Here is a 144,179-nt window from a genome sequence, read left to right as displayed (position 1 = left end):
CCTCATCTTGCACTTCAGAGGTTTCAACACCAATTCCATTACGTCAATGATAAGAGAAAGTGAAGATGAAAAGGTTAGTATGAAAGGGAACAGGCTTCTCGCATCACCGAGCTGGGTAAGAACATATTTATTGACAGAACAGAGACCCTTTTTTTTAGAGACTTTTTTTTTTTAGCACTTGCACTCCCAGACTTGCATTCTCAAACTTGCACTCTCAGACACTTGTGCTTCCGCTAGCGACGTCACTTGCAGTCTATATTTTTTTTTATTTTGTTCTATTTATTGATAACTTATTGTTTAAATCTCTCAACATTTTACAACAGTAGCCAGGTGGCGAAGACAAGAAAAAACTAACTAAATTACAATGTCAATTGCAATCGTTACTTGCACTCTCCGCTACCAGTGACGTCACTTGCAATCAACACAAATCGTGCATGTTGCCAGTGGAAACAAGACGCTGTGGTGGTGATTAAACGATTAAAACTAAATTAGTAGGCCCACTACTATAATGTAAATATGAACGTGCATTATGAAATGCATTAAGTGATTTTAAAAGGATCAGGTCCGTACAGACAAACAGACGAGTACAGAGCTCAGTGCGTTAAATTCTACATTAAACGTTTCCTCCTATAGAAAATCATTATAAATAAAATACATAATGTAGCTTAATGGAAAACAGTTTATTGTAGACAGTTTATTCTACATAGAAAAAATGCTTAACGCGAAACTTTGCGTGTTGCGTTTATTCACCACCACAGCTTCTTGTCTCCATTGGCAACAAGCACGATTTGTGTCGATTGCAAGTGTCACAGGTACTAGAGAGTGCAAGTAGCGATTGCAAGTGACATTGTAATTTAGTTTATTTTTTCTTGTCTTCGCCACCTGGCTACTGTTATAAAATGTTGGGAAATTCAAACAAAAAGTAAAAATAAATAAATAAATAAAATAAAAAATAAAGACTGCAAGTGATGTCACTAGCGGAAGTGCAAGTGTCTGAGAGTGCAAGTCTAAAAATGCAAGTCTGAGAGTGCAAAGTGCAAGTCTGCAGCCAGACCCTCTTGGCAGGTCTCGTGATTTGTAGTAAATCTGTGTAGTAAATGCTCTGTGTAGTAAATGCCGCTCTATCTGAAAGCAGGTGTTGGAGATTTACTACCAGTCATGGGACTTGCTTTACTGAAGAGATGCGAATGACAATTGAATGGGATTAATTGCACAGCCCTAATCACAACACACTGAATAGCTGGCCGATCAGCGTAAACCTCACTTCTCAGAGTGATGAGCTTTGTAAAAATCCATATGTTTCAGAAAGACAGGGTATATAGGAGCAACAATAATGCACATTATGTGGAAAATAATGGCTGGAAGTCTTTATGGTTGGGTTAACTTGAAAAAACGTGAATGGGAGAGTACCACAAATATATTATATATTTTACATATATATATATATATATATATATATATATATATATATATATATATATATATATATATATATATATTTGTTTTGCATTCCCATTTGCGCAAATAGCAAAAGAAATGGCTCCTATGTCTTTGAATGGGGAACATCAAATTCTCCAAAAATGTTCACTAAGCTTATGATTAAATGTCATATTTAAAATAACCAAAGAAATCTTACAACTGTGTCATAAATGTTGTAACTTTTGCTTAAATAGCGTTAAAAAGCGTATTTTTCCCTTTTTCCCTTTTTCCCTTCAAATCCCTTTCTTTAACTGTCAGTCAGTCGTGTATAGCCGCCATGTTTGTAGTTTTTATGCTTGTTTGTAGTTCTAATCAAATCATCATTGACTGCATAATGTGTTGTGGGCAATATTAGTCGTTATATCCTGCGTTCCATCCGGAAGGGCTCATCCCTATGCCATAATCTCTTCAAAGGGTTTACCCTCCGGAGTGATGGGCTTCAAAGGGTTGAAGGGTGTAAGGGACCAAACAACAAGTGCCCTTCTGCGTCATCATCCCCTGCCCACACGGAAGCACCATTATCATGCAAAGAATCTAAGCAAATGATCATGTGATCCTGAAGTGTCCATCAGTTGTACCCTTCGAAATACTTCATTTCGAAGGGCCCTTTGAAATGTCCAGTTTTGAGCACTTCAGTTTGAATGGACCTGTCACTGTGGTGGCTATGATTGTTTTCACTCCGAAGTGGCCTTCTGAAGGCGATATATCCTGTTTGGAACTCACTGAGAGTGTGCATTGATTTGCACTTTGAATTCTAATGGAATTAGTAGACTATCTGGGAATCTTGGTCATTCTTTTTTAAACATACTATGATTTAGGACATACTAATTCTACCTTTGAATACTATTTAGGATGGATAGTATGCAAATTGGGATGCAGCACATCAAAGAATGTTGACATTTTCTATAGCAACCGGGACTGGCAGATGCAGTGACATGCTGACTTTACCAATTAGTGATTGGCTCTTTCATTCAGAAAGTGAGTAAAGTGGCTCCTTTAAAGGGATTTATCTCCCAAAAAAATGAAGTCAATGGCAACTTCCAACTGTATTAATAAAGATTACTCTTTGTAGCAATCCTTCAATGCAGCTAAAAAAAAAAAAAGAAAAGACCCAAAAGTTGTCACAGACATACTCAAGCAGCATTTCAGCAACTTGATATATTCTTCTATGACACTAGCTGATTTTTATGGTACCTTCCTTGTGAGAGAGAATATTGGATTTGGCATCAATAAAGCTGTAGATATAGCAGATGAGTGTTTGAGGAGACAGGGTTGAAGTATTGTAGATTCCAACCATGAATTGACAATGATGTTTGTTAAACATTGCCCTAACCAATCTCTTTCTGCCATCTTAAAGTTTAAAACTGTGGACAAGTGGACAGCTGCCAAAATACAAGAACGTCTTGATAAATATCAATCTGAGAGAAGAGCACAAATGAAGGCACAGGCTAACCATTCTGCATTTGTAAAGACTATAGCCGCTAATGCCCAAGCACCAAATTTAGATGATGGAAAATCCTTGAATGAGCCGAAAGTGTTAGCGGGTCAAAGTGTGTTGTCTGTTACACCATCAGTTCAGACAAGTGTCAGTTGCCCTCAGTCCCGTATCAGTTTGCTTGATCATGTGCTGAAACAAAACATGCAAGCCCCCTCTGTACCTGAATAGTCCTTTAGGCATGTGAATCCAGGAAGGACGTTTTGCAAAGTGTGCAGAGCCATGGACTGTTCTACAGTAGCACATTGCAGAAGAGACAGTTTGTGCTTGTCTTGTTTTGAACATGGACACAGAAAGAGAGAGTGCCCAAATTTGAGTGGTTAGCAAAGTCTGGAGGTAAACTACTCATCAAGTGGATCTGGTCCGTTAAACCATTAGACCTACATTTGCTGAGGGGATGTGTGAGTGAAGATTAAACCCTTATAATTGACCTGGAACAGCAGTATGAGAATGTATGCCTTGAAGCATCTGATGGTACTTGCATTATACATGCACAAGCTATGCAGAAAAAAAGGCTTTTGTAAATGACCAGTTTCACTTGAGAGGAATGCTTGACACTGGCTCCATGTCTTGTGCCCTAGCTGGCAGCTGAGCAAAAGTTGTTGGCTGAAAATGCTGTTTTTGAAAAAAATTACTTCCTGAGAACATCATTCTTGTGAGTGTTGGGGCCAGGACTGCACAACCAAAATGTTTGGATGAAGTCGGTATGAAAGTATATGGCATCAGTGGTTGAGTTTCAAATCTTGTTGTTCCAGGACCACATGATGACTTCATTCTTGAAACTAATCTGATAAAGCATATTGTGAGCCAAATCAAGAACACTGATGAGTATTGGGACTTCATTGTGTTACACAGTTATCACCACAGGGCGAACATTATCTCACATCCTGGCAACATGATGAAATCCCTTGCAAGATCAGAACAGTAAAGCTCCAGCATGCTGTTACTCTTTCTGCTAGACAAGAACATTTAGCGTGGGGAAAACAACACTCCATCGTCTTTTGGGAGCACCATTCTGGTTGAACCAACAACCTTATGCAAAGAAACATCATGGTAGCTTTGGTGATAACATCTATGTGGGGTGATGGGTGGGTACCTATGAAGATAACTAATTTAACAGACCAACTTGTCACACTAAGAAAAAATCGTAAATTGGCAGATGTTTCCCCTTGCCTAGCTGTAGAGGATTTTCTGGTCTTGCAGGCCACTGGAAAGATACAGGAGGTTTGTTCAGAGACACAGGCTACTCCAGACTGTGCATCAAATGTGAGACAGCAAGATGTTGGGTTAGGTGAAATCAACATTGATCTCTGCAAAGTCACAGATGCATCGAAATATAACCTTGTACAGTTACTGGTGAATAGCAATGATGTGCTTTCTAAACATCTAGATTGTGGTGAAGCTAAGGAATTTGAACACTGTATCAGACCTACAGATGAGAGGCTTTTCCGACTGCTATATCATAGGACCCCTTCTGCTCAATACCAGAAGCTGTGCCAAGTGTTAACTAAAATGGAGCAGCAAGACATAATTATAAAATCTGTCAGTGAATATGCATCGCCGTTGGTGCTTGTATGGAAAAAAATATGGAAGTCTCCATGTCTGTACAGACTTCAGGTGGCTTAATGCAAGAACACTCCCTCATCAGTGAGATTGCTTGGCTGCTTTAGGAGATAATAATTACTTGAGCACAATGGATTTGCTGATGTGGAAACAAGACAAAACAACTACATGCCTTAAGGCGTGTCCAAAAGCCCAGCTTCAGTCATGTTGGTGATGCCTGGCATTCTTGGGGACATGAACTTTATCAGTTTGCTCTGCTATTTGGATGATGTACTTGAGTTTTGTGTCTATGGAGGAAGTGGCTTTCAGCAGGTTGGAAATCGTTTTCCACTGGTTTAGCATGCATCGCCTAAAGCTAAGACCTAAGTAGCACCAATTCTTGTGTGATTCAGTGAAATTCTGGAAATGACATCTCTGTAGATTCCACAAAGGTAGATGTTATATACAAAAATTCTAAGTTACAGTTTATTGAGGAAGATGGCTGCACTCCATCAGTAAGAAGAATTTTTAGGAATGATTCTTCATTACTAATTGTTGTGCGATTGCCAAGCCCCTTTTTGTTCTAAGTGCAGGTAAGAAGAGACTAGGTAAAGTGAAAACTGGGAAGCATATTGCTACATTTTGGAAGCTGAATCCGAGTGACTGGGTTGATGAGTACAATGTCATTTTCACCATGCTTAATGATAATTTGTTAAACATTGTTGTTTTTGCACATCCTAATTTTTCAAAGCCACTAATTCTCTCCCTTGATGTATCTTTGGATGGACTTGACGACATGCTCTCCCAAGTTCCAGTGGTGGAGGAAATAATGAGACCCATTACCTTTGCCAGCAAAACCTTGAGTTCATCACAGAAAAAGCATCCTGCTCACAGGTTCGAGTTTCTGGCTTTGAAGTGTAGTGTTTGTGAAAAGTTCAGTCACTGTCTCAAAGGGCACACCCCGACAGTTTGAACAGACAACGAGCCACTTACGTATATCATGTCTAAGCCAAAATTTGATGGCTGTGAACAAAAGTGGGTCTCAAAACTAGCCCCTTACTGTTTTGAAATTAAAAATATCACGAACCAAGAATGTGGTGGCTGATACTTTAAGTGGAGAGTTAGTCACAGACTTCATTTGAAGGTTGAGTTCCACAAGATCAATGATCACGTGGGATGTCATTAGGGCTGCAACAAATGATTATTTTCATAACCGATTAATCTAATGATTATTAGAACGATTAATCTGGTCTGCTTTACCATCAGTTGCAGACATCCTATGGCGAAGCCACCTAACTGCAAGTACTAGTGCCCCGTTCCTTTCAGTGTTAGGTACTATGTCTAGTGCATGGTTCAGTGGGCACTGCCCACTTTAGAGTATCAAAGACCCTGCAGATATTGAGAAGCCAGTTCTATTCGCCAGGATACTGATTGGACATTGAGCTCTACTGTATGTCCATTGCAGTGATGCATGCACAGCCAAGAAGGGACCACTGCAGCAACCCCATGCTCCACTGCAACATTATCTGGTTGGGTCCCTTTTCAGTTTCAGAGGCTAGGAACTGTTACATCCTAATTGCGATGGACAACTTTACTAAGTGACCAGAATAAAAAAGTGCAACCACCACAACAGAAAAACTGTTGGCGGAGATGTTCTGCTGATTCGGAGCCCCAGATGAGATCCACAGTGATCAGGGATGCAATTTCAAGGCTGAAGTGTTCCAAGAAGTGTTTAGTCTCCTGGGGATACCCAAGACATGCACATCTCCCCTCCATCCACAGAGTAATGGACTGGTGGAATGCTTCAACTGTACCCTGACCACCCAGCTAGCCATCCTAACCAGTGAGCATCAGTGTGACTGGGACAGACACATACCCATGATATTCATGGTATTCTGATTCATGGTATACCAGATTCCTTTATGTGTGGCAGGGAACTACGAACACAGGTGAAATTGGTTTTCGGTCCTCAGCCAAACCAGAGAAAAACAAAAGCTGCGGAACAGTCTCCACATAGTGACAGGGAGCTGCATCATCCAAGCAGAAACGGGAGCATGATGTTCACAGTAACAACAGAGACTTTGCTGCTGGGGAAAGAGTTTGGGTTTACTCCCCTAAAAAGAAAAGTTATTCTCCGAATCTCTACAGTCACTGATATTGCCCATGTAAGGTGATGGCCAAGATTTCTGATGTTGTGTAAGGGGTCAAGCTGATGGATCTGGTACGCAACCAAGGATCTGGTACGCTAGTTTTATAAACGGGGTGAGTGCAGACCTCCTTGGTGGTTGATGTAAGAGACTGCCGCTGTGTTGTCGGTGCGCACCAACACATGGTGACCTCTTAGGTCTGGGAGAAAATAACGAAGTACACGAAGCACGGCCAGCATCTCTAGGCAGTTGATGTTCCATGTCAGATGGCGACCACTCCACAGACGGCGGGGGTTGCCACTCATGACTGCACCACATCCGTTGCTAGCATCACGCGGCGAAAAAAAGGAGCTCCCAGCACCGGGCCCTGAGACAAGAACCAAGGCTTCCTCTGTGAAGTACACTTGACAGGGGCTCCCACACTGCCATGTGACCTCTTAAGGGAACCAGTCTCGCGAGACTGGCCTCTGCGTGCTTAGAGCCACTGGCTCGGTGCCCTGAAGTGGCAGACCAGCAGGGGACGACCATACTAGCTGCTCTAGAGACCTCCGTAGAGGTAGCGAGACTCTCAGTACCGGTACGTTTCCGGGACGTAACTGAGAGAAGCGCTCACCAAAAGATCGCTGCGCCCCTGGAACCAGAACGATCTCCTGAGGGCCCTGAGGAGGGACAGACACTGTGTAATGCGGTGTACACCACTCTTCCCCAGAGGGAGCTGGCCTTCAAAACGTCCTAGGCCTTAGGCGTCAGGACGTTATGATGAAGGCTATCCAGCGAAAACAACGGTCCACAGCACTGCTTTCCATTAGAAGCCTTCAGCCTGGGAACGCCACTCTGACTCTAGCGTCTGCGGAGTACAAAAATGACACCCCCGGCATGAGGGGCTGGAACACGGTTGGGACTGCTCCGCCCAGCAGCCCCTGACCGCCTCAACCGCCTCAGAGGAAGAGCGGTACACGTGTGTTCTCACACAGGAAAAGACATCCCTAGAGCCCCTGTACATCTAACTTCACATAGTCAGATAAATATGTAATTTTATTCCTTCGAATTAAATGTAGTCAACAACCAGACGAGTCAACGCGGTCTGGTGTAGAAAAAACTCACATAAAAATGAAACAATGTCTTTTTTTTAAATATATACAGTACAGACCAAAAGTTTGGACACACCTTCTCATTCAAAGAGTTTTCTTTATTTTCATGACTATGAAAATCGTAGAGGCACTCTGAAGGCATCAAGGGCTATCTGACCAAGAAGGAGAGTGATTGGGTGCTGCGCCAGATGACCTGGCCTCCACAGTCACCGGACCTGAAACCAATCGAGATGGTTTAGGGGTGAGCTGGACCGCAGACTGAAGGCAAAAGGGCCAACAAGTGCTAAACATCTCTCGGGGAACTCCTTCAAGACCATTTCAGTTGACTACCTCTTGAAGCTCATCAAGAGAATGCCAAGATTGTGCAAAGCAGTAATCAAAGCAAAAGATTTTGAAGGTACTTTGAAGAACCTAGAATATGACATATTTTCAGTTGTTTCACACTTTTTTGTTATGTATATAATTCCATATAATTCCACATGTGTTAATTCATAGTTTTGATGCCTTCAACCCGTTCGTCAGATCATGTGCGATTCCTGCTATCGAGGTCGCCACCATGCCTCAGCACCAGCGAGACTTCAACCACAGGATCGCATACACAGACACACTCCTCGGAGTGTGCCCGGCGAGAGCGGAGCACTTAACAGCGAGAAAAGCACAATCAGCCCCCCGAGAGCTGACTGCGCGATTTCTACTCTTCATTAATGCTGCTTATTATAATATTAGGCATAATATGCTTATAACTGGTGCTTTTGCAACTGATGCTTGTGCAATTGGCGAGCTCATTGATGCCTTTCCACATCAATCTCCTCAGAGAAAGACAGGCAGCGTGTCGCAGCCTCTCATCGGGGGGAAAGTACCGCAAACGTGGGCTTTCGAACCCCCAAAAGCGGGCGCCGGATCTGGTGGCTAAGAAAGAAGATAGGGACTTGCCCGTCTTACATTACTTCAGAGTCAGACTCCCAATCGAAAGGTTGTGAGTTCGAGTCCAGGGCCGGCAGGAATTGTGGGTGGGGGGAGTGCATGTACAGTTCTCTCTCCACCTTCAATAACATGACTTAGGTGCCCTTGAGCAAGGCATCGAACCCCGAACTGCTCCCCGGGCGCCACAGCATAAATGGCTGCCCACTGCTCTGGGTGTGTGCACTTTGGATGGGTTAAATGCAGAGCACAAATTCTGAGTATGGGTCACCATACTTGGCTGAAAGTCACTTCACTTCACTTCACATTACATTCATCCAGCAGATCCAAAAGTGAATCCAGTGAGCACAACCACTGCTCCGCCTCGTTGAAAAGCGGGGCTGGCACAGCGAGAAACGCCAGTGAAAGCTCTCTCCTCAAAGAGAGCCTTCTGACAGTGAAGCAAAGGCTTGCATCGCAGCCGTCAACTCTCTGTTGACACTGCGCACTTTTACTCTCAAGCAGACAACACAAGAGCTGCGTGTGTCCCTACCTCATATCGATCACAAGTGCAGTATGGAGTACCTCAAGGCTCAGTCCTAGTGCCGCTACTCTTCACGCTTTATATGTTACCCTTGGGAGATATCATCAGGAAACATGGTGTTAACTTTTACTGTTATGCTGATGATACTTAGCTCTATATTTCTTCGCGGCCCGGTGAAACACACCAATTTGAAATACTTATAGTCGATATAAAAAAACTAGATGATGAGTAATTTCTTACTACTAAATTCTGAAAAAACAGAGGTGTTAATTATAGGACCTAAAAACTCTGCATGTAATAACCTATAACACTGTCTAAGACTTGATGGCTGCTCTGTCAATTCTTCATCATCAGTTAGGAACCTAGGTGTGCTATTTGATCGCAATCTTTCCTTAAAAAGCCACAATGACCTCAAGGTTAGATTATTGTAATGCTTTATTGGGTGGTTGTTTTGCCCGCTTAGTAAACAAACTACAGCTAGTCCAAAATGCAGCAGCAAGAGTTCTTACTAAAACCAGGAAGTATGACCATATTAGCCCGGTCCTGTCAACATTGCACTGGCTCCCTATCAAACATCGTATAGATTTTAAAATATTGCTTATTACTTGAATAGCCCTGAATGGTTTAGCACCTCAGTATTTGAATGAGCTCCTTTTACATTACAATCCTGTACATCCGCTACATTCTCAAAAAGCAGGCAATTTGATAATACCTAGAATATCAAAATCAACTGCGGGCGGCAGATCCTTTTCCTATTTGGCGCCTAAACTCTGGAATAACCTTCCTAACATTGTTCGGGAGGCAGACACATGCTTGCAGTTTAAATCTAGATTGAAGACCCATCTCTTTAACCTGGCTTACACATAACATACTAATATGCTTTTAATATCCAAATCCGTTAAAGGATTTTTAGGCTGCATTAATTAGGCAGCCGGAACCGGGAACACTTCCCATTCCACCCGATGTACTTGCTACATTATAAGAAGAATGGCATCTACGCTAATATTAGTCTGTGTCTCTCTTATTCCGAGGTCACCGTAGCCACCAGATCCAGTCTATATCCAGAACAGAGGGTCACTGCAGTCACCTGGATCCAGTACGTATCCAGGCCAGATGGTGGATCAGCACCTAGAAAGGACCTCTACACCTCTGAAAGACACAGATACAGATCCCCTGTAAAGACCTTGTCTCAGATGACCATCAGGACAAGACCACAGGAAAGAGATGATTCTTCTGCACAATCTGACTTTGCTGCAGCCTGGAATTGAACTACTGGTTTCGTCTGGTCAGAGGAGAACTGGCCCCCCAACTGAGCCTGGTTTCTCCCAAGGTTTTTTTCTCCATTCTGTCACCAATGGAGTTTCGGTTCCTTGCCGTTGTCGCCTCTGGCTTGCTTAGTTGGGGTCACTTCATCTACAGCGATATCGCTGACTTGATTGCAAATAAATGCACAGACACTATTTAAACTGAACAGAGATGAAATCACTGAATTCAATGATGAACTGCTTTTAACTGTCATTTTTCATTATTGACACACTGTTTTGCTAATGAATGTTGTTAATAATTAATTGTAATTAATCATAAATATATGATTATTTTTATTATTTATTATTTATGTAGATTTCCCTTTGGAGCTTAAATTTACTACACAATATTAATAAAAGGTGTGTTCGACTTCATACAGCTTTGCACAGACTGATCAGCGAGAGTAGCCGCTTGCAGCTTGCAGCTCCACTGAAAGTGGAGACATCAATCAGACACTTTCTGCTCCCGGTAGTGATGCTCTTGTGGTGTTTACATAATCTATCACAGATGAAGTGAATAACATGCAATATTTGTCAAATAAACAGATGTTTTAGAAACTTTTTCCTTAGCAACTGTTTATGTACGGCCTTCCCAGGGATGCTGTACATTAAGGGTTGCAATTAATTTTTAACTCGGTTCCCGAAAATTATAATCCACATGTAAAACTATGTGCAGCACATTTAGCTGAGGACAGCTTGCTGAGGACAGCTTCCTCAATCTCAATCAGTTTAATGTCGGATTCGCACATAATTATCGATTATTCCTGAAAGATGGAGCAGTTCCCTCTTTGTCTGGAGAAGGCGTTGTTTATGGACCACAACCGGTAAGTGTATTTTATTATTTAAGTTGGTGCATTTAACAGTTTTTGTAACTTATTACACAAAGGGCAATGCTGTTTAGCTTTGTTAACTAGATATTAGGGCTGTGCAAAAAAATCTAATGCGATTTTCATGCACATCTCGTCAATAAAAACGCTCCTGTGATTAGAAGTACATCTCCAGCCCATGCTCCTGCCCACTTGCTTCTCAAAACTAGCCCAATCGCATTTCTAGGAGGGCTGCCTGCGCTCAGCTCCTGTCGAATCACAATACAGGAATCACTGGCACAATCAGAGCTTGTTACGTATTTCTTAAGGAGGGACTTTATAGAACAAGGAAGTCATCAGCCCATTTATATTACAATGAAAACAGCGGTATACAGATAGGTGAATTGGGTGAAAAATACTGTGTTTTTTTACACGCGACAAATGAACACATGTTATATTGAAAACTGTAAACACAATCAAAGCTTCAAAAATGCGCGGAAAATGGGACTTTTAAACTTACTATTTATATACTAATAAAGGGAGGGTATATATGCTTCTCTCAGTGTTTTTTTTATCAAATTTGACTCAAAATGACATTGAAACTACAAAAAAATAATGCTTTTACTGTTCTAAAAACAGATTTGTGAGCAGTATTGGAACTGAAGATGTTAGAAACGTGTCATTGTTGTCATGTGGTGAATTACGCCAGTCGTGAAACTGCAGTCCTGCAGTCGCTCTGAAAAAGCTGCACCAGCTGAGTCAGCCAGCTGCTCTCGAAATGCTATTGACGTACTTTGACAAAAAATTTTACCAGCATGCACTTCTACAAGCCAGCTGCTGACCGGTCTGTGTGGTGCCACATAAAGTTGAATACACCTAATATCGTTACAACCCTAATTCCATATGGACAAAAAAAAAAAAAAAAGAAAGAAAGAAAAGAAAAGTTCCACAAGCCCCCATTAAACACTTTGACTACAACTTAATATATAGTGTGATACGAGATTTTCAACAATTATGACAGTAGTACATTGTGTTGAAAAATGCTCAGAGTAGTTTTGAAGTTTTGATTTAGATTTTCTTTTCTCTTCAGCAGGTATTTATACACCTCTCCTTGAACTGTCACCTTATCGTGGTGGAGAGGTTTGAGTACCCGAATGATCCTGGGAGCTATGTTGTCTGGGGCTATATGCTCCTGGTAGGGTCTCCCAAGGCAAACAGGTCCTTGGTGTCAGGCCAGACTAAGAATTGTTCACAAACCCCTTATGTTAACATTCACATCAAGGACATGGGGTCTTGCCGGGCTCAGCCCGAAGGAGTGACGTGGGGTCACCCTCCTGTGGGCTCACCACCTGCAGGAGGGAGTGTAAGGGGCCGGTGCATAGTGGATCGGGCGACAGTCGAATGCGAGACCCCCGACGACCTGATCTCTGGACACTGAATCTGGCTTTAGGGACGTGGAATGTCACCTCGTTGGCGTGGAAGGAGCCTGAGCTTGTGCGGGAGGTCGAGAGGTACCGACTAGAGGTAGTTGGGCTCACCTCCACGCACAGCTTGGGCTCTGGAACCGCACTTCTTGAGAGAGGCTGGATTCTCTACCACTCTGGAGTTGCCCATGGTGAGAGGCGGAGGGCTGGAGTGGGTTTGCTTATAGCCCCCCAGCTCAGCCGCCATGTGTTGGAGTTCACCCAGGTGAACGAGAGGGTTGCTTCCCTGCGCCTTCGAGTTGGGGATAGGTCTCTCACTGTTGTTTGTGCCTACGGGTCGAACGGCAGTGCGGACTACCCGGTCCTCTTGGAGTCTCTGGGAGGGGTGCTGGAAAGTGCTGCGACTGGAGACTCCATCATTCTACTGAAGGCTGAAGTCATCGAGGTAGTTAAAAAGCTCCTCGGTGGCAAGGCACCGGGGGTGGATGAGATCCTGGATGAGGGCTGTCTTGGCTGACATGCCTCTGCAACATCGCATGGCGGTTGCGGACAGTACCTCTGGATTGGCAGATAGGGGTGGTGGTCCCTCTTTTCAAGAAGGGGGACCGGAGAGTGTGTTCCAACTATAGGGGGATCACACTTCTCAGCCTCCCCGGGAAAGTCTATGCCAGGGTACTGGAGAGGAGAATTCGGCCGATGGTGGAACCTCAGATTCAGGAGGAACAGTGTGGTTTTCGTCCCGGTCGTGGAACACTGGACCAGCTCTATACCCTTTCCAGGGTACTGGAGGGTTCATGGTAGTTTGCCCAACCAATCCACGTGTTTTTTGTGGATTTGGAGAAGGCATTCGACTGTGTTCCTCGCAACATCCTGTGGAGGGTGCTCTGGGAGTATGGGGTCGGCGGCCCCCTGCTTAGGGCTGTTTGGTCCATGTACGACCGCAGCAAGAGTTTGGTTCGCATCGACGGCATTAAGTCAGACCTGTTCCCAGTGCATGTTGGATTCCGGCAGGGCTGCCCTTTGTCATCGGTTCTGTTCATAATTTTTATGGACAGAATTTCTAGGTGCAGCCAAGGACCAGAGAGTGTCCGGTTTGGGGACCATACGATTTGTTGTGTTGGCTTCCTCAGACCAGGACCTTCAGCGTGCACTGGGATGGTTTGCAGCCGAGTGTGAAGCGGCTGGGATGAGAATCAGCACCTGGTTCATGGTTCTCAGTCAGAAAAGGGTGGATTGCCCACTTCAGGTTGGTGGAGAGTTCCAACCTCAAGTGGAGGAGTTCAGGTATCTTGGGGTCTTGTTCAGGAGTGAGGGAAGTTCCTACTCTCACCTATGGTCATGAGCTGTGGGAGAGGGAAGTCTGGGCGTCTCTGCTTAGACTGTTGCCCCCGCGACCCGGCCCCGGATAAGCAGAAGATGATGGATGGATGGATGGATGGTATTTATGCAGTGCCATTTTCTGTCAATTAGAAAGCAAGTTTATGCTGCGTTTACACCGAAATTACCCGGAGTTTTTTTTTCTAGGAACTTTTTTTCCCCCAAGACCTGTTGCTTTCTGCGTTTCCACCATGGTGTAAAGTACCGGGAAGATTAGGCAAATAGACTGGTGATGTAGGTCTGCGCACATTTCTCAATACAAACTACGCTGATTTTGGATGTGCAGCCTCGGTAGATCGGACTTTGTACATTGACTCAGGAGTGTGATGTCCGCCACGATGCAAATAACTTCAGTCAGCTGACCATGGCCACTGCAATTTTCCTCTCTGTATATTTACAATAAAATGAAATAGGAAATCAAATACCACTGCCTCCTTTAATTTTCATTTAAACATAAAAACAGCTGCAAACAGACTAGATACAGACCAAAGATAACCTGTTAGATTTACCCAAAACGAATGATATATTATGTTTAACCACTAAAGAGACATCAGAGCCAGCGGCACATATCAGAAGGTCTAGCTGAGGTGAGGCTGCTATCAGCAGATACATGAGGACTGAACTCCCACTGATTGCTTGGAGCTCACGTCTCAGAGATCGGTGAAACACATTTTTAAATAGGCGCAGTCTTTATAAATAAATCATAGATTTGAGTTTTAAACAACTACATTCTTACCTGAAATACTTTAAAAATTACATTTCATGACACAATAACAGTAATCCGAAAAATGATGGTTGAACCCAACCAATGCTGGGTGAACTCAACCAATCAGGATGTTTAGCGCCCAAGTCCCGCCCCTGAAAGTTCCGGAGCTTTGAAAAAGTACTACCTCGCCAGCAGGGACTTTCTGAGGGGCATTTTTTTTTTACCCAGAACTTTATTTAGTTCCTGGTTCCTGCGGTGGAAACACACCGAGTACTAGGCCAAAGTCCCTAGTTACTGGGTAATGTTCCTGCGGTGGAAACGCGGCACTACAGCATACTTAAACTATATATTTTTGTTGTTGTTGTTGATATTTCTTGCTTTCTATTTGACACTCTGAAATTATACTGTACAAGTTTAAAATGAAGCTGCAGCCTCGTGGCAAGGCATATACCGCAGTACTCATTCCGTATCTCAGGGAACTGATCGAATTCAACCGGGCCATGCCACGGTAGGGAACGACAAAACTTATCTTGGACACCTTGTGGTCCAGGGGACAAGTGAGAGGGCCGGAGCCATCGAACCCTTTACGCTGCTAAGAGGGAGCTAGATCCCTGGAGGTGGCATGATGACAGAGTCTGATAGAGGCCATCGTTTTCATACCAAAAGGACATGAGCATGCAAGGTCGGGACGTCCAGGTTATAGATTCTGACAAAAGTGGACGGCGAGGACCAGCCGGCCGCCTCACAGATGTCCTTGATAGAGACACAACTAGACCAGGCCCAAGAAGAGGCCATCCCTGTTGTGGAGGGAGCTCTTACTCCTATGGGGCACTCAAGGCCCATAGAGGAGTAACACAGAGCGATACCGTCGACTATCCTACGCGAAAGGCACTGCTTTGAGACTGAAGACCCCTTGGTGCGGCCACCAAAGCAGACAAAAAACTGGACAGATTGCCGGAATGGCTGTGACTGCTCAGTCTTGCTTGCCTGACAAAGAAGGCAGTCCTGAGAGGGTAAAAAATCTCCTCGATTTTGAGAATCGTCTGGGGATGGATCATCCACTCAACTGAGGGTACATTGCTCCAAGATATCATGTCTGCTCCCAGATTTTTCCTGCCAGGTATATGTGTCGCCTTGAGCTATCACAGCCTGGGTTATGTCCATTCCAAGGTGCGCTTTGCCAGTGCTCAGAGGTGGCTGGACGAAAGGCAGCCTTGGTGATTTATGTAGGACACCACTGTCTCTCTGTCCGACTGTGTAAAAGCAGTAACAAACCTATTTTTAAAATGTAAGGTGTAGAAAGTACAGATAATTGCATGAAAATGTAAGGAGTAGATGTAAAAATTCGGCTGAAAAATAATTACTCCAGTAAAGTATAGATACCCAAAATTTCTACTTAAGTAAGGTAATGAAGTATTTGTACATCGTTACTTGACACCTCTGGTCCAAGGGCATAGCTTTGGACGGCATTTTGTAGGGAGGGTTGGACGTACGCTTTCAGTGCTATTTCCAAGATCTCCTACTGCATCTTTAAAGAACTTTCTTTGGGCAGTTTATCAAGATGTCAGTTACATTCCATTTATTTATTCTCCTCATGATAGCCTATTAAGAGGCATGTTGGATCTCTAACTTAAAGTGAAGTGAACTGAAGTAACGTGTGGCCAAGTATGGTGTCTCTTACTCAGAATTTGTGTCTGTATTTACCCATCCAAGTGCATTCACACAACAGTGAGTTGTGAACAAACACACACTCACACACACACAAAGCAATGCGCAGCCATTTTTTCTGCGTTGCCCGGGGAGTCATTGGGGGCTTGGTGCCTTGTTCCGCAGAGGAATAAAGGTCTTAGAAAAACGATCTGTCATTTTCTAAAATGTGTGTGTGTGTGTTTGTGTGTGTACTATTTCGCTAGATAAGACACTTATTCCTTGGATGGGTTTGTATAAAGCCATTTGAAGCTGCATTAAAAACTGCCATTTCAACCTTCAACCTGTTGGCTCCCATTGAAGTCCATATAAAGATCCTGGAATGTTTTCCTCAAAAATCTTAATTTATTTTTAGCTGAAGAAAGAAAGACATGAACGATTTGGATGACATGGGGTGAGTAAATTGTCAAGAAAATTTTATTCTGGAAGTGAACAAATCCTTTATATATATATACACATACTGTATAAAGAGACATACTTACAGAACATATATTGCTTATTCAAACACCCACACAGTTGACACAAGTTTTCTCTTTCTCACTTTTATTTTAAAAACTGCAAACTGTTTATATACCTCATGCAGATACATTGTTTTAATTACACACAATAAAGAGATTAAAGTGGCATAAGTGTCAGTGGCCTGAGTGGTCATATTAATATAATGACCATGTGTAGTAGGGTTCATCTTGCTAAAAGGCCATTTTGACATTTTCCAATCAGCTTTCAAGTAAGGCCCTCTGTTCAAAAATGTTGACTCACTGTACTATTTCTGTCCTGACCTTCAGAGCAATTCAAAGTTCCCATATCTTTTTGAAGTATTCATGGTCACAGGTTGTCAGTCATGATGTTATGTTTCTATAGGCTTGAATGTTATGGAAAATAATGATGTGTAGAAAAACTTTACTTCTTTAGAAAGACATTCTTTACAATTTTAGGAACTTCAGTTATCAATATCTAGAGTCATTGTCCTCAATGTAACCTGACGGTCATGCTCAGATATAATTGTGCATAAATCAACCAGTGGTCTTTGAATAATAATTACTAAAATACTTAATGATCAATGCTAAATTATGCACACTGCTCAATGACTTATGACCGATAATGAATACAGCAGTCAACACTGTCAATCACTATATTCCTCATGCTGCTAAAGATGAATTGCCAGTCTGTCACCTATTGTTCAACTAACGAGGTCTCTGTTTCCTTTTATCTCATTAAAGACATGCACAGTGAAATTGCAAACAATGGGGAGAACAAAGGTTTTGTGTCTTCCCCCAGCTTGTGCTGCGCTGTCATTAGGAGTTCACACACTGAACAGCAGGATAGTAATCAATTGGTTTTGAATTTTAACTATATGGGTCTCTTAACAAGGAATCCTGGAGGTGTTAATATAATATTTTAATATATATATATATATATATATATATATATATATATATATATATATATATATATATATATATATATATATATATATATATAGTGTGTACCATAGTGATGTGTGTTTGAGGGATAGTGTGCTCACTTTGAGTACTATAAAGCAAGTACCATTGCTTCTCAAAAGATATTTGGAATTTCATTGTTTTCACTTGTTTTAAGATTTATATAGGCCTATTTATATTTGTGATTGATAGTGATAGGCAAAAATTTAATTCTTATAAATTTAGCTCAGGAACTTTACACATTGCCTGTAAATTTGACTAAACTTTGGTAAGAGTTAACCTATGGCAAATTCATTTGAATGGGTATGATCTGGAAAGGCACACGCAACTGTCAATAAAAGGTCTAACAGCTGAAAATGCATATCATCGCAAAAACCAAGCATTGAGGTCAAAAGAACTGCTTGTAGAGCTTAGAGGCAGGATTGTTTCAAGACACAGATTTGTGGAAAAGTGCAGAAAAAAAAATGTTGCATTGAAGGCTCACAGAAGCATGTAGCCTTCATTATCCTTAATGGAAGAAGTTTCAAACAACCAGGACTCTCCCTAGAGCTGGCATCTTCACCAAAATGAGCAATCGATGAAGAAGGGTAAGAGTGGTGACCAAGAAGCTAATGGTCACTCTAGTTGAGTTCCGTGATCATATATGATGATAAAAACTTTGTGAATGTCCTTGAGTTGCCCAATAAGAGCTCTGACTTGAACCCAATCAAACTTATAGAGAAATCCGAAATTGCATAGGTGACCAGTGTCTTTCTTTCATCTCTTCTGATAAGTTTTCAGTCAAATCTTTCTCAGTGTGTTAGATCGGAGCTCATAACAGAATATGAAACTTACTTCTGATGTTGCCGAAACAATGGGCAGAAGTGAGTGCAAGCTGCAGTAGTCTGAAAAGGTTTGGATATTTGTCCTTCCGTACTTCACCTTTAAGTTTCTCAAGTTTGATCGGCAATGTGAATGCACATTTCACAAGATCCATTTCAGCTGTCACAAGCTGAGGGCGAATCTCAAAGGTATAGTTCACCCAAAAATGAAAATTTTATGTTAATCTGCTTACCCTCAGGGCATCAAAGATAGAGGTGACTTTGTTTCTTCAGCAGAACACAAACAGAGATTTTTTTACTGAAACTGTTTCAGTCTGTCAGTCCTATAATGTCAGTGGATGGGAATCACAGCTTCGAGAGACATAAAACATACACAAACAAAACAAAATTAAACCCTGCGGCTTGTGACAATACATTGATGTGGAAAGACACATAATGATCAGTCTGTGCAAGAAACTGAGTATTTATAAATATTTTTACCTATGATTTTCACCGCAATGTCTGAACTGTCCTTATAGTGTCACGGTTCATGAATGCACCGTCTCCTGCTGTGTTCATGTTACGTCATGTTAATTGTTTCATGTTGGTGATGATCAGCGGCAGGTGCAGCTCATTCCAACAGCCTACTTAATGCCCTGTCTTTCGTCTCTTGTTTGTCAGATCGTTGTTTGAGGTCCTTGTGGTTCATGTCTGTTCGTCCTTCAGTGTTCCTGCCCCTGCTCTGTTTCCTGTTCGGTCGATTCTGGATTATCACCACCATTCACGGACTATCACCACCCTTCATGGATCTACCACCACCATCATCTCTACCAACGCACTCAAATCACCCACTCATCTGTCTATGCTGCCGTCGAGGTCCCTGCGTCAATCTCCAGCATCCATTCATCACTCCTCCTTTCAATAAACATTATTTACCTGCATTTGCCTCCTGTCCCCCATTAATAGCGTCACAGAACGATTCGACCAACATGGAGGCAGCGAGTAATCAACCTTCCGCCCTTGAAGATTTTCTCAGCACCAGTGTTCGGAGGATGGACTCCCAGGAAAGGAATCTTAAAGACACTGGTCATGCGGTTCAGGCTTTGGTGACCCAGGTGTCCAAGCTCACCCAACAGTTCCAGCTACTACAAGCTCCCACTGTGCCACTCACACCGCCTGTTCCTCCAGCACCATCAGAGACCCCCTCCCAGCCTTACTCAGACTTACTCAGGTGAGCCCAACTTTTGTAGAGCTTTTTTAACCCGCTGTGACATGCACTTTTCCCTCCAACCCAGAACCTTCGCCAATGAGAGGGCCAAAGTGGCCTCCGTGTTAACCCTGCTCTCTGGGAGGGCGGCATTATGGGGAACAGCGGTGTGGGAGAACCAGGACCCATGCTGCGCCTCGTTTCAGGCATTCTCCACCGAGATGAGACGGGTCTTTGATCGTGCCGTCGCCGGGATGGAGGCGGCCGGAGCAACATCAGCATGAAAGATCCTTCTCGGACTATTCCATCGAGTTCCGAACCCTGGTGGTGGAGTGTCATTGGAACGAGGAGGCGCAGTGGGACATGTTCCTGCATGGGCTGGTTGACCACGTCCAGAAGGAGATCTACGCCCTGGATCTCCCCACTTCCCTGAATGGGCTCATAGAACTGACTTTGCGGGTCGACGCACGTCTGACGCGGATGGAGAGGCGGAGCTTACCCAGTACCACATCCAGAACACCGACTGACGTGGGGATCAGCGGCGGGGATGTGGCCAGCCCCTCCTACGATCACGAGCCCATGCAGGTAGGGCGAGCTCGGCTTTCCCGGGAGGAGAAGGAGAGGCGGAGGTCCCTTGGCCTGTGCCTCTACTAAGGGGGAACTGGACATCATGCTTACACCTGTCTGGTAAAAGGGCCAAGCCCGGTAGTACGTATGAGGCTACTATCGGGTGGGATCTCTGCCGAGAAGACCTCATCATCATCTACGCTCCTTCCGGTAAGACTAAGATGGTCAGCACAGACCTATGACTGTCAAGCACTACTGGACACAGGGGCAGAGGGTAATTTCTTGGACAGCACACTGGCACACCGACTACACATTCCCCTCAGAGCCCTTCCACACCACATCACTGTTCACGCCCTCAATGGACAGAAACTCCCAGTCAAATCTCACATCACTGAAGACATCACCCTCATCACATCAGGCAATCACTCTGAAACCATTTCCTTCCACATACTTGACTCTCCCCTGGCACCCATAGTCCTCGGTCAACCTTGGCTCCTCCTCCATAACCCCAAAATAGACTGGTCGTCTAACTCCATTCTTACCTGGTGTAAAAACTGTCATGAGTCTTGTTTAGTGTCTGCCTGTCCGTCTGTGTCTATGTCTGTGTTACAGGAGGAGACGGTGGATTTGTCTAACGTGCCCGCGGAGTACCTCCACCTGAAGGAAGTGTTCAGTAAGTCTTGCGCTGCTTCTCTTCCTCCGCATCGTCCCTACAACTGTGCCATAGAATTTCAGGTAAGTCTCCGCCTAAAGGCAAATTGTATTCACTTTCTGTTCAGGAAAGGGAGGCTATGGAGAAATATATTTCTGATTCTCTAGCTTCGAAGTTCATCCACCCTTCCTCTTCTCCAGCGGGGGCGGGGTTCTTTTTTGTGGGGAAGAAGGACGGATCACTGCGACCTTGTATTGATTACCGGGGACTGAACAACATCACGGTAAAGAATACTTATTATTTGCTGTTGATGTCTTCAGCCTTTGAGAGGTTGCAGTGAGCGTCGATTTTCACAAAACTGGAGTTACGCACTGCTTATCATTTGGTCCGTATCAGGGAGGGGGATGAATGGAAGACCTCCTTTAATACCCCCAGAGGGCACTTTGAATATTTGGTTATGCCCTTTGGGTTTTCCAACTCCCCAGCGGTCTTCCAGGCACTCGTCAACGACATGCTGCGAGATATGATTGATCAGTTCATATATGTCTACCTGGACGACATATTGATTTTTTTCTTCTTCTCTCCAGGAACATGTGCAGCACATTCGACGAGTGCTTCAGAGGTTGCTAGAGAATGGGCTTTTTGTCAAGGCAAAGAAATGCGAGTTTCATGCACAGTCGATTCCATTTCTAGGGTATATCATGTTGACTGAGGGAATACGCATGGATCCCGAGAAGGTTAAGACTGTGGTAGAGAGGCCAAGTCCAGATTCCCGTAAGGCCCTACAGAGGTTTCTGGGGTTCGCAAACTTCTACCAGCGTTTTATTCGCAACTCCAGCCAACTAGCCTCACCTCTGACCGCCTTGAACTCCGCCAGGACTGCGTTCAGGTGGTCAGACACAGCTGAGGCTGTGTTTGCCAAACTGAAGAGCTGCTTCGTTTCAGCCCCAATCTTGATCACCCCTGACCCAGCATGTCAGTTTGTGGTGGAGGTCAAAGCGTCGGAGGTGGGGGTAGGAGCGGTGTTATCTTAACGTTCTCCCTCAGACGACAAGGTCCACCCATGCACATATTTTTCTTATCGTTTATCTCCTGCCGAATGAAATTACGATATTGGTAACTGAGAATTGTTGGCAGTTAAGTTGGCATTAGAGGAATGGCGACACTGGTTAGAAGGATCGGGGGTTCCTTTTATTGTATGGACAGACCACAAGAATTTAGAATACATTAGCACTGCCAAAAGGTTTAACTCCAGGCAGGCTCGGTGGGCGTTTTGATTTTACTATCTCGTACCGCCCGGGTTCCAAAAATATTAAACCCTTTGTCACGTATTCTTGACTGGTCCGAACGCCTGTCCACTCCCGAGTGTATTTTTCCTGAGACATTAGTGGTCTCCACACTCACATGGGAGTTCGAATCGAGGTCAAGACGGCCTTAGAAGGGGTAACGCCTCCGCCCGGGTGCCCACCCAATCGCTTATTTGTGCCAGAGGGATTAAGGTCCAATGTTATCCAATGGGGACATTGCTCTAATGTGTGGGCACTTATGGCTCACGACATTCACAGTTTTGTTTTGGCTTGCTCGGTTTGTGCCATTGGTAAGACTTCTAAACGGCCCCCTGATGGGTTACTTCAACCGCTGCCAGTTCCTTCGAGACCCTGGTCCCACATTGCTCTAGATTTTATTACCGCCCTCCCGCCCTCCCAGGGCAACACGGTAGTTTTGACCGTGGTGGACCGGTTCTCGAAGGCGGCCCACTTTATTCCCTTGCCCAAATTACCCTCAGCCAAGGAGACCACGTTGACCGTTGTAGATCACGTTTTTCGTTTACATGGCCTTCCAATACATTACATTTACATTTACATTTACATTTAATCATTTAGCAGACGCTTTTATCCAAAGCGACTTACAAATGAGAACAATAGAAGCAGTCAGGTCAACAAGAGAACAACAACAGAATACAAGTGCCATGACAAGTCTCAGTTAGTCTAGTATAGAACGCATAGCCAGGTATATATACATTTTATTTTATTTTTTTTTTTTTTATTTTTTTTTATTAAATGAAAAAGACGAGAAAAGAAAAAGTACTGGTGTTAGTAGGTTAAGTGCAGGCGAAAAAGATGAGTCTTTAGATGTTTCTTAAAAATGAGTAAAGCTGTACGAATTGAGATTGGGAGGTCATTCCACCAGCTGGGCACAGTCCAGGAAAAGGTCCGTGAGAGTGATTTTGAATTTCTTTGGGATGGCACCACAAGGCGTTGTTCACTTGCAGAGCGCAAACTTCTGGAGGGCACATAGGATTTAACCAGTGAGTTTATGTAAGTTGGTGCCGTGCCAGTGGTCGTCTTGTAGGCAAGCATCAGTACCTTGAATTTGATGCGAGCAGTTACTGGTAGCCAGTGTAACCTGAAGAGGAGAGGAGTAACATGAGCTTTTTTTGGCTCATTGAAGACAACCCTCGCTGCTGCATTCTGGATCATTTGCAGAGGCTTGACAGTACATGCAGGAAGGCCCGCCAGGAGAGCATTACAATAGTCCAGTCTGGAGAGAACAAGAGCTTGGACAAGAAGTTGGGTTGCTTGCTCTGACAGGAAGGGTCTAATCTTCCTAATGTTGTATAAGGCAAACCTGCAGGACCGGGTCGTTGTAGCAATGTGGTCAGTGAAGCTTAATTGATGATCCATCACAACTCCTAGGTTTCTGGCTGTCCTCGAAGGAGTTATGGTTGACGAGCCCAGCTGTATAGAGAAGTTGTGATGAATCAATGGGTTAGCTGGAATCACCAGTAGTTCATTCTTTGTAAGGTTAAGCTGAAGGTGATTGTAATTCATCCAGCTAGAAATGTCACTCAGACAGGCTGAAATGCGAGCAGCTACCATCGGGTCATCAGGCTGGAATGAGAAGTAGAGTTGGGTGTCATCAGCATAGCAGTGATAAGAAAAGCCAATAGACGTGGTTTCCGACAGGGGACCCCAATTTGTGTCCAAATTTTGGAGAGAATTCTGTAGATTACTGGGAGCGACTGTAAGTCTGTCCTCAGGGTTTCATCCCCTGAGGGATGAGCCCAGCTGTATAGAGAAGTTGTGAGCCCAGCTGTATAGAGAAGTTGTGATGAATCAATGGGTTAGCTGGAATCACCAGTAGTTCAGTTTTTATAAGGTTAAGCTGAAGGTGATTGTCATTCATCCAGCTAGAAATGTCACTCAGACAGGCTGAAATGCGAGCAGCTACCGTCGGGTCATCAGGCTGGAATGAGAAGTAGAGTTGGGTGTCATCAGCATAGCAGTGATAAGAAAAGCCAATAGACGTGGTTTCCGACAGGGGACCCCAATTTGTGTCCAAATTTTGGCGAGAATTCTGTAGATTACTGGGAGCGACTGTAAGTCTGTCCTCAGGGTTTCATCCCCTGAGCAATGGTCAAACCGAGAGAGCCAACCATTTTTTGGAAAGGGTGTTGAGATGTTTGGTCTCCAAGAATCCTTCCTCCTGGAGCCAACAATTGTCTATGGTGGAGTACGCCCACAATACCTTACCAATATCAGCTACGGGCCTATCTCCTTTTAAGTGTAGTGTAGGTTACCAGCCACCTATTTTTCCCAGTTTGGAATCTGAAGTTGCGGTCCCCTCCGTTCACACCTTCGTCCAGAGGTGTCACCGCACTTGGACTAGAGCCCGCGAGATTCTACTCCAAGTGGGGGTGCGCACTAAGGCCAAAGCCGAACACCACCGGTCTAGGCCTCCCGTATACGTTGTGGGTCAAAAAGTGTGGCTTGCTACTAAAAATATTCCTCTCCACTCCGTATCTAATAAATTGGCTCCCAAATTTATTGGCCCATTTACTGTCACCAAGATCATTAGCCCGGTGGCAGTCCGCCTTAAACTCCCTCCTGCATACAGGACAATTCATCCCGCCTTTCATGTGTCAAAAATAAAGCCCGTATTTCAATCTCCCATTAATCCGCCTAAAACCCTCTTATTCGGTCAATCGCATTCTGGGCTCTAGACGGAGGGGACGCGGATTTCAGTACTTGGTGGACTGGGAGGGTTACGGTCCGGAGGAGAGAAGTTGGGTGCCTGCTAGGGACATCCTTATCGATGATTACAATCGACAGGTAAGAGATTCTGGGGACGCCAGGAGGCGTCCTTAGGAGGAGGGGTACTGTCACGGTTCATGAATGCACCGTCTCCTGCTGTGTTCATGTTACGTCATGTTAATTGTTTCATTTTGGTGTTTCCGCTGATCAGCGGCAGGTGCAGCTCATTCCAACAGCCTACTTAATGCCCTGTCTTTCGTCTCTTGTTTGTCAGATCGTTGTTCGAGGTCCTTGTGGTTCATGTCTGTTCGTCCTTCAGTGTTCCTGCCCTTGCTCTGTTTCCTGTTCGGTCGATTGTGGATTATCACCACCATTCACGGATCTACCACCACCATCATCTCTACCAACGTACTCAAATCACCCACTCATCTGTCTGTGCTGCCGTCGAGGTCCCTGTGTCAATCTCCAGCATCCATTCATCACACCTCCATTCAATAAACATTATTTACTTGCATTTGCCTCCTGTCCTCCATTAACAGCATCACATATAGACTTATACAGTAAGTGCATTACTGCCACATATCTCTCAAATGGACCATTGACACTCCCAATTGAAATTGTAGATAGAGTGTCAATTGTCAGTGGTTGAGAGATAGGTTGGGGTAATGCACTTAAATGCCATAAAGGAAGAAGAAGAAAACAATTCAAGCGCAGGCTGAAGAAGAACAGTGAATGCGCTCAGGACAGTTCAGACATTTCGGCGAAAATCAGAGGTAAAAATCTATACATAGTAAATACTGTTCAGTTTCTTGCACAGAACAATCATTTCATGTTTTTCGTATATTCATGAGCTGCAGGATTTAATTTGGTTTTGTTTGTGTATGTTTTATGTTTCTCAAAGCCATGATTCCCATCCACTGACATTATAGGACTGACAGATGGTTTCAGTTAAAAACTTCAAAAAAATGTTTGTGTTCACCTGAAGAAACAATGTCACCTACATTTTGGATGACCTACCTGTAAGCAGATAAACAATTTTTCATTTGTGGGTGAACTATCCCTTTAAAGCTTGCATATGGTTCATGCTTAGTAGAGGACTGATGCCACACTCGAGGCCAATGCTTCATGTGAAAATCGCCTGTCAAATTCAGCCAGCAGTGACTCAGTCCACCACATATTTATTTGCGGGTTTATTAAAAAAATACAACAAATTTCCATGATTCAGTTTATTTGCTAAAGCAGGAACGGGGCAGCGCCCCAAAAAACTCTGCCTATGCATCTAGTGTGCATGAATAATCATGAAACAATCATCAAACTGGAACTAAGATGCCCTGTGATAGCACTGAGTCGGCCAAGATAACAGTGCAAGCCCTAGCCTCCAGCATTTTGATTTCTCTTCTTTTATCTTTTCATCAGCATCAGCATCTCATTTTCCATCTCATATATTCCTTTTCTCTCCCATATGTGCACCAGTTCCCCTTTAGCAGGTTTTTGGCAATATCAGATCGCTGCTGTAACTGTTTCATATATTCACAGTGTGTATAAAAAAAAAAAAAACACCCCTGCTAGGCTAGGCATCGCTTTATTGAGGGACATTTGGAACTCAATATGACATTCATGTGAATCTGTTATTCTATAGCATGGGTGCTGATGTTGCTGTCTGAGTCACTGTGACTCACACCAACAGGATGTCCAGTCTGATGTTCATTACGAATGGCTTTGTGCTGTGGTAACACCATCTGAACAGTGAATCCTGGGGGAGACATCTTCTAGAGTTAGAATAACAGTCTGAGTGAGTAAGTTGTCTGTGGGCTGATGGGGACAACAAACTGGAGGGAAACAGTAGACAATACATAATCTAGTCCACCGAGACCATCCAACATATGGAGAGACTTTAATTGCATGGACAGCTGGACACAGTAAACAATGACCATGCGTTCTATGTTTATGGAGCTGAGATTCAAACCAATAAGCTAAATTCAGCATTGTTTCACAATACAAATCCAAGACATCTGCATCATTACTCACATCACACATGAATGACACATGTGGTTATCCTATGATTTATGATTTTTTTTTCTGCCCCTTTAGAATTAGACAACCATGATGCATAAAATCTGATATTAATTAATTTATCTCCATCTAAGATGAATTAAATATGAGTGTTGCTTGCAGCATTGAGAGTTGCAATAGATTTTAAATCATGACTGTGTGTTTCCTTCCACAAACAATGTACTCTGGTTTAATATTTAATGACTGTAATTGAGGGAATTCCTGTGATAATGGATGATTTCATTAGTTTTTGTTCAATGACTCATGGAGAATGTTTTTTTAATGTCTGTGTTATCATCTATATGTTAGTGCGAGTTTTCAGAATAGTTTTAAAACTTGAGTGTAAGAATGTAAGTGCATAAATTAAGCTGTGACTTTAGTTTATTTCATTTATTTTAATAGACAGGGATAATCTGAGGCAATTATTATGTCTATTATGAGTAAAAATTTGACAGATGCAAAATAAATATAGCTACCTTTATTTTTAAGGTGTTAGTTATCACGTATAATATGGTAATAAGTGAGTAATAAATCAATGGGGGGGGGGGTAAAACTATTTCAATAAATATGTTTTCTTGGATGACAGGATCCATCACAAACACATTTGTTTACACACCATTATTCAACATTTCAACCTTCAAAACTAAAAGGAAATATGTGAATTAGTACTTACTGTATAATATGTTAGGACTGCCACTGACTAAAGACTTTTCTAGTTTAATAGTAGTCCTTTACAGTATTTAAAGCCATTAGTTGACCATCACATGTTTATAATGCTAATATAAAAAACTTTAGTACATACAGGGAGAAAATGGTTTGATCAGTAACTTCCACACTCTGCAAGAAAACTTCAAAAAGCACCTAATGCAATAGTATTATTTTATCACATTTAACCTTAAAGGGTTAGTTCACCCAATAATCAAAATTATGTAATTAATAACTCGCTCCCAACTCATATGTCGTTCCAAACCAGTGAGACCTCCGTTTATCTTCGGAACACAGTTTAAGATATTTTAGATTTAGTCCGAGAGCTCTCAGTCCCTCCATTGAAACTGTGTGTACGGTATACTTTCCATGTCCAGAAAGGTAAGAAAAACATCATCAAAGTAGTCCATGTGACAAGAGAGGGTCAGTTAGAATTTTTTGAAGCATCGAAAATACATTTTGGTCCAAAAATAGCAAAAACTATTTATTATGGATTTAACATCAGCATTTAAAGTCTTAACATTTTTATGTACCCTTCTCACCTTAATACTTTGTTCAATTCTCACAATAAACTAGTTGTGTATTAGCATGAATAATGCTGGGATATTGGCTGTTTATTATTACTTAAAAAGCACATATTAATGTCTTATTCTTCAAAACCTTATTCCAAATACTTAATCCTAACCGATTCTTAAACTAAACAACTACTTTGCTACGTATTACTAAGCAATAATTAGAAGTACATTGTGGAAAAATAGTCAATAGTGAGAATTGGACCCTAATCTAAAGTGTGAACAGAATAATTTAGATAGTTACTTGAAAGAATTAAAAGAAACATTTCATGTCGATCTTTGTATCAATAACTTGTCATTGTTGATATAGGATTTAGAAAGTAATTAGTAATAAGAAATTTAGTACTTTTTGGAGTCATTTGTACAGTAACCTACACTAATGTAATTAGTAACTAGTAATTTAGTACTTTTTACTTTTTTTTAGAGTAACTTACCCAACACTGGATGAGAGTTAAAATTTCTAAGATGTACAATTGCTAGTGGCTCAGACATTATACCACAAGACAACCATTCATGTAGTTCATTTGGTCCTTCTTGAGTCTTGAAGCTTCCCTATAACACAGTAAATGGTGTCAGAAATAAAAGGAAGAAAGTTACAATTTTGGAAAGACAGCATGGTTTTGCAAATCTGGTTCTCACCTTTTATGGCTAATGCACTTTAAAATTAATTTCAGCCAGCACTCACAAATGGACTTTCCTTATACAGTAACTGTGTTTGGCAATAACAGTGAAAATGTGTCTGTTCTCTACACTGCAAGTTGTACCTTGCAGGGTATATATATATATATATATATATATATATATATATATATATATATATATATTTGGCATAATGTGGTACTGCAGGCATTAATGCATTATTTGGATAATGACAATTATTGATAAGAAAATTCTGTGTAGGACTTATGACAAAGGCTAATGAAAGATGCATGTTAAAATTTTTGTTTTGTATTGTTCAAGTCTTACAATACTATGAGGCTTAAATTAAACAAATTAGGTTAATGAGCAACTGTTAACGTGAGTAAAATAATATTAAGAATATAAAAAAAAAAAAAAAAATGCCAACCTACCTTCATGCTGCACTGCTCCATGGTGGGTTTGAACACAGGCAATGATAATTAAAGTAACAGCATGGCATCTCTGAAGGGCAATCTTCTCACGTCGCAACACTGTTCTGTGTATCTATGGTCAGCGTTAAATTTATTTCTTGCCAAGTTAGCATAGCCTGGCTAGCGTGTAAACTACCTTAATTAATTAATAATTCCTTACATTTATATAGCTCTTTTCTAGACACTCAAAGCACTTTACATTTGTCAGGGTGTATCTCCTCATCCACCACTAGTGTGCAGCATCCACCTGGATGATGCGACGGCAGCCATAGTGCGCCAGAACGCCCACCACACACCAGCTTACTGGTGGAGAAGAGACGGAGTGATGAAGCCAATCAGCAGATATGGGGATTGTTAGGAGGCCAATGGGCGAATTGAGCCAGGAGGCCGAGGTCACACCTCTACTCTTTTCGAAAGACATCCTGGGATTTTTAATGACCACAGAGAGTCAGGACCTCGGTTTAACGTCTCATCCGAAGGACGGTGCTTGTTGACAGTATAGTGTCCCCATCACTGCACTGGGGCGCTAGGACCCACACAGACCACAGGGTGAGCACCCCCTGCTGGCCTCACTAGCACCTCTTCTAGCAGCAACCTAGTTTTCCCAGGAGGTCTCCCATCCAGGTACTGACCAGGCTCAGCCCTGCTTAGCCTCAGTGGGAAACCGGTCTTGGGCTCCAGGGTGATATGGCTGCCGGCCAAGAGACAGTCCACCTTGCTAAGAACAGTCCACCTGTAGCTTTACATGTGCGCACTAGCTGTTATCTAGTTAACTGTTAGTACTTTTAAAGTTAACGTTACTTAAAGATATCTTGGCGCTATCAAATAGTGTGTACACTGTCAAAACTTTGACATATATTTAACTGTGATCATTACTTACAGACTTATACTACATAATGAATCTATCTCAACTAATATTAATCTAGACTTATAAGAGCAAATGTTAGTTATTACGGGCTACAAGCCTGAAACGTCACGAACATGTAACGTAACGTTATGCAGCTTCTTCCGGTAAAACACGGTTTATAAAGTGGGAATAGTTGGATCTAGGTCCAACCTCGCCCCCTGGATCTTGTGTTCTGTAGTGAGGACCTTCTCATATTCAAGGTCAGTCGTTTGGTATCCCAGTCTGGTATCCAGTGTGAAGGATGCACTGCTGGTGTTGAGGTGGTTGCTGAGGCTGCAGAACCTCCTGAGGCAGCGTCATTCACTTCAGCTCTGGTCAAGGTAATGGTGCCCACTTGTGAACTCTTTGACGGCTAAAGAGGCCATCTGTGAACTCCTTGTCTGTCCAGTCAAAGCTAAAGATGTCGTCTGTGAACTCTCTGTCAGTCATGTCAAGGCTATGGAGGCTGTCTGTGAACTCCCTGTCAGTCCTGTCACGGCTAAAGAGGCCATCTATGTGAACTCCTCGTCTGCCCTATCAGAGCCATTAAGGCCGCTTGTGAACTTTTATCCTGCTCTAGCCTGGCTGAGGAGGTCATCTCTGAACTCTCGTCCTGTTCTGAACCAGACTTGTAGGCTGATTTTGAACTGTCGGTGTTCCCAGTTTCTGTCAATAAATCTGATTATGAACTGTCAGTCTATCCAGTATCTATCCAGGAGTCTGTTTCTGAATTATCTGCCAATCCTGTTTTTCTCAAGGGGACTGTTGTTGAATCACTGTTGAGTTCTGATCACTTTGACAATTCTGATTTGGTACCATCTTGCTGCCCAGTATCAATCCATGAGTTGTTTGTCTGTTCAGTTCCAGGTTTTGAACAGTCTTTTCACCCTATCTTTGCCAATGCATCCATTTTTGAACTGTGTGCCTATCTGATGTCAGTTAACAAACCTGATTTTGAAACTTTAGTCAGTCCAGTCTCAGTCAGCTGATTTCTGATACTCAGTGTAATAATTATCTCAACACTAATCAACACTAATGCCCATCTCTGCATTTGAAGTGCTGCCAAAGTTGGTATTGCTGCCTTTGGTCCGAGAAACACAAGCAGAGGCTTGTGGTCAGTTATGAGTGTGAATTACAAAATACAATCCGTAAATAAATTTATGGAACTTCTTTACGCCATAGATGATGGACAAGGCTTCTCGTACTATTAGAGCACACTTTTTCTCGGTTTCTGTCAGCATGGAAGACGCAACACTATGGGGCGCTCCTCTCCATTGTCCATAATGTGCGAGATCACAGCGCCCACCCCATAAGCTGAGGCATTCATTTTAATTTCAGGGGTTGGTTGCCATCATAATGCACCAGCACTGTGCAACCGAGCAACAGTTGTTTCACCTCCTCAAAAGCCATATCACAAGCAGCAGTCCAGCTCCACAGTTGCTTCTATTTAAGCATATTTTGTAAAGGCTGAAGCTGACTGGAGAGATTTTGCAAGAAATGACCATAATCATTTAGGAGGCCTAAAAAAGACCATAGCTCAGTGACATTGTTTGGTTTTGGGACGTTTACAATCTCTGCTACCTTTTCATCAGTAGGGTGAAGTCCCTATTTATCAATGCTGTGCCCCAAATACTCAACACTACTTTGCATGAACTGACACTTGGAAAGTTTTACTCTGAGGCCATACCTCTACAGTCTGGTAAACACTTCATCCAGCTTCCTGATATGTTCCTCTTTCAAGCTGGTAGTAACAAGGACGTCATCTAGGAAACAGGTGACATGATCTAGCCCTTGAAGGATCTGATCCGTGAAGGCCTGGAAAATAGAAGGAGCACTGGCTACTCCATAATTAAGATTATGGTACTTGTAAAAGCCATGGTGAGTATTTATGGTAAGGTATTTCTCCTAGTGATGGTCCAGTTTTAATTGTTGATAAGCATGCGCCAAGTCTGACAATGTTCCACCTGTCAACTTAGTGCACAAATCCTCTTTGTTGGGTAGCGGATATGTTTCCTCCTCCAGATTCTAGTTTATAGTGACTTTATAGTCACCACAGATGTGGATGGACTTATCACTTTTAGGCACAACTACGATTGGTCCTGCCAAGTCACTTCTGTTAATTTTGGATACTATGTCTGCTTTTTCCAGTCTATCCAGTTCCTTTTCCAGCACTTCTTGTAAAGCATAGGGAACAGGTCTAGCTTTCTGAAAAATTGGTGTTGCATCAGGACGGACTCGGATAGTCACTTTAAAATCTTTAATTGCATTTGGTTTGTCAGAAAATACCTTTGTATGTTGTCTCAACACTGCTTTCACTGCTGGGTCAGAGGCCACTTCAGCTTTTTCCACATTGAAAATGTTTGGCAAATCTAACTGATTTTGTTTCAGAGAGTTCCGGCACAGAAGGGCCGTTCTTTCCCCTTTGACAATGACTATTGGCAGTTTCACATTTTGCTTTTCATACTGCACTGGCACATCAACAGATCACAGCAATGGAATTATTTAATGTGAATATGTAATTAGCTGCATGCTGGTTTTGCTTAATGGTAAGTGTGACAGGAATTCCTTGTGTGACAGTTCTGACATCAGTGACACAGCTGCCCCTGTGTACGGCTGCATGTCCATGCACTTCCCATCCATTTTCACAATCACCGCAATTCCTTTTTTTCTATCTAAGGTTGTGTAATGTATATTGTATATACACCAAATAACTTCATCCTCTTTTCCTTCATTTACAACTCTCTGCATCTGTCCAGCCGATCTTTTATTTCGACAGGCTCTTACAATGTGTCACACAATTTTGTTACACCCATGACACTTCTCATTCTTGAACCTCCAGTCTCTAGCAGAATGTTTCCCAGCACATATGTAACATTTATTGCTTTCTTCTGGTCTCTGTTCCATTTTTCAGAATCATCTCTCCTCTTAAACTTCCCTTTTCATCTTTTATGAAAAAGTTTTCCTTCATTCACTGAATTCACTGACTGTAAATCCCTTGTTTTACCCGCAATTTCCAGCAAGTTTATCTAAGGGCAGCTCCATGGATGACGCAATTACACAAGCCTGGTGGAATGTCAAATCCTTTTGACTCAACGATTTGCATTGCATCGATTCAGAATTGAGTCCACTCACAAATCTGTCTTACTAGATTCTTTAACAGTCAATGTGTCTCTGCCCCAATCACAGAGAGAAACATGCTAACCCTTTTCTTACTTGCAATGTCATTCTCCAGCAGCCACTGTTCAAAACACTCAATGTACGATTCAAAATCCTCCTTTACTTCCTTGTACTCATCCACACGGCCAAACTGCATCGCTGCCATGTTAGTTATGTGTTGTTAGCGGCTTTTCACTCTGCAAGCTTACTTGTTTACTGAGAACCCATGCTTAAAATCAGGCCACATATGTACATTCAGTGGGGGTGTGGTTTAATGTAAATGTCACTCAGAACATCTATTACAGTTTGGATAGTAACATTCTTCAAAATATCTTCTTTTGTGTTCGGCAGAAGAAAAAAAAACACATAGAGCTTTGAAACAAGTTGAGGGTATAAAAGAATTGGGTGAACATCCCTTTAATTTAACTTAATTCAGATTTTTAGACCAGTTAATTAAGACGTTTAGGTTACCAACTTCTTTCAGTGTAGCTTTCATCAGACTTGTTATTTTTTTCTAATTACCATCATTTTGTGAAAAGTTTCTAATATAGTACAATACTTCAGGACTAAAATTGTGTTAATCATTCATGACGTAATTTAATTTACATTAATAAATGTGCTTGCCACAACAGTCATTAAGCCTTTAATATAAAAAGGTACTATGGCCACCAACAAAAAAACTTTTTGTGTGTGTGTGTGTGTGTGTGTAAAACATGCTTAGCTCTTTTCCCTTGAGCGTCTTCTCTTCCCGGCCTGATAAAATTATGGATACGTCCTGCTTATATGATCAAATGACAGAAAATTTGCCTGAATACAAAGGGTGAGGCACTTACCCAAAGGTTCATCCTTTCTCACTCTCAATTTGACATGCATAAATAGTTATTTTATGCTATATTTCCAATATAAAATAAAAATATAATGGAAGTAAATCTTTTATCACTTCTTTGGCTGTCTTCAGCCCAACCGTCTGCACTTACAGATGAATGGCAGCATTTTCTCATTGCCATCCTGAGATATAAATGGCCTCAATGTATTCCCTCCCAGGAACAGCTTTTTCACAACACTGAGTTCCACAATATAGAGGCTCAGAGCACCATGCACATGTCTCTTTTTAATTAAAAAGTCAACTGAGGTCTAATAGGGGTGATTCCAGTTTGCATGTGCAATTGCATCCACGTCAAAAGTACATTCTGATGCTATAGTTAGTAAATTATCCGTGAGACAGTGTGCAGTTACCATGGAGTCATGGTGAAGAAGTGATATTTACACTTATTTACACAGGCTTGTTAGGACAGACTCTTTGCCACTAGCTAACTCACAAGGGGGACACCTCTTTGAAAAGTGAGGAGTTTAAATAACAAATAAAGTCTTGAGTAAAGTCTTGTAAAGAATGAAACAACCCATACAAACCAAATACTGAAGATTTGTATTATTACCGCACCTCTTTTGAGCTAAAATGTAGGATAATCTCCACTGATTTAGAAATCATGCACTTGGTGGAATTTGTTCATTTTCAAATGCTCTAGTTTACATTGAGACCTCTGAGTTATGGTTTCTTAAGATTGAGCATCCTTGTAAATAGACTGTAGCCAAAAGCTCTTTTGAATTATTCAACAGGCACATCTTAAAGAAAGACTTTGCTTATGCATTCACCTCTATGTGAATGTCAGAGTCTCCTCTGTCTCTGGTCTGTTATCTCCTTTCTTCCTGGTGAATTATGCTCTGGATGAAGCACTGAAGAAAACTGCTCTGCCCAATTTAGAGGGCTAAATTTAAACAGTCAGGGTTCTGTCTGAATTGTTCTTCATTCATAGCATGACAGTTTAATAAATCCCTTTTATTTCAGTTCCCTCCACTGACTTCAGAGCAGCATTCTTCAGACTTCAGAGGTTCACCATAGCTATGCTATCAAAACTATTAATGTGTTGTATGGGAGTTTTTGCATAATGGAACATACAGTATTCATCAAAGACAGACATTTGTATCATAATTCATCATTTCAAGATAAAGAGAAACATCTCTTTTGGTAGCACTTAACTAATTGCTTTATTTCTCTCTCTTCTTCTATGTTTCACTTCTGATCTTCCTTGCATACGAATCTTGCTCATACCTGAAACCTGGCATTCAGTGCTCCAAATATTGTTGGTTCTCATGAGAAATTGCTTGGGATCTTACTCAGTTGTAATTTGTTAGGAATAAAAGCATCTGCTAAATGAATAATGTTGCAAAACAGAATGTTAAATGATATACTGTAACTCTGGCTAATGAAGTCGGATTGTGAGGGACTAACTTGAAATCTTTAAGCCTACTTATTTTTTTAAAGTGTTACTTTCCCTGTGTGTGTCTGGAATGTGAAGTCATGATAAAAATCTGCACTATTCTTCACTTAGAGAGTGAAAACTTAAAACTGTCCTGCTATGATGCCTAAACAACCTCAATGAATTGAATATTTCTAAATACATTTATGCACACACACAACACAAATACAGAGACATGGTCTCTAATTTTATATCAAAGCAATACAGTGCCATCTTCAGGGCAATTCTAAGTAGTAACACTAACACACGTGTTTGGCACATTTTAAATATATATATATATATATATATATATATATATATATATATATATATATATATATATATATATATATATATATAAGAATATGAAGTCATGGATTAAATGTTTTGATCAAGCTGTTGAAAACCTGTCTGGAAACAGCTTTAAAGTAATTTTTAAGCAGTTGGTTTCAGCAGTCATTCACTCAACTCTGTTAGTGATCTAAAACATCTCAAATAATAATAATAAAAAAATTATAATAAATAAATAAATAAACACTGTAATTTAGGACAGGTTGACCCACCAAAACCATCATCAGAACAATTTCTGCTTTAGAGCTTTAAGAAATATTGAAGGACCAGCACATTTTTATATAAAGTACTGCACAAGACTACAAAGATATGGCTGTGCTGTTTCAGTCAACAGACACTTAAGGATAACGAGCATAAAAAACATAGTAAAACAGTTTGAAGTCTCATATTGTATGAAATAAAAATTTACATTTATTCACCTATCTATATTTTGCAGTGGCTTTTATTGTAGTCCATTGTGTATTTTAGATACACATACCCATTTCTCTCTTGTTCCATCCTGTGGCCACACATGCTTTAAGGACATTTGTCTGATCCAACTGTCAGCATTAGACAACCCTGTGTGCCTGATGAAACTTGGATAGTGACTATGTGGCACTGTCAGTCTGACTCGTTGGTCATTCCCAGGTTTGATGGATGAGCAAAAGGAGGTGTAGGCAGAAGAGTGGGAGCAGGGTCAAATATGGGTCAAGATGCGCTTGCTAAATCCATTTGATTCAACATGTCATTGTGCGTTTGTGGTACTGCTTCAACCTTGCAACATTCACCATGCAGCGATGCTTACATGCATAGTTATTTGAAGGAAGATTAAGTGTTTTTATTTTTCAATGATGTAAGTAGAATAAAAAAAATTGTCAAATATGAAGCTACTGAAATTTATTTCTAGTAGCTCCATAGGTTCAAGTCTTTTTATTCTCACCCACACAATGGGGCAGACTGTTTGAAGTGTAGCTATTTAACTTAAACAATACTGGCACTACACCCTCTACCAAACCCACTGATCCTCTGGTTTACCATAAAAGATGATCTGGGGCGAAATGTCTGCTGCAGACCTTTGTGTGAAAACTTAATGTCCTATTCAATTTCAAAGAAACTGTATGCAGCAGAGTTCAGGATATTTTTAGCCATGTCTCTGAAAATCTCAGGATGTGAAAATCTTGCAGACACTCATTTTATGTTGTGTCTTGGGAATAAGGTATTACGGGTAACTGTATTCACAAATAACAATAGTAAATTGAATTTGCCAGTTCATTCAGTTCACCAATCAATTCAGTCAGCCATTTGTTTGATGGTAGTTTACACACACTCAGTTTCTATTTAGATTTTGTAAGGCTTATTACATTAAGAATTATGCTTCCCCAAAAACCCTAGCATGCAACATATTCACAGAATTATTCTCATCACAGGGCACCACCAGATGTTCTTTTAATAAAAGAAGAGATTCCAACTTGGACATATCTATCACTGCAAAATGCAATGATCAACCTGGATAATATGCTGCATGTAAATAAATTATGTAATGTCCTTTATGTCAATTAAAATCTAATTTAAAAGTTCATAATTGTATTTTTGATAGACTATATTAACATGATTTAAAAACACATTGTCTAGAGCATATATTAGAAATGTAACACCCCTTACTATAATCAGGATTCAAATCCGGAGTCGTCATGAGCATCTGTAAAGGGTATGGCATTGGTATCAATGATTTTGCCTTCTCAGCAAATATCATTCACTCAACTGTGCTTTGAGGACATGCCAAAGCAGCCAGTAGGCAGACATTATGCAAATTTGTAACATTGTGATGAAGTTAAGTCACAGAAATAATGGCAAAGGCCACAAACCAGCATTTTAGGCAAGCGCATTTTAGGCTTTGATCAAACAATTTAACATATGTAAATGTTTTTGTAATTGCAGATGCATCTGAAACATGTCATACCATTGATATTACCTAAGTTGAATACATTAGAAAATTGTGTGCTTTCAAGGATGCACATTTAACAGCCTACATGGGCAATGTAAGATTACAGGATTTACTGCGCATTTGCACATCAATTTGCATAATTTTTCTCATGCTGAACAACTCATAATTACTGTATTTGCATTACTGTAAATGCCTGTTTGTTCTGCAACATATGCAGTGCAGAAGCAGCACTGACTCATTGTGCTTTCACACAGGACACATTTGCTGTCCGGTATACTGATCCATGGCTGTTTAGGGCACAAACCAAACATTTATCAATTATTTTGATTTTAAATCCAAACATTGTTATTGAAAAAGCTTTTCCAGCATTGTGATCATCTTTTATCACAGTACAGTAAAAATCTTTTATAGACATTAATTGGAACTCAATAAATATTAACAACATATTATTCATGACTTTGACTTCTAGGTTTGAAATAAGTGGCTCAAGCAAGTGGCAACACATTTAAACAACATATAGCCACTCGTTAAAGGTAGACATTCACAAACATTTTCAATTAAAACTCAGTTGGCTCTCATGCCTTTTCTTTTGCAAGCAATCCCGCAGGTCTTAAAGAACTTTGTTTTCTACTACCACAAGTGCATCTATTATGTCACATTGTTTATCCAGAAGTGTATTTTTCCTTGTTTTAAACCTAGCCAAAAAGTCACGTGTTGACTGAGAAACACAGTAGACTTTATTTATATAAATTTATTGTGAAATTACTAAATTTCTGTGAAACAGGCATACGGGTAGGTTTAGGTTTGGGGTAGGTATACATGTTAATAAACCATAATCTGATAGGTAGTATTTTTTGTTGTTGAATTGTGCTACTGTACCTACTGTTTTAAAGGGGTCATATGATGCGATTTTTAGTTCAAGAGTTCAAAAGTAGCTCACCCCAAAATTAATGTTTAATTAAAAATAGGTTTCATCTCAATTATGTATTTTTGTGCTTCCTCAGAGTTTAACCCATGACACTGGTGTATATGCTGTACCAGTTAAGCTACAGCAGTGGTTTCAAAGCCTTTCTTTTTTTTTAACCCACCCCACTTTAAATCCACTGCTGAGGATCTGGTGTAAGCATATTGTAAGTGTTGCTGTTGAAGGGGAGCAGAGAGTTCACAATTGTAGTAGCAATGCTGTCCACTGAAGCTATGCTATACGGCCATGTACAACGTTTCAGGGTCGACAACTTGATGTAAACACTGAAGCGAATCCCCTAAATTCATGTCTGTACAAAAAAGAACACATTCTCAAAATTGCGATGATTGACACGGATGTAACATTAGCAATGGTTTGACATCTTGTGTGTTTGGTAGCTGCTATTTTTGACCAAAGTAATATTACAGAAACCAAAGACTCATTATGTTCAGCGATTTTATCTAAACCATCATCAGCAAAGCCACTGTGTTTTGTTTAAGAGTGCATTTTTGATGTGTTGCCAAGTCCACTTATTATAAGCAATTCTTATTAATTGGGCTCAGCTCATAAAATGATCCAGTTTTAAGAGTTAACAAAGCAGGTACAGGTCATGATATTTTTTGCATATGGCCTATTTCCAAGAAATGCATTTGAATTTAAGTTTATTATGTTTTTTTTTTTCTTTCAGCAAAAGCACCTCTAATGTGTACAAGATTTATTGCTAAAAGGTGAATCGAAAGTGAACTGCTGCAGTTTGTATGTGTCACGCCGTCTGGTCTCTGTTTCCTTGAGTCTCCACTAGTGGTCTCACTTCCCCATAGGCACCTCACCGTAGGCACTACAATTCCCACAAAGCCTTGTCACTTCATTACAGTAATTGCACTCCTGTTAATTGCACTCAGGTGTCTTCACTTGATAGTCATTACCCTGCCTATATTAACCTGTCTTTTCTTTTTGTCTTCATGGAGTCCTTTCTTTCCGTCACCCAGATTCCTCGCCTTCCGAGTTCCTCGTCTTCCGAGTTCCTGTTCCCGTTCCCATTCCTTCCCTTTTTGTTATTTGTTGGATGGATTTATGGTTAACCTGCTTGTTGTACTTTGATTTGGATTACCCATTAAATACCACACTGCATTTGGATCTCTCATCTCCTGCGTTTCTCTGGGTTCCGATCGTAACAGAAGGACTCCATCAATGTCGAGATCCAGCGGTGTGGGACTTCATTCCCGCTCCCCAGCCAGTATGGTGGAGTGGAGGACTAAATTCTTAAGATTAACCACCCTCCGCCAAGAGGGGATTGAGGTGGGTGCTATGGCACATGTGTTCTGGACTCTGGTGGAGGGTATGGGATACAATGATGCGGCCCTTAAGGACATTTCCAACACCGGTCTGGATGACCCAGTACCACATGTGGAAATGGATCAGTTGGGCGCATTTGGTTTCTGGGAGTTCATTTTCTACTTGCAGCATCGGCTTCTGTGGGATGCCCCAGCCACTCATGTCTCTCCTGGTGGGATGGCCGATTCTGGACCGGGGTCTGCTAACCGGAGGACCGCCAACCCAGCACCATTGCACAGTATGGTTACCAGCCCAGCGCAAGATCACAGCCACAGTTGACCCTCCAGAGTCGAGTCAGGTTCCCGTTGACCTTCCAGAGTAGGTCCAGAGTAGCAACCATACTGTGCAATGGTGCTGGGTTGGCGGACCTCCGATTAGCAGACCCCGGTCCAGAATCGGCCATCCAACCAGGAGAGACATGAGTGGCTGGGGCATCCCACAGAAGCCGATGCTGCAAGTAGAAAATGAACTCCCAGAAAACAAACGCGACCTTCCAGAGACGAGTCAGGTTCCCGTTGAGCTTACAGAGTCAGGACTAGTCACCGTTGACCCTCCAGAGTCAGGGCTAGTCACCATTGACCCTCCAGAGTCGAGTCAAGTCACCGTTGACCCTCCAGAGTCGAGTCATTTTCCTGTTGACCCTCCAGAGTCGAGTCAGGTTCCTGTTGACCCTCCACAGTCGAGTCAGGTTCACTTTGACCCTCCAGAGTCGAGTCAGGTTCCCGTTGACCTTCCAGAGTCAAGTCAGGTTCCCGTTGACCTTCCCGTTGACCTTCCAGAGTTGAGTCAGGTTCCCGTTGACCTTCCGGAGTCGAGTCAGGTTGACCTTCCAGAGTCAGGGCTAGTCACCGTTGACCCTCCAGAGTCAGGGATAGTCACCGTTGACCCTCCAGAGTCGAGTCAAGTCACCGTTGACCCTCCAGAGTCGAGTCAGGTTCCCGTTGACCCTCCAGAGTCGAGTCAGGTTCCCGTTGACCCTCCACAGTCGAGTCAGGTTCCCGTTGACCCTCCACAGTCGAGTCAGGTTCCCGTTGACCTTCCAGAGTCGAGTCAGGTTCCCGTTGACCTTCCAGAGTCGAGTCAGGTTCCCGTTGACCTTCCAGGGTCAAGTCAGGTTCCCGTTGACCTTCCAGAGTCAGGTCTAGTCACCGTTGACCTTCCAGAGTCAGGGCTTGTCACCGTTGACCTTTGTGGGCAAAGTCAAGTCACCGGTGATCTTCATGAACAAATGCAAGTCACCATTGATCTTCATGAGCAGATTCAGGTCACCAATGATCTTCATGAATCCAGTTTAAACACCATGGGATTACCAGAGTCTCTCCACATCTCTGCTGAACTACCAGAGCCTCTCCACGTCTCTGCTGAACTACCAGAGTCTCTCCACGTCTCTGCTGAACTACCAGAGCCTCTCCACATCTCTGCTGAACTACCAGAGCCTCTCCACGTCTCTGCTGAACTACCAGAGTCTCTCCACGTCTCTGCTGAACTACCAGAGCCTTACCACGTCTCTGCTGAACTACCAGAGTCTCTCCACATCTCTGCTGAACTACCAGAGCCTTACCACGTCTCTGCTGAACTACCAGAGCCTCTCCACATCTCTGCTGAACTACCAGAGCCTTACCACGTCTCTGCTGAACTACCAGAGTCTCTCCACGTCTCTGCTGAACTACCAGAGCCTCTTCACGTCTCGGCTGAACTACCAGAGCCTATCCTCATCTCTACGTTTGACACTGAATTTGGATCTCTCGTCTCCTGCGTTTCTCTGGGTTCCGATCGTAACAGTATGTGGCCTGTGTCTGGCTTTTTGAGATGGTCTGAAGAAGTAAGATTCAGACAAAATGTAAATCGGTGCCAAGGCAGAGAACCAACTAGTATATTATATGAAGTTGGTTTTAGTTTATTCAGCATTAGTTTTATTCCAGAAACTGAAGAACAATTTCCTTGGAAGAAATGTTATTTTGAAACAATCTAAATTGCTATATTTGTAGAAATGTGACTTAATTACTTAGGCATCTCCTCCACTGACTTATCTTAAATCAACATGGCTCCTTGTCTCCTCAATGTTATGCATTTTAGCTTAACCTTGGAGTCCACACCCTGGAGAAAAGCAAAAGCAGATATTTTACGCTTTAATAATATTTCATAACATTAGTCTTTTACTGTACCTTTGATCCATTAAATGTGGCTTTAGTAAGCATACCAATTTTCTTTCAAAAACATCAAAACAGTAATAATAACAGTAATAATAACAAAATAAATGTAACCGCAATCTCTTACAATTACTGATAAGAATATGTAGTTAAATTACAGTTGCTTTTGAAAATGTTAATATTCATGTGATGAAAATTTTATTATTTTTTCACTTAGTAATCAAAACTCTTTATTTAGAAATAAATTATTTTTTACTCCCTTGCATTTTTGTTTACATTGTATTTATATTGTACAAAGTGCGTTATAAATAAAGTTGACTTGGCTTATTTGCATATACAGTGTGTATTGTATATGTATATATGTATAGATACACACCCCGAATCTGTGTTTTATGCATATCTATCTATCTGTCTGTCTGTGTGTCAAGTCAGAAAGTCATCTTCATTTCTAAAGTGCTATATATAATATAGATTGTTTTATAGTGTCAATAGTGTCATTCACTCAAGTCAGTTGAGTATTGATTCAGTTCAGTTGCATAACTGTGTAAAATTTTGAAGTCATAAATACCGTATATACAGTGTTTATGTGCACATGCATGTGCAAGTATGTGCAAGTGCTATGACAAACTCCTGTGATCCACTGCACTCTGAACAAGCAATAGACACACGAGAGCAGTGTTTTATAGTTTTCACACCTGTATGTAGTTAATATTTTATGTTTGTGTGTAGAGTTACTATGGAAAAAAAGAAAGAAATGGAGCCATATTTTCAAAACTGTATATATAAGCATAAAAAAACAACTGTAAATGTTAGAAAATGAATAACAGTTGAAAACTTGTATTAGAAATTTAGAAAAGTAATCAAATGTAATCATTACATTACCTTAATAAAGTTATTGAAATAATGACACTGATACATTTTAAATAGAGTAACTTGTAATCTTTAACCCTATTACATTTTCAAAGTAACCTTCCCAACACAGTGTATACTGTATAGGCTATCAGCAAAAGAATGCAAAGTACAGTTGTGCACATCGAAAACCTAAATTGGGCTCAGGTGCAGGACTAAAAAAGCAATAAACCAAAAAAGGATAGATGTCTGCTCACTGAAATTACAGCTCCAGAAAATGTATTATTAAACTGTGCAAAGTTTCGATCAGTCAGGTCTGTCTACAGGTGCCTTTTTTATATTCAGTATATAACCACCCCGAAGACAACAGCAGTCACCGTGGATTCATTCTGTTTTACAGTTTAGTTTTCTTCTCTTGCATCACAGCAGTTAAGTGATAAAGAGGATTAGGACACTGAAAAATGCCATTCATACTGTATATATTTCTATTTCATCAAACATGAAATGACCCCATGGGTGCCGAACTGCTTGGTTCTTTAATGGGATCATTGCAGATTTAAATCTTTTGAGAAAACATTTTCTTATACAGGAGAGGGGCTCTGTTTTCATTAACAGATATTTGGAAGATGGTGTGTAAAGCATGTCAGAGCAACCTAAAAATCCCTAAGGCTACTGTTAGTTTTTCAGGTGTATGACCATAACTGAAGAAGATTAATGATGCGATGCAGTGCTAACATTTGTTCTGCATGTTTAAGTTTATCAAGAGTGAGAGTCATTTACCATGCTTTACACACCTGTCTAAACAAATGTTTGCTCAACAGGTTTTATGTAATGTAGGAAATTTGACAGTTTGATGTGTTTTGTTTTCTTAAAATTTAACGTTTATCATTGAATGTATACTCCCTACTGGTTTTCACCATGTTCAGGGGATTCAACTGACTTGTGAATTTCTGCACAAGAAAGTTGGAAGTCGTTATTCACCACATCATGGTTTAAATGTCTAATTTGTTAAACTGATGGTGTTGCAACCTACCCTGTGGCATTTTACATTGTGTCCAAATTGTGTCAGAACCTTCAACCCGTATGCTTTAATGTATCAAGGAATAACAGTCTTAGCATTAAAAAAATTAGCACATCGCCTTGCTCAGCTAAAATTATACATTAAAAACTTTGAGAATTAACACTTACTAAATTATTTCCTAAAGCTGGGGTTAACTCTTATGCTACAATAATTGATTCATTTGGTTAGAATAATTTTACTTCAAATTTTTCAATATATTAACTGGAGCAGTATCTCAGTCAGTTCCATTTTAATAATTAATTTTTCTGCTTGATTTTGCAGTGATAAACTATGTATTTTTGTGGCAGCTTTACTCAAACCTGTTGCAAGCTTCAACTGGTGTGCTGTAAAGGTAACTGGTCAGCACAAATAAGGGAATAAGCCTAATTAAAAAAAAAATTGTCCATGTTTAGTTACATTTTTGTGACTTTTTTCTTATTGGTGGTCCCCCATATTATACTCAGCTTTTCCTCCCCACACACAGTAATGATATGTAAAAAAATCATGCACACAAATTCGATCAATGGATTTTAAATGATCAAACCTTCTTGTGTTCTGAAATTGCCCACCTCTCTGACTTTTACTCACAAATGTTCCTACTACACTAAAGGCATGTGCTGACATCTAGTGGAGAAAAAAATGACAATATGTTTTTCTGTTTTCCATAGAGCACAGTTTTTAGATACTTAAAGGTGACATTTCACATGCTTTATTTTAAAGAAATATTCCAGTCTAATATGTCACCTGCCAGCTCTTACTCACATCACAAAAATTCCTATCATAAAAGTAGTTCATTTGACTATATGTATTCAAAGCAGTACCCTAGCTGTCATGTATAGACTGAAATGTATAATGAATTAAAACTCTTTTGAAGTATTTTCTGAAACTGGATTATGTTTGTTGTTGTTGTTTTTAAGACAAAGCGGTATTTTACAATAATGTATAATTTTACCACAGTGAAACAGCACTCACTCCTCAAGCTGTGGATGTTTTAGTATCTCCATTTCACTTCATTTTAGTACTGCAGGGGTGCAGAAAGTTCCTGGAGTGCCACAGCCCTGCAGAGTTTAGCTTCAAACCTAATTAAACTAACTTGATTCAGCTAACCAAGTCCTCTATGATTTTGGGCTCTACGATTTTGGGCTGTCACAAATGAAAGATGTCAGAGTGTTTGCAGCTACAACCTACATCTACTGACTAGTCAATAAAAATGCAACATGAAATTACGTATTGATCAACAAAACCAGGTGCTCCTGGTGTGTGTTCACTTTGGATGGGATGAATGCAGAGCACTAATTCCAAGTATGGGTCACCATAATTGGCTACATGTCATGTCACTTTACCTTTCACTTAAAGGGGGGGGGGGTGGTGAAACGCTCGTTTCACTCAACATCCTGTTAATCTTGAGTACCTATAGAGTAGTACTGCATCCTTCATAACTCCAAAAAGTCTTTAGTTTTATTATATTCATAAGAGAAAGATAGTCTGTACCGATTTTTCCCGGAAAAAACACGAGCGTCTGGAGGCGTGACGTGTGGGCGGAGCTAAAGAATCACGAGCGCGAGTAGGCTTTTGCGTTGAGAGCATGTGGAAGCTGTGACATTATCGTGAGGGAAAAACCATCATCCAAAACAAACCATGGCTAACAGTCAGATTCAGCCGTTTATTTATGATCCAGAATCAGATCCTGAGGCTGAAACTGAACGAGAGCAGCAGCAGCAACGACTCGCTCCGAGCGGGGCTTGAACCCGGGACTCCGCATGGGAGGCGGACGCACTAATAAGGAGGCAGAGATATTTTAAGCAGTTTTACTCACTGCATGCGGTTCCAACACACGATCGTGACCCTTTTTCGTTGGGACTGCATTATCCTTAAGAAATAAACGATGTGCAAATCCGGCGTCAAACTGGGCCTTGTTTGTAAAACAAGCATCTTCGAAATGCAGGGAACAAACAAAAACACTTGCACTACTCCGTTGATGATCTGTAAAAATAAACTCCATCCACTGCCCCCTTAATGCTGTTTCTCTTTTGGTAATCTGTGCAGGGTTGTCTTGCCCTGGCAACCAAAAACACACTCCTTTTGGTGACATTTCGCGACTCTCTCGCTCTGATCAGTGAGTCTGTGCTCAGCCTCTCAGTGCTGTGCTCTACGGGAGCACGCGCTTTTCCGGCAGACGTGCCCTAGGACCCATATAAGGAAATTCCGCTCCATCTAATGTCACACAGAGCCATACTCGAAAAAAACTTTCCGAAACTTGTGACAAACCGGAAGGAGTATTTTTGGAACAAAAATACTCCTTCAAACGTACAACTTAATTTTTGAAACTTTGTCCATGTTTAGCATGGGAATCCAACTCTTTAACAGTGTAAAAAACTCAGTATGCATGAAATAGCATTTCACCCACCCTTTAAATAAGATGAAGGCGAAAAGAAGGAATAATGGTATGTGGAAACCACAATTGCCAAAGCACGAGTTATTTTGTTCTATTTGTTTATAGCCTATTTTATTCTTAAACATAAAAGTGCATGCTCAATGTGTTTATTCTTGTATACTTACTTTCATCATAGCCTACGATTCAATAAGTTTCATCATCTACATACATGTTTGTTTAAAAGTTTATTAAATCAATGCGTCACAAAAGTAATAAAAGGTATGATGTTCCAGGAAAACCATATGGACAAAGGCCTTGAGTTGTCGCTACGGAGCCCCACACATGACATGCAAGAAAAATAATTAAATTGTAAGCACAATTTATTAATTTGTTCCCTCACTGTACTAAAACGTGCACATGATTTACTATTGCGTTCCCTCGATTTACTAAATCGTGCGCAGTACATTGAGGGAATGAATTAGTAAATCGTACACTATATTTAACCTACAATTCTTTCCTGCATGTCATGTGCGGGGCTCCTTAGTCGCTGTACCTGAATATAAGAAATATATTTTTTGACTGATTAAACATGAAAAATAAATAAATAAATACATGATTGCAACAATATATGGTTTATCTGTGTTATTTAAGTCACCTCAGGTATTTTCAAGTAAATTACATTTACAATGCAATGATAATTAACATACTATACACCACAGTATAGAATGCTATAGCATAATATATTGATCTCATTCTGTGAGATAGTAAGAAGCCAAATAAGATTTATAAAGGCTTTTCATTACTAGTTTATTAAGATGTTTGGCCAGAGATGATTTTTTAAATGCATAAGTGTTCCAAACTCACAGGCCTTGCAGAATTGGAGCAGCATGTCTGAGGTAAACTTTGGCCTGGAGTTGAGGTAATCAAATTGGGCTGTGACTGGACAATGAACCATCTACGCTTACAACCTTGCTCTTCTACCAACTCCTGGCTACTTGGATCTCTTCCCTTCATTGACCTCCTCAATACGTTTCTCACAGAAAACTATTGTCGCGTTTCCACCGCAGGAACTTTACCCAGGAACTAGGGACTTTGGCCTGGTACTCGGTGTGTTTCCACCGCAGGAACCAGGAACTAAATAAAGTTCCAGGTAAAAAAAAATGCCCCTAAGAAAGTCCCTGCTGGCGAGGTAGTACTTTTTCAAAGTTCCGGAACTATCGGGCCGGACTTGGGTGCTAAACATCCTGATTGGTTGAGTTCAACCCCCATTTATTCAGATCATTTTCAAAATATTACTGTATTGTGTCATGTGTAATTTTAAAAGTATTTCAGGTGAGAATGTAGTTGTTTAAAACTCAAATCTGTGGTTTATTTATAAAGACTGTGCCTATTTCAAAATGTTTTTCACCGATCTCGGAGACGTGAGCTCCACGCGATCAGCGGGAGCTCAGTCCTCATGTATCCGCCAAGAGCAGCCTCACCTCGGCTAGACCTTCTGATGTGTGCCGCTGGCTCTGATGTCTCTTTAGTGGTTAAACATAACATATAATTCGTTTTGGGTAAATCTAACAGGTTATATTTGGTCTGTATGTTAAAATGAAAACATAAAAGGCAAATTTATATAATATTTTGTTTCATTGTAATGGCAATTTGTACATATCCCTGAACTACATTAAGTACATTTCTGCAGCTGTTATTTTGTTTAAATGAAAACGAAAGGAGGCAATGGTATTTGATATGATAATTTGTTTTATTGTTAATATACAGAGAGGAAAATTGCAGTAGCCAAGGCTAGCTGACTGATGTTATCAGGCACGCTGCTGTTTGCAGAATTACCGGATTTGCATCGTAGTGGACATCACACTCCCGAGTCAAATTCACAAAGTCTGAACTACCGAGGATGCACATCCAAAATCAGAATACATTCTATTGAGAAAAGCGCGCAGAACCACGTCACCAGTCTATTTGCCTAATCTTCCCGGTACTTTAGACCACGGTGGAAACGCAGAAAGCAACAGGTCTGGGGGGAAAAAAAGTTCCTGGAGAAAAAATTCCTGGTACAAATGTTCCGGGTAATTTCGGTGGAACCGCGGCATATGAGTTCTAAGTGGATAATCTGATTGGAGGCTTTTGAGATCACAACCATGTCTGGCCTTAACAATAATATGGCAACAGTTTCTGGAAGTTTCAGTTCCTCTCTTAGGTCAATTTGTAGCTCCCAGTCCCATGCAATTGATAGCAGGCCAGAGGAAGTGTCCCTGGCAACCGGTGTTACCTTCTCCCTTGTTTTGACAAAAGTTATGGTCTTTTTGATTGGGTGTAGGTGATTGTGTAACGGGAAGAGAACATTGACTGCTGGACAACCTGTGAGGGTGGGTTAACATCTACCAGGTGTGCATGTGTATCTGCAAGTCTCTTTTACAGGTATATTCATTGTTACTGATGAGCCAGCAGTACAACATGATTAGTACATCCACTGAATAAAAAGATAGCCATGCATTCCTTTGGGTGTGGGACCATGATAGACGCAGTAGAGAGTCAAGCTCGAATGCCTTGGTGCTGATTGATTAGAGGTACGACTCCACGCAGTGACAGCCATCGTGATTGACTCCGGGCAGCGAGAGGACTGCGTACGAGATCAATCAACGCACTCTATTCATTCATTTTAAAGTGGGAAGTGGGAATTCTTATCATTCATAAACAAGTGGGCATTGACATGTATCTATTCAGAACTGATTGCCCTACCCTTGTCTAGCAGGTCGGATCTACGGTTCCAGTTTCCCCCACTGGCCATTGGGTGCATCCTGAAGATTGATTTGAAGGCGGGACTTGTGTGTCAGTACAGATTGCCTCTATCTAACCTTTAGCGCCTTCTGTGTGCATTACAAGCACAGAGTGGGCTGGGTCGTGAGTTACTTGACTGACAGTGTTCTATGAAACTCCGGTAAATGCATATAATTGTGATGTTTTGCTTGTTTATACTTCTATTGGCTTAGTGAGACAATGGCTGCTTACCTAGGTTAATTTTGTCAACTGTCTCATCCTCCATAATGGAGTAAATTGTTTTTAAGGCTATGACTGATCAAACTAATGTAGTTATATAATAATTTCTTAATGTGTGGGGTTTATTTTGAAGTGATTACACCTGTACATTGTTAAACCGGCTATTTGCCCTTGCTGTGTAAATCGTACTCGGTTACTAACGTAACCTCGGTTCCCTGAAATACGGGAACGAGTACCGCATCGAAGACGCATATGGGAAAAACCCCTTTTTTCTCCTGAACTGAAGCCTTATTCAATCACGCAGTGAAACTGCACAGCCATTGGATCATGCAGTGTTATTAAAACAAACCAATGGCTTGGCAGCGGTGCTGCACGAACCTATGGCAGTGAAGCCCGCCAAAGCCCACCGAAATGGGTGGGGAATCTGGCTATATATTAGCCGCTTCGCCACAGGAATTCAGGTTACTTCGATTGAAGCGACGACTGAGATGTGCAGCCTTTTTAGCATGGCAAGGAACGCAGTACTCGTTCCCGTATTTCAGGGAACTGAGGTTACGTTAGTAACCGAGTACGTTCCCTTTCAATACTTCACTCGTACTGCGTCGAAGATGAAGACACTGCTCTTGTCGAATGGGTTCTTACTCCAATTGGGCTTTGCAGGCCCAGAGAAGAGTAGGCTAGCTGGATTGCATCAACAATCCACCTTGAAAGTCTTTGCGTAGAGATCGGTAACCCTCTGGTGCGGTTTCCAAAGCACATGAAGAGCTGTTCTGATCGCCTTATTGGCGCAGAACGCTCTATGTAGACTTTTAGAGCCCTCATTGGGCAAAGTAGATTCAGCCCTGGATTCTCCTCTGTGTTTTGTAACGCAGAGAGGGTGACCACTTGTGCTCTAAAGGGTGTGGAGAGCACCTTTGGCACATAGCCATGCCTCGGTTTCAGGACGACCCTCGAGTCGTTAGGCCCGAATTCTAGGCAATTAGGGCTTATCGAGAGTGCTTGCAAATCGCCCACACGCTTAACAGACGCTAGTGCCAACAGCAGAGCGGTCTTTAGCGACAGGGCTTTAAGGCCTATGGACTGTAGCGGTTCAACGGGGGCCCCCTTCAGGGCTCTCAGCACCGTGGGCAGGTCTCAAGAAGGGATGGTGGGAGGGCAAGGCGGATGAAGCCGTCTGGCACCTCTCATAAATCGGACGACTAAGTCGTTTCTGCCCACCGACTGGCCTGCTATAAGGGCGTGTGATGACGCTATACTTGCTACATAGACCTTGAGCGTGGAGGGGGATCGTCCCTTCTCCAAGAGCTCTTGCAAAAATGACAGTATCACTGATACTGAGGTCACAAGAGGTCGGGTTTTCACCATGGTCTGAGCACCATGTGGAGAACACAGACCATTTGGAGGCATAGAGGCGTCGCGTAGACGGAGCTCTAGCCTGTGAAATTGTGTCTAGCACACGCTCAGGGAGTCCCGTGGGCTCCCGTCGAGCGACCAAAGGTGCAGAGACCACTTCTCTGGGTGTGGATGCCAAATCGTCCCGTCCACCTGAGAAAGGAGGTCCCGTCTCAGGGGAACGGGCCATGGGGTCGCAGTCAGCATCTGCGACAGGTCGGCTATCCAGTGCTGATTTTCCCAGAATGGGGCTACAAGCAGAACCCTGCATCTCTGGTCCCTGACCCGCCTGATTACTTGGGGAATCAGAGGAACCGGAGGAAAAGCATAAAGAAGACGGTTGGGCCAGTCCTGGGACAGCGCGTCCTCGATCTTGGAAAAATATATTGGGCAATGAGAGTTGTCTTTTGAGGCAAAGAGGTCTATTTCCGCTCTGCCAAAGACCTCCCATATCTTCTGAACCATCTGCGAGTGGAGTCTCCACTCTTCTGAGGAGACTCCGCTTCTTGACAGCATATCCGCACCCTTGTTCAGCTTTCCCGGAAGATGCACTGCTCTCAGGGACCCCAAATTGTTAGTCTGAAGAGACGCGTCGATGACAGCCCACCTTGGTGATTTATGTAAGAGACCACCGTCATGCTGTCCGATCTGACAAGCACGTGGTGGCTCTTTAGGTCTGACAGGAAGCTCTGGCAGGCTCGTTGAACTGCAATCATCTCGAGGCAGTTGATGTGAAGCCTGCTCTCCTCTTTCGACCATTGGCCGAAAGCGGGTTTCCCTTCGCACAGCGCGCCCCAACCCTTGTTGGACGCGTCTGTGGAGATCACTTTCCTTCTGCAAACCATACCAAGCGGAGCACCCTGTTCCATCCATTGCATGTTCCTCCAAGGGGTCAGGGCTGAAATGCAGTCCTGACTCACCTTGATATTCAAGCGTCCATGACGCCATGCATGAGGTGGAACATGCGGTTTCAGCCAATATTGGAGGGGGTGCATACGCAGCAGCCCGAGCTCCAGCACCGGGGATGCCGCCGCCATATGACCCAGCAGCATCTGGAATGTCTTTAGGGGTCGAGAAGCACCTACTTTGAAAGAGGCCACAAGTCGCTGTAGAGCCGCAGCGCGCTCCTTCACCATTGTTGCCCTCATCGTCATTGAGTCTAAAACTGTTCCCAGAAACAATATCCGTCAGCCGGGGAGACAGTTAGCTCTTGACAAAATTCACCCTGAGCCCCAGGCACTCCAGATGGCTGAGGAGCACAGTTCTGTAACCCAATGCCTCCCCCTCAGACTGAGCTAGAACTATCCAGTCGTCGAGGTAATTGAGAATGCGGATTCCCTTCTGCCTGAGAGGGGAGAGAGCTGCATCCATGCACTTTTTTTATAAACGTGCGAGGCGCCAGAGACAGCCCAAGGGGAGGACCTTGTATTGGTAAGCCACGCCCTCGAAGGCAAATCTCAAGAACGGCCTGTGACGGGGGGCTATCTGGATGTGAAAGTAAGCGTCTTTCAGATCCAGCGAAAAGAACCAATCCCCTGAGCGTATTTGCGAGAAGATTTGTTTCAATGTGATCATTCTGAAGTGCCGTCTCATGAGGGCACGGTTCAGATGTCTTAAATCGAGGATGAGGCGCAGCCCGCCATCCTTCTTGGGAACTAGGAAGTAACGGCTGTAAAACCCTGAGTCGCGGTGTGCTGGGGGGAACGATTTCTATAGCTCCCTTCACCAGCAGATTTTCCACTTCGGCACAAAGAACGTGAGCGTTCTCGTTGTGCACCGAAGTGGTGACCGCCCCGCGAAAGCGTGGTGGCCGTCGTGCGAACTGAAGGGAATAGCCTGGTTTCATTATTCCCATTACCCAATCTGATACCCCGGGAATGGCTTGCCATTGTGAGGCCCGGATGGACAGAGGTTGTATTAACTCGAGTGATTGACCGCCGTGGGGGGACATAGCACTCGTGAGTGTTGTGTGAGGAAAACTGCTCTTTTTGTAAAGGAGTGTGTTTTTTATTTTTTGCACTATAACAGCGCTTTGCTGTCTGGGTGCTAACAAGGGCCCATTGTTTGCAGCAAGAACAACTTCGTTGACATCTGGAGATGGACGGTAGAACACACAGGGCAGTTTGGGGGGTGGTCTGGCTGTGGTGAGACTTAGCCCCCTCCTCTTTCTTTCCTGTCGATCAGGATGACGGCAGCTGCGCAGGGTCCAGCACTATCTTGGGCGAGAAGTTTGGCCTGGAAGACTTGCAGCACTGCCATGGCCACTAGCACTGACGTCATACGGCAGGGTTTGGACAGATGGTTGGCCTTGGCTTTCCATCCAATAGCTGCTGGCGGGCAGAGATGCACGGCCACAGACTCGTCCAGCGGCGGCAATCGCTCGTATCCTCTTTCTTCAGCGCCGTCAATTGAGGTGAGGGCGGATGAAGACGATGTACGCAAGCGCGATGAGTAGGGGGCGCGCCAAGATTTTGTGAGCTCATCATGGACCTCCGGGAAGAACGGGGCGGTTCGCTGACGAGGGGCTTGTTGGCACCCCGGCAGAAACCATTCATCCAGATGGCTACGGGCTGGTTCCTCTGGAGGAGACCAATCCAGACCCAGCTCATCCACTGCCCTGGAGAGAACGCGGATAAGCTCGGCGTCCATCCCGAGTTTCGAGCGGCTGGGTTCAGATAACATAGAGGGGGCGGGGTCCGGCGAGCCCGACAGCTCCTCAGCATCTGAAGCAGCTAGAGACATGCTGTCCTCTAGCAGTTCCTCCTCAGTCCCTCCAAACAAAACCAGATCACTCGCGGCAGCAGAGGGACACTGGTCTGGCTGTACAAAGAGGACTGGGGAATCCCCTTTGGGCGGAGAGAACGAGGCACGCGGGTGCTGAGCCGGTGTGAGCTCGTTCTCATCCTGCTGCTTTAATCCTCTGCCCCGCCTTTTTTTCCTCGCCGGGTCATGGGAGGAAGAAAACGGGAGGGCGCGAGGAGCGAGATCGCTCTCTGAAAAGAAAGAGATTCGCGAGCGCAGAGGGGCGATAGTGCTGTGTGCTGTGTCAGCGTGGGGTTTCCCCAAGCACGCGACACACTCGCTGTGCCCATCATCAGCATGCAGAGGGGCTCTGCACGAGCTGCAATGACGAGACGGCATTTGCAACAACGCCGTAGAAAAAGGCTCTTTTAGAGAAATTTGCTCTTTCAATATTCTCACCGGATGGCCGCAGGGAAGCGATGTATCTGCAGTGGGGACCGGCAGTCGCGTTCCAGTGTGAGGCGTGTCAACGGCGAGCAGTTCAGCGGAAGATCAGCGAAGCGATGTGACGTCGTCGCTGAAGGAGAAATAATCTGAATTCCTGTGGCGAAGCGGCCAATATATAGCCAGATTCCCCGCCCATTTCGGCGGACTTTGGCGGGCTTCGCTGCCATAGGTTCGTGCAGCACCACTGCCAAGCCATTGGTTTGTTTTAATAACACTGCACGATCCAATGGCTGCGTGATTGAATAAGGCTTCAGTTCAGGAGAAAAAAGGGTTTTTTCCCATATGCGTCTTTGACGCAGCACGAGTGAAGTATTGAAAGGGAACTCACGTGTGATTGTGTGCTTTTCGATATATGACTTTATTGGGGTGAATCGGGTAATAGCCTCTTCTCATTCGCTGTCCAGTCAGGGGGCACCAGATTTTGACACTCTTCCTTGCCCTTGAATTGAAGAAGTTAGTCACATTTAATGTTTTCACTTGATGCATACAATTACATATAGTTTTTTTTAAAATTGTTGTATAAATAAATTGTGTATTTAAAAAAAAAAATGTGTGTCTGTTTTTTGTGTATAACAAGGGTAAAAGTCCTGCGTGTTACTGAGCAATACCGTTTTTACATGTAGCAGATCTGACCCGAATCAGTCAAATTAAAGAGTCGATTAGGACTGTGGTTGAAACACGAGCCGAATTCCTCAGAAAGGCAACAGGAAGTCCTAAAACATTCTGTGCCACAAGTCCCAAGCAAGATAAACAACCAACCAACTCTTTCACAGAACAGCTTTCAACATTAACACCAATAGTAAACAATTATTGAAAATTTCAATTTGGAGAGGAGATTGTCAAATTTGGGGCAAGTAATTGAGATGAAACGCCGGACATCACATGTAAACCCATGAGAGTTATACACAATATCCTTAAACACTTCCCCCACCTAGCAGAACCAGACTGAAATTCCTAAAGGGGGCCTTTTAACCTCTGGTCTCCACAAAACATCCCTACAGTATGTCAGATAATGGCACAGAAACTTTCTTTTCTACATATATATGGACCAAAATGAACTCAAAAAGACTTATAAATGAATATCAGTCCATCGCTTCACTCCATATTCATTTATATGTAACCCACACATTTGACTATAATGTTTATAATCACTTATTGTGTATGTCTTTTAATAACTATGGGATAGCTTAAGGATTCATAATCATGTCTGGTATGTTTGTGATTGAATCTGCTTGCTTGAAACAGTCCTGACCATCAGTTATTTGTCAAATGTATCATATTGTTGTTATAGGAATCATGTCCAAAATTATATCCTTCAAGAGCGGGAAAATTCGGACCACATGCTTGATAAGATAACATATGATTTATGACACCCCCGAGCCAAGACAATATCTGATTGGTCAAGACAACATTTGAGGTGTGGCCAACAGGACAGTTTAAATACTTAGCACACCATAAAATATTGCTTTTAGTATGCTTTTAGCTTGCGTTTAGCTTTTGATATCAGTCATGTCTGCTTTAGCTTTTAGTTTTTAGCTATGCTCTTAGCTTTTAGCTTTGCTACTAGCCATGCTTTTAGTCATTACTTTTAGTGTTCTTTGAGCATGGTTCCAGTGTCATTCGGCCTGCATTTGATGTTAAACGGCTTGTTCAGTAAATTGCAGGGTGTCTTAGTGATCAGCCCTGAAACAGTGATTCTGTTCAAATTCCCTTTAAAATCTTAAATGATTCCCTTTGAGCTAAATTGACCTGTTTCCCTTACATACACTTGCAGTGGGTGATCCCACTAGAGATGGTGTCTGCAATGGCCTTCAGAACTTTCTCATGATGCCAACGATAGCTCCCCTCACAGGGCTCTTTGACATTTGGATAGGATCTGGTACAGAGTCCCTCTCATCAGGCACAGAGGGAAAGCTGGTGACTCTGTCTTCCCTCAGCAGAAAAGGTTGGAAAAGCATTATAGTACGTGTAGACAGTGTGGATTAAGCATTTTATTTAGTGGAGTTTAGATTTCCAGAGCTAGCCCAAATGACTTTGCACTGTACTACTTGTTCCCATCTTGTCCAGGCTGCCAGTTGCCACATCTGAACCATCTTGCTGGCCTGCACTTCCTCCAGGGATGCTTGTAACTAATCCTGGAGTTGCAACCCTTCTCCTCCAGAATAAATCTCTCAAATGATAGTCTAAAGATGATGGCAATCATTGTCTGGAGGTTACTGTTCAGCTTCACTATTGGCAGTTGCTTCCAAAATAGCATCGGTATATTCAATCAAATTGGAGCCATATACACCTTGTAAGTTTGGGGCCACTTGACCCATCAATGTTCTAATGTTCTGTAAAGGTCTGGGACACAGAGCCATTGATCACTGACAAACTACACAATATCGCGTTCATAATCACAGATGAAACGTCAGTGATCTATGGCTCTGTGTATTAAATGTTGCTCCATTTGAAAGAAGGTGATGAAGATTTACTGCTAATCACAGTACTGGCTTTACTGACAAGATGTGCATGGTAATGGCATGCGATTTATCATGCAGCAATAGTGGTAACCATGATAAATACATCCTAATTCATGCTATTAAATGTTGAACATGCCAAAATACACTAACACTATAGTAACAACATGTGAAGAGTTTGGTTATAAAACGCTATAAATCCATTTGAGTAAAAATGTGATAAATTTGATAAATTTGATTAAAAATGGTGTTTTCTTTACCAAGAAAGTGGCAAGATGAAAAGCACTAGTTTCTGTTTCAAACTTTCACACTGAATTTTTAGGTTATAATAACATTAAAAATTCAAATCCAGATTTTGATTTTCAAAGATTTAATATAACATTTCATAACCCACCCCCCCACCCCCCCCCCAAAAAAAAATTAATAAATCCATTGAATCAATATGAAAGTTATTTTTCCCAACATAGTGTGACAGGGTGAAGAAGTACATGACAAGAGGATCAAGGTGATTCCCTGAAGGGTGGATTTTTATTGACAACTGTGAAGGGGGAATAGCCAACCTGAGGGGTTTCCGGTGCTCAGTGCTCGGCCTTCTTCTCGCCTTCTCTCTCTCTCGGTGCGCAGTGCTGTGTGTGTCCGTGCAGTCCGTGTCTGGGGAGGGCTGGCGGTCACACGCTGCTGTCTTTTGGAGACATCTCTCACCGTTGTGTTCGTCGGCGCAGCTTCTTAAGCCCGTACTTAAAGGGCTGCAGGTGTGACCGCTCAGCCCTTAATGAGCAGGTGCAGGTGTGTCTGCTCCATTTCCAGGGCAATGCTGATGAGAGCTTGGGATACGCATCACAATAGTAAGTTTATCCCCAAATGACAGACTCTGAACTTTCTCAGTATTAATCTAATATACAGGCACTGGACTAAAAATACATTCATCAGTCATCGCTTCCAATGAATTCAGCAGGTCATCTTGTTATTGCTATAAATTAATTACAGTAATAAAATAAAATTTCATCATGAACAAGAACATGAACAACATCACATTAGACCACAGGAATTCTAAAATGACTACCAAACTTCCAAAAGTGCATTCATCTTTGCCATTTTACATTCATTTAGTTGACTAGTGCTATGTACTGTTTTAACAAAAACATAAATGGCATAAATAAAATAAAAACCCTGACAAGCTATGCAATAATTGAGTTCATAATCGAATGTGTCTCATCTAATGAGTGCAATATAGCATAGCATAGACAGTAATCCACGGCTCTGTGTATTAAATGCATTCATCATCTGAAAGCACATGGAGATTTACCGGTACTATTAATCACAGAACTGGCTTTACTGAAGAGATGTGCATGACAATTGCATGCCATCTATCATGCAGCCCTTGTTTGTTGATCACAAAGTAAAAAAGTAGATGAGGAAAACTAGGATGCCGGGTGTATTCGAAGCGCCGCCATTAACTGTCTAGAGTGTGTGGTGCTCTGTGATTGTTTGTTACTGTTTAGAGTACGTGGAATGGTGCTCTGTGATTGGTTGAGCAGATACTGTATATCGCATTCTGCAAAGAAGGGAAACTGGCCGTTTATCACGGTTTGGAAAAAAAAGGAAGAAAACATCACCCAATAACTGACGAATATCACATTTTGCATAAAATAAAAAATTGACTTTTCAGTACCGACCAGATAAAATACGGATTTTGGCGGAAACTCCATTTTATTTTATTTTTTAAATGGCATTTATCACAATTTTGAACCAAACTCTTCATGTAAACCATGGTAGTAACATGCTCACAGATACTAGCAACAGCTAAAACATGTTAGCTATGTTATCAACATGTTTCTAGCATTTCTGACATTTAGCATGAATCATGTCATCAACATGCTATTTAATGCTAACAACATGGTAAGTCATGATAGTTAGTGCTAGCAACATGATAATTCATACCAATTCCACATCTGTATCCAATCTGAAAGTCAAAAAAGCATATACAGGCAACACAAAATTAATGTAAATGACAATGTTGGCCAACTTTGAGGTATTATGAAGCAACATGATCGGACTGTGCAAGAAATATTATTACCTGGAATCCATTGCCTTACGGAAACAGTCCTGAGTATGTTCACAAGAGTATGTGTGGCTAATTTTCAGCAAATTTCTGGAACTGCCAATTTTCATTTTTGGGTGAACTATGCCTTTAAGGCAGTGAGCTAGAATCCTAGATAAGTTGATTATACAAACCGAATTTAGTGATGTTACACCAAAGCATTTGCATACTTTCTCTTTTTAGTTGCAGATCATCTTTAAAAAAAACACACAGACAGCAGTTTTATAATAGTTTATATCTCTATTTATTTTCCCTTAGAACAGAACTTTAATAAATGTAGCTGTATTTTCATCTTAACTTCAAAAAAGGTCATGACCAGTGAGACTGATTTATAAATATTAATCAAAGTCTTTGTGTAAAAAAAATAAAAGAAAATTGTTGAACTAAAGCATCTATTGTTTGACAATATGACACGGTAATAATAACTCTTATTTCTATATACTGTATGTCTGTCCATTTATATGCTTGTAAAGCGCAGGTTCCAGTTGCAACCTTTCCAGAGGAGGAGAGCATTCACTGTGAAAATCATACTTTTTGACAAGTGGTCAACAGTGATTAAATTCTTGATAAACATGACAAACAAAAGTGTCTGAACAACAGAAACAACAAAAGCACAGGAAAAACCTCAAAGAGGACAGGCTATATTCAAATAAATCTTACAATTTATATAATAATTACCAGATTTCGACAAAGATGGGATGAGGATCAATTATGTGACTTATGACACTATGGAATTAAATCCATGGGAACAAGAGAGATATCTGGGAAATACTGACAGATTCTGGAAGATAAACGGGATCTAATACAGTGAGGCCAGATTCATTGTTAGATTATATATGAGCAGTCTTTGACTTTACAATAGAAATACAGTATAGTAACAGGGAATTAATTTAACTAAAAAAGGAAATCTCTGATCCTGAAGTCAGCATGAAACAGGTTGGTAATTAACTAATGCCCTAAAGCATCAGATGGACTACAATATGTTCTATGCAGCTCTTCCAAGTTGGACATTCATACATTTTCATAGTCTCTTCACAATCTGTGTTCATTCATAGTCTGATATCTTCAATTAAATATCCTATGTAAAGAAAAAACACAATAACTACAGCAACATTGAGACTGAAAATGGCTCAATTTGTTAGTATTTTATTGTAACTTATTTGATATCAATCCAATCTCTGTTTTATATGATTTTTTTGAATAGCCAAACTCATATCTTCTATCGTAGTAGACCCAGTTTCAGTCATAACTCTGTTGCTGTGTGTTGCCTTTCCATAACAGTGTAAAGAATACGAGTTAGTGTTGCCTTCACCTAGTGTAATAGATATTTGTGTTGCGTTAATATTATACTGGGAAAGTCTAGATGTGTCACAATCTCTAGCTGTAGTGCCTGCGAGTTCTGCTAGAGGGCACCCTATCCTGTACCTTTGACCATACGCCCTGGACTCCATATCCCATAATTCTTTGCCCGGACTTATCATCAATTGCAATAACCTGTCTCTCCTCACCTCACTATTCTCACACCATAGGAATAGCACACACACAAGCTCATATCCCTGGTGATTGAATGTTTGAATGTTTTCCAAATTGGTCTAGGACAGAGTCCAATGCAGGCTTTATTCAATAAGGCATAGTCATACAGGCAGGATCCAGTAGCAGCAAACAGTTATACCCAAGGCAGAGGAAAAAGAGTAATCCAGATAACGGGCAATGGTGAAGGCAAACAGCAAACAATCAGAATCAAAGAAACAGTCCAGGGTCAAAAACACTAAGGCAAGATAAAACTAGAAACGTGTAAAACAGGGAACACACAGGAAACTCGGAAAACATTCGATCACCAGCGATGTGAGCTCTTGTGTGTGTTATTCTTATGGTGTGAGACTGACGAGGTGACGAATCCGGGTGAAGGATTATGAAAAATGGAGTCCGGGTTGTATAGTAAAAGGTACAGGATGGGCTGCCCTCTAGCAGAGCTCACAAGCACTCCAGCTACAGATCGTGACAAGATGAGCCTTTAAAATCGATGGTGCTCATGTTTTCATCACTCAGCTGAATAGTGTGATTAAATAAAGAAATAAAAATAAAGAATATAAGGAAAGAAAAATGTTATGCAAGACTTTGGCATGCTGTTCTTTGTTCGTTAAATATATATCTGTTACAAGAAATGAAGGCACAATGTTTCCAATGTTTTCCATTACAATTTAACAAAGTCATCTGAGAAAATGGACATCCTTTAAGTTAGCACTGTACAGAATTTGATGGTGAAAAATTAAGAAATGAAGACAGTGAAAACACTAATGGACAAAATTATCTGGAATAAACAGACACATGTTCTCAAAAACAACTTAAAATCACTGACAGAAGTTTTAGCATAAAACCAAGAACATTTAATCACTTGCACAGTTAAATTTACTCTAAAGCAGAGACCTACAGAATGTATGTTTTTGGACAATGGCTCAAAAACAAAGAACCAGGAGACCTGTACATAAAATAGTGCTTGTGTGTTGCTTTGCATTAATTAACAAGACATCTCTGTGTTACTTTAGAGAATCTGCAATTTTTAGTTTCCTGTTTTGTGAAGTGTAAATATTTTAAATGAATTAGTGTAATTATTTTTATTACAGTCGATGAAAAGTATATAGATTATCTATAAAAAGTATTCCAAAAGGGGCATTTACTGGTAGTTTCCCCTAAGAAGTATACACCTGGGCCATTGTCAGCAGTCACTCTGTGCATCTCTGCTCTTAAGTAATTTGAATTTAACTTTACAAGAATTCATTAAGCATTAGTGAATTTACTCTATAAACACAACAAGAAAATAATGACCAAAGGAAAGTGTTGAATGCACAGGTGTATACAAGGATAGTCAGAAAATAAGGTCCTGACAAAGGCAAAACAACACATAATCCCGATTAGCCATTACACTCAGACACTGAAGACAACAACCACACAGAAGGAGAAATGTAGAATAAGCCCTTAACTCCTTCTCCACACACTACTATTTGCTAAGCCCTTTACACAATAGATAGTTATTTCTGACAGGGAAATGATGGTAAAATTACAGTGTAATTGTGTATGATTATGATGGAGCAGCACATTCTGTTCAGCTATTTCAATTCCATTCACTCATGACCTGTTGTAGTTAACCTTAGTTAAACCAGCTTCACATACAAGTGTTTTAAATGTATGCATTCAAATTTTCATGCAATGAGTAAAGATATAAACATTGTTGATGCTAAGAATTACATGAGGACCCCATTCTGAAAAACGGATGCTTTCACGGAACATCTAAGATGCAATTAATGCAGAAAGGCTGAAGGGTTTAGCACATTATTAAAAGAATAAAGTGCATAATAAACTAGTGTCATTTATGAAAATACTTATCATCCTCCCCCTTTACAGTTGTGTGCCAAATCCCTGTTCATTAGATTATTTTGACCTGTTGTAGACTATATTTGTATTTAAATGAGTACCAACACAAATGGGGTCTTTAAACTCTGGAGTCTACACACTATACACTCTCAGAAAAGTAAAAAAAAAAGGTACAAAAGCTGTCACTATTACCGTAACCCTTCAAAAGGTACACCTTTGTACTTTATTTACCCCTAATAGGTTAATAGAAGTATCTTAAAGATACATATAAGTACTTCACTTTATGAAAGGGTACAGTGACAGCTTGTACAACATGTGATAATGTACTTTTGTTGTTGTTGTTTTCTGAGGGTGTATAAATCATAGTAAGTCGTGTACATGAAATGGAGATGAAGATCTTGGAATAAACAGAACTATCTCATAGTGGTTAATTCAAACTGCAGCAAACTCATACAGTTCATACAGCCAGGGGAATAATCATCATTCTCTAATATAATGCAAGGTGGTTGTATCTGTTTCTTAGAAGGTGGAGTAGAAAAACTGAATTCACTAACTGATGCCAACTGCTGCTTCGATTTTGAGGCTTTGAGTGCATCTAATTTAAAAACATCCTATTCAAAATTTATGAAGAGAGACTTGAATATGTAGCCTGTATCCTGTCTGAATGCTGTTAATGACTTTGTGGCGTGACACTCGTTCTCAAAATACTGGCACGCAACATATAAAGAGAGAATTTGACAGGACCATGGAACCTCAAGTCACTTTCCAGGTTGCTCTGAAACCACTGAACAGAAGTCGAAACCATCTTGAAGTGAAAATAACAGCTGAAACTAAAAGGGAAAAGTTAGATAATCTCCTAGTGCAAAGTGAAATTACATTTTGCTTGTGTGTGTCAATGTGTGTTCCAGAAGAGAGTGAGAAGTCTCCATGGGGGCATGTTCTGACATACACATCATATTATGCTTATCTTTTGTCCTGTGTCCTGTTTACTGTTTTCCCCAAACCCCACAAGGTGCTGATGACAAGTGTGGTTAAGTGTTCTCTGGTTGAGACTGTTAGCCTCACTTATAGCTGGTCAGTACACACAACTGACAAGCTCAAAGCTAGATGTGTTGGAGCATGCGGATATGCTAGAGTTGTCCAGCCCAGCATCATCCAATCACTCTTCTCTGGTGGCGTTGTCGTCCAGTGGAAATATGGCGGTCAGACAGGTCGAGTTCTGATTGGCCGTCATGGCAGCCACAGTGTGGAGAAGAACTAGGACCAGCAAGCAAAGTTTCAGCCGGCCCTGCCCGAGCCGCGGAGCCCCCGAGGAGGTCACGGATGTGTGCTGGCAGGAAGGGTGAGTTCTTTTTAAAGTGCCACGGGAGCGGTTGTTGGATTTCTGGTCCCACCGCACATCACAGCACTCTGACTCTTGGTTGATGTCTGGCTTGAACCCTGGGGTATATGCAAAAACACACATCAGTGTTTATAAAAAAACAGTCTGTAAAGATTTTCTCGAAGTTATGAACCATTGTTCAAAGTTATCTGGTCTTTAATAACATGCCCAAAATGTTGGGACAAAATGATTATTTATACATCACTTTTGGACTTTTTTTTTTTTTTTTTCTGAAATATTTGTATTTGGATGTTAGTCTTACATTTTATTAAATGGTTTCAAGAAGTTCAAAGAACATACAAAAGTAATGTTCCCTCATTCAACATTCTCTTATTGTTTTTGCTAATCTTCTTAAAAACAAGGAAAAAAGGATATTTTAGAATATTAAATAAATTGGACATACATATTTTCGTTAGCTGGTGTTGCCCTAAACTTATAACTTTAAACACAAAGATATTTGTATAAACTGAATATTCACTAAATCTTATGATTAAAATTATTTGCATTAAAAAGTCTGTCCATTAAAATGCTTATTAAAGGCATTGTGTTTGGTTTGTGCAAGTTTTTTTTTTTTTTTTTTTTCATGTGAAGTGTTTGTATATGCTCTGAAAAGCATTTGGTTGTTTCATCATGAATTAAAGAAAAGTATAAGCCTGCAGTGTTAAATACAAAGATGCTTCTGTGTGCTTATTAATTGCGTTTCATGGCACTGACATTCCTGTGGCATCATATGCAAATTAAAGCTGAATATAAGCAGAAATAAATAGTCAGCTCATAAGTAATTAGAGATGGTGAAATAAGTTCCAAATAAGTAATTTTAAGGCCAAGATGCTCACACTTGAGAAAAAGCTAGTGAGTGAAGTACATCAACTATTTGCATGCTTTTGTCTTTGGTTCAACCTCAAAATTCAACTTCAAAAATTATTTCACTGCTAATATTGTTGGCACCTCTATGATGAATAGCTTTTCCTCATTTAAAAACAATCTGCTAAGTGATGTAAATAATGTTGATTATTATTCATATTATTATTATCTTTAAACTATTAATTGATTACAATATTATTATTGATTAGTGATGAGTATAAGAGAGAGGTGATGTACATGAAGTGCTCACCAGATTTTTATGCAGCATACAGAAATGTGACACATGTAATATTGTCCTATTGCATGAGAATTTAGTGATATTGCCTATAAATGTTGTTAGTAGTGATGTTGCTTATAAGGCCATATATAATTTTTATAGAGGCTATGCATTCTCTAGTTGAATATATGTATTTATAACATCAAAAATCATAGGTAAAATTGTTTGATAATAATATACTGTATATGATGATTGTTTATACATAGCAACCATATGTCAACAATATCAACATTTATTGACGGGTTTTAGGATGGTTATATTTAGGACGGTTTCAGCAATTGTCCAACAGATGTCACTAAAAAGCTGTATGATAATCCAAATAGCATGTTTCATTTCAGTATTTTCAGTGTATTCACGTTAAAGAAGTGCTAAAAAATTATAATGATGAACAAGCTCTGCACTATGAAAAAATAACATGATTTTTTATTTTATTATTAAAATCAAACTTTGTTTCCTGCTGATTTTGCTGCTTTTGATTTCTATGATGTGCTTAATGTGTTACTTTTTTGAGGTTCTGATACAATTAATTATGACTGGTCTCCTACTGCAGTACATGTGATCTGATAAAAAGCTATCTACAGTATGAGCAGACTGTACTTTATTTTAATATTAAAGACTTTAGATTGTTTTAATGGTTACATTTTGACTGTTCATTGCTTTACTACTAACATTAGAATTTTGCTTGACACAAAACATGAAATTACCAGCACTTAAATGACGATTAACATATATTACAGTGCAAAATGTACAAAATTTCTTACAAACTACAATTCAGTTCTGGCAATACGAAGTTCGCAAATATTTTTGTACCAACCTGCACATATAAAACTGGGAGTTCCACCATGTATAAGGTCATCATTGTCAGGCAATATGAACGGACACCTCTGCTGAACCTCAAGACAGTATTGTTCACAGGGAATCTTATGACTGCAGCCTGAATGAGGACTCTGGAAATACTGAGCGCAGAGCCAGGGCTTGTAGACAGTCTGCAGAGAAAGCAAGAAAGAAACAGACAAATAAATAAATGCAAAGCTATCATGTTCCTTCAAAAGTCTTAAAATAGATGCAAAATAGAGTTTTACGAGACTGCCATGGTTCTTTTTGAAGCTTAAAACCTCAGTCCCCATTGAAAAGAGCAATAAACTCTTGAGTGACTGACTTCACTGTCACTACAGTGCCATAACAAGTGTCATTTTTTTTTTTTTCATATACCATTCAGTGACATGTTATAGCAAAGGAGTTTAAACCAATATCACTATCATTCAATTGTGCAGTACACAAAATGACCAGCAGATGGGAGATTTGCACAGCTTTCCACTTCGGACCCGTTTGCTAGATTCATTTATCTGTCTCACAACTGCTCAGTTGCCTGTGCCGCCTCAGTGACATACACAGAGGCCCAACCAGGTCACGCAGACCTCATAAAACACTGTTGCTTTATTATTGCACCTTTCATCGTCTAACCAAATACGCCTACTGCAACATCACTGTGACAAAATGATAGTATAGTATATCACACTATATATGAAGTGAATTAGCAGCAGAAGAGTGCAGTGGGCAGTGCAAGGGGTGGGCAGAGCACTCCATGGGCTATAAGAATAGACTTTGCTCATTTATTTTGCCCTACATAGCACACAGCACAGCCTGCTGTTGAGGAAAGAGAAGATGCCAGAGCATCCACGTGTTATGTGTGTGTGTGTGTGTGTGTTGAAAAAGAGAACAGGAGGCATAGAAAACCAGGTCGTCATTAGCTCTGTCTGGCTGTCAGAGAATCCAGTACTGCAGTCTGATTTGTGAAGGCTGGTTTCTAAGAGGATTTTCTTTTCCCCTCTCTATCTCTTTTCTTAAAACGTCTTTAAAAACAAGACTGTCTGTAACAGAATAACAGGAAATGACACACCATTGGGGTCTTCCGACCCCCATTTCACCCATCACATACCAGATGGAAGTGAAAAACAAATGTTTGGTTTACTGTAAATTTAGAGCAGTCACATCATAAATTTGCACTTACTGTATGTTTTTAGGGAGAAAGCTTCCTGTGACATGGGCGTAACTCAGCATATGAGCCAAACATTAAAACTAATACATTAAAAAGGTTTAACATTTCAGGTAAAGAGTTTTTCATATCTTCTGAGGCCATATGATAGCTTTTTGTTTTTTTCATAACTGATGAACATGACAGTTACTGATCTAAACTGAATCAACACTGAAATGCATTGATTTGAATGACACTACTGAATTTCATAATAGATTAAATTGACAAAGTTATTGAACTGATCTGAATCCACGCTGATCTGAACTATGCTGAATGACACTAATGACTTCTGTAGAGCTGGGGGGGGGGGGGGTTGTTTTTTGGCACTAAAGCCTTCTTTGTTATTGTTATTGCAAGAGTGACATGCCCCCCCCCCCCCCAAAGCTGGAGGCCAACTTCTACATGTGATGTTTCTACTGGATATTAGACTAATTTTTAATTTATATATTTTATTTATAATACTTACCTCATCTCTTGACATTAGATAAAGAAAAAATATATTTTTCATCAGAATCCTATTTTCTTGATGTTTTGAACAAGGGAATGCGTGGTCGTATGGAGATCGGAGGAACTGCAGTCACTCACAGCCCCGTTTTTTTATTTTTTTATATTTAATTCAGAAATTAAATATACCACTTTACCCTGACTAGAGACTGCTGCATTAAAAAGAGCAACAAATCAATTATTTAAATTAAAAACCATCAACACAAAATTTCTGCAACTGTGAGATAAAAGTTCTAGGGCTATGAAAAATTAGTGAATCCTCCCACATCATCAGGTCAAAAGGTTAAAGCGTGCAATACCATCAGGCACTTAGATGGTAAAGAGCGCTATCCACCGTAATGCCTCAAGGGATTTCTTATGACCATATGGCCATGATCCAAGGTTAAGAGTTATGCAGTCATTATCAGGAAAGGCATGGTCATGCAAGTGAATAGCATCATTGAAGAATTTGAATAGAAAAATGAATGCCATGAAAGAGAAAGTTGCTAATTTTTAATTTTTACATCAAGGAATTTCTGTAAAGCTTTAACAAGCATGATGGAAATTTGCAAATTTTACCCATATAAAATTGACCGAAAAAAGGAACTATTTTGTATGAATTAGTGTCACACTACCTGTACAAAACTTGTAGTATATGACATTGACCTTATAGACATGGCAAGTACTGTATTACTCATTGACTAACAGAAAGACATAAATTCGATATGCAAAGAAAAAAAAATGATGTGCAGTGCTATTTAGAACTGAGCATTAGCTGTCAAAACCATGGTTTCAATATTCAATATTCTATTTAAATTATACAGTTTTCAAGAATTGTCACAAAATTCTAGTACAGTGAAAAAACATCAAGAGGTAAAAAAGAGCATATGTCATTTACAAAGCATGAACACTGAAAATGCAATCAGATGTCAGTTGAAAGTATCCCAAAAAAACCTTGCTCTGTTACTGCAAACCCAAACAGAGAACTTTCTTAAATTTTTCTTTACATTTTTATACTTTTTTTTAAGGATGAAGTAAAGTCAAGTCAAGTCAAGTCTGCTTTATTGTCAATTCTTCCACATGTACAGTACATACATATAGAGAATCGAAATTGCGTTACGTTCAGACCGCGGTGCATGCAGATACCATTAACATTAAAGCCCAAAAATCTAGATCAAATATAAAATTTAGATACAACTATACAATAAGGGAATGTAAAAAAAGACATACAATGAAATTAAAAATAAAGTTAAATAAAGCAGCGCAAAGCAAATGGCAGACAGATTGCAAATCATTGAAGTGAACAACAGTGCAGATAAATGTTTCTAGTGCAAAAAAAGCTTATTAAGTCTGATTAAAGTGACAAAGGGCTCAAGAGCAGTTATTTTATTTAACTGACTGATGAGGTAGTGGAATGACGTCAGTTCCATGCTGAATGAGGTAGTGAGCAGACCAATGCTGCACCAAGTGACTGGTGCATGCCATCACATATTAGTGGGGGGGGGGGGGATCTGGGAGGGGGGTTCATAGTTCAGTGGTGCCTGGAGCAGAAGAGGGACGGGGGGCAAGTTCGGGAGGGAGTTCAGCTTCCTGAAAGTCTGATGAATGAAGCTGTCCTTCAGTCTGCTGGTCCTGGCCTGGAGACTCCGCAGTCTCCTCCCTGATGACAGAAGGCTGAAGAAGCTGTGTTATGGGTGTGTGGGATCACCTGCGATGCAGAGTGCTTTGCGAGTGAGACGTGTTCCGTAAATGTGCTGGAGGGAGGGGAGAGAGACACCAATGATCTTCTCAGCTGCTCTCACTATGCGTTGCAGAGTCTTTCGGCAGGGCGCGTTGCAGGCGCCATACCACACAGTGATGCAGCTCGTCAGGATGCTCTCGATTGTGCCTCTGTAGAAGGTGTACATGATTGGGGCCGGGGCTCTGGCTCTCCTCAGTTTGCGGAGGAAGTACAGACACTGCTGGGTTTTCAGTCCAGTAGTTGTCCTCTGTGATGTGCACACCCAGGAACTTCTGCTCACTCTTTCCACAGTCGCACCGTTGATGGTCAGAGGAACTGCACCACCCAGCCAGGTGGCTCATCTCACTCCTGTAGTTTGTCTCATCTTTGTTGCTAATGAGACCCACCACAGTCGTGTCATCTGCAAACTTAATGAAGAGGTTGGAGTTGTGTGATGGTGTGCAGTCATGGGTCAGCAGAGTGAAGAGGAGGGGGCTCAGCAGACATCCTTGGGGGGCCCCAGTGTTCAGTGTGATGGTGCTGGATGTGTTGCTGCCGACCCGAACTGCCTGAGGTCCTCCAGTCAGAAAGTCCAACAGCCAGTTGCATAGTGAAGTGTTGAGCCCCAGCTGGATCGGTTTGTAAATGAGATGTTGAGGGATGATTGTGTTGAATGCTGAACTGAAGTCTATGAACAGCATTCTGACATATGAGTGCTTTTTGTCCAGGATGTCCCCAAAAGGAGATTTTTGGAGATTAATTTAGATTAAATAAGTATAGATTTGTCCTCAAAAAACACACACATACTTGCATTTTCTAATTTACAGGGACTCTCCATAGGCTTAATGATTTTTATAGTGGACAAACTGTAGAATACTGTACTAAACCTACCCTTTAGAGAAAACTACTGGCAATTTTTGAATTTCATAAAACATCATCTTATATTTTTTTTTATTCTTTTGTTTTGCGGGAACACAGGAAGTGTCCTCATAAACCATGTTAACGTTGTAGTACCCATGCCATTATACCCATTTGTGTCCTCATAAACCATATATACCAGTACACACACACACACACACACACACACAGACCCCCCCCCCCCCCAAGAAAATAATACTTTACAAAAATGTTTCATTTATCTAAATCCCTTCATTTAGTAACGTGTGTGTGTGTGTTTTGCAAGCTTACATGTGGGTCTGTCTCTGCACACTCACATGTCCAATCAAACTTCATTAACCATGAGTTTCTCATTAATGATTCAAATCTAATTAAAGTGCTTCCGAGGATCATTATAATGCATCAATGTTAACTAATTACATGAAAAAAAGACTTGCCACATTATTACAGAACACAATTAGATTAAGAAACCTAGAGTTTGTGCAATACTGAGTGTGATTCTGAAACAATGAGTGTGATAGTCATAGACAGATAGTCATGTATGTGAAATCAGAAGCAACTGGACTTAAAGGTCATGTTAAAGTAGTTTCTCCTATTCCAGTTATGTAAATGTAACATGTAATATTCAGAATAGGGCAACAAAAATAACAAAAGCCTCATACATATAGCCTCATAGGCAATGTGCCGACATGTAACGCTGCTGCGCTAGCTTTGAGCATCCTGAGTTCGAGTCCCGGCTCGCAAACCTTTCCCAATCCTGTTCCCTCTCTCTCTCTGCCACGTCGCTTCCTGTCAAGTTACTGTCCTATCAAAAATAAAGGCATATATATTTGAAATTTTAATATTTGAAATTGGTGACTGCATTATTTAATCACTTGCTTGCAGTGAAAGGCTTTGTTGTCAGTGCTGTGCTTTTTGCACAGTACACATCCCTGAAAGACTACATTAAAACTAAAGTAACTGTACTGCCTAAAAAACTTTGTCTTTGTGCTCCTTTGTCTTCTCATCTCCACCACAGTAGGTGGAAAGTTACAGAATTCCAGACCCAAACTGAAAGTAAACGGCGTCTTATTCCCTGTGTTTATTTCCCCCCTTTTTGAATAGTGTTTGAATCTGTGGAGGGGAATCTGTGGAAGAGAAGGTGGTTGATTCTGGTCTGAAGGTGTGCTCCAGTGTTGGCTCCAGCCCCTGAGTTCACTCCAGTGCCAGCTCCTCGTAAGCACTTCCCAGTACCCGAATCCAGCTCAGAGTGGGCTCCAGTTCCTGAGTATAGCCCACGGAGGGCTTCAGTTCCTAAGTATAGCCCACGGAGAGGTCCAGTTCCTGGAGAGGAGGCCAATGGAGGATCAGGGGACTAAAGGAGGCAATGGCAGATCAGGGTACTAAAGGAGACCATTGCGGATCAGGGGACTAAAGGAACTCAACCAAGTCCCAAGTCTAACTTCGCTTATGTGCCTACTATTACTGTGCAAACACCATGTCAGTCTGTTCCTTCTGAAGCCATGCAAATTGGACGAACTCACTTACCACCTGATGAACGGAGAAGAAGATTACTCAATCAACTCTGTTTCTACTGTGGTGAATCAGGACATCGCTGTTCCAACTGTCCTGTTAAACCTGCTGCAAACCCCTATTCAAGTTATCGAGTGAGTCACATGTTCAATGCTTTACAAATCAGTTTATGCTTGTCACTTCCCATAATTTTGTCGGTTGCTAATCAAAACCATCATTTTTAAGCGTTAATAGATTCTGGAGCTGCTGCAAATGTGATCCATCAAGATTTAGTTAAGCAGTTGAACATTCCTACAATCAAATGTGAGCCACCTATTGCTGTTACTGCCGTTGATGATGGTCCTGTCGGTAAAGGTCATATCACTCATCAAACACTTCCCATAAAACTTAGAGTTGGCCTGTTTCACATGGAAGAAATCACTCCATATGTTATATCATCACCACGAAACCCAGTTATCCTAGGATATCCTTGGTTGTCTACGCACGAACCACAGTTTTCCTGGAGGGAGAAGGAGTTGGTCAGTTGGTCACCTCATTGTCACTCTCACTGTCTAGAGCTGCCCACCAAGCTTCCAGTCTGCATGACTCATCTAGCCAAGAATCCAACTTCACCACCCACTAATGTCCCTACTGAGTATGCTGACTTAGCTGAGGTGTTTAGCAAAGACAAGGCCACCAAGTTGCCACCTCATCGCCCCTGGGACTGTGCCATTGACCTCCTTCCTAACACCTCTCCACCTAAGAGTCGTGTTTATCCGCTGTCTATTCCTGAAACCAAGGCCATGGAAGAATACATTGAAGAGGCCTTATCTTATGGGTTTATTAGGCCATCCACCTCTCCCGCAGCATCTGGGTTCTTTTTTGTTGACAAGAAAGATGGTGGTTTAAGACCTTGTATTGACTATCGAGCACTCAACGCTATCACTGTTAAGAATCGCCATCCTTTGCCTCTTATCCCTTCTTCTCTGGAGCAATTACATGAGGCCAGCTATTTTACAAAATTGGATCTCAGATCTGCTCATCAGAATCCGTGAGGGTGATGAATGGAAGACGGCTTTTCTCACCAGCAGGGGGCACTACGAGTATTTGGTTATGCCATTTGGGTTGGCCAATGCACCTTCAATCTTCCAGTCCTTCGTTAATGAAGTTTTCAAGGATCTCTTGTATCAGTATGTGAATGTCTACATAGACGATATCTTGATCTAATCTTGCTCCATCGAGGATCATATCTCTCATGTAAGAACTGTGTTGTCACGCCTACTCCAGAATGGTCTTTTTGTCAAGGCAGAAAAGTGTGAGTTTCATGTTACATCAATTAAGTTCCTGGGATACAATATTAGCCATTCAGGAGTTGAGATGGATGACATCAAAGTAAAAGCTGTCATGGACTGGCCCACACCCAGCACTGTTAAGGAGTTACAACGATTTGCAAACTTCTACCGTAGATTCATCCGTGATTTCAGTACCATAGCTGCACCTGTCACCTCACTACTTAAAGGAAAACCCAAGAAGTTAGTATGGACAAAGGCAGCTACTTCAGCAATCAATAAGCTCAAGTCCAGTTTCACCACAGCTCACATTCTTAAGCATCCAGATCCTAAACTTCCCTTCATCGTCGAGGTTGATGCCTCCGACTGTGGAATCGGTGATGTCCTCTCTCAGCGTCATGGAACACCCGGAAAGTTACACCCTTGTGCATTCTTCTCAAGAAAGTTAACACCAGCCGAAAGAAATTACAATATTGGTAACAAGGAATTATTATCCATCAAGGCCGCTCTTGAAGAATGGACACACTGGCTAGAAGGCGCCCTTCATCCCTTTCAGGTCATTACAGACCACAAAAACCTAGAGTATATCAAGAATGCCAAGCGTTTGAATCCTCGTCAGGCAAGATGGGCACTCTTTTTCACTCGATTCAATTTTGCAGTCACATACCGTCCAGGGAGCAAAAATAGTAAGGCAGATGCATTGTCACGTATCTATGACTCTGCCAATTCACAGATGAGACCAGAAACCATCTTACCACCATCCATCATCATCGCACCCATCCAGTGGGACATTATGGAAGAGATTCAACATGCCCAACACGAAGAGCCATCCCCTCCAGAGTGCCCAGCTGGGAAAATCTATGTTCCAACCAGTCTGCGTAACAGAACCATTCAATGGGTTCACACATCCCCTGCTTCTGGACACCCTGGAATTAATCGCACCACGGTTTTGGTCAGAAATTCTTTTTGGTGGCACACATTATCTGCAGATGTCAGTAACTATGTACGTGCTTGTCAGATCTGTGCTCAGACAACACCTCGACAATTGCCTGCAGGACTTCTAGAACCGCTACCAATTCCCCAATGGCCCTGGTCACACCTGTCTATTGACTTTGTCACTGATCTGCCTAACTCTCAAGGATTCACCACCATTATGGTCTCCATTGACCGCTTCTCTAAGTCTTGTCGTCTCATTCAATTGAAAGGAATACCCACTGCCATGGAAACTGCCCAAGTTTTGTTCAATCAAGTATTTAGGATTTACGGACTACCAGATGATATTGTGACTGATCGTGGGCCACAGTTCACATCCCGTGTTTGGAGAGCTTTTTGCAAACATTTAAACATCAACGTCAGTCTCACATCTGGCTATCATCCTCAAGCTAATGGTCAAGTAGAGCGTCTTAATCAGGAGATTGGTAGATACTTGAGATCATACTGTAGCCATGAACAGGAGAAATGGAGCATATTCCTCCCATGGGCAGAGTATGCCCAAAATTCCCTCACTCACTCTTCAACTGGGCTTACCCCCTTCCAAAGTGTTCTTGGATTCATCACTTATCAGAGACTTTCACCAAACTTACCCAGATCGTCCGGCACCCAGACCAAGGGGTCGTCCTAGAAGAACACCTAGAGGTGTTCCTAGGGGGAGGGAATCTGTAACGTTTGATCAGGCTCCAGTCAACCAGAGGGAGCCTTCACCTGAATATTGAACTCTGCCATTTCCTGTTCCTGCCACATCATTTCCTGTCTTGTCATTTCCTGTCACCCTGTATGTAAGTCATTTGTTTGTACTGCCATTTTGCGAAGTATTGCCAGTTCACTGCCTTACTAAGCGTTCTTTCATTATTCCATTGTTGATACTTGTTATGATCCTTGCTTTTGCTCTTTTGACTCACGTTTTTGGATTACTGTTTTGGATTTGTCTGCCAGTGGATTGTTTTGCCTGTGTTTTGACCCAAGCCTGTGACCTGACCACGAGTTGTGAATATTGTTTGGATTTTATGCTCAGATCCTATAATAAAGACCCGCTTATGGAATCCACTCAGCCTAAATCCTCCTTACAAAATAATTATAAAATAACCTATAAAGATGTACTAATTACAAGTTTAAAAATGCACTTTTAAAGTTTAACTCATTGCATTATAATACTAATTAAAACTTAAAACCTTTTCTTTTAAATGTAATTTAAATGCAAAATATTGCCCAAAAAAACTTACATTCAGATTGAAGTTAGGTATACTTTATACTGTGTAATGTAACAGGTTTAAACAAAGTCATTATATTTTATTGTAATTCTGTTCAGAAATTAAATGCTTTACCTTTAACATAATTATCGAACAGCATGCCTGTGCATAATATAATTTAGATCTACATTATAAACTGTAAAATGAGTTGCTCCTCAACCTTAGCTAATTTTTACAGCTGAATGAGCCAGTAAGACTTAGTTGTTTTTAACTGTCAAAAGAACATAACACTGTTGTTCACCTTGTTCGTGCCTGTCCACTGAGACATTGCTCTGATTTAAAAAAAAAAAAAAAGAAAAAAAAAAAAAAGAGAGAGAAAGAAAGAAAATAAAAAAACAGCCTTTTTCTAGAGCTAATTGTATTTATAGTTTTTTGTTGCTGGCATGACATGACTAACAACCCCTGACATGGCTCCAGTGGTGCAATAATGGGGTATGCAGTAATTGCAGTGCATAAGTGCGCCATGCATAGGGGTCGCCATTTTGCCTAAATCAATCTGTGGAAATCTTCTTTAGTAAAACGTTATAAATAATCAAAAGCTTAGTTGTTGAAAATAATGTAATGAAACCTTATTGTTAAACAGGTTTTAGCTTTTCTAATGCTCTTTATGACCACAACAAACGGGAAACTTTTCAGATGCGCACTTCCACTATCCCTCAGTGTGCTAGTCAAACAAGTGCGGAAAAGGTGCAGATGCCAAATGAGCTTCAGTAGAACAACAGTAAACTGTTTGATGAGACATTGTTATATGTCGGTAAAAACAAAGTTTCCTGTCCTGTCCTGTTTTATCATACTATGAAACTACGGCCATACATCGTCATTTAATTCATGAAATTACCAAATGCTGATTAAAGCTGCAAAACTGTGAATGCATCTATGTAGCCTATTGTATGCATCACATTTAAGAACATCTCTCAAATGCATGTGCTGAAATATTCTGCCATTTGAGATCACAATAGGGTGTGATGATATGTATTTTTTTATTTGTAATTTAATTCTAAAAATATGCAAAACATTTTTGTTAATTTGTAAAGTATGAAAATGAAACCATATTTAAATGCGTAAAATAACTAATTTTACATTCTAGCATTTATGTGCTGTTGAATTCTGCCCTTTTTTCACATTATTACATGATGGGTATTCAAAAGATAACTTTTTTCTTTTCCTTTGTACAGAGCTCGATTTAGGTATTGCAAAACTGTTGTAATGAATTAATAAATTAATGAATTAACTAATAGAATGTTAAACATTGACTGTTTACTTTATCAGAGTTCACTGATTATTGTAATGATAATAATCATTTTTTACTTAGTATTACTCTATCTAATTAACAACTCAATCTCAATTACAATTAAATACAAATTAATTGTATCCAGTTGTGTTGTAGGCACCAAAACAGATCAGTACTTTATAGTTAAATACATTTTTATATAGAAATAATGAAGATTTCTGTGCCACCGCAGACTGGTTGTTGGCCCCTTGCTGACCACCCCTATGAAAATACCCTTGCACCATCTGCCACTGCCTAAGAGGGCAAAGTGATTCATATCAGTTAATTTCTGAGTTTTTCCTGTCATAAATTGTCATTTTGAATTCAAAATAGGCCATCTATGTGTGTTAAGTAGATCCAATGAGTTGAAAACGCTTTCTACTTCTACTTCTACTTCTACTTCTATAAAATAATGCTGAACTTTGACAATAAAGAGATTTTTAAATGTTATGATAGTGATTTTATAATGTCTAAATATAAATCCATTAAGAAAACACATGAAAAGAACAGATTCCAAAGTGGAAATGGTAAATAAGAAAATAAGGTTTAAACAATCCTGAAAGACAACAATCCTCTTTCATCCATCCAGACACCTTTTTATGCCTCTTCATTCAGGCAGACACCTTATTACAAACAGTACTCAACTGATAGGACATACATGTATGGTTGGATTTATGTTTGTGTATGTATTTGTATGTATGTTAGGGTGTTTTTGGCAATAAATAAATAAATGGTCCTCTGCTTCCATCTAGTGGTCATATTGGGAATCATATCATTTTAAGAGTATTTAATAGTATAAAGTGAAATATTAGTATACAATTTTGACTTAGCTTGGCAAATTGTCCAAGAACTGTCTCTAGTAAGTAAAAATGAAACAATGCAGATGTTCTTTTAAGTACATTTTACTTAAATGTTCTCATATTGTATAAAAATGTGCAAAAATATGAATATCTTTGAGGCAAATGAATACTTTATATATATATATATATATATATATATATATATATATATATATATATATATATATATATATATATATATATATATATATATATATATATATTCAAATGACCCTACAAAAAGTGAGGATTAACCCAAAGGGGATGTAATATGACACACATTTCTTTCTTTCTTTGTTTATGTTTTAACTTTTTTCTCCTATGGTAGCCTATTGAAAATGGGTGATGGGAGTTCAAATCTTTGTCACTTTATTCACTCCTGATGAGTTTGTATCCTCCCATTCTTTAGTTAATGCTAGTTATTAACTAGTTAAGCTACTTTATGGGCTTTTGGTCATGGTCTTGCAGAACGTTTTCGGCTGGAATTAGTGTTAGGGGCTAATAGAATCCAGGGGGTTCCGACACTGATCTGGCATACCCCTTGGCAAATGTCCAATTATGGCCCTGCTTGTTTAGATCCACTAATCAGGATGATGTTTTTTCTGCCCCCTTGAAGCCAGATGAAGCAACATGTAAATGACATTTGTTGTGTGTCCTTGACTCTCCAGATGTGAGCAGTGCTAGCAGCAGACATCTGCGCTGCTGACTCACGCTGCAGCCCCGGGTGCTGTCAAAAAACTGGCTGACAATAACACACACCTCTCGCTGAATATTTAGAGCTCTGAGGCTAAGCTTCTTGCTATGTTCTCAAAATAGTGACTTTCAGTGAATTTGTGTCCTTCTGCAACCTGCACTTGCATACTGTAGGCTCAAGGGTTCCCAAAATGTCACCAGCATCACTTTTCTCTGAAGGCCTAATAAACACTGGCACCCTCCCACAGTTTCCACAGTGACTGTTTGCAAATCAAACAAACAAGTTGTGAAATTTCCCTCCTCTCAACCTGTCATTCTTGGAGCTACATATATATTTTCAAGCCAAAAATGTGAAGATAAAGGTTAACGACTAGATTCAAAGAACTGTTAAATGGTTGCAGCTTCAAAGAGCATCTGCGTTGTTTAAGAGCGAATTCCTTCAATTAGGCCTTAATAAATACCAAAGATCAAAGCACTATATTTTTTCCTTGTTTCAACTTTGAAGCATCAAGCAATGAAAAAAGAATGTATCTTTCTCTAAATGTTTTCAGAATATTCAACAGTTTGATAATGTCTCAATTATGTGAATTGTAATTACATTTTGACACTTTGCATAAAGCTGACAATTATTGTCCAAGGACACAGCAGCAGTGTAGGTAGAGCTTTAAAATGGATTTGTGAATTTCAAAAGCACCCACTTTCATGATCGCAACTACTTCTTTTGATCTTTGATCATGGTTCTCTTTCAATTTAGGCTGTCCAGACTAGTGCTGCATCAAGTCAACACACCTCAAATAAGCAAAGTATAGTGTTTCAATATTTATCAGAGATGTATTTTGTCGCAAGCACTGTAAATGTGTTCCCACAGATCCAAGCTGAGTTGCTTCTTGAGAAAAACAAAATGTTCAAGAGGTGGTATTCACATGGTGTTTTCCTCATGAATTTCAATTAGGCAGTGGTGTACAGGACAGCAGGCATTACCCAAATACTGCCTTAATGCTCTGTTTTATGTCTCTCAGTCTACCACATGGACAACCCTGCTGGCTCTAATTGGATTGGATACCAATGCTGCTTGAAATCTCTCCATTTCACTGTTTGACTTACACCCACAAAGCCCTCAAGGATGAAAATGAACAAAAGCCCAAAGCTAAGTGACTAAAACAGTTAAAGTCAAGCTTAAATCATCACAGGACCTTCCGGACCTTCACTCTTTTAAAATGTAATTGGGAAGACATCTACTGCAATGTAACAATATATTACAGATTTACATGTTGCTTGCAAAAAGTAGTTTTTTTTTGGAACCAGATGGTGTAGAATCTAACTGAACCATGATGACCAGCTAAACCTCAACACAACAATATGGCTGTGACAGCTGATGATTAAGATTTTTGAGGTTTAATGTACCACAGATTTTTTGTTTAGTCAAATAATACAGACACTATCACATGACCAATATATCAAGTATGAAATCGTAATTTTATGTTACCAAAAAGCAATATATAATATACATACGTTACATTCTCTGGGCATATTTATAACATATATAACATCCTCATAGTAAAACTAATATATGGACATATATTAATAAAATCTTTGTGACTTTTTTAATATATGGTATTGCATGTCGTAACCATATAATACCATACAACATATATACAAAAATCTGTATGTTTATATATGTTTTGGAATGTCTATATTTTAAATTTACTTATATAATATCCACATGTATTGCATGTTTTATGATCTATGTATGTACATGAAATATATCCAAACATTATCACATACATAAACATACATATTGGTGCAATGTATATTAAATGTATATGTATATGTATATTAAATTGTTTTACTATCTAACAGGGTTCATATATGTTTTTACCTCTTAACCATATATTTAATATATGGAAATTTGATATGTATTTATGTACATATAACATTTGTGTATTGGGGGGCCACAAGGCATATGTTCTTTGTCATAAAAATAACACATTATATGACATATAATTACATGATACACAGTCAAACTAAAGTGGCTGTAATGAGATAATAACATGAAAGATATAGTAGAAGATTGATGCTTGTCAAATGAATCTGTAAAATTAGATAACATGCTGTCTTATAGTGGAGCTTAATGTCCCAATTTGTAGCTCCAGTCATTTTTCTGTAAACAACCGCTGCATTTCAATATTTAATTGCTGCCAATTATTTGCTTGCTTATTTATTAATCTGGAAGCTGCTTATGTGTTTCGGCTGTGGGCCGAGATTCACAACTGGAGTAGAGAAATATGAGCCATCTGCCAAAGAGCATCTCTTTCTATCTCTTTTTCCAGCACACACACACACACACACACACACACACACACATATATATATATATATATGTGTACAAAAACATTCATAAACCCAAAAATTAATGATGGATTACATTTTGGATTTGCCACTTTGATTCATCAAATATGTGTTAGAAAAAGCATTAAGCATTTGTGGGAGAAGAAAAAGGACATAAACAAAAATATTATTTACCTCCTTTTGAAGTTTTGTTTTAAAAGTACATTGCCATCTCTCGAGTGTAAGGTATTTAATGTATTCTGTTTTATGTAATGCTTTTAACACATGCTACATTTATTTAATAAGTACAGTACAGTACTTGAGAAATCCTGAAATAGTTGTTTTATTAGAGGAGCTCAAGGTGTGTTACAAGGAAGTGTTTCACAACCAGTGAGCAGCTTTTTCTGATAATGAGCAGCCTGTTTCTGAGGGCATCACACACAACCTCATTATACGCCCACAATAAAGGATAAACAAATCTTTCTGTGGCTTTGTAACTGTCACTTAAGGTTTATTTGGAAATATGATCCAGAGTCAGATTCTTATGCACTGTATTCATCATAAATGAATGAACCTTTTTTTTTTTTTACTGCAATGGATTTGGGCAGTCATTCATTAACACACAAAGAGAACAAACACACAAACATTTGACTAGCTTACATACTAAAAAAAAAAAAACTATTGCTGGCCGATCGGCCATGCATGACTCCAGCTCTGACAGAACTGCATCTTAATTTTACAGCCTGACGTGACGGCTGTGTGCATGTTGTGCCTCATCACTATGGTTTCAACCAATTGTGGATGCAGTGATGCATACACCTCACACTAATGACATCAGCAGCTCATTAAAAAAGAATTAGCCACATTCCACGAGCGGACAGGCACACATCCATGGAAAATAAAGTTTTCTATTGATCACAACATAAACTCATAGGAACTATGCACACTCACATACTCTAAAACATACGAGATGACACACAAGTGTTTCTTAATCTTGTGCTTTTTCTCTATTGTTTTATCTTCTGTCCTGTTGCTTATGAGTTCCTGTTCTTCACATTTGCATTTAGATTGAAAAGCAGAGCCCATGACTCCTCCACTCTCTCGTGAGCATGTTAGTGTGTGAGTGTTACACTCCTTGGGTCCCAGGCATGCTCACACGCGTTGTTTTCTTGAAACCAGTCTTCTAGGAATAAGGAGTTGTGTGTGCATCTTGAAACTTGCTGCCACCCTCCCACCTCCATCTCATTCTTTTTCGCCCATCCAGGGGGACCAGAAGTGTGCACGCTGTTTGCCAAGAGGGAAGAAAGAAGATGATTGTGCATAGACTTTTCTGCTTTTCCAGACAAGCTTCGACATGTGTATTAGTGTTATGTTTATTGACCAGCAGTATTGAATAATGATGAAAGAATGACAGAATTTCACCAAAAATGCTTGTATGAAAGTCACTGTGTACCTCCCTGCAATTAAGCAATGCCATTCTTGTTGCCCCCCCCCCCCCCCCCACACACACACACACACATATATTAATTAATTAAATACTGCTAACATACATAAGACTGCATATCGATATTAATCATATTAACATATGTATTATCTATATGCTGTTATCCTTAAGCATTTATATTTTTTTTTGATATTATTGACTTGCAGGTTATATCGTTTATCGTAATATTAACATATATAGGGCAATATATTGCATTTCTTACATTTATATTACGTGTCATATATAAACTTTTTGTATGGGAAATGGTCACTAATGGGTTTCCTACTGAAATTCAAAGGCTTTTAATGTGTGACCATGTAGCCTGATGTAATTTAAGAGATGTAGTTCAGTGGGAGATTTATGAATAGGCTGACTCATGTTGCTAAACATGGCAGTAATGATAGCAAATCTAGAGTGGAACCTATCATAATCACTGAGGTTTAATTTTATTATGTTCTTCATAGCTGCTGACTACTTAATACTGAAGTGGTCTTAGAGAACGTGCTCACAAATCAAGGTCCGTATTCACAAAACATCTTAAGCCTAAAAGTAGCTCTTAACTTGCAGATTTAGGAGAAAATTTCAAAAATAGTGGGCATGTCAGTCCTAAATTTAGGACTCTGCTGCAATCTTTTGCTCTTAAAATACTTCATAATTTCTGTTCATACAGATAAGAGTAATGCATCTTTTGTACATGTAAAGACTCTACGTTTATTTGTGGGCACTCAGAATAGCAACAAAATGTTGTGCTTTTGTAAAATAATGAAAGCAAACGAAGTGGCTTTCTGCCATCTCTGACTATGTGAACTTGAGCGTGTCACTTTGAATCTCTGTGTATGCTTGCCTTATCAAAGACATAAAAAATATATCTATAGAGAGTGGAACGTTTAAATGAGCCAATTCAAACAGAAAACAAATATTCTCACATTTTGTAATCTGTATGAAACACGCATACAGGTGCTGCGAAGAGGAGTCAGTGTTGCAGACTTCATCTCTTAAACCGAAAAAAGAAAGCACTGGTGTAACTATTCATTTCGACATTACAATAAATGAAAACGTTAATGCAGTGTACATGCTGTTCTTCCCTAACAAATTCAAAATTATTATATTTGCTATTGCACTGTGGCAAGCCTTTTTTATGCGTGCGCTTGAGCGCTTATTAGGCTATGTAGGCAATTAAAAGCTCATTATTATAATTTATATGTTTTATTAATAAAAGTGTGACTAATAGTCGACTAATGCTTAAAATGAACAATTTCTAGTCAACCAGAAAAATGTGGCAATTAACATTTTTAATTTAAATATTTTATTTGAATATGGCAACATAATAATGCATTCTACAATATTTCTATGAATAAATCTCTGACAGAGACTATTAGCTAATCACTGTGTGCACTGTATGCATAGTGCATAAGCATGCTGACATCATCCATAGCAATGAGGTCAACCCCGCCTTTTCTCTTAGCTTAAGACTTCTGTCTGTTCCTTAGTAAATTTCGTCTCAGCAGCTTTGTGAATAGGTTTTAAGAAAAAACTCTTACCTAAAAACTTTTACTGTTATTTAGGAGAACTCTTAGTGGTAAGATAAAATGTATGTGACTACAGGCCCAGATCTTTTTGTCATGGAGTCTCAACATCAGTCATTATTACATCATTAAAAGTTGCTACTAGTTACAAAGGTTAAGAGAGTAACTACTGTATGTTACTGGTTTGTGAGGGTAAATAGCTTAAAATTAACCGAAAATAATGATTTTTTATTTTTATTTTTTACTTAAAAACGGAGGCGCATACAATCAATGAGGCCTACAACAAGTCAGTTCCAAAAATAAATACTAAAGCTGCTGTAATTGAAAGAAAACATGACATAGTATGAAATAAATAATTCTATGGAAGTCAATGGCTACATGCAACTGGTTACCATCATTCTTTAAAATGACTTATTTTATGTTAAACTGAAGGTAGAAACTCATTCTGGTTTGGAACAACTTGAGGGTAAGTAAATTAAAGAACTACTTTATAACAGTCTATGAAAACAGTAAAAAAATGTCACCCAAAATGCAATTGCCTGTTCTTGTTTAAACAAACTACTATAAACTGCTATAACTACTACTTCTTTGTAAAGTTAATAAAAACATGCAAGGCCTTTTACAGCTTTATAAATAAAATGTTTTATTAAATATTTGAAGTTGATTCGCAAAGTCCATATCTATTTTGAGGCCCTTAAAAGTGAACTGTACAAACTAAGGGAAGTTGAGTGCAGTGTAGTCCCAGTCTAAATCTAAATCTTGACTCTAAGGTATTTTTGTTTGCTTGTTAGTTTGTTTGTCCAACATATTACCAACTAATGACCAACATGTCATTTTGGGAAATCAAAAATTACCTGTATTACAGTGTATGATGTAGCTGTCCATCAGTGTAAACAATGTGCAAAGTACTTAAACCAAAAAGTACACAATTTATAAAGTTATTGGCTTCTAAAGTAAGGAGTCGACTCTGAATCGCTGAAACGAGTCGTTATAGATTTCAAATTTTTTGCCCATCTCTATGTATGTCACTAGAACACTTTGCATAATAATCTCCGCCTACCGTCTTGGGAGAAACAAAACTCTGACCTGCCCCACCCCCCCACACAGACGCTCTGGTTAGTTGGTGTGATAGCATCATGTCGAGGAGACAGTGTGTTTTTAATTGTAAAGACAAGTTTGTTTTATTTTCACTGCCAAAGAATGAAGTTCAGAAGAACGAATGGCTAATCTGTAAAGGGTCTACTTTTTTTGGATACAGACATAACTTTGTGCACTTATAAAATAAAGATAAAAAACAAGGTGTGCTGTCTGCAGCCTTTGTCTGTGCTGACCTTTATTTACAAACACGTCATTAAAATTAAGTGTAACTCCGTGAATACTCAATGAAGAGACATGAGAGAGATATCTATAGAAAGCTTGACATGTCTACTTTAAAACTAAACAAGTGCCTAAAACAGATATTCTGTGATAAAGTAATCCATATGAAAACAACGTGATGTACGTATTTCAAATCTCCCTTCATTATATCTAATGTGACCACACCCCAGAGCTGAACGCGCTATTCAGATTCAAACTGAAGAGCGCGGCTTGAATACGCCCACACAGAAGAAAAAGCAGGGAGACTGTTCAAGTTTTTTATTTTACTGTTTGCTTCGCGATGAGAGGAATAAGACATAATTCACCCCAAAAAGATGCTAACACATTGTTTACCGTGAAGTTGTGTGCGGAACAACCAATCAAAACTGACTATGTCAGTTGACCAATCAGAACACAGTTTGCTACCGAAAGGTGGGGTTTAAGAAAACTGAGTCTTTTGAACAGCTTCGCGCGAACGGTTTGGGGATCTCTGAGAATTTTTAACCTTGGATGGATTTAAAACTGTTGTACAGGACTTATAAACAGTGATAGGAAGCTTAGAATTTTCATCTTATTGGCTCTTTAAAAATCCAGTGGTAGCAAATGAGATTACACAATAAAGCATTATCCCTCACAGCTCCTGCCAGTAAAATGACCAGATTTTTAAAATGAAAACTGGGGAAATTTTCCAAGTTCAGTCGGCAAAAGACCAGTGAAATGTCACTTAATCTTAAAATGAAAAAACAAGGACAATATTTTTTTCTTACAGTTATTCTCAGTTATTACACTACAATTGCCATGATCTCTAGATGGAGTGCCTATGAGCTTCATTAGAGGGCACTCCATTCCAGACTCTTGCCACTTCACCCTGGACTCCATTTCCCATAATCCTTTGCCAGGACTCCTCATCAATTGCAATCACCGGCCTCTTATCACCTCATTAGTCTCACACTATAAAGGTTGCACACATCCACACACACTTTGCTGATTATTGTTTAGCCTGTACCCTGTTCCCTGTATCAGTGTTTCTTTGCTTTGCCTTGCCTCCTTGTTTTTGACCTTGGACTGTTTATCTGGTTTATGATTGTTTTGCTGCCTGCTCTGACCTTTGCCTGTTTATGGATTCCTCTTTGTCTTTGCCTGGGACATTATTGTTTATTGGAACTGGAATCTGCCTGTTTGACCACTCTCTATAATAAAGCCTGCATTTGGATCCTCAACTCTGTTGTCACGACGCCTCCATCATAACAACTATATATTATAATTAACAAAGCATTATGATACCTTTGAACAAAATTCAACCATAAATCAAACTATTTAAAAAAGGTAAATACTACAAACCCAATTCCAAAAAAGTAAGGGACACTTGTACAAATAGGAATGGAGTAATAGGAGTAAAAAAGGAATGGAATAATTTACAAATCTCATAAACTTATTTGAAGCTATCCTCATCTACAGTGCATAATATCATCCAAAGATTCAGAGAATCTGGAACAATCTCTGTGCGTAAGGGTCAAGGCCGGAAAACCATACTGGATGCCTGTGATCTTCGGGCCCTTAGAGGGCACTGCATCACATACAGGAATAATACTGTAATGGAAATCACAACATGGGCTCAGGAATACCTCCAGAAAACATTGTCGGTGAACACAATACACCGTGCCATTCGCGGTTGCCGGCTAAAACCCTATACGTCAAAAAATAAGCCATATCTAAACATGATCCAGAATCGTAGTTGTTTTCTCTGGGCCAAGGCTCATTTAAAATGGACTGTGGCAAAGTGGAAAACTGTTCTGTGGTCAGACAAATCAAAATTTTACGTTCTTTTTGGAAAACTGGGAGGCCATGTCATCCGGACTAAGAGGACAAGGACAACCCAAGTTGTTATCAGCGCTCAGTTCAAAAGCCTGCATCTCTGATGGTATGGGGTTGCATGAGTGCGTGTGGCATGGGCAGCTTACACATCAGCAAAGGCATCATCAACGCTGAAAGGTATATCCAAGTTCTAGAACAACATACAGTATGCTCCCATCCAGACGTCATTTCTTTCAGGGAAGACCTTGCATTCTCCAACATGACAATGCCAGACCACATACTGCATCAATTACAACATCATGTCTGCGTAGAAGAAGGATCCGGGTACTGAAATGGCCAGCCTGCAGTCCAGATCTTTCACCCATAGAAAACATTTGGCGCATCATAAAGAGGAAGATGCGACAAAGAAGACCTAATACCAGAGATGCTCACAAGTCTCTGAGCTAGAGTCCAAGTCAAGTCTCAAGTCTCTGAGCTAGAGTCCAAGTCAAGTCTCAAGTCTCTGAGCTAGAGTCCAAGTCAAGTCTCAAGTCTCTTTATTATATTAAGTCTCTGGTTATAATAAATGTTGCATCACGTACAGCGACCCATCCAAGCTGCTTAGAACACTGCATAGCTATATATAAGGAATTCAAAGCATGTAATATGTTATTATGACAACTCTATTTATTAGCATACAATATCAACTTTGATTTTGGTATATAATCAGTGTAAACAGGCTATTGCAACATGACAAAAACACCTTGAGAATGCTTTACTTTTAAGTTAATATCTGTATTTTGCATTTATGGATTCAGTAATGGCCTTCTGTCTGTCCTGGCTGTATAGCACACCTCTTGTCTGGCTTAAGAATGAACAAAGCTACGCTGACTTATGTTATTCATACAATACCTACTCACAAATAAACATCAAAAACAAAGCCGGCTGCAATGAATTTCTGTGCAAAACAGCTTTTACTACAAACACTTCAACACAAGAACATTGTTATCACACAAGAACATTTTGATAGAGAACCAAAAATATTTAAAGTAGATAAAATTAGAATAAATAAAATGGAAATGTCTACATACTATTACTACTGTAAACTTTGCAAATAGGACATCAGCCCCTTCAAGTCAATGAACAATAACAAAGTGGGCTGCAATGAATATCTGTGCAAAACGTCATGGCTCCGCTCCTACCCAATGACAGAGGCACGCAGGTTTTTTTTCCACTGGAGTACTCACGTGAAGGATGCGTGCACAACTAATAACTAATATCATCACGTTATAAAGGGTTGACCTGCGCTGGGTGCGCCCCTCCCCCTATAACTGTTCTGTCTCGCGGAGGAGCTCATTTGTGTGCATCTGTGTGAAACACGCGCTCTGAAACACGCATAGGAAAAAAGAGCGACAGAAAGAACGGCTCCCCTCCAGCCGTGACTCGGCACCCATCGTTCATGTTTATGAGCCGTTCAAAAGAATCGGTTCGTTCGCGAACGTCACAACTCTAACAGCGAGCTCATCTGACGTTTACTAAAAATTAACATTGTTCACGAGTCCCGGAGCTCGAGTCCGAGTCGAGTCTGAAGTCTTTCGAGGACGAGTCTCAAGTCGAGTCTGAAGTCACTGTTTGTGCGACTTAAGTCGCACTCGAGTCCGAGTCTCAAACTCGAGTCCCCATCTCTGCCTAATACAGTTGAACAACTAGAAGCCTGTATTAGACAAGAATGGGACAACATTCCTATTCCTAAACTTGAGCTACTTATCTCTTCAGTCCCCAGATGTTTGCAAACTGTTTTAAAAAGAAGAGGGGGTGCCACACAGTGCTAAACATGGCCTTGTCCCAACTTTTTTTACATGTGTTGATGCCATGAAATTTAAAATCAACTTATTGTTCCCAACTTATTGTTCATTTGAAATGTCATATATTCTGTATTCTGAATAAAATATTGAAATTTGAAACTTCCACATCATTGCATTCTGTTTTTATTCACAATTTGTACAGTGTCCCAACTTTTTTCAACCCAAAAAATGTTTTACAAAGTGACTTGACAACTTAACTTGGCATGAACAGACTTAAAACTAAAACTTAAAATAAAGCAGACTAGACTCACAGACGACCGGTTACATTAATACACAACAAGGAACAATAGCAATGATATGGCTACTTATAGCAAACAAAAACAAACCAATGGGAAACAAGACACATGACTAGAACTGTGAGCACCATGACAGGTCAGAACATGACACAATGAACCAAAGAACCAATCAGAACATAACACACAGACAAGGGAATCACATGACAGAACAAGGACCATGACTAAACACCAAAATAAAAGACATGAAAGCAATGAACAATAAACACAAACAAAACTCAAACCCAACATTACAGATACACTGTTAAATAACGTACAGACATCGCCCACGCAGCTGAGAGTGGAATTTAGATGAATATGTAAATACAATATATGCTGCACACTTTCCTCTCAAAAACAAAATAAACATACAAGAAAAATAACAGTTGTGTGAAAACAGCAGTTAAGAAAGCATCTGATCATAGTAATGTGGATATGTTTGCACCAGGCCTGCAATTTATTTCAAGCTCTAGTTCAAGTTCAGTACACTGGCATCATGTCAACAGATGAGGTAATAAAAATTACACTGTTATAATTTGATTTTTAAAAATATCTGAGACTACAAACTATGTAGATCTGGCTATTGCATGAAAAATGACACCACAGTGCATAATAGCTTTTTGTTATTAACTCGTACACTGTATAATAATTTGTTTCATGTGTCAGAAAGAAAGAGAGGCTCTCTGGAGTGTGCATAAATGTCACATCCTTTTGATTTCCCCAGCAAAATCTTCCAGAGTCCTTCATATAAAAATCAATACATGAAAATATTTCCATATATTGAAGCATATTTAACTGGCCTTAATGTTAATTTATTGGTTTCCTTAGGTTAAAGCATAATACTGTGTGTGCACAGTCTGTCTTCACTGTTTAGCTAAAGTGGTGTCAGTGTGAATTCTCTTCCACAGCACCTGCTAGCTTCAGCTTGGGCATCTCCAGTCTTGGTGATTTCAAGGACCCGTTAATTAAATCTCCGTCCTGCAGGAGTGTATCCTCAGTGATGGCAGGTTTATCCCCCAGTGTGGAACAGACAGGAAGGTATATAGAGAAATGCTAGAGGATGGAGAAACTGGGAGGCAGCCAAACAAGACAGACTCCTGCTGCTGGATCTATAAAGGTAATTTAGAAAGAACAATCATGTCTCCTTGAGCCACTCTAGGCTCACATACCCTTAGTGACAGATCTGAATGTTAACACACACATACTCTGAAGATTTCAGAGAACACTTAGAGAGGGACTATGCCAAAAGACAGAAGGATTTATTGTTGTGAGCGAGCTCTAAACACACTAATATACCATTAAAGTGAAAATGCTGTCACCACTTTTATATTGCAGAACTCAAAAGAAGATATTCTGTAGAATGTTCACGGTGATTAGTTACACAAAACTAATCAAAGATGCTCTAAAAATGGTGACAATGACTGTATGATTTTGATATCCATCTTTTAACATTTAAGACAACTTTGGGACTCATATGCAACTATTACAGGATGTTCAAATGCTCAGTGATGCTCCAGAAGGAAAAAACATGCATGCAAAAAACATATATACAAAACACACACACACACACACACACACACACACACACACACACACACACACACACACACACACACACATATATATATATATATATATATATATATATATACAGTACAGACCAAAAGTTTGGACACACCTCCTCATTCAAAGAGTTTTCTTTATTTTCATGACTATGAAAATTGTAGATTCACACTGAAGGCATCAAAACTATGAATTAACACATGTGGAATTATATACATAACAAAAAAGTGTGAAACAACTGAAAATATGTCATTTTGTAGGTTCTTCAAAGTAGCCACCTTTTGCTTTGATTACTGCTTTGCAAACTCTTGCCATTCTCTTGATGAGCTTCAAGAGGAAATCACCTGAAATGGTCTTCCAACGTTCTTGAAGGAGTTCCCCGAGAGATGCTTAGCACGTTTTGGCCCTTTTGCCTTCTGTCTGCAATGCCTTCAGTGTGACTCTACAATTTTCATAGTCATGAAAATAAAGAAAACTCTTTGAATGAGAAGGTGTGTCCAAACTTTTGGCCTGTACTCTGTACTGTATGTATGTATATATATATATATATATATATATATATATATATATATATATATATATATATATATAATTTTATGAACATTTAATTTTAAGTTAAATTGTGCTTTGTTGGTATAATGTCTGCTAGAATGTAAAAAAAATAAAGTTCAGTGTTTAATCATTCTTTAATAGTTGTTTTGTACTTGTGTACAATGTTTAAAAATAATAATTTATTCCATGTAGTGTCAATTTCATTAATTGAATATTGGAGGCATCCAAGTCATTTGACATATGTGATGTTTTTTTTGTTTTTTAGTTACAAAATAGCTACTTTCCCTGGTAATTGGTTACTTTTATAATGATGTAACTCAGTTTCTAACTAAGTTACTATTTGTGAGAAGTAAGTAGTAACTATAAATATTACTTTTTTAAAGAAACTTGTCCAACACTGGTCACTACTTTTGCACTATAATGCTGCTTCTGCCACCTTATGACAGTAAATTTACACTTTGAATTAGTTAGTCTGTCATCAATGACAGTAGCACATTGGAAAAGGATGGAAAATTCCCTTAACTGTGTTTGCACTAATAAATGCTGCTGCCTGCCGGCTGGAATCACTAATAAAACATTGTTCCATATTTTTTTCTATATCATCATAAATAACATTGTCACAAATATTCTTGAAATATCATGATGTAATTTTGAGGCTATATATGGCCACCCCTAAATGTAACTATTATTTTCTCTTGTTGACTATATGTAATCATCATCTATATATTAGGGGTGTAACAGTACACATATACATTTTCAGAAATTACAATATCAATATATAATATTGGTCTGTTGCAGCCTATTCTGGCCTGTATGAGGCTCTTACAAGCTATGGAAATACACACAAAACTGTTTCACAACTTTGGGTTAAAGGAGTGGTCTACCAGCTTTTTTGAAGGCTTGGTTGTGTTCATGGGGTGCAATGTTATTTTTTTTATTCATATTATTTTTCACATATTTTACCTTTACTCTACACCACTTTTCCGTTCTTCTAAAAATGGTCTGTTGATTTCCTGGTCCCTCTTTCAGAAATTTGCAATGGGCTCAGATTGGTTAACCGGCCCTGTGTGTTGTGGTTCGCTAACCATCAAGTTCACGTTGTCCGGAAATGTCACACCTCTTACCATAACAGGTAGTTGCATATGCTTACTGGTGTAATGTAAACAGTGGCGTAAATATTGCCTTATCAATCTGAGCCTGAGTCAGACCCAGAAAATATTACTGAAGAAAACTGAGCAGAAAATATGCAAGTATGAGTTTGATGGATAAGTATGAATTAGCATTTTGCTAAATGGCTAGCAGAGCCAAACACTGTTGCCCTTTGTTTACATCCTTGCTACAACATAATATGGCCCCATCCCCTCTGTTGCGGGCTCCCAGGGGTTAGGGCTTATGTAAATTACAGGGTTTGTGATGTCACTAACACAGGAAGTAGTTCATTGTATTCACTACCAGTCATTTGTTGTAGGCTGAACCCTGTAAATGACAATTTCTTTATTGTTTAAGCCATTTGTCATAAACCACCCTCTTAACTCTATTATCATTGCTATAAACCTAAAATACTTTTAAAATCCAGCAACCTTTTCTTAGAAGCACACATTATAACCATTTGCTAACTTCTAACAAAACTTAAGAACATGTAACTGTCTACATGGTGATTCAGACTACAGAGTACCAAGTGGTCCAAATTCTACAGTTTATTTTTAAACTGTTTGGATTCTTGTCATTATATATCAATATTTCCACAAAGGATGTCCTCATATACTGTCCAGAAAATGCAGCCACCACAGAAACACCCCAGGGTCATCATCATCAGTTTAAATAATTACACTCTAATATAGTGTAAATATATATATATATATATATATATATATATATATATATATATATATATATATATATATATATATTTTTTTTTTTTTTTTTTTTCTCTTTTTTAATATATAAAAAGAAATAAAAATGAAAATCTAGGGATGCACTCAGATTAATTATCTTAACTATTATCATAATAATTGTACGAAATAACACTACTTTATCAATTTTAATTTCTTTATCACTAAATGCAGAATGCCTCATTCATTTGAAAAATTCAAGACAACAATTTCCTTGTTTAGCAAATTTTCATTTAGTGACTCAATGAACTAATTTATTTATTTATTTGTTTATTAGCTGTAGTCATGTAAGACACATTTTATGTAAAATGAACTGTTTTTGTCATTGCCTTTATTTTTGTAAACTTATAAGAGCTGTGTTTGTGATGTTTGAGTTTGGGGACGCATGTTGTGCAGAATGGGCATTTGCAAAGATTATTTAAATGTTTTATTTTGGTAGTTCCATTAGGTGGCACTAACAGAAACTGTATAAACCAGCTTTAATTCATACTACAATGCATGCTGGGAACTTACAAACGCTTAAAATGTCAGTTATATTAAATTGTTGGCTCAGACAACTATAATTGTACTGGGACAAATTTTGGGGGAACTGGTATGTTATGGGTTTTTAGGTAGGAAAATGTATTAGCTTTTGCCTACAGTAGCAGGAAAAGTCAAACGATTTGGTAATTTTTTACATTTTAATGTTAAAAGTTCAGAATATATTACTAAGGAAATATGCACAGGTTATTAGCATTTACGTGCAGCTTCTATTTTGAGAGGGAGAGATGTTCTTTCTGTGAAGAGCTCCAGACCCAGCTGTGTGTGTGTGTGCGTGTGTGTGTGTGTGTGTGTGTGTGTGCGTATTTATGTATGTATGTGTGTGTGTGTGTGTGTGTGTGTGTGTGTGTGTGTGTGTGTGTGTGTGTGTGAGAGAGCACTGGAGAGAGAGAGAGAGGAGATGATGTGTTAGATCTGGATTGAGTTATGGGATGGGGTGGCAGGAAACAGGCCGTCGTGTTAGATTAGATAAGTCTCTTTTTACACATACAGAGCCTGCTTTGTCTCTGGCTATTATAGCTAGAGAATTATTAGAGCTATAAACAAGGAACTTCTGGAGTCCAGGACCAGAGAATGACCTCGTACGAAGAGCTACAGTAGGTCTGGTCGGAGAGATACTGTACATTAACTGAAAAGATACAGTAACATATACTACAGAAAGATATCACAATGTGTTTTAACAGGAATCATATATTGTGGGAAACACTGAATCAGTTCAACATATCTGCCACTGCCATTAAAAAATGAAGGGGAAGTCAGGGCCTAGTGGTTAGAGAGTTTGACTCCTAACCTGAATCTTGGTCCGGCAATACCATGACTTAGGTGTTCTTGAGCAAGGCACCAAACCCCCCAACTGCACCCTTGGTGCCACATATAACATAAATGGCTGCACTGTGTGTTAAATGCAGAGCATACATTCTTAGTATGGGTCACCATAATCAGTTATATGTCACATCACTTTCACTTTCATCTCATGCAAAGTTAATACATACTGTACATAACATCACAAGCCTGATGTGACAACAATAGCACTGTGTAGGCTTTTAGAGACACGTGTTCGTCCAATCACTAGGATTACTAATGCCATAGCCTGTCAGAGTGACTGCAAATATGTACTTCTAAAGAAACTCTTGGCCCTGGAGTAATCTGATTTTCTAAGGATTTTTTTATTTATTTATTTATTTTTATGTGCACTAAATTATTGATTGATTGAATTATTAATTGATTCTATAAGGACAAATCAGTCTGACTAATCAGACTACTCCAACTATATAGCATTTATTATTTAATACTTTTAAATGTATTAAATAATAATAATATTATCAAGAACATCACTTTACACCACAAAAAGTGCCTGGAATTAAAGTTTTTAAGAGATATTTACACATGATTCAGTCCAATTAATAGTGTTTTTGGTTTAAATTGATGTATTCAGGTTGATTTTGCACTCCAAGTGGGAAATGCAACAGCTTGTTTTGTGTGCAAAACTCTAGTAGTCAATGGCTTTTCACCGATCTTAAACAATCATGTGAGTGGTCATAGAGGAGCCCAGTCTGATGAGATCATTTTTATTTTTTATTTATACATTTTTTGATGTTTTGATGTTTTTGCCTTTATTTGGCATGACAATTTAATGGAATATAATTAGAGAAAGCGAAGTGTGTGTGTGTGTGTGTGTGTGTGTGTGTGTGTGTGTGTGTGTGTGTGTGTGTGTGTGTGTGTGTGTGTGTGCGTGTGTGTGTGTGTGTGTCTGTGTGTGTGTGTGTGTCAGGGTATAGGATAGGGAAAGGTCTGTGAGTCAGGATTCGGGATTAACAGGGCTAAGACACATTCAGTGTAAATTTTAAATGGGATAATTTAAAGATACTGAAAAACAATAATTTAAAGATAGTAAAAACACATCTTGCAATTGTTGAAATTAATTTAATTTAAATTAATTAATTTAATTTATATTTGTTTTACATTTACAAAATGTGAAATAATTGAATGAATTCTGTTTTATGAATTCTATTATTAATTATATATAAAAACTTTTGAACTTGATAAAAAAATAATCTAAAATAAACAGATCTATACTTTATATGGCAATTTGTGTAATCCTGTGTAGTATTTAATTTCATGTTCTATTACTAATAACAGAAATATAAATGTTATAATTCTATTTTCTACTTTCTGTGTTTAGTAGTTTTATCTAAAGACAGTAAACTAATGAAAACAGAAGATGGGAGACAATATGCTCTATAGGTCGACCAATAATACCAATTTAAAAATTGACAATAAAATGCACATTACTTTTTTACTTTCATAGTCACACAGCATCCGCTCCCGAATCTTAATTAAATAACCTGAAGCTAAAACAAAAACTACTACCAAATCCTCCTCAACTTCGATGTTTATCGCCATGTGAGCCATGTAGACATACCTGAATAAACAATAAGAAAATGAGATCACAGAGAGGGGGTCGGTCCCAAACATCCCCAATACCTTCTCACATATGCCACCTCATTTTCTGATTCAGTGGTCTCTAAAGTCAACTCTAATTATGCCTTTTAGAGGGCAACAACCCCAGATAAATCAAAGAATGCACAAAGACAGAGTCACACACAAAAACACATTCACTAATTACAAAGAAGAGGAGAGCAGGGGTGCTGCAAATCATTTCTTCACCCCCTGAGTCACTGCTACCCCTCATAAAGTGACGCAACACACAAACGCACAGAGAGAGCACTGTAGCATGTCTGCGCCAATTCAGACAAAATACTACTTGAGAAATGTGTGACAAACTTTCCTGCAAACACTGATTCACCTCAAACAGGATGTGACATTCTACAGAGTGGTTTCTTCTCAGCACCTGAGCACAGGCTAAAGATTATTTCATCAAGTTGTTTTTCATTATGTAATATTTAATATAATGTTTCAGTAAAAGCATTGCATTTAGACATAGAATTCACTTAATCTTGCATGCATTATTGCATGATGAGAATGATTCCTAGACAGAAGAACAAAACAGCTGGCTTCGAGAAGTTCCCAGAGGATTCATTTTAGGAATCTGTGGGAGTGTATAGAAGTTGTGAAAAATTAAAGATGGAAAAATAGTTTTCCTTTAAATTCATGAGTGGAGCTGAATTGGACACCCAAGGAGGATGAATCCAAAATTGAACTGACAAGCAGATGAATTTACTGAACCATAATGTGAAGATTTGGACACAATGGACAAGTGAATATACAATTAAACATGATAATTTTATGATAACTTTAATATTTATATACTGATAATTGGAAATCTTGAATGTATGAATGACATTATGGTTTCATTAAAGTATGAGGCCATTTTGGCAAAGATTATGATGCCTTCGCTTTAGAGGCTAAAGCTGGATGATCAGAGGACTTTCCTACTGGACAGTCATCCCACAGTATGCATTCATATCTACTTAAGCTTGGTGCAAGGACTGGTCTTAGAATGTTCTTGAGTGGCCTGTTCAATCTTAAGATTTATATCTCATTAAAATTATTTGGTGGAATTTGAAGAAAGCAGTGACAATGTGAAAAACTAAAATTATCATGTCTAATGGTTCGAGAATCTGAATTGTAACCCAGAGATTGTGGTTATGTGTGTGGTCACTACTCACTGCTGTGTGTGTGCCGAGCACTAAACACTAGAATGGTTTACCACTTGGAAACACGTCACATCACCCAGTCACTAAAAGATATAATTTTGTACATGAATGTTGTTAATTTCGTTAACTTTAAACTCAAATGTGTATTAATAATCTTTCTTAATGGTTTACTTATGATATCCACATTAACTGCAAATAGTAATTAAATTAATAGTTAATAAATAAATAATTAATTAATTAATAATTCAGCTCAAAATGTATTAATGTAGGGTAGCATTCCATTAAGGAACTTTACATTTATTTTGAATATTGAAATAATACTGAATAATATAATTTACAAATCAGACATTTATTCTGTATTTCTTAATCTTTTAAGCAGTTTCTTAAATGTACCAATTGTTATGCTCTTAAAAAAAATCTGCTTCAAGTTCTATATTTTTGCCCCATTTCTGAACCTTTCATTGCTAGTTAAAAATAGAATGATATAAATTTATTACATTTTTTTATTCATCTTAATTTGACTAAAATTAATATTGCATTCTGTATTCTGTTTGCTAGATTCAATAAAAATTCTGGAACTGAATTGGAAATGTAAAAAAAAAAAAAAAGAAGAAGAAAAATAGAATTCATAAAACAAAGAACAAAAGAAACTGAAAATAAATATAAAAGATAAAAAAAGTATTATGAGGCTAAGAAAACTTATTATAATAAAATATTAAATGACAACAAAATAGATATTAAGGGCATATGAAATGTAATAAATAATATTAAATAATATTATTAAATATAATTATATAATATCAATGAATATAGAATATCCGTAGTATTTTATAGACATTGAGAGGATTGTAAGTATGATGTGGTTAATGGTTTTAATAACTTCTTCATAAGTGTGGGACCGAGACTGGCTGAGGAAATAAAAGTCCACAGACAGAAGTAGGAGAGGTGAAGGCTGTGGATTTTTTAGACAGTAATAAAATTCAATGTATTTGAAACCAACTTACAAAAAGGAGATTATTGAAATTGTTAGTAATTGGAAGAATAAAAAGTTCACAGACTGGAATTGTCACAGTGTGGTGCGAGAGAGAGAAGCACGCAAACAAGAAAGTTGATGATGCACTTTATATCTTTAATAAATAATCTACATGGGGTAATCCATAGACAGAAGGCAGAAACACACATACACATTGACGAGACCAGACAACCAAAAACTGAGCTAAATGCAACTTATAAGGGAAACGTTAATGAGGGTAATTACAAGACACACCTGAACATAATGACACAATAAACATGGGACACAGAGCACATGGAGGGACAACACAACATAATGAGTCCAGGGGCATGACAGGAACAACATTGATATGGCTTTAATCAAGGAAATTGTTGATGCAATTGTTAAACTGTTAACATATATTTGTAATTTGTCTTTAAAAACAGGTGTATTTTGAAAAGTACAATGAAATATGCTAAAGTCATTCCATTAAATAAAGCTGGAGAGAGAAATAAGTTAACTTATTATAAGTCGTTGTCCTTACTCTCACAGTTTTCTAAAATATTGGGAAAAAATGATCAAATCTGGGGTAAATTTGATGCAGCTTTTGGAGGTAGTCTCAGTAGCAATTAATAAATTAAAAATGTTGTTTGACAAATAAATTATCTATAAATTTAGATAAAACCGATAAACCTAGGGTAAACCTATCTCTTTTCGAACGGATTGAGTATGATGTCTTTATCTTTTATTCATTCGTTTATTCAAAACACATTCTCAATTCAGATTTTGAATGCACTGTCTTCCTGCATGTGCGCATATACAATCTGTATGTGAATGTACTACTGAATAGCACATGCTGTTCTAGAATCAGCCAATGAGCAGGTGTGACACTCCTGCACAGATACATACAGTCAGACAGACAGACAGAGGGGATATCTCCATCTGAACAAACACATCAGCGACTCTTTTTCATTGCCACTTCAAAGGGGGCTCATTGCAATAGACTGACAACCCTGAGATCTAAGCCTATTTCCACAGATCCACTTCTTCAAAAGCAGCTTCTTCTCAATTCTGTTTTACACGTTTATTTGACAGACTTTTTCTTCCCTCCCATCTTTTTTTCAGCCTGTCTCGCAAATGCAGAGAAAAAATAAAAACACAGTACGTGAAGAAAACTAGTATAAAAGGTGGAAAAAAGCTAAAGAAGAGAATCATTTCAGATTTAGTGGCAGATAGAGGAGAAAGAATGCATAAGATATGCATAATTAAAATAAATAAAGAATTGAGGAGTATATCTACAGTCTGGGTTTCTCTGCTGCAGTGGTTTCTTAAGCAAAGGGCTGTGTAATAAATGTGGCATTTAATAATTCATTGGATCAAAGCTGCAGCATAACAAATGGTTGAAGTGAACTGCTGGGCTCCTGTGTTTAGGAACATTGCTTAATAAGAGATGGCAAAAGCATATGTTGAAGACTTTGTGTGTCTATGACCCGTGAATACTCTGAGGGAAGTGACATGAGATTAATTTAACCGACAGATCAAGGCTCTATTGTGCCAACACATCAGATTTCTCTTGTAAAAGGTTGGGCCTGAAATGCATCTCCCTCTTTATTTAATGCCCTTGTGTTTTGGTTGTGAGGATTCAAAAAAGAACTCAGCCACTATTAAACGATGGTGAGTCATGATAGTGAGATATCAGCTGTATTCAATTATGGATAGTTTCACACACATGCGCACAGCACAAAGACAGATAGGAGCCTGCCTCATCCGCTTTACATTATATCCCAGTGTAAGCTACTGGTCTACTGAATTCTACATTTTATCATGCACATTATTTATTTAAGTCATATCACATAAGCAAGCTGTTCAAATCTCGAATCAAAAGCTGTGATGATATTCAGACGGTCATGATTTTAAATGTGAAATTCCTTTTAAACTGTATAATAGTTTACTAATAAGCTTATGTTTCGGAAACAATATTTTAACTATTTTTGTAACCAAAACAAAAATACAAATAAATTCAAAGTAGGATCAACCCTCACGCACAATTTGACTTCGCTGCAGCCTGGAATTGAAATGCTGGTTTCGTCTGGCCAGAGAAGAACTGGTTTCTCCCAAGATTTTTTCTCCATTATGTCATCGGTGGAGTTTTGGTTCCTTGCCGCTGTCGCCTCTGGCTTGCTTTGTTGGGGATACTTAATCTCCAGCGATATGTTCGACTTGATTGCACAGATATTTAAATATTTAAACTGAACTGAATTGTGCTGGATGATGACATCACTGAATTCAATGACGAACTGCCTTTAACTGAAAATTAAGTGTTTGCTATTGTCATTTTGCATTACTGACACACTATTTTCCTATTAAAGTGCTTTAAAACAATCAGTATTGTTAAAAGCGCTATATAAATAAAGGTGACTTGACTTAACATACCTCAGTACAACACAGAGCAGTGGCATTTCTTGATTAATGAGACTGAATCTAAAACTGCATTAACCTCTTACTATTTCTGCCCTATAAACATACATTATGAAAGAAATAGTAAGAATAGCATTATAAATGAGCAATTATGAATCTGTTCTGAACATCCAGAAGTGTCGTTAAAATATTAAGATGTAAACTCAAGTAAATATTTTACGTCCAAGGGGTTCAGTAAACAAAAAGGCTTAGGAACATCTGGCCTAGACAATCAAATAAGAAATTAACTGTTGTACAAAATGTAATATGTAAATGCATGGACTGGAATCTTTCTGGAAAACAGTAGCCAAACACTTAGATTGTTGTGTTGCTAATTTTGACTGTCTGTACTTTACATACTGAAATGTAATATATTATATATTTAGCCCTATGTCAAGAGGTATATTCCTATATATCTTACCTATAAAGGCCCGTTCACACCAAGGACGATAACTATAAAGATAACGACAAAGATATACAGTAGTTCTAAATCGTTCTCAGTATTAAGGGGGGGGGGGGGTGAAATGCTATTTCATGCATACTGAGTTTTTTACACTGTTAAAGAGTTGGATTCCCATGCTAAACATGGACAAATTTTCAAAAATTAAGTTGTACGTTTGAAACTTAGCTATCGGCGCGTAAGCACATCAAGTAAACAACATGCGATGTTGTCATCAAACTGCACTTTCCACATGTACACCTTAAAAAAAAAAAGACGACATAAAGTGGAACTTAGTCATTTTCCAAAACCGCTAAGCAAATATATACAGTTTCAATACATACTACATAGAGACGTCCTGCTGTAGTCATTGCTGCTGCTGCTCTTGTTCAATTTCAGCCTCTGGATCTGATTCTGGATCATAAATATACGCTGAATCTAAATGTAAGCCATGGTTTGTTTTGGATGATGGTTTTTTCCTCACGGTAATGTCACAGCTTCCAGCTCTCAACGCAAAAGCCTACTCGCGCTCGTGATTCTTTAGCTCCGCCCACACGTCACGCCTCCAGCCGGTCGTGTTTTTCTGGGGAAAAAAAACGGTACAGACTATCTTTCTCTTATAAATATAATAATTGTTTATATTTTATATTGGATATAATTTATATTGTATAAATTGTTTACTTAAATGGGGAGTCATCTCATTTATCATCAGTAAAATATGGAGTGCCACAAGGATCCGTCCTAGGTCCCCTTCTATTTTCAATATACATGTTGCCCCTTGGTAATATTATTAGAAAATATGGAATTAGCTTCCACTGTTATGCTGATGATACTCAGCTATATATCTCAACGAGACCAGATGAAACTTCCCAATTATCTAAGCTAACAGAGTGTGTTAAATAATTTGACAAATTGGATGACAAATAATTTTCTCCAATTAAATTCGGATAAGACAGAGATACTAATTATTGGACCAAAAAACACTACACAGAATCTTGTAGATTACAATCTGCAACTAGAAGGATGTACTGTTACTTCCTCTACAGTCAGAAATCTGGGTGTTATATTAGACAGCAATTTGTCTTTTGAAAATCATATTTCCAATGTTACAAAAACTGCATTCTTCCGTCTTAGAAACATTGCCAAGCTACGAAACATGTTATCTGTTTCTGATGCAGAAAAGCTAGTTCATGCATTCATGACCTCTAGACTGGACTATTGTAATGCACTTCTAGGTGGTTGTCCTGCTTCGTCAATAAACAAGCTACAGGTAGTCCAAAATGCAGCAGCTAGAGTCCTTACGAGGTCAAGAAAATCATATTACCCCAATTTTACAGTCTCTGCACTGGCTACCTATTAAGTTCCGTATCAGTTACAAATTATCATTACTTACCTATAAGGCCCTAAATGGTTTAGCTCCAGCGTACCTAACTAACCTTCTACCACGTTACAACCCATCACGCACCCTAAGGTCACAAAACGCTGGACTTTTGGTCGTTCTTAGGATAGCAAAGTCCTCTAAAGGAGGTAGAGCTTTCTCACATTTGGCTCCCAAACTCTGGAATAGCCTTCCTGATAATGTCCGGGGTTCAGACACACTCTCTCTGTTTAAATCTAGATTAAAAACACATCTCTTTCGCCAAGCATTCGAATAATGTATCTTTTAAATTGTGAGTGTAGTTGCATCTGATCGAAGGTGCTTTTTTATTCATTAGCTTGGGTTAAACTAATTTTACTTTGTTGGATCAGCAGCTATGCTAATGATGTCTGTATTTTGTTTCTATGTTTCGCCACGGGATTTAAATCCCGTGGTAACTAGGATTTACACAAGCTCCAGTCTGGATCCAGAACACCTGAGAAGAGATGATGCTGACCCTCAGAGGACCCCAGATGATGCTGACCCTGAATCAACAAACAGAACTAACAATTATTGCTAAATGTGTGACTGAATCATATAATAACTTAATTAATAATATTGATAGTTCATCGTCTAGCTGACTACGTCTTGTATTATTATTATTATTATTTTTATTTTTTCTAAAATCCTGTCAAATGTGCACAAACTACTAGCTACTACTAAATATTGTAGAAACATAATTTTCTGTAAAGTTGCTTTGTAACAATTTGTTTTGTAAAAAGCGCTATACAAATAAACTTGAATTGAATTGAATAAAACTAAAGACTTTTTGGAGATATGAAGGATGCAGTACTACTCTATAGGTACTCAAGATTAACAGGATATTGAGTGAAAATGAGCATTTAAAGAATAGCAGAGTTCACACCACAGCTAAAGGCACAGAGAAACGATCTTAATATATGAAATTGTGCCAGTTTCATATGTTTTTATGTCAAATGACCATATGTTTCATATATAGATATTTAATATATCTACATATATTGCATTTGCATATGGGCTTTACTACAAAAATGTTACTGCACACTTAAGAGAGCTCATCCAATAATGAATTAACAATTTTTATAGAAATGGGGGTTCCCCACATCAGAGGGGGAAACACACACACTCACCTTAGGAAAAAAAAAAAGCTGTAAGAATGTTGGCGAGTGCTGCTTAGATTGAGTGGAAAGACAAATGTTCTGTGCACGAGGACTTTAATTTCACAAGTCAGTTGTTGACATATCATATTGTTATTAATACCAGCCGAGCATGGGGATGCACTGGCTTTTGTACACTATTCAAACCTCTGTACTTCACTATATGTAAATATGCCAGAGAGGATTGTGGGGGATTATGAAAAAAAGGGGTCCTGAAACCCCTCACTGTCAAAATCACATAATAACACTTGAGTATCAAAACATGGATACTCTTATGATACATTAGAGTGCTTTATACAAATACATGGACTGCAGTTACTGAGGTGTAGCACTGGCTTCCAGCTACAGCTTGTCTGGCCATGCAAAAAATGTTTCTATTAAGATACGAAGGAATAATCAGCTTCATGCATATTAAGTAGGCAATATAACATTCACCCAGTAGCGCTTGCTGAAAGGCATGTTAGCGGGTGCTATCCATTGTCTATTATTGCTTATGAGTGATCAAGCCTGGACAAAATTGTCTCCTTTACTTTAAAATATATATATATTTATAATTAAATAATATATATATAATTAGGACTATAAACCATATCATATTGAGATTGCAATATAATTTATGTCAATAATGATGACAAGCTCTTGACATTTTTTCTCGACGTGAATTAATCTATAACAGCCTGAAATCACACAGCAGGAATAAACACCGCAAAATCCAGTCAGTGCATGTCACTAACAGGTCTGCATGTTCTGCATGTCTCAGTGTGAATGAGTTCACTGTGTTATGGAGGACATGAACACTTAATCTCCAGAGCTGTTCTGAGAGTCACTAAATATGAAATATATATATTTTTTTATCCATGTTTTAATTTATACAGTTTTTTTCCAGCATTATTGTCATAAATTGATTGTTATATAAGTTGTATACATTTATTTCATTAGACAGATTTTTGATGATAAATCTATATTAAATCATAAAACAAGAAATCCAGAATTTAGGAGAATTTTTTATTTATGGGGGCTCTAATTAAAAGGTAGCTACTAATTGACTGTTTATTCATTTTGAGGAATAATGAATCTGTTTATGTGCAGGTGAGATGAGTAAATTCATGTTCACATTTAGTCTAGAACAACAGTAAAATCATGTTCACAGAAAAAGTTACAGTATTTGTAATGTGTTACCCCCAACAATGGTCTTCAAAGATAGTTTTTCATAAACCTAAAATCTGAATTTATAAGAAAAGGAACAGCTTTGAAAGACAGATTATTAAAAAAAAAAAAAAAATTCAACAAGCATGTAAAAAGATTACATGGGACAAGGAGGCACAACAAACATTGCTCTGAGAAGTCTTCTGATAAGATATCATAGATTAAAGCTTAGCAGCATCACGTGCACATGGTACAGTTCAGGATATACTGTACTGAACTGTGTCTCCTTTCTCACATACTCTGCTCACCATTAGAGGAAGAGAAAAAAAACGAATGGTAATGTTTACATATTTTGGAAGTAGAGGAGCCTGCCAGCATCACAGGCATCACCATTCCAATGCCAGGTGCTTGTGTTTCCATCATTGTCCAAAACACTTTGTTAAAATTGTGTTACCGGGGCATTGGGTTATACTTCGTTTAGAGCAAACATGGCACTTTGCTTTCAAAGAGCTCAACATCAGGATCAAACAAGTTTTTTTCTTCTTCTTCTTCTTCTTTCAAATGGCTTCTAGCGAGTTCAAGTGTCTTCATTCAGGCTACTCTCTATCTCTGAAGTGTTCAAGAGATTTCTGATCAGCTTCTGACATTTCAGAAATGAGTTTTGCAACTGGATTCTTTTTCTCTCCTCCCTCTCTGGTCCCTCTTCTCAATTGCCCTCTCAGTTTTGAGGACAGCATTATAGTTGTCCAGGTTTTGCAATGTTTTTTCTAATCCTAAATTAATGCATTCATTGTGTTGAAAGAAAGACTTTATGATGTCATCATCGAATTCCACAGGTTAATTTCCTTGAAAGTATGACTAATATGGGCTATTCTAAGTATCTGATATTTATTGTGTATTTAGGCAACCTCACTGGTGGGTTTGAGATAAACATGGGGTTTTATTTAACATGCTTGTTTAGATTTTATAGCATAATTGAATATCCCATGCAAATAAGTTAAAATTGATGAAGTTATTTTTTTCTAACAATATATTCTTACATAAAACAACATCAAATTATATATATATAGATAATTTTGACTTTCACTTGTTTACTATAGGGCTTTTCACACTGTGCTTAACTCTATCATCATTGCAGCTTTTAACCCACCTGTAACTTAGAAGCAGGGTTAGCACCAATTTTCCCCTCTAGTTTGAAATACTGCTCCAGAACAGGGTTAGAACTGCTTTTGCATTGTTAAGCCTGTAATAAAATATCAAACTCGTACAGTGTGAAATGGTGCAGCCGTATAAGAATGTTACGGCTAGATGCTTAGTAACCATCAAACAATTGTGTGCCTCACATTCACATGCTTTGGACAGTTGTACAAACACTGTGCATTGTATAAACCATTTCAGCATTTGAGGGGAAAACTGTCAAATGGTGAGAAAATGGTTAGTAAATCAGTGAAGAACAGACCGTCTTATTCTTACCTTTATAATTCAAAATGTCCATTCTGGACAACTGGTACAGTCAGCAGTATATTAGGATGTGCAATGCTAGAATCTTTATGTAAACACGTTGCATGCTTCATTCATCCAAACAATTACACTGACACCACAAATATGCAAATAAGAACGTTAAATTGGGGTTTTAGAAATGAACATTGTGAAACAACAGCTTATGAATACCCAGCATTTATTGCTATCCCAGGGTAAGTTATGAGCATTGTGAAATGTGAAGCAAGATAACCCTGGATTCCTTTTTCCCAGGGTTAAAAATTAACCAGGGTATCGATTTAAGTGTAAAAAAAGCTATATTTATTAATTTCATTGATTTATTTTGGAGACTAAAAGGCTGTCAGGACCCAGTAAGAATAAAGACTACCATTCTAAATAAAAAAATAGATATCAGATAAATTACTCCAGGGCATACCAGAAACAGAAACAGACGAAAAGCCAACAACATAAGGCACACACCTGTGGGCGACATGCAAACCTTACTGAAAAAATTAATAAATAAATTACGTAACAATTGCAGGTTACCACTTTTTGAATTGTGAGTAAAATGCAAGACTGAAACTAAGTAAAAACACTGCACCAATCACAGTGATGCAGGGGTGTCATGCATTCATGATTTTTGAGGGGGCACATTTGGGGGGGTATAAGTCATGGTTGTCATGTGACACAGCAGCTACGATAGCACTGTATAATAACTGATATAGGCTTATGGTTTATTTATTTTTCCCTTTAATTCAAAACAATTACAAACATGCTTAATATATCAGGAAATATCTCGATTCTCAAATATGTGTAAATATTTTGCACCTTTATAGATTGTTATTTGATCAATATATGGTGACGGGCAAAGAAGTGTAATCTATTAACTACAAATAAAAACCAGACTTTTTACTTAAGTGCCATATCATGCCATAAAATATTTTGTATACAACTGAATTTGCATTTAATGTAAATTTTAATAACAATATTGTAAGTTACTTATTTTAACACTTTCATTTTACAGAGAGTAAAGAACATATACATTATCAAAGAACATTTCCATTCAGTCTAGCCAGAGTTATTCAGGCATTGTCAAAAAATCCCATTAAAATCACTGAATCACTTTACATTATGAAACGAATATCTTACTTACATTCGTATGCAAATCTGCACTTTTTGTTGTTTCTGATGAGAGAATTCGCAAAATAATTCAGTCAGCGAGTAAGTAAACAAAACACCGCATTTCAGCGATGACACGTCTCTGATTGGCCATTGCACTCATAAGCACAACAGAATTGTTTCTGATTGGTTATCATAAAGCGTTGTACGAATGCGTCTGTCTCTGGCTCAGCGCCAGCCAGCGAACACAGATTTGTGTGCTGTGCACTGAATGATCTACTCACACCGGTGTGATTGTATCAAATATATAAAAAATATTATTCTGCTAATTTTTTTTTCATTTGGAAACTGTATTTAAAATCTACTTGGCTCAGAAATCTGAATGGGCTCTGCAGTGATTTTACACCCAAACTACACCAAAAAATAACAGAGACTTACAGTATATCTAGTGCAGTCATGGGAATTGCTAAGATATTTTACTAAATCGTAAAAATACCAGGTTCGCTTTCTTGTCTTTGTTTACCATTCTCACAGTCCCTGACTGAACACAGACCTCACTTGTTCCAGTGAGGCTGTTTTTGCTCTCTGGAGTACTGACAATAGATATCTGATTTAACATGGTGTAGAGGCCCATTTAGTTTGTCCAGGAGGCTTCATTAAGGCATTGACGCAAATGTCCAGGAAATTAAGCAATAGGGCAATAGGTGTGTGCATGTGTACGGATGTGTGGCTGCAGTAATTGTAGTCCAGTGCCAGAAAGTAACTTGACAATGAGAGCTGAAATGTGCAATTATTTTTCTCAGCCTGTTGCTTCCTCTGTTAATAACAAATTTGGCAGCATCATGACACTAGAAAATATCCCCCATTTTGTGAGATACTGGTAAGATAATGCAAATTACAGACCAATGCAGCCCCCAAGAGACTGAGTAGACTGAGGGAGGCTGTGTGCAATGTGCAAACATCAATTCTTGTACCACATTTAATCTTCATCACATCATCATTCACCTGATTCAGTTTCACCCAAACCACAAACATTACTTCAAATCAATTAAAAAGCAGCTTCTTGCAGCTTCTCTGTGGAAGGAGCCAAACAGAAAACATTGTGCTTTGTATCTCTGTGCCTTAAAGGAAAACTTCACTCCACGACTACACCCCCCCAAGAAAAGGTCATCATTTGCTTACAAACCTACCATCAATATGAAGCTGGATATGTGCGATGTTAACATTCAAAATCATCAGTTTTCAAATCTCCCAGCATATTAATATTGTTCTGAAGTCATAACATTATATTCTATATTATAAAAATTACACTTTATTAATCGAAACTCTGTAAATCTGTGTGAAAAGGAATAAAAGGTGTCAGAGTTTTACTGCCTCTAGTGTTCCTTTATTTTGGAAGCTGCAGTGATATGTACTTATTGGTACATACTTCGCGTCTTGCTAAAAGGTGCACCTACATTTATATGCCATGAGACCAAGTAGGAAAAAACTAATCATTTTATTTCGGGTAAACTATCCTTTTAAGATGAGTTAGACTTCATGCGGTGCTGTACAGACCAATCTGACTTGAAGCAGTACATGCCTCTTAGAAATTTTGTCTGACTTGATATGCCCCCAACACTATGTCACTGTGATGAAGCAACATGACCAGAATCACGTTTCAAGTTGGAATTCTTCCAGTTTGAAACTGCAGAAGTATAAATAAGATATGATAGATATTCAGGGGGGATGATTGAGACTGACAACATCATATGAAATCACTTTTTTTTTTTTTTTTTAAGCCTGAAGTGGGGTAATTAAGTACATATTAATGCCTTATTCTACTTGACCTTATTCTACATCCCTAATCTTACCCAATACCTAAACCTAACAACTACCTTACTAACTATTTATAAGCAGCTAATTAAGAGTTTATTGAGAGAAATGTTGTAAATAGTTAACAAGTGTTACCTATTCTAAAATGTTACCATAACTTTTTTAAGGACCAATTCTTACTATTAACTAGTTGTTTATTGGCATGAATATTACTAGCAAATTGGCTGTTTATCAGTACTTATAAAGCACATATTAATGCCCACACCTAAACTTAACTTCCTTACTATTAATAAGCAGCAACTGGTAATTAGCCAATTATTAAAAGTTTCAGTTAATAGTAAATATGTGTTCCCTAAAGTATTACCAACATTTTTATTATTAATGCTTCTTTTTATGCATTTTTTAAGCATTTTACAGTATTAACATAGTGTGCCAATAATTCAAAATGACAATATTAAAAACTCAAGTTTCAGTTAAAGGCACATCACCATTGAATTCAGTGATGTCATCATTCAGCTCAGTTCAGTTGAAATAGTATCTGTTCAATAGTAAAAAAAAAAAAAAATAATTAAAAAAAAAAAAAAAAAAATATCTTGTTAACCAGACATATACACAAAAAGACCGTTTCTTTTTAAATTCTCCAAATCAATAACACTCTGTGGACATCGATGCAACTGATAACCTCTTTTCAATCAATATCTACTGGCATACAAGGAAAGAGGTAGGAGAAGATTTGGGGAAGGAAAAACTAAATACAAAAGAAAAATAGAAAAAAAGAGTGTCATCCCTTATCTGTATTATGTATTAGTATTTCCATTAACGTTTTGTTGTGGAATGTTTTATGTACATACCCTGGGGAAATGTTTGCTTAACTCACTTTCTTAAGATCAATTTAATTTAGAAGATATTTAATCTAATGAGTGTGCAGAACAGCTACATAGAGAGCTTGTGCAATGCATAAACAACTAAACCACTAAATCAGTGAACTTTAGGTCATTATACAAATGGAACAAATCAATGCATGTTGGAATATACTTTCTAAAATGAAAAGCTGAGATAGTGAAGTCCTCCAGAAGTTTTAAAAATCTTTCTGAATGATAAACTAATAACTTTGGTCAAAACAAAGCTCACTTCACTTGAAAATTATGCTGTTAGAGCATGCTGCTATTTTCTCTCATAGTTTTTTTCTTTCATGGTAGAAAAAAAAAAACAAGAGGTAATTTAGAACTTGCTGTGTCTCAAGAATGGTTGATGATTCGACTTGTAAGATCATAAGGCAGAGTCCACATTTAACTTGACCAGAACAGAGAGTAGCATTGATGCCCTCAGGCTAGCTGGTGGCTGTACTTATTGAATGCTCTGGGAAGCAGCCAGTCATGGATTAGCTGATCGACCATGCCAGGGTTCAGCAATCAATAATACACAGTAGGAAGAAAAGGGCTAAGCACCAGAATATGCCCATATGCCAGTGTTTCCCATTGACCCAGAGGGGGGTACGCAGCACTGTTTTGCTGTGGCATACGCTCCACTGAGGGGGTGCCAGGCACTGATGGTAGGCTGCCAGCATATTATAAGCTCCACTCACATGGACCTGCAGAGCTGGACTGTTAGGGGAAGGCTTCTATAGCAGCTGTCAATGGCTGTTACTGTTGATTTACTACTGTAGGTTTTTCATGAGTAATAAATCTCTGGGACCCATTAAATACACACACACACACACGACAAATGATAACTCCTACCTAAAGCTAGATGCTCAGGCAACTATAAGTTTCATTTCTGCCAGCCTCACTAAAGCAGCTTAATCAAATAGTTACAGTATACAGTATGCTTAGAGATGTAGCTAATAGTTTACAGGGATGATTAAATACTGTACAAAGCAGCTGTTCCTGTTCTGCTCTCATGCTATAGAGAACATAGACAAACTGAGATCTGTTAAATATAACAGCAGACTTATTAAATTATATCTGTGACTTTTGTATGACAGATTTCCTTCCTTTAGGAAGAAAAATGCATGCTTTTTCAAAATTACTGTACTTATGTCTACAAAAGACGGCCTGGTGTACATAGGTGTACATATGCTGCTTCTTTACTCCCACTCTGTCTGAATGTATATATGATTGGTATGTTTGAAGCAGTGGATAGGCTAATAACAACTGAAACCTTATTTATAAGATTATACTTATGTGCTTATGAGAAGTGTAAATAACCCATAACTACTGCCCTCAACACCCCCAGCAATATCCTGTAAACCTATTTAAGAGTCTGGGTATCCTTCTGCTGTGCTGAGAGCAGAGCAACTGTGAGCAAGAGTAATCAATCACTAAACACAATATGGACCTTTTCACGGACATCTATGTTGTATATTTCTCATTGATCTCCACAATAAGAGCCAGTATAGGCTCTAAATCTGTAGTATATTTAAATGAAAGAACAGAAGAATAGCAGAAAATAATATATATTAAGATTAACTTTATTATGTGATCCTGGTAGATATTCTTATAAAAAGCTAAAAAATGCTGGTGATCATTATGAGAAACGTTGATCAATGCGAGTTTATACCAAGAGGTCTGTAATATCTGATGGGTACTCAGTTCAAGATATCAGCTTAGCCATAAAAGCAAAATGTAATCACACTGGAGGTTTAGGAAAATAACATCCCAACAAGCTGACAGTCTCATTGTTTGATGACACGACTGGTACGCCTTAACTTGTGACTATACTATTAAACTGTGACAGCAAGGTAGCAGACAGGGAAAAATAAGACCATTTCAGGCTCTCAAGAGTTATCCAAATGCTAGATAATGGCATAAAAGTTTATAAAGATATTTCCTTATCAGAAAACACTTTTTAAATAAACATTTTTAATTACATTTTAAATGACAACCAACAGTGTACATTTACAAATATATAGAGATATTTTTGTTCATATGAGGAGTTTACCGGTTTAAAGTGATGTGATCACAAAAACCTGCTTCTTTTAATTTTTAAGGCATTGTTTCCTTTAGATTATAATGATACATATTATTAATCAATAATCCCAGGCCATGCTGTCCTGTCCCACACATGACAACCCCTGCAGTAGACTGACTGATTTATATTGTCTCATTTCTAATCACCTAGATACTGACGCTTTGACTCTGATACCGGCAACATCTCAGAAGCAGTGTTGGGGGTAACACGTTACAAGTAACGCGAGTTATGTAATCAGATGACTTTTTTCAAGTAACTAGTAAAGTAACACTTTACTTTTAAATTTACAAGAAAATATCTGAGTTAATTTTTCAAAAAAGTAACGGCAGTTACTTTGTTTTGCCATTTATTGACTGACAAGTCTCCTGTCCCCATAATGTGAATGTGCATTAATTCATCCCATTGAAAAAAAAAACAGCTTTAGTATTCATCAAAATGAATTAAAAGTGAAATGCAAACTCAGAATATGACGCAAACCTGCAATAATGAAATATGTTAAATAACACACGTGTATCTAATTCCATTCTTCCACCAAACAATGTAGTTCCTCACAAAAAGTTGTGGTTCTAACAAAGTGGTTGCAGAGCAACACACATAAGTAAACAAAGGTGTATGTGTGTAGTGTAATTTAAAACAGCTTTGAAAGCTTTTAACCAATCAGAATCAAGGACCGGAACTTTCCTTTTTTATATTACCACTTTTGTCACACTGTTTTTAATGTACACTGAGCTGGTAACATGGTAATGTTTAAATGAACTGGCTTAAGTCATAAATATTATTTAATATTGCTGAATCAACTTAAATACATTATATGTAGAACTAGAGTATAGAGGGATAGTTCATACACTCACTCTCATGTTGTTCCAAACCTGTATGAATACCTTTCTACTTTTGAACAAAAATGAAGATATTCTGAAAAAAATGTTGGTATCCAAAAAGTTTTTAGTCTCCACTGACCCACATTCTTCAAAAAAGTTTTCAACAGAATAAAGGAAGTCTAGATAAAGAACAACTTGAAGGTGAGTAAATGATGATGAGTAAATGACAGAATGTTCATATCATGATGCATTAATTCTAATCTTGTACAGTAAATGAATGAGGATGCATCCAGTTTTCAAATATGCTAAAAATAAATCTATGATTGCAGGAAGTGACATGGAAGGGGTAGAATGAGCTTTTCATAAACCACTGTTGACTTGAAAAACACTCTACATATAGTAATTATATGAATTGTACTGAAAAGTAGCCTAAAAAAATACAACAAATAAAATAAAAATGTAATGAAAATGCTTCACCAAAAATATAAGCTCGACATTTAAAACCTCTTGCTATCTTGTCTGTTAGGGTTCAATTGTAAGTACATTAATGAGTTTTCTTTTTCCTTTCATGTTAACTGTAGCTTCTCTCATGTGAAGCAGAGAACTTCAGTCCCTGACATTTCACTTCCTAAAACTCCATTGTATTATCCTTAACTCTTAGAAATTTCAAACACTGGAAACATAAAGTTGACTATTGATTAACTTGCTTATTAAATAGTTTAGCACAAAGTCAACAGATTCCCAGACTGCGTGACATCATCTTTATTACGGGTGTCAGTCAGTGAGGAGATCAATGGAGGGAGGAGAGAGAATTATGTTCTCTTCGCCCAGTAGGCGCCATACATGCTGTTTCGTTCAAAGCATGTCTGCACCAAATAAAACACTTTCTAGGGAGCCAAAAGAGTGAAATACAGTTGGCTGTCACAACTCTAACACTAGTGAGGAAGGAAAAGATTCCTTTTATCCTTTGTCTATTACACCTTTTTCTTAGCCTCTAGACAGAACACGTGGTCTGGAAACCTATATTGAGCTCTCCATTAAATTGCAGTCACTGTAATAGTTAAGTAGACTTAAATATATCTCACACCGTTTGTTTTAGCCCCAGATGAATGATCATGCGGTGAGGTTCTATGAGTCACCTCTTTAAACACTGTGTAGTGGATGGAAAGTGTGAAATCGATCATTATACAAGAAACGGAAGCTCTGTTGGAGTTTGTCAAGTCGCCAAAGATTTGCAATACTGCTGGTGCAGCTTGTGGTAAAGTCACCGATACTACATAACAGCATATCAATGTCATTTATTCAGGAAATGTACAGCAGGCTTGTTTCTCATAGCTTTCACAACATTATAAGCTATGTTTCTCATTCACTAAGCATGCAAATGCACAACTTCGTTTATAAATGTGTATAAATGTTTTCATGAAAAAAAACTACCAAAAAAAAAAAAACATTACTCACCAGAAATTGATTTTAAACTACAAATGAAAGAATGAATTAATGAATGAATGAATGAACTGGTTTTGAGAACAACATACTTGGCACTGCTTGATTTTGTCTTTCAGTCATGAGTGTGTCTTTAAAGAGCATCATATGTTTCCTGAGAATGATGAAAGACTGTCATGGAAAGGTTGTTTGCAAAGCCCTTATATGGAGATGGTTTGGGCGTGGTTTTTACAAATGACTAACCTTGGGCGCTCATCAACTCGCTTAAAATACTACAAAAGTATTGTCACTAAACAAGATTAAGAAAACATTAATGGGTGTACACATGTGTCATGAATTAGGCAGAAATTTTTGTAAGAGTTTCTGCTGTGCGTACAGTATGAATACAAAATAATCCAAGCAATTTTTAGTGAATAAAACCTACTTTGTTTTCATGTGATCTTTCTTTACTATGTTCCTGAACTTCACACTGGGGGACCCTAAATTACTTCAAAAGAGCATGAGGCTTTACAGGACAATGTACTGTAGCTCTATTGCACTATGACAGCAAAAAAAAAAAAAACATTTTTTACATTTCAGTGGAATTGCATTAAAATTGTTCTAGTCGATTTCCATTTTATTGAAAATTTACTTAAATTTACTACATTTATTTTTTATAAAAATAGAATAAAATATAAATGCTAAGTTTTATGATCAAACATAATACAGTGCAGTACAATGATAGATGAAAAGTAAACAAATCACCATTTCTCAAAAGCCTGATATATTTAATACTCACATTTGAATATTAATGTGTGTGTGTGTGTGTGTGTGTGTGTGTGTTTGTGTATAATAATCATGTAGTCCTAAATTATTTCAGTCCAGTAAGAGTTCATCTTATAAAAGTTATTATTATATTCAGGCAGTGTTGTTTTGGAAACCACTGATTTTATGGACAAAGTAGCTGAAACATTCTTCACAAGGGTGAGTACAGTAAATTTGTCTATATATTTTAATTTCTTCTGAAGCAGGAACCACAGCCTGGGATGGACAGCTGGAGGTCTGGGTTTTCTAAGGTTCTTTACAGTCCTTCCTTAGAATTAAAGAAGGTGAATCTGTATGAAGTCTCTTATTTCTGACTGACGTCAGACTCACGTTGACACTAATTAAGCTGCTGTTCGATATCCTTGGCAACCTATCCTCAAAGGCATTCTGACCCATACAGAGATGTTCTAACCTTCAAACCCGAGATGTAAGTATGCGCTATAGTCAGTGTTTTCCTTGATTTCAAGAAATCACTTTAACAACAGAACATGGATTAATAGATTGAATATCTAAATGTCTGTTAAAGAATCCTAAGAATTAATAATAATAATAATAATAAAATGTCTCCACTGGTGGACATATATAAAAGCATCTGTGTGTTGGTCTGGCACATTATTTCAGACCACCCTTTGCAGTGGGGGTGATGTAATGGAGATCTGGGACACTGACCTTGGTTTTAGTTGTGTCCCTCGCTGGAAGCCTGCTGCAGCAGCCCACGGCAGGCTTTTATGAATAAGCAAACACACTCAGAATTCTAATGCTGCCATGGAGACCTGACCCTAGCTTCAACCTCTTGGCTCCACCCATCACTGTAATCCCATCCAATCCATTGCTTCATCTCAACGAACAGGAGCAGGGGGTCTGAGCTCCAGCCTATGAGTTGATCTGAATGACATCTCTGTAAATGAAGTACACTAGCTATGATTTGCAAAGAGCTCACATGTTGTGTGCTTTTTACAATAATAAAAAAAAAAACCTTCCTTGATGGGGTACGTCATAATCACTTTTAATAACTATTTTTGCATAATTAAAACAATTAACCATGAGAAAAAGGATAACCAATCATCTGCAAACACCATTGTGAGGTGTATCTCTGGAATGGAGCATGACTATCCAACCTGATAAACTAAATGCCACCCATTATGATGATTAAAAAAGAGCCAGATTATGCAAAGCTGGAAATTAATGGGCAGTTGCCGAATCCTGTGTCTGACTATTTGTGTGGTTAGCTCAAAGATTGAAAACATATAATCACAATCTCTCTCTCTCTCTCTCTCTCTCTCTCTCTCTCTCTCTCTCTCTCTCTCTCTCTCTCTCTCTCTCTCTCTTCCTTTTTTCTTTCTTTATCAAATGTTCAAGGAGATATAGTAACATTTCTATTTCTATTTATGACTCACTTCTCTAATCAATTATGTTCCTTCATAATAAGGTCCTAAAAACAAAAATCAAACTATTTTAAACAACTTTAAATTATTTCCAAACCACTTTTGCTTAATAATGTACAAAATTCTTAATGGGGGAATGAGGGGTTGAACATAGTTATTTTAAGATTAAAGGTTTTTAACTTCATTGGTTTTTAACTTCATTGTAAAAGATCAATGAAATGTCTAAAAAAGTCTAAAAGCCCTTGATCTTTAAATTAAATAAATACATTTAATTTAAATTTATCTTAAAATTATTTTGTAATAATAATAAAATGTATCATAAAAGTAACAGATTTGTAGTGGATTCTGCATCTGTCTTTAGCATTAATGTATCAGTTGTTTTATTTTTTTTAAATACTGTATGGTGTTTTGTAATATACTCTGATTTAAACAGTATGAAATCCTGATTATTAGTGATTAGTGATTATCACATTATGTGAGCAGAAAGTTGTTAGCAGAGAACAACACTTTTAAGTTTACTGAAGGGTTCAATTTACCAGAATCAATAGCACAAAAACAACACCACAGTGATTCTGGTTTGTCTAAAGTTGTCTAAGTTGTCTAAACTATAACAATAAACAATTGTCATGTATTTTCCAAGAAGGGAGCACCATGCTCATCTTCTCATTTATACAAAAATATTTGGTACAAAAAATCAACCTCTAACTGGTAAATGACAAAGAAATATCTAAACTTACATTCAGATTAATGTGATTATCCACAGAGAAAGTTTAATAGTCACCAATTCTGTCCTCTGTAACTCTGGTTTTATATCAGTTAAGGTGTTTCATGCCAGGATGTGGATAAAGAAAATAACCTTCTGATAGTCATCTTTTACTGGCTAACACTAATAAAAAGCCCTAACCAAACCAGATGAGAACAATAAAAGTGAGAAGAAATGATGACAGAATTCACATTTGGGGGAGAACTATTGCTTTAATTTAGGAATACTTTATAGAGTATACAAAATGGAAAACTGTGGAAATCTATATGAGGAGATAATTCAATTGTATTGCAATGCAGGGACAAAATAAAAGGAAATGTGCGCAGGAGACAGAATGGTGATGCCCCAAAAATTAGACAACTTTAAAAGAGATGAACAAATAATTGTGCTAATCCTTGAGGGGGACATACCCTGCCAAGTGTACTAACACTATCTATGGTCTTAGACGAATGTTGGACTTGTCCTTATCTATTCTCAGTAAATAGAGTTTCATCCAAATAGCTATCAGTTCCCTACCACAAGCCTTTCTCTATTGCCCAAGCCAATCAGTGGAAATAACAAAGATCTACGCCAAACATTCAGAACTTATATTAGGAGGTTTTCATCCACATTTCAAATTGAAATGCAATGAGGCAAGCATATTTTCAACTCGCTACAGCAAAAAACAGCAGGTTTCACTGCGTGAATCAAATTATTTTGAACCACAGTGAGTGGAAAAGTCTGGGCAAGTAACAAAATGGACTTCTCAAAGTTATTCTGCATGATTAATTAAGTGCTTGATATAAGAGAACACACTATTGTGTAAAAAAGAACATCAAAGGCATTCCACCTTTGAAGAAAAGAACTGTCTACTTTTGGTCTCTGAGACACTAAATGTGGTCCATGTTATCATTGATGTGATTGCTTTTTGTCACAGAACAGCCTAGCTGTAACACCAGTGCAACAGTGCAGACAGAGCTCAATACAGTAGCTAAGAATAGCACACTATTGAATAAAACCTTCTTAGTTTATTCCTCTAATTGCTACCCCCTCCCTTTGTTCACTTGTTTGTTACATGTTTATAATGTCTGTTTTATTTATAGCAATTGAACTGAACCTTTAGCACATTTACACACAATGCAACCCATACACACAGACAAAAGTAACTGTGTCTTCCACACTCCGATGCAGTTCAAGGAAGGTGCTGAATTAAATCAACCTGAAGGCTGATCCAGCTGTCAGAGATGGCGTGTCACAGTGATTACCCATCCTCTCAGTCTCTTTCTGTCTTTCTTTCTGTCTCTATCTCTCCCTGCTTAATCACAGCTGGGACTGGCTATCCCTTGCAGCTGCTTGCCAGAGGCTCTGACTGACTCCTGCCACCTCCCTCTGCATTACGGTATTCATTCACACTCACTGGTAGTTTATCAGGCTACGGTAACATGGTTAGACAGTTACGTTAATGCTTGAAAATCTCTGAGAAACAGAACACTCCAAATATTCTACCACATGCATTATTTCCATTTGAAAGCCATAAAGAAATTAAATATAAATGCACTGTAATGACACAATATTTTCAGCTGTATTGCACCAGCAATGATGAGCACTTATATTTTCCTGCACAGAACACTGCTGCAAAACAGTATCATCCACAATAACACAAAAGACTAATTTGTGGTTAATTACTGACCAAAATTTCTATCCTCAAACAATACTTTGCTAGCACTTAATAGAAACAATTGTCCTGTGAAGGCTGTTGCAGAGAGATTATTCATATGGGAGGTTTCTGAATAGCAATTCTGTGTCTTTTCATTTTGTTAAGATATGGTGAAGGCAAAGAAAACACCAGTCACAGGTGGCAGTGTGAATTGTCCTGAAAAAAATGTAACTCATCAACAGGTTCAAATAAGCACACAGCCTCACTGTCAGCCTCTATGAAATTGTGTTAATACTAACTACATAATTACTATTATTTTGGACTAACAAAACAGCTTTTATACATGAAATGCAACTTTAGAACTGCAAGGGTATCACAGATGTAAAGCTCCAATTGTCATAACTGACTTTTGCGATGATGCTGTAGAAAAATACAAACTGCTTTTGTAATAACTGTGACCCTGGACCACAAAACCAGTAATACCACAGGTATATTTGTAGCAATAGCCAACATTGTATGGCTCAAAATGACAGATTTTTCTTTTATGCCAAATATCATTAGGACATTAAGTAAAGATCATGTTCTATGAAGATATTTTGCAAATTCCCATCTGTAAATATATAATTGCATATGTTTGCACCCTCAGATTGCAAATTCTAAAATAGTTGCATCTCAACAAAATATTGTCCTATCCTAATAAACCATACATATATGGAAGGATTATGCATTCAGCTTTCAGATTATGTATAAATGTCAATTTTAAACATGTCCCCTGCATCAAAAGGCCTGCACTTACATTGTAGAACTAAGCGTGTTTCAGCACCACGGACAGCGAGCACTGACTCCGTGAGCAGCGATCGAGTCCTGTGCCAAATGAACCAGTGAATAAGCAAAACAAGCCACCCACTTATTCACCAGCTTATCTGTGCCTCCTTCATTTAAACGACAACTTGCAAGCTCTCGGTAAATGTTTGTCCATTAATTACGCAAAGCAGCACACACGCGTAAAGAACACGGCAAGATCGTTTCCTTATCAGCACACAGTAACTATACACAGTGTGCCATTTTTTTAGTCTGCCAGGAGCAATCCATTTAAGATGACAGCAAGAGACATTAAAATTAACCTTAATGTCAAGTTTATGGCGCTTAAGAGGGCACCCTGTTGCAGCGCGCGCAGAGTGCTGTGCAAACAAGACCAATGAGCGAGGGAAAATACTCTTGTGAGAGATTAGCTGAGAAAGCACCGCTGCCCTGTTAGAGTTATTGAAATGTACTCAGTGTGGTGGACTTGAATGAACACCTGGCGGAGCAGCTCTTCTGTTCAGAGAGACGCACCTGCGCGCTACAGAGTGACGCACGCACGTTGAAAGATTGGCTCTGTGCGGCGTTTTGTGCATTGACACAGTAACCTTGAATCAGCAGCAACATTTAATTTCCTCCGTAAGATTAGACCAGAACAATGGATTTTGCATTGATCGCGCTAGGAATAATTTAAGACAGCAGGAAAGGAAAAGTTTAAAGCAATGTCTGATTTTTCACCCTCCAACTGTCTCGGAAATTAAATGACTGCAAAGTTGGCACTACCAACAGATGTGAAATGCGGGGGGGGGGGGGGGGGGGACGAATAAAATATGAAATGCACTTTTCCCCCACTTAAAGATCACCGCGTCACTGTCACTAGTTACCATGACGACTGAGAATGAAGAGCCAACTCTATTTAGCGAAAACGAGAGATCCAGATCATAAAGCCCTACCTTGCATTCTTCCATGCACGTCCTTACTGAGTACACATCCTTCTCGTATTTGTCTGCCATCATCTCAAAATCCTCATATTTCTCCTGCGCGTGCAGGTCATAGCGCTGGTACGCCTGAACGCACAGACTGCACCTGTTCAGGTCGCCGTCCACGATCATGTCAAGGCTGCAGTTCAAATTGTCTGGACTTAACGATCCGTAAAGCAAATCCATAAGAGAGTACGAATTACAAAAGGAAAGGTACAAATCGCTTATGTTCATCCACCGCGTCCCCTCCGTTTGCGAAAGGCCCCTGCACAAGTGGTCAGCGTCGACAAAAGTGAAGCAGTTTTCAGACAAACCATCCGGATGGCAAGTTTCTAGTTGCCACAAAGGTTTAGTAGAATTGACTACAAAAATAGCATCTTCATTTCTTTTGAGGCTGCTGTGTGTTGAAGGGAGGTCGGGTCTGTGGTTTGCGCTCATGTCCACTGAAGCTAACTTGTCTCGGGTCCTTGTCAGTTTGGCCTCGGCGCAGAACCAAAGATGATCAGAAAGCAGAACGGTTAGAAATAAGAGGGACGCTAGGGACAATCGCCATCGCTGGGCCCTCTCGGAGTCGGTGAATGGCTTCTCGTTCTCGCGGGGAGCACACCAAATTTTTAAGCCGTCATCTCGCTGCCGACACTTCCAAGCACCGCTGGTCATATTTTGGGAAAGCGCAGCTCTGGCTGACTCCACCGTGGGGGCTTTTCTGCCACAATAGTCATTGACGGGAGGTCTGCTTTGAGTTTTGCCCACTAAACGATGGCTGACGAGCGGTCGTGGCTCACCTCCGCGATTAACGATCAGTTGCTGTGTTCAGGGGGATTACTGCTTTCATTGTCGAGTCCGCTCTCCCCGTGCTTTTCCGGAGAAAACCCCAGCTATCTGTAGCAACATGTCTCTCCCTGCTCGTCTGTCATGGGTTCCGCTCTCCTCTTTTGCGCAGAGCCGCTACAACGCGGAAAAGCCCGTGTCTTGCCGCTCGCTCTGGTGAAAAGCGCAAGGACTCCTCGTTTCGAAACGCCGAATCTCGCCTCCTCGGTCCGACAAGGTGCGATCTTTTCTCACGAAACTATCCACAGTCATTTTGGCCAAACGTTAAGTTGCCGCCATGTTCGTTTTGAAAGAGTTCTTGAAAGAGAGCAGGGTCATTTGCGTCAGCTCATGCGATGTGATCGATCCATCACAGCGACCCGGCCGATTAGCAAACTGTTCGTATAGGCTGAGCTGATGCACCGTAGCGAGAGATAACATGGTCGCTGTTCAAGAAAATAAGCCCCCATAATCATCGCGTTAGAATACGTTTACATCAACAGGTTGAGCTGGTAGCCTTCACTATTGTGAAACTATTTATTATGGCTTGAAACAAACATTAGAGGTCAGATAGCTTATATTTAATACACTCTGTTAAGTGAGAATATCAAGATGTCATAAAGCTTACACTGTAAAAATGACATTGACATTACTATAGCAGTTCAATCATATTTTGACTTGAATAAAACCAGATAGACTACATTTTAGGTTAACTGACAACTCACTGCAAAAAGTGGTAACCTGAAATTATATATATATAGATAGATAGATAGATAGATAGATAGATAGATAGATAGATAGATAGATAGATAGATAGATAGATAGATGCTGGTCATATAATTAGAATATCATCAAAAAGTTTATTTAGTTTATTTTGAATTCAATTCAAAAAGTTAAACTTCTATATTATATTTAATAATTACATACAGACTGATATATTTCAAATGTTTATTTCTTTTCATTTTGATGTTTATAACTGACAACTAAGGAAAATCCCAAATTCAGTATCTCATAAAATGTGAATATTGTGAAAAGACTCGATATTGAAGACAACTGGCCACACTCTAATCAGTTAATTAACTCAAAACGCCTGCAAAGCCTTTAAATGGTCTCTCAGTCTAGTTCTCTAAGCTACACAATCATAGGGAAGACTGCTGAATTGACAGTTGTCCAAAAGACGACCATTGACACCTTGCACAGGGTGGGCAAGACACAAAAGGTATTTGCAAAAGAGGCTGGCTGTTCACAGAGCTCTGTGTCCAAGGACATTAATAGAGAGGAAATAGGCATAACCGCACCCTGAAGAGGATTGCGAAACAAAACCCATTTAAAAATGTGGGAGAGATTCACTAAGAGTGGACTGCAGCTGGAGTCAGTGCTTCAAGAACCACTACTCACAAACATATGCAAGACATGGGTTTTAGCTGCCGCATTCCTTGTGTCAAGACACTCGAACAACAGACAGCGTCAGAAGCGTCTTGCTTCAAAAAGGACTGGACTGCTGCTGAGTAGTCCAAAGTTATGTTCTCTGATGAAAGTCAATTTAGCATTTCCTTTGGATATTAGGGTCCCAGAGTCTGGAGGAAGAGAGGAGAGGCACACAATCCACATTTCTTGAGCTCCAGTGTAAAGTTTCCACAGTCAGTGATGGTTTGCGGTGCCATGTCATCTGCTGGTGTTGGTCCACTGTGTTCTCTGAGGTCCAAGGTAAACACAGCCGTATACCAGGAAGTTTTAGAGCACTTCATGCTTCCTGCTGCTGACCAACTTTATGGAGATGCAGATTTCATTTTCCATCAGGACTTGGCACCTGCACACAGTGCCAAAGTTTCCAGGACCTGGTTTAAGCCTGTTCTTAATTGGCCAGCAAACTTGCCTGACCTTAACCCCATAGAAAATATATGGGGTATTGGGAAGAGGAAGATTCGATATGCCAGACCCAAGAATGCAGAAGAGTTGAAGGCCACTATCAGAGCAACCTGGGCTCTCATAACACCTGAGCAGTGCCACAGACTGACCACAGACTAATTCAGGCAAAAGGAGCCCCAACTAAGTATTGAATGATGTACAGGCTCAAACTTTTCATTTTTATACTTTTTAGTTGGCCAAGATTTCTAAAAATCCTCTCTTTGTATTGGTCTTAATTTATATTCTAATTTTCTGAGATACTGAATTTGGGGTTTTCCTTAGTTGTCAGATATAATCATTAGAAATTTAAAGAAATAAACATTTGAAATATATCAGTCAGTGTGTAATGAATTAATATAATATGCACGTTTCACTTTTTGAATGGAATTAATGAAATAAATCAACTTTTTGATGTTATTCTAATTATATGACCATGCAGCACCTGTATATATACATGTAAGAGAGATACTTCTTCATGGTTTAACCCATATAAAATGGTTTTGGTATAAATTGGCATATTTAAGTTGATTCACTGATATTTATCACTGATATTTTTTTTATGTAAATAAAACTGTTAATTTAAATGTAATTAGTATAGGCTCTTGTAATGCAAAACATAATAGCATAGTGTTTATTACAACTAAAATAATTAAAATACAAATTGTCCAATACCATTTGATCAATAATTTTTTCTTAAAGGGTTAGTTCACCCAAAAATTAAATTTTGTAAGTTTGTCAAACACCATTTTTCTTTTTTAGTTGGAAGTAAGTCTTTGTTTTTATGGTCTCTCAGTGGACAGCCATATGGTAGTGTGTGAACCTGTCACATTAGCATAAACTGACAAACACTCACAGAGCAAGTAATGACCTAAAGCTTGACACATTAGAGCTGTCTAATCAACAGCATATGTGTTCATACTTGCAAAATGCCTTTTCCCTTCATCTCCTTTATTCTCTCCAATCAGTAGCATGAGGTTTGATGTTGTGATGAGAAAGCTGATAGAAAATGGGCCACAAATGTGAAATGCATAGTATTAATAAATACAAATATTGTGAACAATTTATTACATGCATTAAAAAGATGTAAACAGGGTGAAGCTTATATGAAGAAGGGAGGGGAAAATGTGCCTAATTTGCATTGACAATACAAATCTAAAAACAGCAAGTGGCTGTACTTTCTATGTGCCATATACAACATTTTCAACAGTGGTTTGAATGTTTTCCAGAATAATTTGATAACGGGTCCATTAAGAACCTTTAACATCCATGAAAACTTTCCAATTCACAGAAGGTTCTTTATAGTGGAAAAAAAAAATGTCTATCACACTAAGAAAAATATGACAATAATCTTTGTTTTTAAGAGTGTGAGGAGAAAAGTAAACAGGATGCACAGAGAAAACCCTCCACCTTCTCAAATGCTTCTTGTCAACACAGTGGTTTTGTTTATTTAGCTCCACTATTATTTGTTATTTCTGGTCATTAACCATTATTAGTCAAGCTACAATTAAGACCTGCATTCGACTTTGAAGTAGCAATTAAGGGCATTTTCCTTTGCCTCATTCCAGCAGTATTTGCTACAGGCCATATTGCCACAAGTCGGCAAATGCTTAAAACATGCATTACCATGTGTCAAGTTTTGCCTTATTTATAGCACGTATTGCAACATGCTACCAATAGCAAGGATGCTGAATTTAAATCACCTTTTTAATTTTTCAACACCTTTCAATTAGGAATTATCCTTAAAGTCAGTTGTGTATTTGGCAAATTTATGCATAATTGGTAAGCATAGAAAGCAATGATGCCATCTTTAAACACAATGGAAGATGTTATCTGGGCACAATATCCATATACAGGGTCAGAGTCATTTATTCTATCAACTGCAGCAAACCACAGATTCAAAATCAATTACTAGTTTTTCTGTGTTAAAGAAACCAAACTGACTAATGCTGAAGCAATACTACTTTGGAGGATTTATCTCCATTCTCTATTCACAGTTACCATTAAATTTGATCAAATGTCATTCCTGGAAACACATCTGAGCTTTTTTCAGTAATCAAAATCGTGAAAAGAATTGTGAGAAGTTGCATTTTTCCACCATGATGTACTCTGAGGTTTTATTTACTGTAATTAAACTGCAGTCAGATACAGTAAACAAACCAGAAATGAGAGACTTAAGCTTTTAGATGAGATCTAAAAAAGTGGAACAGGTTGTATATATAAGGTTAGGGGAACAAAAAAAAAAAAAAAAACATGTGCCTAATGTGTTTGACCTGGCACAATTTACTAAAATATCATGCATTAAATTGTAATCAGACACAATAAAAAGACAGTAAATAAGGACTGAAGGAATGTCTCTCTAAAAGGAGCTTTTAGATGGCATCTATTTCATTCTATGTATGTACGTGTATCTGTTTACATTTCTTGGGCATATATGTTTAGGATAAAGCGGCAGGAAAAAGAACACCACTGTGCCTTTGAGCGAAACAGAACATACTGAACAAGGATTTCATCTGAAGCCATTTAGATCAAAACATGCCCTTACAGAGGTGCAAGGTAAATCCTCTCTCCTCTCCACAGCCCTTTTCAAAATGTTTCATCACTTCAAAGCGAACATTCAGAAGCAGGTGAAAGACAACATATATAATCCCTCAGTGTGTGGATTTATCATCCATTCTACTGAGACAGGAAACAGAGAAAAATACTCTGATTGAATGCCTTATCTGAATATGAGTACTATCACACTCATTTAAAGGATGTTAGGCAGGGGATCTGAGACCTGCAAACTCCATTCATACCACAGCGGGGGGCCTCTATGTGTGCTGAGATCATGGCATTAAAACGACAATAGTATTCAAACTGAGCAAACACACAAAGCAAGGCTATAATTCACCAGGCTCTCAAATTATACAGTATGACTCATGTATAAGAATGTAATGTTATGCTGAATTTCCACCAGTCCTTTCACAAAATATTATACGTTTCTTGTTCCGCTTCCTTATTCCTAATGAAGTCATCAGTATTACACAACAATTACAACAACAATTTATCATCATCATCATCATCATCATCATAATCATAATCATCATTGTGTCTTTCAAAAATTATATTATCTCAATAATAACCTATAATTATAGTGTGTTCTCTGAAAAAGACCAGTGACTACAGACATCAGGAAAAAAAATGAAATGTATCAAGACAACACTTGGCAGGAAGCTGAGGTGAATTAAGCCAGTTTATGTTATGCAGTGGCCAAGCACATCAGATAATTATTTTCCTGAATTATCTGATGTGATACATTTTAATGGTGGATAATTCTAATTTGGCTAGGGTTGGGGGAAAAAACACTCCATACATGATAAGCAGCATTGACTCAGGCCAATAACACTGTGCACCTTATATAACTAAAGACAAATTGCTTTTGACAGGATCTTCCTTAAACATCCTGGACCAGTGGCTCTAAACTAACGTCACCGGAGGGAAGGCACACTCATTTGCAAGGCAAATGCACAATTTTGGAGTCAAGTTTTCTAGCTCTCTGTGGAGTGGGGTTGGGGGGATATGTTTTTTTCAAATACATGCAGCCATTTCCCACTGATTTATTTCAAGGAAGCCCCAGGGTAATGGATCCTCTCTTCTCTACCTTGTATAAACATCCAATTACTGCTGCTAACTGACTAAGACTTAACTGCTCAACGAAAGACTGACCGTCAGTAAGAAAACATAATATGCCTATCTCTGGAAGAATAGGATATGGACATCATAACATGAAAACACAAATCAATGCTAATCAATCTTACCAAAACCCTGACTTTCAATAAAATAATACTGCAAAGCCTACACACTATTAGTGACTAACTTCAAAAAGCAGTCAAAGCTACTGCAGGCTGACATAAACCCATGATTTTTCTCTGACCTTTTCCATATAGGTAGCTTTAAACAGTGGGTGCACCAGCTTGCAGGCACTCTGGGACACATCTTCAGTCAGACTGAGATTTATATTACCTTCCAATGTCCTTGCATCTATTGTCCAAAACCTGTAACAAGTTTTAGTTTTTCTTCTTTGCTTCACTCTCCCTAGATCTGCATGGCAGGGTGATTCCACACTCAAAGCTCAGAGTGTTTGTATGAATGTGAAAGACCAAACACAATGAGGCAATGAAGAATTTGCTCAAAACCTTTTCTTCCCAGGGTTTTCTTTTCAGACTTTGTCTTTATTCGAAATCCCACACACTGTCAGTGTGATTATTTATTATAGCAGTCTGTACCTTTTTAATTGATGAAGTAACGTCTATTCTCATCTCTTAGACTGTATATTCCAGTTCTTCTTAAGCCGTACAATAGCTTTGTGTGAAGAAGGAACTAATACTTCAAGTCATTATTTTCTAAAAGTTGTGTTATCCAGAGACTCAGAGTTTGAGAAAACCAGTAAACTACTCACAAAGTCATTGCACTGAAAAGAGAAACTAGACATTATACTCTGGCAATAGTCTGATGACACTTTAATGGTCTGGTTCACTTAAAAGATGTTGTCTATGGCTATACAGACCAAGGATTTCCAGAAAGAAAGACCAAATACATATAAAAAACAATGTTACACAAGTTTTACTCATCTGTGGAACAGTAAACAATTCCTCTCCCTAAAACACATTACACTCTATTGTCTCAAGACCATTTCTGTCATGGCTCTGCAGCATACATTTCCAAACCAAAGTACCTTCCCACACTAAATGTGGATTTTGATAGTACAGTCCAAGCACATTATGCTCTCGTTTTCAATGAGGGATGGCTTTGTCACTCACACACCTTCACAAACTCACACCAATTACCTAGTGTAATATCCATATTACTCAAATGCATATCTATCCTTACAATAACTAGACACACAGTTGAATGTGTTTGTGTCTGAAGCCTCAATCCTTCTATTAGCGCCCTGGAAATTAGATCTCTGGAAGCATTACAGTAACTCCCATTCCAAACAATTAGAAAGCTACAGCTCTCACGCAATAAATTCAGTGTGCTTGACAAGCTGTTCAAATGGAACTTCAAGCTTGTCAGAAGCTCAATTTGTCTGACTGTAATGAGTCACATTAATGTACAAGAAAAACACTTTTGACAGCTTCAATTAAAATCCTTAATGCTTCTTTAAGAATAAAATTTAATTACACGTTATTTTGCATACCATTTGCATATTAAGTAACTAATAGTACAGTAACAGCAATGTAATTATTAGGGTGACATATAAAAGCTAAGATTTTTAACCATAAGAGTTAATAAGGTACATCATCTAATTTTTACATTTTTATTTAAAAAAAAAAAAAAAAAAAAAAAAAAGAAAAATATGAGACATTTGACAAACTTTAAAAGGTAATGATGTACTTTCCACAGTAAATTAAACTCTCCTTATAATTCAAACTGTAATCCTTCCCAGTCCCATCATTTTATATATATATTTAAATGGTTACCTTCAATGCAACTAATTGTTATCCAGTGTAGTTTATTACAGCTAGTATTAAAACACCACAATCTTCCAGTGTTATAGTTTGTGTAGCATAGCCTTCATGATTATATTAAGTAGCCAGTCTCATCCTCTACATGGCCTGCTTTGATAGAATCGGTCACCCAAGACTCTCGAACAATTTTGAACTTCTTAGCATAAAGTCGCCTCAACGTCTTCAAGTCCAGAGTTCTTCTTTCACTTTCTACTACGACATGCGTGATTCCTTCCTTCAGTTTCTCCACAACTGTACCACCATGGAATCGGAATTCTAAGGCACGCGTGTCCAAACTTGTACCCAGTATGATGGTTTTTGGATCTCCGAAGTCAGCACACCGGTCAAAGTATGCAGTGTAGGGCCTAAAAATGCTAGTGGGCATGTCATCCCAGCCGTTCTCTGCTTCTATCTGTGCCACAGACAAACATTCAGATTCTGTGGGGCCAATCCGTTCAAAGACTTCCCTCAGCTGTTGTTCATCAGTGTCAACATAATAACTGTCTCCGTACCGATCATACTCTTTAGCGAAGTGTTCCCTGGTGGAAGGTGACATGTGGATCATGTGACGTGGTTGCCATGGTATAACCTGCTTATTTTCCAGACACTCCAGCAGCCAAGTAGCCCACACCACATCATGTTGGTCTGAGGAGATGAGGTTCTTTACTCTCATGTTTTGCACAGCTGCAATCACACAGTATGTGTCTTTCCCAGGGTTCTGCACAACGATGCCTCCACAGCGGGCCACAACTTTCTCAAGCTCTGCCTTGGAATGTTCATCATTGCCATTTATCACGCAAAACTCCACATCTTCAAACATATCCATCTCTTTGGTGACCGTGGATAAATCCTGAGATTTAAAGTGGTCAATGACTCCGATTGTTTTTTTGGGCTTGGCTACGAACTTGTGCTTCTTCTTTTCAGGCTGGTCCTCTTGGATATGTAGATGTCTGGACGCCAGCTTTCCAGAAGCTCTGGAGCGGAACTGGCTCAGTTCAGCCAAGGTCATGCACTGATACCACTCTTTGTCTTCTCTGATTCTTTCTATTCTGGGGAAACGTAATGTGCAGTTGGTCTTATACATTTCACTGGACACGATCTCTGCAGCTCTGACTTGTATGATCACTGAGTTGCGTGGTTCTATGTAAACCTCCGGTTTCTCTGTTCCACACAAGATGGCAGCCGGAGGATTATTCCTGTTGTAAACTTTCCAATGTTTGGCCAACTTCAGACCAAGATCGTACAGTTCTTTCATAGTGTAGCCTGATCCAATGCGGCAGAGGGTGTGGAACACCGTGGGCTTCTCCCCTGGACTCGGCACATCTGCTACCGCACACAGAAAATGAGAGAGCATCCCGCTTCTCCTGCCTTTACCCCAGTAGCCTCCCACTATCAGCAGATCAAGCTCATCCATCAGACCATCCACATATTCAGGCTTAATTTTCACCCATCCTTCGCCCCGTTTATCTGGTTTGTAGATGGACATGGGATCTTTAACCATAATCCCCTCTTCCAGATTGTCAATGGCCTCATTGAGAGAATTCACCACTTCTTGCATGGTTTTGCCTTCAGCTTTTGCGACCAACTGGATACGACCTTTGACTGGCGTAAAGATATTCTCAAGAATTTCGTAGCGCTTCTTGAGAGGTTCATTTGCAAACTTCTGATTGTTTACTAATAAGACATCAAATACACAAAAGCAGGTTTGCAAATCAGAGTCATCCATCAACCTTTTAATATCAAACTTACTGCCCTTCTGCATGAAGGTCTCCGTTGTAGGGTTATAAGCCATCATCTCTCCATCCAATATGCAGTTTACCACATGAGGTTTGAAGACGTTGTGAATGTATGGTGTGAGGGAGCCCTCTAGTGGAGAGGCCCCAAACTGTTGCGTGTACTCATAGGAGTTCCTGGTGTAGTATTTGTAAACATCTCCAGCTTTGTGCAGCTGAATGCGTTCACCATCGAGCTTTGTCTCAATATAGAATGTCCGGTTGCTCATTTGTTTCTCTATCTGTCTGATGTTGGCAACGGCAGCCAGCATTGGTTTAAAAGCAGAAAACAGATCGATGGAGACCTCACTGAGGGACACAGATGGATCATGAAGTTGTCGGCAGACTTTATTCAGATCTGTGGTGACATTGTAGAGTTCGGCTGCATCTGGATGGAAGACCTGAAGCACTGTCTCCTTGCTAATGCCAAGTTTCATGTCCTTGAGGATCATTCTAATGAGCCACTTCTGTTCCAAAGCTGAACTCTGGGTTATCAGATGCAAAAGGCTTTTCTTCACTTGATCCTTCTGTTTGCTGGCATTGTTGATAGCTACGGAATCCAAAAAGTCATTGACTTCTTTAATGCTTAAATTCCCCTGACTTGTACACCTTTTTTTCAGGACGAAGTAGGCCATAAGGGCAAAGTCACCTGCTTCTCCCTGACTTGTGGTTGGAGCTCTATAATTTAGGAGTTTGTTTGCTTCAGGTCCATTTTTAGGTAGGCCTAAAACTTCAATATATAGTTTGGCAAGCATGTTTTCTTTTATACCATAAGCCATTCGCTCTCGCTCAAATTGAGGCACAATAAGACGTATGGCTGCGTAAAATGAATCTGTGGTATTGGAATTGTCCTTGTGAAGCGCTGCATGGAACTTCCTCCAAGAATCGATAAAATCCTTTAGAATTTTGCTTTTGTCTGGTCGTAGTTTGGTCTTTTGGATGTTCTCCAGAACTGTGCAGAGGTCGATGAATGGAACTTGTGCAGCAACAGCCGTCTGTGGGGGGGCATCACTTTTCGAGGCACCTTCCATCATTGCAGAGGACACCTGAGGGAAAACCATAGCAAAGTTAATCTAAAGAGTTTCATGTGCTTTTTACTACAGCTAATAAATAATTCATTATATATAGAAATGCAATGTATGACATATATATGTTACCTACATGGATATATATAATTTTCACATATGCACTGACATTCTCCTTAATTTGATTATGCACATATACTAATAATACCTATATGATGATTTTCACATGGTTTTAGCAACCATATGTCAACAATATATAGTTATATACACAACAATCAAAAGAATATATACACCAAGATAAATCTGTATGTTTATATTAAATACATATATATATATATATATATATATATATATATATATATATATATATATATGATAAATGTCCAAAAATGTATTACACACACACAAGCACATATATTGTATGAGCTAGATATATATATATGCTAATATATGAAACTGTCCCAATGTCTAATCAGTAATATACTCACTAAAAACAAAAAGTAGCCCATTATATACACATACTGAGCTTTTATCTTTCTTTCTTTCTTTCCACACAAAGTATAACTAATCCTTTTCTTTCTTGAATGGAACACTATTTTTGTATAGGTTTAACATATTTTTTTGCTTTACAGAAATGCAACATGTGCATGGGCTTGAAGCACATAAAGAGCCTTTCACTGTATATGACTGGTTAATTTTCCTTAAGGATTCGTCCTATATTCTAACCTAAATATATAATCAGACCATTACACTCATACTGTTTTAGTTTTTTTACACAAGGTATAACTAATAATTTACTTACGAAATACTTTCAAAACGAAAATAACATCATATATTAAAGCAACGACATATTTGAATAAATAAGCAAAATAAACTCTATAACTAAAAGTGGTTTAATTCTAGACGAATGATAGCATTTTAACATTTGGTAAACATCCAAAGTGTCATTTTGGCAAATAAAAAATATTTACATAATAGACAACATAACATCTACCTTTGAACGAAGACTTGCAATACTTCTGAAACGGAAGTCAGTTCAAGTCAACTTCCGTGTTTTTTACGGGATTTTTATCAATATATTTTATAAACAATTTCCCGATTCATCCGCATATAATGTGATTTCTTCAGCTTATCGTTCACGCTATGTTATTTTATGCATGCAACGAATCTTGTAAATCCCAACTGTCTCCAGCGACTGTCAGGAAGTTTTGAATGTAACACAAGGTAGTTACTTCTTCTCCTGGTTTAATGGACACTAACTCACAGAGAACTTTACCGCCATCTAGAGTACAGTAACTAATAGAGCTAGCTCCAGGGCCGTGTATGTTGGGGTTGTAATATACACGAATTAGAATGTCTAATCGAATTATTGTACCCGATCAGATTTAATATAAATAACACAAAATTTGCTGTCGTTGGCACACTTTGTAGACAAAAAAGAAAAAAAAAGACAGACAGACAGAGAAGGAGCAAAGGGAGGGCAGTTCAACATTGCAAACATGAATACAAAGCTCCAGCAAGTCAGCAGGTAATTAATAATATAGATTATTTAGCAGTTTTTCACACTTTAACTTTTGTATTTGTTTACACAAAATAAGTATATTTTCCATAATAATCACTCTTGATACTAGTAATCAGATGTGTGTTGGTAAAAAAAAGAGGTGGGTAAACTATTAATTCTGGGTGACCACATCGTGGTCACGGTAAGGTGGGCCACTGCCTACCGGTGTATGTGTATCCTGATGACATAGCTATTAGGCTATCATTTGATATTACTACCAAGGGTATCACTGGTTGTTACCTCATATAGGTCACACAATCACTATTCAATTAATACATTAATCTAAGTTCTTGTTAAAGAGACTCAAGAAGGAATAATAAAGTTGATATCTATAAAGTTAACTAAATAACAAAACAGAGAGAACATTTTTTTTTTAAAGAGGAATAGAGAGGGAGGCTTATATCCAGGGGTTCCAATGCAATGCACTTGTACGTAATGATTAGGGATTTGGGATTATTTTAATAGTCAATTAATCTGTTGAATATTTTCTCAATTAATCGGTTAGTTGTTTGGTCTATATTATGTCAGAAAAATGTGGATCAGTGTTTCCCCAAAAGCCCAGGAATGGTCCTCAAATGTCTCGTTGACTGTCACAGAGGAGAGAAGACACTAGAACATATTCACATTTAACAAGCTGGAATCAAATTTTTTTTTTTACTTTTGTCTTTCATGTATTTTATCAATGACACAGACTGCAATGACACAGACAACTTCATTGCAGAAGGACATCCTGTTGAACACATGGTTCACGTGAGATGATTGACAGCTTTACAAACAATACTTCTGAAACGGAAGTCAGTTCAAGTCAACTTCCGTGTTTTTTACGGGATTTTTATCAATATATTTTATAAACAATTTCCCGATTCATCCGCATATAATGTGATTTCTTCAGCTTATCGTTCACGCTATGTTATTTTATGCATGCAACGAATCTTGTAAATCCCAACTGTCTCCAGCGACTGTCAGGAAGTTTTGAATGTAACACAAGGTAGTTACTTCTTCTCCTGGTTTAATGGACACTAACTCACAGAGAACTTTACCGCCATCTAGAGTACAGTAACTAATAGAGCTAGCTCAAGGGCCGTGTATGTTGGGGTTGTAATATACACGAATTAGAATGTCTAATCGAATTATTGTACCCGATCAGATTTAATATAAATAACACAAAATTTGCTGTCGTTGGCACACTTTGTAGACAAAAAAGAAAAAAAAAGACAGACAGACAGAGAAGGAGCAAAGGGAGGGCAGTTCAACATTGCAAACATGAATACAAAGCTCCAGCAAGTCAGCAGGTAATTAATAATATAGATTATTTAGCAGTTTTTCACACTTTAACTTTTGTATTTGTTTACACAAAATAAGTATATTTTCCATAATAATCACTCTTGATACTAGTAATCAGATGTGTATTGGTAAAAAAAAGAGGTGGATAAACTATTAATTCTGGGTGACCACATCGTGGTCACGGTAAGGTGGGCCACTGCCTACTGGTGTATGTGTATCCTGATGACATAGCTATTAGGCTATCATTTGATATTACTACCAAGGGTATCACTGGTTGTTACCTCATATAGGTCACACAATCACTATTCAATTAATACATTAATCTAAGTTCTTGTTAAAGAGACTCAAGAAGGAATAATAAAGTTGATATCTATAAAGTTAACTAAATAACAAAACAGAGAGAACAATTTTTTTTTAAAGAGGAATAGAGAGGGAGGCTTATATCCAGGGGTTCCAATGCAATGCACTTGTACGTAATGATTAGGGATTTGGGATTATTTTAATAGTCAATTAATCTGTTGAATATTTTCTCAATTAATCGGTTAGTTGTTTGGTCTATATTATGTCAGAAAAATGTGGATCAGTGTTTCCCCAAAAGCCCAGGAATGGTCCTCAAATGTCTCGTTGACTGTCACAGAGGAGAGAAGACACTAGAACATATTCACATTTAACAAGCTGGAATCAAATTTTTTTTTTTACTTTTGTCTTTCATGTATTTTATCAATGACACAGACTGCAATGACACAGACAACTTCATTGCAGAAGGACATCCTGTTGAACACATGGTTCACGTGAGATGATTGACAGCTTTACAAACTTTTGAATCTTGATGCAGTCTGTTGCGTGTCGTTCATTTTCACTCTAAAAATGGCTGGGTTAAAAATAACCCAATTGGCAACCCAGCACTGGGTAAATATTGGACAGAACACGTGCTAGGTTAAAGTAACCCAGCATGCTGGTTTACACATTTTAACCCAGCATGCTGGGTTATTTAGAAAACCCAAGTTAGAGTCATTTTTACCATTTGTGGGTTTGCATTTTTATGATTCTGGGTTATTCTTGCTGGGTTATTCTCATAATTTCACTTTTGCTTAACAAAGCAATCATGGATTAATAAATAATGAAGAATACAGGTAATTTAGACTGTAAAAAAATAATTTTAATGCCATCTGACATTCAAAAATTTGTACCAATGACAAACAACATGGAATTTTCCCTTTTTTTGTTTCCAGCAAATGCAAAATAAATAAATAAAATAAAAATCACAGAATTATAGTTGCAATAAATAAGAAAATTATTTCTGAGTGACCTGTCTAACTGTTTAACTATTACATTTTGACATGTTTAGCTATTTAAATACACAGTGAAATGACATTGACAATTAACATTCTTTAAATTTAAATGTAAAATCATTTAAAGATGTCCTTAAATTTATATCAAGTATATAAAGACTCCCATGTAGGTAGATGTACACTGCTTAGGGTAGTTCAACATATAGTTCACCCAAAAATGAAAATTCTGTCATTTATTACTCAACTTCATGTCGTTACAAACCTGTAAGACCTTCGTTCATCTTCAGAACACAAATTGAAATTCGAGAGGTTTCAGACCAGGGTGAATAATTAATGACAATTTTCATTTTTGGGTGTACTATTGTCAAACACTTAAGCTCTGAAGCAAAGATCTACACCTGAGAGCAGTGTACTCTGTTATAGAGCCTGTCTATGGAAGGACAATTTTGAAAAGGAAATGAGATAAAGACACATTGTGACATAATCCAAACACAATTGCAAATATTGAATAAAAACACTGTTTCAAAAACACTGAACAAAAATTACTGTTTCAGTTTTCATGAATGCACAGTGACTGCCAAATTTCAAATGGAAAAGCAAAGTCCCTTTGCAGCTGTATTTTCCATGTATTATGAGTAATAAGCCTGTCATATTGATCAAATACTGCAACATATCAGCTTTACAGTATTAAATAGGAAAATAGTGTGTAATAATGCAAAGGAACAAAAGTAAACACTCAGTTTTCAGTTAAAGTCAGTTCATCATTGATTCAGTGATGTATCGTTCCTCTGTGCAATCAAGTCGATGATATGGCTTGATCTTAATGGTCCCCAACTTAGGAAAACCAAGGAACCGAAACTCCATCGGTGACAGAATGGAGAAAAAAACCTTGGGAGAAACCAGGCTCAGTTGGGGGCCAGTTCTCCTCTGACCAGACGAAAACCAGTAGTTCAATTCCAGGCTGCAGCAAAGTCAGATTGTGCAGAAGAATCATCTGTTTCCTGTGGTCTTGTCCTGGTGGTCCTCTAAGACAAGGTCTTTACAGGGGATCTGTATCTGGGGCTCTAGTTGTCCTGGTCTCCGCTGTCTTTCAGGGCAGTAGAGGTCCTTTCTAGGTGCCGATCCACCATCTGGTCTGGATACGTACTGGATCCGGGTGACTGCAGTGACCCTCTGATCTGGATACAGACTGGATCTGGTGGCTACGGTGACCTCGGAACAAGAGAGAAACAGACTAATGTTAGCATAGATGCAACATAAGAATGTATTGGGAAATGATGTCACTCAAAGAAAATTGTGCCAAAATGCTTTGAACAATGGAGGTTAAGGCACTACTAAAGGCAGCTGCCGCTCCAGAGATGCGTGTTAAAGAACAGACAGTGCAACCCGGATCTCTTAATATTCTTTGCACCTTACACAATAAATAATTCTTTCATTTTTACCCCAAATGCAGCTACTGTCCCCTGCTAACAGTTAGAACCACATTGGTCAATATTCACCATTAACCTTTTCACCTGAGGAACAAAATATAGGGTAAGATGCAAATAGGTAAATAAGAGTAGAACTGCAATGTTGTTTTGCTGATGTGCATCAGAGTGCAAACAGTGAGAGATTTGGGGTAAAAACTACAGAATATATCCCAATAAAAAACACGCCCCATAGTATAGTACCACGCTTGACACAAATTGACAGCTTTTTGTGTAAGGCATTTGAAATTCAAATGCTTTTCAATTGCGTTAGGACTATGTCACAATGTATGCGTCCACATGTGGAAAAATACAATTAAATATACAATTTGCAATTGTCCAGAATATCCTTACCAGAATATCCTTACCTGTCCATTGATTATGATCAATGCCTGAGAGATCTGCTGGCATTTTTAAATCGCCACAACAATTGTATGGGGTTTTGTGGACTCTGCTCGGTTAAGGAATTCCATGTTTGTTCCAACCTTTAAAATAAAGTAAAAATAAATAAATAAATGGTTTTAATAACAGTGAATCAGTTCAATTAACTGTGTGAAGTTAATCATGAAATTGACCCATCATGATTATGAGTTAAATTCACCTATGAGTTGGTCTTCAGAAGCAGAATATGCTCTAGTGATTGGCTGAAAGGTGTGTTTTCAAACTGTCTAATCAATGGGATGTTCCAGTCATTATAAATCACAGTTTTATGTTAATATCCTGGCTTTATCAAACACACACAGTCACTGGCACAGTAAGGGAGATCACACTGAAAGCGCGCACAGACAATTCTATGACAAGTCACGCAGGTACTGGGTTACTCCCCAGCTTTAAAACAGTCCATATATAAACACTTATAGGTGTACCAAAGTGATAAGGACAAGTCAAAAACACGATCTGTATGTTTATGATGTTTACGCTCATAAATAATGTACATTCTGAACAAAAAGTTACTAAGTGCAGCTTTAACTATAGCACGAAATAAAAATATATGTGCGTTTAAGTTACGTGAGGTTTAACGTTAACGTTAGTTGATTATAACAAACAAGCAATTATGTAAAATGTATAATAAACACAAACTTACCGTTAGACGCCTCAATAAGACTGCACTCGACGAGTTTTTCTCTCACAAATGTATCCATGTGCTTTTCTGACAGGAAAAAACAACATTTTGAATTATAACTTGTATGTAAAAAGACTTTATAAAGCACCAAAGCATCAAATCACCTCACTAACTCGGCCTACGACACTCGCTGTGCATCCGCGCGCACTTTGAAATGCCCTGAGACGTCGATTATTTTCCGGGAATCACTTTGTTCGAGAATTACTGAGCCGGTTTATTTGAACTGGATCGTCGGTTCTCCTAGACCAGCGGTCCGACTATATAGCACGTAATTTGTATGATTTACATGTCGATATGGACAACTGCATGCGTTTACCTTAGAGCAGAGTGTCGTATTCACTTTTTGAACTCATTTGACTCACTTAAATGTCAAATTCGCTTTTCAGTGTCAGAAACGACTTTTTCCTCTATTTTCACAGGTATTCGCATATTTCAGCCATCCGTCACTGTCTGAAACTTAATAAAAACTGTATTAATATGTCGTCTCAGATATCTTAACACGATTATGCGAGTCACGTAACGTAGGTTGGCCGTTTGAGGTGAACAGTTCATCATTTAACGTAAATATTGTTGGCCTGTAACTGTTAGACGTTTAACAGTATTGTTGGCTGCAAAAAAAGTTATAATTCTGCCAATTTAAAATAATTATTAAAGAAAAATTAAATGAACTTACCTTAAAACAGTTGAAAGCCGTGGCTTTGCCCCGTTGTTCTTCCAAAATGACAGTTGGCGAGCGATTTAAACATCTTCAAGGCGCGTTAAATAACCCAGCGCTGGCCTGAAACAACCCAGCGATGCAACCCAGCAGGTTTAACCCAACACCTGGTAAATTGAAACTACCCAAAAGTGTTTAAAAAGAAATAAAATAACCCAACAAAATGACCCAACATACTCAACCCAACATTTTGGGTTAAAAAATAACCCAGCCGTTTTTAGAGTGTTGAATGAATCTTTAATATGACTCAGGACTACCGAGTTGTCTCACAGAGTGATTAGTTCATTTTGTGTTGACCGCACGTGCGCATTACACAACATATGGGTTCTGGTTCTGAATCGACAGGTGAGGTCCGAGTCTTTTATTCTGGGAGAGCCCACTCTTATCAAAACATCTACAATAAAGTCTGAAATTATTACAGAGTGTGCTGTCTTCTATTTTAATATTTGTAAAAACATTATTATTTGTATTAACAAGCATCCAGCCCCACCCACATGGAAAGAATCTATATGTGGATATATGCGCATATATGAAAACTATATGCAGTGTATATGCACATGTATGCTCCTTATTTGCACATACTGTATATGATAATATATATGCTATAATATATAGGCAAAATTGAGGTGCATATATGTTCATATACAGGAAATATAGGTCTCCTGTATTGCTTCTTCATATCCACATATAAGCCCTATATATGTCTTCTAGCTAATGGCAGGATCTGGTCATTTTGTAGCTCATATCTCATTTTTAACTGTCATACATGATGCCTAGCTCATATTTTCTATTATCAAGGCAAAAACTAAGAATTAACAAAAAAAATTATGCTAGAACTTATGTATGTGCGAACACGTGAAATTGGTATCACATGTAATTGGCATGTTATGGAATTTAACTATGGCAATATATTAACATGATATTTTAACTATGATATCTACACATTTTCCAGAAACATTAACAAGGTCAATTCTTTCTGGTATGAAGATAGTGGAAAAGAAGGAAATGTATAACAAAATGATTTTTAATTTTTATTTTGTCAAACTTTTTTTTCAATTTCAAGTAACTTCCAGATTCACATCACAGCTCATGCACATCCACACATTCACCGTTACATCCACCAAATGCAATGCAGATGCAATGTTTTCTGTATTGTCTTAATGCAGTTTCTAGATGAATATGGCTGAAAGGTCATTACAGTCTAAATGTAGCAAAAAGAAAAAGTATGTAGAGCATACATTCAAGTAATCATCATCATCATCCTCATCCCATCTATCGGAGCATTTCACTGTGGTTAATGAATTTGAAGACAATGCCAACATGTTTGTTCACAGTTTTAATGAATAGACACTTTTCTTTTATCTGAGATGCTTGTAGAGCAACTAAAGGCCCCAGACTTTTCTTTACAGGGATGAAATAACAAGGATTCTTAAATTGACCGCAGATGTCCTGTTTCACTTTTTGGTAGTACTTCCCCACTGCATAACATGTCTCCCCCTGCCCCAGATCACAGACAATGAATGTCTTCACAGAGAAAATACTTTCCTCTCGATCAGAAAGAATGACAGTATACGAGTTTCTCTGAAAAGTATGCCAGTAGTTTTGTGAATGAACTATTTCACCATTAACCCCTACTCTGCAAAAATACTTCACAGTGACTCTATTTCCTAGGTTGCTGATGCTGTTCAAGGCCAGAAAATCATCATTTCTGATCACCAGGTCATTTTTGTCTTATTTTTGTTTTTGTACTATTTGATTGATCTTGAGTAAATAAATAATGTACATTTTTACATTTTGGACTTTTATTTATGTTGCCTAGCAGCTATGGATTTTAATTTTACTATTATAGGAGGTGCATATATACATGCATATATACCTATATAGGTATATGTATGCACATATATATGTGTACACATATAATATAGGAAAATGGCCAATTTTATATATGTCACATATATTAAAAACCTATATCAAAACCTATATTGAAACATATATGTTTATATAGGTTTTTTCCATGTGGGCAGTGCCCCTTTTTTGGTTTGGGCCACTGCCCCACAGAATTTCTGTGCACGGCCTTGTTTAGATCTATCAAGGCCCAATCAATTGCTGCTGCTTTTTTTGCCATATGATTGGGGACCAACTGTTGGTCATGTGCTGGTCCTAAATTGGTCCTGAGTGGGAGCTAGTTGCTTAGGGCCAGTTTAAACCAGCTCAAACCAGCAGCCATGCTTCAAAACATACCTAACCAGCATATGCAGTTTTTGGGGACAGTGAGGGTTAAACAGGATGGAGCATTCCTGCTATTCGTAGCTCCATTCCAGTTGGCCAAAGTTTGGTCTGTTTGAGGCTTTCCTTGGGAGATACTGACCATGAGAGATATTTTATCTCAGGCCACAGTTATATTACATGGATCATATGACTCGATTCTGATTTCTGATTTGCAGAATTGCAATTTGAAAGCAATGGAATAGAATTAAACAAAAAAATAATTTATTTTAAATTCTATTTAATTAATTTAGAAGTCAAAGAAAATAGTTTATATGCCTTACAGACATAGGTACTAAATTGTTTTTTACTAAGAAGAAAAAGCTAAATGAGAGAAATTGCTCATGGTCATGACTATACGGGCACAATGTTTATGCACTTAGTAGTTTTTTCCTCTGGGAATTTGTTTTGGGTTGGAAGCCTGTGCCCTCAAAATAATCCAATCATAATGCAAACATGAACCCTTGACCTGAAGCACTGAAATAGAAAAGCTGAGTTAGGCAGAATGTGAATTTGTCAACAGGCCAGCAGTGTGGAATTTTTTGTTTGGAATTTATATATTCACCACTAGAGGGAAGTGCTTTCCATATGAGCTGGAACTGCACTGCTGGAACTGTGTCATAGCCCTGGCTTGTTTACCTCAGTCCTGCAGTAGAGAAACCATTGAAAGGAGAGTGCCCATCTTATTCCTATCTTTCAGAACAACTACATCAGTGCTACCAATGGCTTGACACTTCATATCTCAGCAAACAGAATTACATGAAAATGAGGCACTAAGAAACAGATCATTACATAATACTCCATGTGTGTGATTGTGCAGTTATGTAGATGTGTGCACAAGAGTTAGAAGGAACTGTGATTAAGTTAACTGAACTAGAGAGGGTGTGCTGAGCTGGGAAACTAGTAAACAAGTGACGTCAGCATTTGTGGTGAGGAGTCAATTTTCAAGTTGAACCGAACAACGTGTGTGTGTGTGTGTTGTGCAGAGGGTTTAGAGGAGGGTTAGCACATGGAAAATTTTCTGTTGTCAGGGAAACTTTAGGTCAGCTGATATCACAAAAACACTAATGGTCCTCTCGCTCTCTCACTTTTATCCAAACACATGCATACGTACATATTCCCAGCTGCGAGGCTATTGCTGTTTTAATCCTCATTGGATTACTAACTGCACTGCACACCAAATGACTTCTGCATCACTGAACCACCACCTACAATGCTTCACAGAAGTCACAGAGACCAACCAGGGGGGTCCATGGCATCACCATGACCATGCAAAAAAAAAAAAAAAAAAAAAAATAGGCTGTCCAGAAATTACTATACTGATGTCTCTAACCTGCAATAAGGGAGAAAAGTTTACTTGACGTAATAATTTTAATGTTTTTAATATTTGTTTTCTTCTGTCTCTCTGCCTCCCACTAAAATCCCACAATGATGTTGTTGTTGAATTTTCTACTGTTTGTACACAGGGTAGGATCAAGCAACTTAACTTCATCTCTTTTTCTAACTAGGACAAAACAAAATAAAACTCTGGAAATACCCATATTAGAAATGTAATATATGATATATATTGCCAGATATCAAGAGTATCTTGATGTTGTCATATATGTTTACAAAAGGTGAAGGTATAAGTTTATAACATAAAATTCCCTTATTAAATATTGTAAATTTTTACTGTATTTTAATAATATACTGTATATTAGGATTTTTATCATAATGTGGCCTATATATGGCCATTGACTTAATTTCATAAAAATTTTTTTTGCAAAACACAAGACACAATTCTCTATGTAAATCACAAAAATATAACAGGAATTTATATTATGGCAAAGGTGTTTGCAAATGTTTGCTTTTGAGATGTTTTTGTGATATTTTGAATGCAGTGATGCTTCATTTTGCAAGAGATGTAAGGCGTTTTGTGTGTAAAAGTAAAAAAAAAAAAGAAAAAGTGAGAGACAAAGTTTTGAAAATGTAAGCAGTTGAAGCTACTGGATTTCATTTAATAGACAAAAACTGTTATTCAAAAGATGTTCCATGGAAATAATAATGTCATACAGTTTTGGAATGGCATGAGGATAAGTAAACGATGACAGAATTTTATTTTGGGGTGTATCCCTTTAAACATTGGGTATTGCTATGTTACAGAGTGATTATACAGTGGCCTAAGTTGCTTGACCTTTACCCCCAAATTTAGAATGACCCACACCTGCTCTCAAAAACACTTCAGGCTAGTTTGGTTTGAGTGTGTGTGTGTGTGTGTGTGTGTGTGTGTGTGTGTGTGTGTGTGTGAGAGAGAGAGAGAGAGTGTGTGTGTGTGTGTGTGTGTGACTGTGTTTGTTTGTCTCAGGTTTTTTTAGGGAAAAAAACAAACCTATGAGATCAAACAGTATAAACAAACATTGTTCTGTTCTCTGTAACACACTGTCTAAGAGTGGCAAATAAGTTTCTGAGGAAGGTATGCATCTTTTTTACCTCCTTAAAGCGTGTTACTGTATTTAGGAGAAAAACTTTCAAGTTCCTTGGTTGTAATACGTTTAATAGTATTTTACTATATTTTGGTAATATAACATAAACAAGTGACAAAATAAACAACAAACAATATCAAATGGATTTTAAAAAAAATCAGCCTTAACCCCAACTTGGAGCAAAAAATAAAAAATAAAACATTTTGTTGATCTATTAAACCATTAGATGGCAGACATACATATTGTTGAACCGTCCTTTCTACCATGATCTAAATGCTGCTATGTAATGTTTTGAAGTTGGAATTAAATAAGGGCATGTATCTATTTCAGTACAGAACATATCAGAAAATGTTTCTCTTCTCCCAGTTCACCTCTCTCCCACATCAGCACTTCCTGTGCCCTCTGCTATCCCAGTGCAACATGATTGATTAGACAGATGCAAAACACACAAACCAGTCAGACCTTATCTGGTTGGCATTAAAGTGTAACAGCAAGGGCTTTACTGGTGATTACCGTTGATTACAGTAAGGAAAGTTAATACCGGTCAGATG

The 144,179-nt window shown here is 38.7% G+C and overlaps 2 protein-coding genes across 2 annotated transcripts; both read right to left on the bottom strand.

Moving 5' to 3' along the window:
• Positions 1-59,464: 59,464 nt before the first annotated feature.
• Positions 59,465-121,803, bottom strand: nalf1a (NALCN channel auxiliary factor 1a). The gene is made up of 3 exons (XM_026204329.1): positions 120,430-121,803; positions 65,921-66,092; positions 59,465-64,024 (listed from the first exon to the last, which is right to left on the bottom strand). The coding sequence occupies exons 1-3, from the start codon at positions 121,114-121,116 to the stop codon at positions 63,744-63,746; spliced, it is 1,140 nt and encodes a 379-aa protein (XP_026060114.1). The 5' UTR covers positions 121,117-121,803; the 3' UTR covers positions 59,465-63,743.
• A 5,846-nt stretch (positions 121,804-127,649) lies between these two features.
• lig4 (ligase IV, DNA, ATP-dependent) lies at positions 127,650-132,667 on the bottom strand. Its single transcript, XM_026204328.1, has 2 exons — positions 132,455-132,667; positions 127,650-131,481 (listed from the first exon to the last, which is right to left on the bottom strand). Exon 2 carries the CDS (start codon positions 131,467-131,469, stop codon positions 128,737-128,739), a length of 2,733 nt encoding a protein of 910 aa, XP_026060113.1. The 5' UTR covers positions 131,470-131,481; positions 132,455-132,667; the 3' UTR covers positions 127,650-128,736.
• Positions 132,668-144,179: the final 11,512 nt, after the last annotated feature.

This window comes from Carassius auratus, chromosome 26 (assembly GCF_003368295.1).
Source record: "Carassius auratus strain Wakin chromosome 26, ASM336829v1, whole genome shotgun sequence".
Lineage (NCBI taxonomy): Eukaryota > Metazoa > Chordata > Actinopteri > Cypriniformes > Cyprinidae > Carassius > Carassius auratus.
The sequence above is the reverse complement of the archived record's forward strand: the minus strand, read 5'-3'. Positions and strand labels throughout refer to the sequence as shown.

Bases quoted from the DNA above. Each gene is read 5' to 3' on its own strand.
- nalf1a (XM_026204329.1), bottom strand. From the start codon at position 121,116: ATGACCAGCGGTGCTTGGAAGTGTCGGCAGCGAGATGACGGCTTAAAA. The intron at 66,093-120,429 runs GTAGGGCTTTAT...CTTTCTCTGCAG, and splicing joins CGTGCATGGAAGAATGCAAG to ACTGTCTACAAGCCCTGGCT. The intron at 64,025-65,920 runs GTTGGTACAAAA...CATATACCCCAG, and splicing joins TCCCAGTTTTATATGTGCAG to GGTTCAAGCCAGACATCAAC.
- lig4 (XM_026204328.1), bottom strand. From the start codon at position 131,469: ATGATGGAAGGTGCCTCGAAAAGTGATGCCCCCCCACAGACGGCTGTT.